Below are 121896 nucleotides of genomic sequence, written 5' to 3' on the forward strand. Positions count from 1 at the left end.
ACCACATTGCATTAGGCATGATAGGCATCTCCAAAAGGACAAACATAGATCCCTTCTTAAGGCTGTAATTGAAATTTCTGATATTGCCAAACGTTCAAGCTGGTTGTGAAAACTCACAAATCCTATTACAAGATAGATTTCCTCTTGGTGCTCCAGGTGTACAGTATGAACAGCATGGGGTCGCCAGTTGCACAGCAGTGAAAGAAACACTGTTTGCCACCCTGACAGAGCAGAGAAACCTGAGTTCCACATCAAAATGTAAAAATCTGCACCTGACAGAGAATCCTGACAGCAGAGCTGTGTCTCATTAAAGGTGACTCATTATCTGTTCTGGTGTGTGAGCACACCTCTCCTTGATATAACATTTTCCCTTTGATCATACAAGGCACTCATGACGGCATCATGTTTTATCCAAACACACAGCAAAGGCAAGGCAGGTCTGTATAAATTGCACATGGAGCGACCACAGGAAAAATGGGGTCCAGCACTTAAATAAACAATACTGTGACCTTTACTGCATGTCCATTGTTTTAATTCACACACTCTTATATTTTCTCTAAACATATGACATCCTCTTCTCTGTCCCCTCCCTAAAACTCTCCTCCTCTGTATGCGCACAGGCGGATAAGTCTATCACCTGCTGTGCCTTACTGGAGAAAACTGTTCTCACCCCCCAGTTTTCTGATTTAAATTGCTGAGTGAAACACCACGTTTTCCTTTGGAGTGGCTGTAAGGATGATATTAATTAGCATAATTGCAATGACCATGTGAACTGAGATTATTGTGTGGCTGTGAGGCTGTCTGTTGTATTGTAGCCCCTCTTTAGAGCCTGTGGATTGCTCATTGACTCACCCAGCAGTGCGGTTACCTAGCAACGCCTCTTGAATGTACTGTACAGTACTTCCCCATCTCATGGGCGCCTTTAATAATCTGCTTTGCCATTTCCATGTAAGCTTTGTTAAAAGATTTATGGTGCATTTGAAACTGCTCCTGTTCTTCCATTGTGTGGCAGTTAATGGTGTACATTCATAGGATAGATGTAGTTAACAGCGGGTCTTTTGTACACTTGTCTTACAAAAGAGAATTAACATGACGCAATAATGTGAAGACTCCGAGGGGAAAGATACTGGCATAAAATCATGGCTTTGACTAAATGACCTGAGAAATCCATTAAGTGAAACCTCAGTTTTTGATGGACACTTTTAATAAGCTAGCTGAATGCATACATCATAATGTTGCATAACACAGCAATGTTGCGCCCTCAATCAGACATACACAGGTAGAGAAATAATGCACATATCAACCAACACCTAAATGCAGTAGTCCAGGATCACAGGTTCATGAGAGCATTCTATAAAAAGCTGGAGTGCGTTTGAAAGCTCCAAGCTGAGGCAAAGGTTATCTGCTTGCAAGTGATGGATCCCTGCATCACATGTATTGTTGTTGTTGCCTGAGTCCGGCTGGGAAATTTATGGCCCATATAAAGGCTGCTCATCATGTGGCTGACAGACTGTATATATTCTCCATGACAGGAGATCATGACTCCTGATGGCTTGTGAAATTGCGCCTGAGATCTCACTCTGAATCACTATGAAGAGAAGCAGCCTGCATGTGGGTTGGTATGTAGACCTTAAAGCTTTGCACTTTGCTCTATTTATGCCCTAGTGCTTTCATGTCTTAGTCTTCAACCCTAAAATCAATGTCCTTGTCTTTATCCTGGGTGATAGGTATGTACATTTATCCCAAAAGCCCTTCCCTGTGCCTTTCTTTGTCAAATATATATTCTGCATCAGCCGCTCCAGTCTAACTATCTCAACATGTATAAATATTAGGCCCTACAGCCTCTCAGCATGCAGCGCGGAGCCTCTCAGGAGCAAAACCTGTTTCCCCGTATCTAGTTCACCTTGCTGCTCGTCCACCTCTTCACCATGTTTTGTTTTATTCATGTTCCAAACTGAACTCCGTCTCCCATCATCCAGAAGCTAACCTGGACCTGCGATTGCCGCTCGACTGCAGCATCCACACATCCATGTGTCAGACCCAGAGTTAGCTCCTCTAATTCTATTTTCACATCTCTTTGTACTCTCCCTCTCTCCCTTTCTCTCTTTCTCTTCACCTGTTTCTGTCCACTGCTTTTCCCCAAGGAGAAGAAGATGTTGTCTCCCATCTGGCTGACTTCACAGCAGACTGACAGTCTGTTGCAGTCCTCTTGTGACTCCCTGCTGCATCGTGTTCAGCCCACTGCCAGAAGCCCCACTGAATTAATCCAGGCACATTTCTGCTAATGCATCAGACTGATATCTACTTAAATTTCAGAACTTCCTACCTCCCCATATTAGTGGAAAGATCCTCTTTTATCCTAACATGGCACATCACTTTATGTCTGTACCTGCAAGAACGCTTTTATTAAATGTCTGGGATAATAAAAGATGTTAACAGAGTGTGCAGAGAAGTTTTTTTTCTCCTCAGAATTGACAGTCATCTTGAATGACTTAATCGCTCTTTAGTGTCAGTGACTGCAGGGAAGAAATTTGACACCAATATTACCCCACAAGATAAGTTTCTTTTCAAATCTGTGCTTATATTTAATTTATTGAGCCCCCTTGACATCACACTTGGAGCCACTGTTGTACAGTAATCCTGTAACTGAGAATCTGGCTTCTAAAGGTGCATTTCAACCAAGAGTTCCAGGGTCTTTTAGGCCCCAGGACTACTTTCCCCAGAACTAAAAGGTTCCTGTGCCCCCATTGTTATCTGTGTTTCAAAAGTATCTTTGAAAAGTACTACCCCCCAAGCAGGGGCTTTTCAGGAGGGAGATTATTTACCCCTGAACTAAATTTAGACCCTGGTTCCTCCGGTCAAAACGTACGTAGTTCAGGGGTAAAGTCCCTGCGGTCAAAAAACGCCTTAACACTGGTAAATATTGCCACTTAAATACTCTAAAAAGTGTTTATATTTTAATTCATGATCATAATGTAACAACTGGATGTTTGCTGGTTATGCTGTTGTAACAGGCTCATTTATCCACCTTTATCCCTCACTTGTCTTGTTGTTATAATTACAACAAATCATCCTTGCAAGATTCATACTTGACCACAAGGACCTCCAAACTATGTAATGTACTAATGTTGTGTTCAGAGCCTCTCCTCCTTAATTTATACTTCTTTGATTCTCTGTTTAAATCCCTTTGCCCCTTCCCCATAGTGGGGTACCTACTGTATGTGTCACATGTTGTGTCACACTGACCATACAAATCCATCCCCTTATTTAGCATATTCTTTGTATAGATTTGTTCTTCCTATAATTTAATAGTCAGTCAGAACCTGTTAATATAATTATTTCGATGACATGTCCTAGAAACACTGCTGTTTTGAGAGTAACTACTGCTAACTAACAGCTGCAGCAAACTTAAGCTAACGGAATATATGTTAGTTTAGTTTGTTGTATGTAATTGTGGGCGAGACACAATTTTGTTGAACCAACTAATTGTAAATATGTTGAGTGAACATAAAGTGTTGACGTTACCATTACTTATTTGCAATGTTTGGGTCCAACTTAATTTGGAAAGGTTGTTTCAACATATTTACTGAGGTAGGATCTGACTTCATTGTCTTGGGTCACAATAATTTGTATAATATGATTATGGATAGTTTTGTTTTTTTTGTAAATTAGATTTTTGGACTTTTTCACCTTTATTGACAGAACAGCTGAAGAGAGACAGGTAACATGGAGAGTAGAGAGTGGGGGAAGACATATAGCAAATGGTCGACTGCCCGGGAGACGAACTGGCGACCGCTGCGATGAGGACTATAGCCTCGATACGTGGGACGCTTAGACTGCTAGGCCACCAGCTCCCAATTGCAGTCAGTCACAGGTGATCTTTCCCCACTCCCTGTAATGACTCTTCTTTTCCAGATGGGATTCCTACCTAAACCCTTTAGGTTGAGTTGACATAAAGCAATCTTGTAGTTTTAAGGATTTTGCATGTCATGTTAAAACTACATGATTTAAAAATGTTTAACGACTAAACATGAATTCATGTAATAGAAGCTACATGTTATACTTATGTTGATAAAACAGACTCTCATGTCGCTTTTTTGAGTGTAGTTAACAAGGGTAACGTGTGTAAGGTATGCTTTACTTTCTTTATGACTGTATTTTGTGCTTAGTGTTTTCCCATCGTTGCTCTTTTGAACAATTCCCCACTCTGAGAGGAGCTTAAGCAGAAAGTAAAGTTAGCCTCAAGGTCTTGTTTGCTCATTTCACACATGAACTTCTGACAATATCTCAATAATTTAAGGTCCTGACATTTCTAGATATTGCCTGTGTTATAAGTGCACTAACAACCTCAAATACTGGGTTAATATCACTACAACGTGCATGAGGACATATCAAAACAAAGAAGCTAAGAAAAGCAGCAAAGAGGAAAAGGCAGCAAAACTCTACTTAATGTGAACGTCAGCAGTAATCCGCCCACTCACTCACTCTCAGTGAAGGTTTCAGACTATTACCTGCTGTGTTCACACATCAGCTCACTCTGAGTTCACGCAGACTTTTTACCAGGGGGGCTGGCAGGAAAGAATTCTGCATGAAGTCAGGGTGAATCAGATTGGATAATGTTAGCATTTACATAAACCATTTTCAGGACGTCTGCAGTGCATGTGTGAAAGAGGCTAATGTGTTCATCAGAATAAAACGTGTTAAATCACCTAAGAGATCTCAGTGTCACAGCGTCTTTCTTGTCTAACAAACACCACCCCGAAGTCTACACTGATCCCAAAGAGAGAATTGTATAATGAGACATCTTCACAGGTAGATTGTGTTTCTGAAATATTAGCAGCTACAGTGGATGTGCAGTTTAATTCTCAGCATTGTGAGCCAGCATCATGTCTTGATTAAGCCATTAGAAGATACATTTCCTGGACCTGGGCATATCTCGTGTTAATGAGCCACCTCAGCTGTCCGTTGTGGTTAATTTCAAGGCCATGTGCTTCTCTTTGGGCGAGGATAAAATGAAACGAGGAAGCGTGAGTCAGCAGTGAGAACTCGCAGTGAGGTGATTAAAGGTAGCTGCAAAGGCTCTTTCTGGGACCAAAAGATTAAGACGATGCTGCTCTCTCATCTTCCTCAAAGCCGGAGACATTTGATGTGGCCCCTACAGGCCGCGCGTCCAGAGCCAGCGTTTCCTCGGCAGCAGATCACAAACTGAAAAACACACATATTCAAATATGTTTTGATATGAGTGGCTATCATTAGATGATAAATTGAAAGATTGGCTTGGCACATCACAGAGAGCATTTGAAATTCTTCCCGCTGAGGATTTGGCGACAGAGAAGATTTTCTGTGTCCAGAGCCAAACATTTGCAAATATAGTATAAAGTGGCATAGATCTCCTGACACTGGGGCATCAGTTATTTGAATAATACTTGAATTTAACAGTGATAGCAGAAAAAATGTAATTAGAGCTGAAGTTATACCGTAATTGTCTTCATCAAGTTGATAGAAGGAGCTGTTCCACTGTGGACTATACTGCCTTGATGGATCTTTTCTGTTTTGTCAGTAAGCCAACTGAGTGTTTGCTGGCGGAGGGAGTATCGTACCTACTGCTGATACCTATTGTGCAGAGTTTGGTTTGAAATGACGTTGCCAGCTAAAAAGGCATGTTTTCAAATGCCAGTATCACTTTGTACAAAATGAAGAGGTGGAGAAGCATTGTTCATCTCAATGTACAAGCAGGAAAGAAGAGCATGACATGCAACATTCTAGCAGGAGCTGAACCAAAGGTCTCGCATTCACAATGAATGACAGCACTCATTCAAGAGACCCTGTATATTTTTTGTGTTTATATAATGTGAAATTAAATATCTTTGGGTTTGAGCTGCTTGTTTGAGAAAACAATGCTTTTAAGATGTTGTGAAAGAATGACTTCATAATTATAATTTGAGAAAGATTACAAGTTTTGCTGAAATCTCCCTGGCCCTACAAACTTTGTTTAAGCCTCTGGCTCTTCCCTCTTGACTTTGCATGCTTTATCTTTAACACACACAGTTCCAGGGGTGACAGGCCTTAAGGACTTAAAATTCATAATCCTGCTGTTGAAAGCCTTTTTCCTTACATGGTGATAATTTGTCAGAGGAAGGTCAGAGAGTCTTTTCAGAAAGCAACACAAGCAGCTCTCAGAGACAGCTTGTTTGTGAGATTCTGCTCACTGTTTGATTTATGATCATGTGTGTACAGTGCAGTATGTGCGTGGGTGTATGTGTTGATGTGCACGTATGTGTGAATGTACAGAACGAGTAAATGTGACTTCCATATGTCCCTCATATATATTTCTCAGGGGTATAATCACATTAAAGTGAGTCATACTTGACCGCCACTGCAGAGGATTTAAATAGATCATAAATGCTGCTGCAGCAGTCAGATTACTGATATGTAGCTAATGTATCACATGTATGTTGGATAATGAGATATGAATAGAAAATAGTGAAATTATAATGGCCTTCAAATCATGTAATACATTTCAGGAGGGTGATTATTCATGGTCTTTCTCACTTTAGAGGCAATGGAGCAAATGATGCAGATAAAAGGTTGTATTGAAGGCATTCATACAGCCGAGGTCTCCTCCCTTCATCCCTGATTTCCTGATGTGGACACAGCCATTGTACTGTACATAGATGATGCCATTAGCACAGATACATTAAACATGAGGCAGGCAGGCGCTGGAATAAAATGGAACAGATGGTAAGCATATTTTGAGCTGGGCCAGAATGAATAATTCCCCCGACTGATGACACAGCAACGCCAGCAACAGCTTTGAAAAGTCCCAACTTGTTGTGATCAAAGTTTTAGCTGGTGTGTCTGTATTCTTTTTTTTCTGGAGTTTAACATCTCAATGTCACAAACCTTGGAATGACACATTTCAAGAGATGTTTTGACAAGTTTATGTGCAAAACATGTTAAACAAGTGTGAAAATTCTCAAAGAAACACTTAAAATGACAAGCCTGTTCTGAAATTGTCTCCTTTCAGTTAGCACCCCCCTCACTGTGCTGATCTTTGGTTTCCTTTTGTAAACACGTCGCTGCTGCGTGTGTGTGACATTCTGCTTTTACAGCAGCTTAGCTCTCCAGGTTCAGATGCTGGATGTTTGTCCTTGAGGGGACAGTTGGCCTCAGACCTACCTGTCAGTTTCAATAAGAGGTGGCAGAGCATTTTTCGCTACATTTCCTGGAAGCACTCAGAGTATAATCCATTTTTGAGAAAGTAATACACCTTGATAGATTTTATTTCCCCAAAGTGGGTTTAATGTTTTCATGCAATATTCAAGTTAAATCCTCATGTATCTTTAACCACTGAGGCGGTGACACGGTCAAACACATTCTGATTTCTTTCTGAATTGACTCAGGTTTTTTTGTCACTCCACTAGTCCCTGACAAATCAGAGTGTGACCTTTTACTGTCAACCATTAGCTCCGAGAAAGCTTCACATTGTCAGTAGATTACAGTTTAGCTCATGGCCTTTGCAGTTCAGGTCCAAAAGGGAGACCAGGGGTGGCATATACCGCCCCTATGATTGGCCAACCCATGTGTCAACCCAAGATCTTAGACTTTGATTGGATATTTGCCTTGTAAGCAGCAGGACTTCTGTTAAAATCAACTTTTTGGATTGAAATGCAACAGGCTGTTTAGGGCTTTCTTTATATATAAATGTTGGTCCTCTCATAAACCTGGTTTAAAGCATCCTGGCGTGCAGCACGAATGACAAGTGTCATTCTTTTTACCCCCTGTTGTTGTATGCCCTGGCCCAGGTACCGAATTAATTTTCACCCACTTTTGCATCCATTAGTGTGTTGGCCTTAAAATGAAGTGTGGTCAGGCGTGAAGGTAGTGTTGTGCTATCTTGGGGACAGAGAAAGGATCCGTGCCTCAGATCAACAAAAACCAGCAGTTAAATGTGCTGGCTTGAACCCAGTCTACTCAATTAGGACCTCTGAAATCACTGTGGAAATAGTATCACGCCTGCCTGCAGGCACACTTGACTCTAAAAGGGAATGAGAGCAGACACTGATTGGTGTTACTCATGTTACACCCAAAACCCATGTTTGAAAAATCAAGGGACTAAGCCTAACCTCTTTGTGCCCTGCACCTCACTCAGCATCCAGATTGTGCGCCACATAACAAGTGAAATGTGGTTGGACATGCCTTAACTCACTTTGTGTCATGCACTTTAGACTGTGCTTTTTAGATTATTTGATGAGGCCCCATGTTTTAGTTAGTTCTTAAGATGTTGTCTTTGGATATACAATATCTCACAAAAGTGAGTACACCCCTCACATTTCTTCTAAAGCTGATGCACCAGAAAGCTCGCAAACAGTTTGCTACAGACAGCAGACTAAGGACATGGATTACTGGAACCATGTCTTGTGGTATGATGAGACCAAGATAAACTTATTTGGTTCAGATGGTGTCTAGCATGTGGGGGGGCAATCAGGTGAGGAGTACAAAGACAAGTGTGTCTTGCCTACACACCTCCAAGACGGCCCCTGCCTTGCTAAAAAAGCTGACGGTGAAGGTGATGGAGTGGCCAAGCATGCCTCCAAACCAAAACCCTACTGAGCATCTGTGGGGCATCCTCAAACGGAAGGTGGAGGAGCGCAGGGTCTCTAACATCCACCAGCTCCATTATGTTGTCATGGAGGAGTGGAAGAAGGTTACATTGGCAACCTGTGAAGCTCTGGTGAACTCCATGCCCAAGAGGGTTAAGGCAGTGCTGAAAAAATAAGGGTGACCACACAAAATATTGACACTCTGGGCCCAATTTGGACATTTTCACTTAGGGGTGTACTCACTTTTGTTGCCGGTGGTTTAGACATTAATGGTTGTGTGTTGAGTGTTTTTGAGGGGACAGCAAATGTACACTGTTATACAAGCTGTACACTGACTACTTTACATTATATCAAAGTGTCATTTTTTCCGTGTTGTCCCATGAAGAGATATAATTAAATATTTGCAGAAATGTGAGGGGTGTACTCACTTTTGTGAGATACTGTACATCTTTTCACAAGCCCTTAGACTCTAGCTTATAAAGTTAAATGTTTCTACTCTTGTTGTGTTACTTTTCCATGTTAAACAATTACACCAAACTTCACTTCTGCTGTCAAAGTAGACACAAAGGAAGGAATCGATAACTCGTGTACAATAGTGTGTGTTTGTGTGTATGTGTGGTGTCATTCTTCATGGCCATCCTTGTCAAAAAAGTCTGGACACACCCCTCAGCCTTAGCTTTCAAACATTCATTGTTAAAGTCTTATTTTGTTTGGGTGTCTCTTTTTCTTCCTTGCCAATGATGGACTTTGACATTTGATGATAAGGCAACAGCCATTACCACCAAGGTCATTAGTCCTCCAGCCTGGGAATATTTTTCACTGTAAAGTTTTGTTTGACTGCATTATGCATTACAGTTGCTGAATGATTTATTCCATCTGACAAGTAGCCCATAATTGAATATAGCCTTCAAACGCGACGCTGTGAAAGCTATCACACTCACCCACGTTCGACTTCATCGCCTGCAGGAAGCCTACTCCGCATTCTAGCCCAATTAAGATTGTTCCTCTGTGTTATTACTTTCAGTGTACCTCTCTAATAATGAAACACGGGGCAGATGGGGTGGAGGAAAGGCAGGTTGCATAAAGTGTGAGTAAAGCCAATTAGATGGAGTTTTTATACAGCAACACTTCACATAAGTGATTTTGTTTTTAATAGACAGGCATGCCAATCATTCAGCTGTCTGGATTTGTGTGTTTTTTCATAAAGAGATCTTAAACTCTGCCCACTTTGCCTCTTACTTCTGTAGACATAATTGGCTCATTAAACTGTCAAACTATTGATGTACTTTAGTGACACAAAAGTGTTAAGTCAAATGAAAAAACGTATTTTTGTCACGCCTGAAACGTTCAGAAACCCTCTCAAAAGTGACCTCACTTTCCTCAGCTTCTCTTTCTTCATTACCCTCACCCCTGTCACCTATCGATCCCACCACTTCTTCAAAATAACAGCACAGGGAGAAAATTAAGGGTGCTTTTGTGCTTACATGACCCTGACAACAAAAGTAAGACACAGAGGGGAAAGGAAACAGTGCTTGATTCATCCTGCAGCATTTAGTCCAATCAGCTCCCCGGGGCTGAGCGCGGATGGGAGGCTTGGCTCCTGCGGTGAAGGAAAGTGGAGGCTGGAAGCGTGCTCTATTTTTCTATAGCATGAAAAATGCATGTGGTTGAAGTGCATCATGAATTACATACTGGGGTTCGCAAATCCATAAGGACAAGGCTGCTCAACATCACAGTTTACTGACTGGACGGAATTTTTATACCAAAGAATGCAGCGTGAATTAATAATGGATGAAGGAGCCATTTATAAATTCAGCTAACATGGCGTTTATTGTTAAATGTGCAGATTCCAGAGGTATTTCTAGGAATGGCGGGGTCCCCCCTGAATTTTGATGGGACACTTTAGGTACCACCCAATAATCCTCAACTATGATTGGCATTCTACTTGTCACTCAGTTGCCAATCTGTTGGCATATGAATGTTATTAAACCACTGTGTTTAATCCACAAACTTGATTGGTTGATTACGGCATTCCAAGGTGCTATATCTCTTCACAGCAGACCACTGCTTTGAAAAACCATTGCTAGGGATTCATTTTTATCCTAGGATCTGGAGGACTTCCTTCAATCATATCAATTTGCTAACAGAAGTCTAGCTAATTTGGCATTGGTATGTTAACTGGGGGGAAAATAGAACAGACAGAACAAAACAAACAGTTGAGAAAAAGCAAGAGAGGTTATAAGACACAAAAAGCTGCAGGCGGGTAGAGAGAAAATAGAAGATGGCATGTGAAAGAAACACTAAACAGAACACAGAGAGGGATATGACAGTGTTTGAGGAAGTGAATGTGAATGAAAAGGAAAATGTTTTCTGAGTGACTATGACGTAGCAGAAAATCTCAACCAAGGCAAAGTAATTTAAAGGAGATGGAATAAAAATCAATTTAAAATCAATAAAATCTTTACCAAATCATGTTTTATGCAGAAGTATTCATTTTCTTAAGCAAGTTCCTGTGTGATAAGCAGGGTATTGTATTGTGTGTGTGAGTTGTTAAAGTAGAATGAAACAAAACCCTCCACTCTGCATTAGGGTCCTGCTTACCCTGTTTGGGTTCCTGTCTGCTTTGACAACCCTGCGCCTGTTTCACCAGCTAGTATAAGTTGTGCCTTAGGTTAGGGTGCAAAGTCCACACTAAACCATACATTAAAGCTAGTTAGTTTGTTTCTTAACTTGTGTCATTGTCTGGTTGTACCACAGAAAAATGGGGTTCATCTTAACTAGCAGACTGTAATGTCCAAACTAAGCAAAATATGACAGAACATTATGATAAGGTGATTATCAATCAATAGTGTAAAACAACACTGACATCAAGTCAGAGAGTCAACTACATCAAACTGTATGTTAATATGATGATATGCTATTATTGTGCAGATGCAAGGTAATTATCTCTGCTTGTGGAAAAAGAAAGAGTGAGTGAAGACCGGAGTCATCATGATTGATGTAATCTACCGTGGGGAACACGCTGCTGACACATCACAGGTGTAAAACTCACTGCTTCTACTTTCCTCCAAATGAGCCCATCTTTGAAATTGATGTGACTTGAGAACCTTTAATTTACTTTACACCTACTCAATGCTAGGTGTAAAATTGAAGATATAACATATGCCTATGTTGGAACTATCTCAACTGGTGCACCGCCTGAAATGTTAGTAGAGTGAATTCTCTATGCTAAAATAGAATTTACTTTCAATCTAGTCTATGTTTGAATTGGCATGGAGCAACCCAGTGCTGCTTAGTAAATATCATCCCTTACTAAGAAGTCTAAGTAGAAATGGAGAGTTCAATTGCAAAAACACATAACTCCATTTTTATAAATTTTCAAAAAAACATATATTTTTTTATATAGATTCCTAATAAAGTTACACTTTCAAAATATCTCTGATTAGTAAAGTCATTTTGACTTCAAAGTCAAAGCCACCCAACCTCAGTTGATTGATCATACCAAAAGCTATATTTTTTACATTTTTCAAAAGTGAGTTAACTGTTTTTGCAAATGAACTCTTCAAATATTGTTGTTGTTGTTGTTGGAGGAAAAAAAGGTAACCTAATGCTATTTTGACATCTGTGTGTGCAAACAATTACTTGGTGCTACTGCATCATAGGTCAGTGTCCAATGGGCCACTGTCGTCAAAAAATTCTGGACACACCTCTTGCAAATGACCAGGTTTACTTTACTAGAGTTTGTACATTAATGGGTTTGTTTTTAACCTTGATGTATGTATGTTTTTATAATAATTGCAGTGTAGGTGAAAGAAATGGGCATACGATTCTGCTGTAATTGCACACTAGCTAACAGCCAAGTGTCTGTGTACAATAAACAGAGTTTTTTGGCAGCATGTAAACACTTGACTAGCTTGGGAAGAGCCCAACACCGTTTACAACCTGGGTACAGTAACAAAAGAAACACAGTGTGTGTGGCCTCCTGAAATATTCATCCTTCTACCACAGACGACACTGAAATGGCTGCAAAAAGACAATGATGAAGTGAATGACCAACAGTGGGAGAGAGAGATGATGCCCAACCAAGTGTAACCAGCCCTGAATCTACTGTCAGACCTGCTCCTGCTGCTCAAAAACATATAGAAAGAAGTCTCGAATCACCCCCCCTCCCTCCCATAGAACAGATACAGTACGTGAAAAATATCTACACTTGAATTATTATGTTAAGTCCTGGTAACATGCAGATTCAGTGTATTCTACTTGCAGTTGCTAGGTAACAAGTGCTTCAGGGGAAACCCTCATTATGAAGTATTGTAAACGCGTCATTAATTGCTAATTTGGAGATAGGAGTATTTGAATACTTATCTTAAATACTTCTGCCCACATCAGTAGCAGCGAGTATACATTTAACATGCTTTGAATCTCTCTCAAGTGAGAATCATTGCGTGTGAGTTACCTTCGTAAATATTTAATGTTTTAACATGATGGTTTCAGAGGAAAACTGTTACACTGTAGCTTGATCCAAAAAGACTTCATGTACAGTATGTCACGCATGCCGAGATGAAGAGCTGCACACAGTTGCACACAACCTTTCTCTCATAGCTCCACAGTTATCAAACAGTTGCCTCCACAGCCAGAGCCGAGGATGCAGTCGAGAATCCGCCACCCTCGTCTGAACAGGCTTATTTTTAGCATGCATGGATTGTGAGAGAGCACTTGTTTTATTTCAGTCCTACTGGCTCTGCCTGAAGCAGCACAATTATTTGGTGCCCTTCGAGTATGCAGAGTCATTTTCCTCAAGCATACATCCAGCACATGGATGAACAAAAGGTGGCAGGATTTATGAAGGTTCACTGCAGCTCGCAGCAACCTTCCTCAAAGCTAAAGATGAGCATTTTTTGGCTCTCACTGTACAATGACATCAGTTGGTTAATGTCGGAGTGCTTTGTCATAACTAAAACTTTAGAAGAATACCTACGTTATGGTTATTTTAATCCAGTTTTTCAGCTAGAGCACGCAGAGAACTAAAATCATCACACACCACACACTCACAAGAAACTGAATTAGATCATAAGTCATTTCCCAGAATCAAATTACTATTCTAATTTCAAATCAGTTTCTGCTAAGGATCTCATTTCAAACTGGATGAAGCCGTGGTAAAAAATAGATCTTAAACTCTCTTGTGCCCCAAAGTAATATTTTTGTCAAAAGGAGGGTGACAGTTGCAAACTGATCTAAAAGCAAACGTGAAATGGAAGCGAGTAGATGAAGCGAGCATCAGGCAAACAGGCTCATCACTCTAGAGAGAGAGCAAGAGTGGGCTTGGTGTGATGTGTCCTCTCCTCAGCTCCTTCTTTTTCCCTGCGCTGTTGGCGACTAAAGCAGAGCGAGAGAGAGAGATTTTGACTCAGGTGCAAACTGAGCTGTTTTGCAGACACCCACGCCAGCCCCGTTATCGTACAAATACAATACACCAGAGACAAGGCATCTGTTGTGGCTGTGTGAGTGTGTGCGTGTGTGTATGTGTGTGGGGGTGTTAGGATGCAGAAGTATGTAGGGATGTGTTTGTGTGTCTGCGTAGATGTTTTAAACGATGGAAGACAAACAGAGGATGAGTTTTTTAGCATCATTTGTCCTTTCCACCTTTGTGTTTCCATTTTTAAAACAAACCTTGAGCAGTTCTCTTTCAAAAGTGTATAACAGGGTGGTGGGGATCGGTCCCTGTGTCTGCAGCAGCTGTTTCAAACACTATATTATCAGACCTATTTGTATAGCCAGGAGAGGAGCTAAGGGATAAAGAGGGGAAGTGCAAATGTAAAACAAGTCATGACAGAATCTGACAAGAGACAGAAATATCCCCTCTCCCCCTCTGGTGTTCTCTTTTACACTCGCTCAACCATTTTAATCTCCCCCTTAATATCATCCCTCCCTGACTCAACTTTGATCACTGTCATCTCGCTAACTTACAGGATTGGAAGGATTGAGACAAATGCATTATTCATCCCACACACCAATTTGAGTCTCCTCCGCTGTCTGTAATGCACTTCTCTCATCTCGCTGTCAGTTTCTGCTTTTGTTCGGTTTGCTCTGTCGGACATCTTTGGGGATCTGTAATGGACTGCAAAAGTTTAAACGAGAGAAATTATATCATTATCACATGAAGGGAGAACTTAAATAAGTCATAAATTAGAATTTGCAATATTATTTTAAAATATATTGGCCACAAGATTGCATGTGCTGATTAAAAGGTGTCCTTGTACAGTGAGAGTTCTTTATTTCATTCCCATTATGGCTATCCCCATAGCTATAATGCTACAGTTTATGTTAAGTGTCAGAGAGCATGTTGAACACCAAACTGTTATAAGCTCCCAACCTCATATTTGTTTCATGGAGCAGATATTGTCTAACCACTATCATCATCGCCTTGAGCAGAAATGAGCACTAAGCTTCCCGACCCAACACGCCCAGCAGTAAATCACACCCAGAGCCTGGCTCGTGAGTCAGGAGGCGCTGCAATAAAAACTGAATTGGAAATCACTACATGGGCCTTGACAATTTGATTCACTCTTTCGTCCTAATCTCTGGACGTGAAGGAGAGCAGCGTGTAAAAGCCCTCGACAAACCTAAAAAATGTAGTAGTGACAAAATCTGACTGTCAGTCCAACAGGGTTACATTTATACCTGACAGGCTGGCTCATGCTGGCAGATGACTCAAAAAGGGATCTCTTGTAGTTTAAATGTGTGAACAAACACAAAGAATGATTAGAAGTGTTCCTGTGGTTTCAAAAAGTGAAATAAGAGGATGTAAAAGGTATATATTCCTTCATGGGTAATAGGTGGCATGAATATAAACAGTTAGCATTCTGCTAAAGGGGGGAAATGTATGTCTTGAAACCTCTGTCTTTTTTGATACAATGCACTTTGGATTTCTGACAGGGAAGTCTCAGTACACTGGAAAAAATGCCCCTCCAAAAACAAGAAAAAGAAACTTATTTCAAGGTACTTTTACCTTGAAATAAGCAACAATAGTCTGCCAATAGAACAAGTAAAAATTTTCTTGGTAAGATTTCTTAAAATAAGATGTAATATTTAGAAAACTGTGATCTTAAAATTAGCAGGGACATCTTATTAATGCAATATTTTACCAGTATTTTAAAGCTTAGTGTCTCAGAATAAGCCAGGAATGCTAACAATTAGTATTTTTTCACTCAAAAAAAGATTTCTGCACTATTACATTTCATGTCATCTTCTTCATTTGAGATATATTCACCTTAATTTGAGTTGTATTATAGCAGCACTTCTCTAGGTTTAAGACCATTGTGTACTTGAAATAATATTACAAACTTTAATCTGAGGTGTTTCATTCTGTGCATGTAGTTTGGGGATGTATATTTTGTATCTGGTTTAGAAGAAACAGTGCCTGAAAACTGTAACCCACCCTTAAAAAAACAACTTTTCTTTCTTTCTTTCTTTCTTTCTTTCTTTCTTTCTTTCTTTCTTTCTTTAATCAATGGATTTACTTAAATCAAGTAAAGTGTTTGTCTTAAATCAAGATTATCTGTCTTCTACTAATAAGATATCAGCTTGAAAAATGTAGGAAATGTAAAATAAACCTTGTTTCTTCTGAATTACAACTCAAAACAAGATCATTTCAAGATTGTTTGACTTAACAAGATATTTAAGATGTCTTAAAACAAGTCCCTCTATCTTGCTCAAATGTTACTTGTTAAGTAAATTTATCTTAAATCAAGTGGGATAAGACATTTTGACTAAAAATGAGACAATTTCACTTGGTAAGATTTTGAGTTTTTGCAGTGTAAATGCTGACTTATCACTCAGTCAGGAGTCTTGATTGCATTTTTAAAAATATCACTTCTTGCGAGAAGAAAGTGCAACCTCGAGCTAGCTAGTTAATTAAGCTTATGCTAATTAGCATTTACCAACTTTAACGCAGCTGGTTTGAAGCAAATATTTGCATTCTTTTGCATTCTTGCTGATTTATGTAACAGTACTGAATTGCCATGTATAGCCGGTTAGTCCTAGTTTCATATGACAGGGAAAATGTAAGACTTGAGTCATTTCTTCTCTTAACCCAGTTTGGCTCCTCGGTTTGCCTTAACAATCCAGAGAGATAACAAAGTTTATTCTTTGTTGTTTGTATTTTCAAAAGGTGTGTTTCGCTTTAACATTAGAGGAGAAAAGTCTGTGGGGATGAGGACTGTTGCGGCAAACACAACGTTATCTAATGAGGTATGAACTTCCCAGTTTAAATAGAGCAGAACGGAGCCTCAGAGTTTTGTTGGTAATGAAGAGAGATACACAAAAAAGGAGCCAACATCTACAATCTACAAACTTTTTTACAGAGTAAAGCTCTTACAGCTTACATCCCCATGAAAACTGCATAAATCTGTAAAGCAATATGAATGTTGACAGGTCTGTTGCATCTATTAGGTATGAATGGGCAATCATAACTCACAACACTTTGCGGCTAAAATTTTAAACTTCTTCTCCAAACGAACATAAAATGTACATAAATTTAAACCTTCAATTTGTTCTGTTCAGATAAACTATTTCAGCCTTTATTTGTTTTCATTCATTTAAAATCGTAAAGAACTAAAATTGCATGTTTAGACACAATTAATCTGACACAAGCCCTGTTGGGAAAACACTGGAAATGACTGTATGGTGTGAGTGGGGACATTTGTTCTTTTTATCAGTTTGCAATGCAGCGCAAAGTCACCAACACTTGGCTCTTGTGTTGCACCATTCTTCATATGTGATGTGTCATGTATTGACCCATCTTGACGCTGACGCATAGCGATGTGGCAAGAGAAGTGAGAAGAGTGCTCAAAAGCCAGTCGGTATGGCATATTTATTTCTGAATGTACAATGAGGGTAGTCTTGTTGTCTTCGTGTTGAATTCCTAACGCAGAAAGCTGTTTCTCTTGAAGTGAATAAATTTGATTGTGGGGTACCTAAGGGAACCATTTGATTTCAGTACAGCCATTGAGAAATATAAATGTGCCATTTCAGTAGAAAATTGTGTTTCATTTGTCCTGAAAGCATTGGCAGCTGTTTTTTTTGCCATAGGCTGAGTCTGTGACAGAGATTATTTGTCAAGAAACCTGATAAAAAAAAATCAAAACACCTCCCAAAGAATCACATTTTCTTTTCTGGACAGCAAACAAGATTCTTAAGTCTGACTAACCCTTTTCTTGCCTCCTACTAAAATCCTCCCACCTTTTCCAAATACACTTGAGTCAATTATTTTAGTACCGAAATGCTATTTCTGTGGAGAGGCATTATTGGCCCTGCTGGAGAGAGCACACATGACGGGAAATAAAACAACAAAGTGACACAGGGCAAAGATCCTCCAGGTGATAAAGGGCAATTGTTTTCTGGCAAAGGAAGTGCTTATAAGGTAGCCTAAAGCGATTTGCACCCCATTCCCCAGGAGTCAGAGAGAAATGCCATGAGCAGTTTTGATAATCTCATACATCCCTCAGGATTATTTTGAATCCTAGACTAAAAGATGGGTTATCCTGTGTTAAAGAAAGAATTAACCTGTGTTCCTACAGTCATACCTGGGGTTTATCTCTGACAGCAACACAGTGTACGGTGAAATATAAACAGCAGCAGTGATTATATGATCAAAACTATGGAAGATTTATTACAGTGACACTGGCCAAGTGTCAGTGTGCAAGGTTCATCAGTTTGCAAAACAAAATGGTGATTGCAGAAAATCAGTCAGTTTTGTGTTTTGAAAACAGTCTATGGACAGTACCTTTCACTATAAAAAGATACAACCATCTGCATCTGAGCATTCAATATTATATACACACACACATATATATATATATACATATATATATATATATATGCATATTCATACATATGGCAAGCCGTTCAGGAAATAATATATTGAATGAAAGTCTGAATATATTGAATGAAACTCGATATATATGGAATGAAGTCTGAATATATGGAATGAAACTTGATATATATGGAATGAAGTCTGAATATATGGAATGAAACTCGATATATATGGAATGAAGTCTGAATATATTGAATGAAACTCGATATATATGGAATGAAACTCGATATATATGGAATGAAAGTCTGAATATATGGAATGAAACTCGATATATATGGAATGAAAGTCTGAATATATGGAATGAAACTCGATATATATGGAATGAAAGTCTGAATATATGGAATGAAACTCGATATATATGGAATGAAAGTCTGAATATATGGAATGAAACTTGATATATATGGAATGAAAGTCTGAATATATGGAATGAAACTTGATATATATGGAATGAAAGTCTGAATATATGGAATGAAACTTGATATATATGGAATGAAAGTCTGAATATATGGAATGAAACTTGATATATATGGAATGAAAGTCTGAATATATGGAATGAAACTTGATATATATGGAATGAAAGTCTGAATATATTGAATGAAACTCGATATATATGGAATTAAGTCTGAATATATGGAATGAAACTTGATATATATGGAATGAAGTCTGAATATATTGAATGAAAGCTTAAATAAGTACTCTGAACACCACTTCTAATCGTATTGTTTTATTGTCATCAAAGAGACTCATCTTTTATTAATGTCTCTCTGAAAATAACCTTTTGCACTTCTTTTTAGTGTTTCTGAGGGGACACATTTTCCTCTACCTCTGTAACCTGTGGTAATTTGGTCGTACTTTTTCATTACACTCACTCACTGTCAGATGATGCACACAGGTATGAGCTCCACCTGTTAACATTGAACAGGATGCTACATTATCACAAGTCATAACAAAAGTTAGCTAGCGAACTAGAGGACTGAACCACCTGAATAAAGAAGGGGCAATATCTTTAGCCTTTGTAGAAATGTGTACAACCTGTGATATTTAATATTTTCGTATTTTCACTTGTTTACTACCCTCCTAAATGCTTCTGCAGCCCACTGCTTCGTGTTCCTCTCGTCTCTCTGTGCAGACGGTCCGATCATCACTTTTGGATGAAACCAACTTAATAGAGAGGAGGGGTGGGTTCCTTTTTCCTATACGGATTGACTGAACAGCACATGCATTACCCAAGGGGTTGATAACCCCTTCATTAATTAAAATTGCAGTGAAAACATCTCGTGCCTCCCTCATGGTTGCATTACTAAAAGCTACGTCTAACCGGAAAACAAAATCACACCCCTATGATCACACCCCAGAAAGACAAGATGGCGCAGGCCATACATGACGTGATTTTTCATTCCATATATTCCGAGTTTCATTCCATATATATCGAGTTTCATTCCATATATATCAAGTTTCATTCAATATATTCAGACTTCATTCCATATATATCGAGTTTCATTCCATATATATCGAGTTTCATTCAATATATTCAGACTTCATTCCATATATATCGAGTTTCATTCAATATATTCAGACTTCATTCCATATATATCGAGTTTCATTCAATATATTCAGACTTCATTCCATATATATCAAGTTTCATTCCATATATTCAGACTTCATTCCATATATATCAAGTTTCATTCCATATATATCAAGTTTCATTCAATATATTCAGACTTCATTCCATATATATCAAGTTTCATTCCATATATATCAAGTTTCATTCAATATATTCAGACTTAATTCCATATATATCGAGTTTCATTCCATATATATCAAGTTTCATTCAATAATTTCAATCATTAATTTCCTGAACGGCTTGCCATACATACACATATGTATATATATATATATATATAAAATATTGAATGCTCAGATGCAGATGGTTGTATCTTTTTTATAGTGAAATATATATATATATATATATATATTATACAGGGTTTTAGTCTAGTTATCAACTAGAGCAAATTTTCAGCACATAACTCTGGAATGATCATCCAAGTATATCATTTTTAGAGGGGCTCGCTGTTACAGCTTATTAAATGTATAGCATGTTTTTTTTAAGCATTTACAAAGACATTTCTTTCTTAGAAATCGAAGTTGTTACTGAAAATGTAGAGTGAATTGTCTGGTATCTATGGTTGATATCCAACAATTAACCCTCCTGTTATGTTCGTTTCTTAGGGAGAACAAAAATAAATCTCATTATTAACTCCATTACTAATAATTTAAATCAATATTTAGTGCATCAGTGTTCTTTAATTCTCTCAGATCATAGTTCAATGAGGATAATTCACTCAATTTCATGAATATTCATGTTAAAAAAATGTTTTTGTACATTGTAAAGTGATTGGGGTGAAATATGTAACACAACTGCAAAGAAACATTTAATATTTACCAATTATGACCTCTTTTAGCCTCCACTTTGACTGCAGGGTCAAACTGACCCACGAACAGTATCTATGTAATATAAACATGCAGGGGGGTTTACAAATGTATTAAATGAACCATTTTCATTTCATATGTTGTTCACGCTAATTAAGCCATGCAGAAGACGTTTCATAGCAAAAAAAACACTTTTAACAATTTTGTTTAGATTTTTTAACTATAAAATGGGTCAATTTGACCTGCAACATAACAGGAGGGTTAAAGAATTGTATGTATTTTGTCATAAGATGGAGACTCCTTTTATATCTGTACAGTTAATATGAAGCTCCAAATGTCACAACATATAAAGTTTGTTTAATTTAGTCCTGAAGTGGAATAGAGCTACTCATCTAGCTTTCAGCAAGACAGCAAAAAGTATGTGCTAGCTACCAGAGGTGAAGCAATATTTCTTGAGTTTAAACGGGCAGAATTGCCAGCCTGTGCACACAGAGATGTGGATATGCTTTGCTTTGGTCATTCCTTGATAATTGGTCTTGAAGTAAATTATAGAGTGGTATAATGCCAGGTAGGCAAGTTAAGTGTTCCTGGTTCCCCATCATTTTAAAGCACCCTATATACTAATAACATTTTATTGATTTGAATGGGTTACGCATACATTAAATCTAGTCAAAGTAGCAAGATGCTAAACAGGTATGTTAGATCTTTATTCCTGAAGAGATCGGGTATCATACAATGTCTTCGATGCATTAAGAGAAAACCAGATTTCATGGCATGGATTCAGTAAACAGAATGAATATGGGGCTGCGGTAAACCCTGTGGCTATATAAAGATTATATTCATTATAATATTATTGCTTTCATCACAGAGGAGGGAGATTAGGGGCCCTTAAGACAAAAGGTTATGGATTCCTCGCAGGCCCACCTCTAATCTAACCAGTAACACCTAAGTTGAAATTCTAATGGAGTGTTTTGTGTCACTACACAGGCCTACCTACTGTAGATTAGTTGGTTTTATTATGACATAAAGTGATTGCACAGTACTGAGCTACTGCCCTAAGCAGTTCATTAATGACAGAATGTCCATAAATGCTTTCTAATATCACAGGGTATTATAGAATGAGTTTGTGCTTATCAAGTACAAATATTGACGCTTTCAACTTAAGTGTTACTTTAATAAGCAAGTGAAAATTGTATAGCATTATGCCCAGTTCAGACAGCTCATATGATGCCATTGATGCATTCTCAAATAGAAAAATGCATGATTGAGCAACATATTCTGTATTAGATCAACTAAAGTCATAAAATCGCACATGGTAAAATAGTCTATATATGAAATACCAAAAAACTCAGCTGTGAACAAACGTGAAGATGGAAACAAGGTAATATAGTTAAGGCTAAACATCTTTGTCTATTACCTTTGTATAGCTAAGTCAATAAGAGGAGCATGCATTCAACAGAACATTGCCACAATTTTACATTAAACAACAAAAGCAATCAACTCAAAACAAATGTATGTGCCTTTCGTCACCACAAATCAGAACTGTGTAATGTAGTTTTCCACGTCGTAAATCATATGGCTTTGTGCAATTTTTCACGGTCAGTAAGTTCACTAATGAAATTGTTTTTTTGTAAAATAAGATATCAATAAATGTCATGCCAGAAATTATTGAGATTCTGCTCTACATGCGCTGTTTCTAACATGCCAGATTGTGCTAATTGTACATCATCCTAAAAAAAATATCAGAGGTCTTTCGCCTTAGCGTGTATACACTTACAGCCAGGGACAAGTGTGCTCAATTCCATCACCCTACTTGATATAAGGTATTTTGTGCACATATTCTACATTTCTTTTAATATAAGAATATTGTCCAATAATAAAGGGGTAATATTACAAGGATTTCAGGTAGGGAAATAAAGGTAAATGGCATTAGTTAAAATATGTCGCCTGCTTTATGTAAAGCGATCTGAATTCATCTTTCTGAGTTTGGGGGGCAGGTGTCCGTCCATCCTGCCTCCTCCTCCCCCAGCAAGTCGCTGCAGCTTGGGAGGTAAGTCCGCCACCGACTTACTCATGGGCTCTGAGCTGATCTTTGAGGCCTTGCCAGCCATCTTATCGTCAGAGACCCCGGGAACAGAGCTGATTCGCTGCAGCTTCATGGGCAGGTCTCCAAAGCTGTAAGTCATCTCTGAGGTGGTGGAGCTCATCCGTAGCAGCTTCTTGGGCAGGCCCTCCCGCCCCGTGATCTTCTGGAGCTTGGTGGGCAGCTTGGTGGTGCTGTCATTGTCCTCCAGGGTCTCCAGGCAGTCCAGGGAGCTGTTCTTCTCCCCGCTGTTGCACAGGGACGGAGCCATGAGGGGCGAAGAGAGCAGCAGGGCCTCCTCCTGCTCCTTCACGCTGTACGGAGGGGTGGGCACCTCGAACGTGGCGTGGAACTGCGAGTAGTCCACTTTAAAGAAGCCTTCCTCCAGGGAGATGACCGGGAAGAAGCGGTGTCCCCACAGAACCTCGTCTTCTGTATACGACGTCCTCGCTTGGCAGGTCATCCCTATCAAAGGGAGAAACACAACTTAATGAATTATTTCTACGGATTCCTTTGGAGGCTTCAAGTTATAACAAATTATGTGTCTTTGTCTTTCCACAGCCCAGCACGCGAGAGCCTAACATTTTAACATGAAGTATTTCATGACTCCAGCATTAAACAACAGAGCTCTGATTCAATTATATGCTTGGCACAGTTCCATAAACAAGATGGTATTCATCAGGATTCTTGCAATTTTCGTATCAGAGAGCCAACAATAATGCAAACAAAAGTGCCTCATTGAATGAGTACTTACTGTATTACAGAGCCAGCTGCCTAAATAAAAAGCTTAATGGACTTTTCAGCTTCCAAATGTGATGTTTAGGAGCAATTTCCAGCCTAACTTGAAAAATAATTAGAAGTACGGCTGAGTTATTTGCTGTGTTTGTTTGGCTAATTAGTTAATCATAAAAGTCCTAATTCATTCTGAAATTACTGTTCATAAAGAACTGCCAATGCACTCGTCATATATATTCACTGATTAAACACAGTATGACATTGATTTGATTTATTCAGTGTCAAGTTTGATGCTATCTTGCAGAGGCTCCACAGGAATGCATACATAAAAAGGTTGAGGCTAACCCAAGAGAAACGTTTAACAATAGTATTCTATGCATTTAAAGCAGGGGGGGAAAAATCAGGCTTCCAGTATAATAAACAGGTTTTCTTCACATCAGCTCTCATGCTACTTAACAGTGCAGTCCACATCTTAAGCTTCCCTAGCAGCTACAAAAGATGGAGGATTAAGATAATCAAATTTCTGGAGAGGCAGACCCAGAGGAGTAACGGCTGCAGGAGGTCTGGCTCCGAGTGAAATGTCTCTGAAACTCTCTGACACAATAAAGGGAATCCAATTGAATCAGAAACACAAAGAATAACATGAAGTATTTGTTACATAACATTGTTCGGCTTGAGAAAAGCAGAAATGAGTGTGACAATTTAGTTTAAAGCATTCAATTGTGTCATTTGGAGTTTGCAAATTAAAACAAAATACCCAATTTAGCATATTCAAGGGTTTGCATGCATGAAGGTGTAGCCGTGCTGTGCAAATTCAGCACAAGATACCAGTTTTGTAATGAACTTAGAATAAAATTCCCCTCACAGGGGACTCTGAATTAAATCACTGCTTAAATATTCCCCTCTCGTCCTTGGAAACAAATTAATGCAATTAGCAAAATCATAAGGTTTGAATTAATGATCAACACCATTTCGTCTTTATGCAAACTTATCGGATGCTTATTAGTGATTTTCTGTTGACATTATTCAGCAGCTGCTCTCAAAGCTGTTGTGCATTATATCATTTTACACTGCTGACAGCAAAGCCCTGTCTTTCTTAGCAGAGTGAAGATCCTGCTGAAAAAAAAACACATTTAATTTCTTACTCAAAGCGAGCATGGAAAATCTATAATTAGGTTTATATCCTAAACAAAACTCTAATTTGGTTATATCAGTCCTAAAAGCTCTCATTTTAGCACAGACGAATGGCTGGGGGCAGTCTTGCTGAGACTTGTTGAAATCCATTAGGAAATCAGCGACTGCACTGTGTTATTATCACATGTTTTAATTACCAGATTAATATTGTTCGAGCAGAGACAGTTGGGTCCAGACTGAGATGCACTCACAGTGAGACTCAACAGCTCATTGTGTGGACGTCACCAGTGAGAACTAGAGGCATCTGTGACTGTGCACGATTCCCAAGGTTATAAAATAATTCAGTGGTAACAGCTCTGTACACAATGGCAGATGTGCAGGGGAGTGAACATCAAGTGCGTTTGGGGTATTCAAAGTATTACTTCTGCACTGTCGCTTCAAAGTCCCAGAGCCTTTGGGCATATGGAAGTGTGCTGCGGTGAATAAAGCGGGCGACGCTAATGAGGACTTTCAGGCCAGAGCGATTGAGAGTTAAGTGTGAATAGAAAGCTTATTGCATTGTGAGCCTTTTAAGCTGCCTGCAGCCAAAACACAGTCAGCATTTGATCATCAGCAGGCTTACATTTACTGATTTTGAGAGAAACACTTTCTAGCAGCTTGTTAATCACTTCTAGAAGTCTGCCATACCTGCTTTTTTTTTAAAGTTAGGATGTTAAATGGACGACAGGTTAGTAAATACAGGAGTTAAGAATCAATAGCAGCTTTACTGGGAGGGAAAAAAGAGGTTGGAAATGAAATAGTGCCTGAAGCAAATGGTTGCTACAGTAATCTACAAGACACATATAGCTTTGTCTCTTATCTATTAAAAATGCTGTACTGTTCCTGTGGATGCTGTATGAGCTACTGGAAGACCTCTGGATGCCCATGAACTCCGCAGGCCCGGGGCTGGATCTCACTCCCCTCCTCTCGAGCCGCTCAAACCCACACAATGAAACAAAAATTCTAACAATACAAACGACAAACAAACCGTACCCTCATTCAAAATCTGACAAAAGCTCTCAATTTGCTTACGGCTCGTATTATAAATATGATTTCCATGCATTACTCACTGATTGATGCCTGAGCTGTGCATAATAAGCAACACAGTTGCATGAGATATGTACACTTCTGTTGCTAGAGACCAGCTGTTCTGTAACACCCACGTTCATACAGCACACAGTGTAACAGACACAGCAACAGAAGTGAACTCTGCGCCTCGACTTTTACGGAGGCCGGGACTTAAAATAGTCTGATTTGTGATGGAAATGTACACTTACATAGAGGACAATGCTAGACGGAGATCTGGAGATCACAGCAGAGAACAGCTAAAGATCTAAAAATAGCCCCGTTGAAGTAACCAACATGATTTTGCGTTAGTTTTCAAAATGTGATTCCTAAAAATAGGAATCGAGACAAATAAGAATACCCGTGTCGGTGTGTGTTTCGTACTACTGGCAAAGGCTTATGTAACTCTAAAGCACACGCCTGCCGGAGACTCTGTGTTTCTATGGAAACAAAACTGTAGGAATGTGTGCATGCGACAGCCATAAACCTTTTCACTGCTGAGTTTGTGCAAAAGTAACAGTGACAACACAAAACAAAAGTCTGTCTTTTACAGCTTGACAGTAAAAAGAAAAAAAGAGGGTTTCAATCGAGGGCAGGATCAAATTATCCATACGGCTCCGGAGTTAGAGCAAAACAGTTTCACTGTCAGATGAAAACATGACCTTTTACAACACAATACACCAGCTCAGGCTTTTTAGTGGTGAGGAGGAATCATATATTTTGGCAACTTCTTGTCCTCGCTCATAAAACAAATGCTGTCTTTATTAAAGCAAAGAACAAAGGTCTCATCCTCTTTCATCAATCACTTTAACAGCTCAACACTGCTGTGTTTTATAACTGAGCAGTCCTCATGGGCACCTCTGACTGTATCATATGAGCGTTGTGTTATAAACACACACACAGCAGGAGGAGACAAAAATCCTATCCTGTCTCTGCAGCTGTTTGCTGCTGGGAACATCACACACACCCAGGACATCACACCAATGAGAAAAAAAAGAGAACACATCAGATGTGTGCTTTGCAGTGTTGTCTCAGCCGCTTTGTTGTGTTAATAGCGTGAAAGTTTTGGAAAGTGAAACCAAAATAGCTAACATACAAATGTTTTGTTCTTTGTTCATTTGGATATATTGTGATTTCAAGTATTCTTATATTGTCTTTCCCTATGTTTAATAAAATATAGAGAAACATAAAAAGGGTTTAAACCTACAGTGGATAGCTAAAGTCTACACACCCCTTTTAAAATGCCAGGTTTTGTGGTGTTAAAAAATTAGGCAAAGATAAATCATGTCAGAACTTTTCTAATCTTTTAGGGGGAAGAATGAAAAATAAATAACTAAAATAATGTGGTTGCATAAGTGTACGCATCCTCTTATAAATGGGGATGTGGATGTGTTCAGAATAAACCAATCACATTCAAACTCATGACAAATAGTAGTCAGTATACACCTGTCATAATTTAAATTGACTTTGATTAATCACAATAAAGATCAGCTGTTCTAGGAGGATTCTCCTGACATTTCCTCAGTTGCATCTTACAGCAAAAGCCATGGTCCACAGAGAGCTTCCAAAGCAGCAGAGTGATCTCATTGTTGAAAGGTATCAGTCAGGAGAAGGGTACAAACATGATCCAAGGCATTAGATATACCACGGACCACAGTGAAGACACTCATCATCAAGTGGAGAGAATATGGAACAACAGTCACATTACCAAGAACTGGACATCCCTCCAAAATTGATGAAAAGAAGAGAAGAAAACTGGTCAGGGATGGTTCCAAGAGGCCTACAGCAACATTAAAGGAGCTGCAGGGATTTCTGACTAGTACCGGCTGACATGATTTATCTTTGTCTAATTTTTTTACATCACAAAACCTGGCATTTTAACAGGGGTGTGTAGACTTTTGCCATCCACTATAACTCACTGACCACATGGACTCCAGTCCTCACAATATAGGAATATAACTAATGCAATGCAAACAAAAGCCAATACATGTGAACGTTTGTTTGTGAAAAGTCATGTGTAAAAGTCTCATTCTTTTGTTTCAACTTTTCATGAATCAGTTAATTGATATTGTTGCTACCTGTAATAAAAGATTTTCTGCAGGAAAGTATGTTCAAACCCTTTCAAAGTTTTTAAACTTTAAGTTTATACAAAAAGAAAAAAATCTGAAAGCTTGACATCTTCATATAAGTACTTTGTCAGAATAAAAATAGATCAAATTAGACCCTAAAAGATCAATTATTTCATATTTTTTAAGAGTAAAAAAATCAAAGATGTGTGAAGTATCACCTTTTTTAAAGTGTTCATCTTTGTCTCTTCTTAATAAGATAAGTATAGTGGAGGTTTAATCATTTGCTGTAAAGTATTTGTTGTTGGACTGGTTTTCCTCATATCTGTCAAACAGACAATTTTCTGTCTCAGTGGATTCATTCAACTCTTCAACTGCTAAGACAACACAAAGCACACCCCACATACAGTCCCACCTCTGTCTTAGCTTCCTCACACTGGTTACCAGCTCCTTACAGAATTAATTTCTTATTTTTATTCATAACTTAAAAAGCCTTACATGGCCTTGCACCCAAATATATCAGCTGCATTAGGCCTGCTAACTGTGCAAGGGTTAAAGTTGCGGTCAAATGACACTCAAGCTTTTGCTGTGAAGGCACCTCGGCTCTGGAACGTTTTCCTCTTTATATTTGGTCAGCAGAAACAGTTTGTGCTTTTAAATACCATCTCAAAACTCATTATTACGTTTTAGCTGATACAGTTTTGGTGTGCAAATGTTTACTCTATTTTGCCCATTATTGCTTTTATCTATATTGTGACTGTCCCTTTCAACTTGTTCTTGTTTGAACGGTATGCTTGTCTTTTGCTGTGTCTGTATGAACTTTTTTTTCTTGACTGTCTTAGAACTTGTTTTTGGAAAGAACTTTGTGTTCCTGTCTCGAAAAGTGCAAATCAAAACAGCCTTATAATAATAGACTATCCAAAGGTTTGTCAAGAAGACTGTATTTTCTATCAATGTTTATATTTCAGACAATTCTGCACGTCTCTTTTCCTCACTCAAGGTTTCCTGCTGTTATTATGTAGGGCTTTAGATTTATATGTCAAGGGTGCATTCAGCAAGATGTTCAAGTAAGACAAACCAATGGTGCATTGAACATTGTGATTTTTTTCATATTGCAAGTTTTGCAGACATGTTGCTGCTGACTGGGTGCAGCCTCAGTTACAATTATCAACCAAGCCTTTGTCCAGATTGATTTCATTCTTGCTAGTTTAAAACCGCCCCACTGCCCCCCCACCACCACCATTGATAGCCTCCGGAGCCTCATCAGCTTCATTGTTTTAACAGTTTGAGCTTAAGTCATCGACCAACACCTCAACCTCTAATGCCAGTATGAAATGGGATATTTTGTACCACAGCTCAGGGCAGATAAAACTCAACTACATACCCTTTTGTAGTAATACCAGTTTGTCATGAGTTGATGTTTGGTTCAGTTGTTCCGTGTGTTTCATGCCTTGGTTTCTCCTGTGTTTACACGGTATCAGTTATCCTTTGTGTCCCTTGTGTGTTTTGTGATCCATGTCTCTTTTTGTACTTTCTGGTGTTTCTTAGTCTTGTCTTGTGTTCTCTGTTTTGTAGTTCTGAATCCCCTGTGTTTCCAGGTTAGTTCTTTTCTGCCTTTGTGTTTCCCTCCTTGTTGATTAACCTCATTAGTGTCATCTTTGTCCTGTGCTCCACACCTGTGTTAATTACTCAGTGTATTTAGTTCCTCTGTTTCCCCTGTCTCTTGTCAGATCTTTGTATGTCTACTCACCCGCATGTGCCAGTGTTTCCTTGTCTCCAGTGGGGTTTTTTCAACAGTCGGTAAGTTTTGGTTTATTCAATTACTATTTTGAATCTGCATTTCAGGTCCTCTACTTTTTACTTTTGGTAAATGGACTTGGTAAATATACCAAGTATATATAGCGCTTTTCTAGTCTTTCTGACCACTCAAAGTGCTTTTACACTACTTGTCACATTCACCCATTCATACCCATTCACTCACTGATGGTAGAGGCTGCTTTAGTAAGGGACCATCAGTGTTGGCTAATCTCATTCATTCACATTCACACACCTCTTAACAACAGAGGGAGCTATTCGGGGTTCAGTGTCTTGCTCAAGCACACTTCGGCATGTGACTGCCAGAGCTGGGATTAAACCGCCAACCTTCTGATTGATATACGACCGACTCTACCCACCAAGACACAGCCGCCCATACGTGACACAGATATTGTCCAATAAGACCACCATTGCCAAATCATGTTCTTTCATTTTCTTGTTTCTCCTGAAATCAAACAATGTTACATCGATGCTATTGATGAATTGCAGATTTAGAGGATTTTTTGTTGCAGTCTGAATCAAATCAAACAAATCAATACATAAGCAGATCTATTAACTCTTACCTCAGCTTTTTTACTCATCACTTATGTCACCTATTTGATTTTGATTGGTCAAAACCCCTTGACAACCCCCTGAAAACTGTGATTGATTAATTTTCATATCAAGAGCAATGACGGAGACAGGCACCCACAATCACATTAAATAAAAAAAATAAAAAAAGAGTCCTGCACATTTTACTTCAACTCATTGACACTGGAGAAAAACATTAATTTATTTTAGCATGCTGAATTGGTAGGCTAAATAATATAGATAATTGAATGTTGTATTTGCAATTCCAGGAAAGGGCAGCAGAGCTGGTGCATCTCTAAGTTACTGATGGCTACAAAGAAAAGAAAATAGTGGTGATAATAGCAACAGAGTTGTTGTTACAAGTTCTTACTTTTGTCTCAGTTAGAATTAGAGGGACTATCTTTATTTATCTGTAAATAAATCATTTTAAAATCAGTACAATCGTCTTTAAATCAGTATTTGGTGTCATTATTGTTTTTGACTTTATTACCCAGCTACCAGCTACCACTTCGCATCAGGGACTTGTCCAAGCAGCAACCTCCGGTCTAAAAATATGAGTCCAATGTGGAAGTGCTAAAAACTGCAGTTCATCGAGGATCCCCTTGAGGCTGGCTCCGGAAGTACCGAAAGTCACATACACATGAATGGGAAAAAGACGATCTTTACAGCAGAAATAAACATGTTTACAGCCTGGTACAAAAGATGAGTGTAGTCTGGATAGCTCATTTCTTGATCGGCTCTCACTGTGAGGGGGACTTAATTTTTTTCTAACGTGGCAATTTCAAAGATATTGAGAGTACGAGTCTTTCAATGAGAGGCACAGCTGACTGCAGGAACACTGTAGCTGTTGGCTAGGAGACTAAAACTCCGCCTCTTTACGTCACACTGGCTCGACAGCAGCAATATGGCTGCCGCCGACAATTGGCCTCAAAACAGCTCATCAGAAACAGATGGGTGATGTCACGGATACTACGTCCATATTTTATACAGTCTATGGTCATGTCTCACCCTATCTGGGTTCTATTTGGCATAGCAGAGCTAACTATACATTCTCCATTACATTAAGTGTTAAGTACATATCTAATGGACTGTACTTGAACTACGCTTTTCTGGTCATCCCACTTCTCACAGTCCTTTTACACTATTTCTCATTCGCTCTTTTGCATCACAGTCATCCACTGAGGGCAGAGGTTGCTTTGTTAAGTGCCAATAAGTTTAAATTAATTCCATTCACACACATTCACACACTGCTGGCTATGCCACAGGGGCAATTTGGGGTTCAATGTCCAGCCCAAGGACACTTCACACATGGTCTGCGGGAGCTGAGAATCGAACAATCAACCTACCTATGTTGAGAAACAATCCACTCTACCACTGAACCACAGCTGCCCTTGTAACACTTTAACCACACCAGGTTGAGAGTGGTGACACCGCAGAAAGCAGAGGAGAAAAAGATCAGTGAAATCCATGAGGAGACAGTTTCTCATTATGTTCATTAAGAGCTAAATTTGTTACTGTGTGGATCCATTATGCTTCTAATTTCAGTAAATGGTTATCTGTTCCTCTCAGTGACTCTGCAGAAGACAACACCAAAACAGTTTGAACCCTCGGTGGAGTATCTTTTTTCAATAACGTCCTGCACAATCAGATATTCTGTACCACAGAATCTGTCAGAGGGATAACTAATGTTGTGAATACTACCAGTAATAGAAATGTTTTATGATCAAATAAGTGCACTGTTTTGTTTTATAAAACCACTTATGGGATCTTATTTCTCCCCAGCTTCAATTTAAAAAAAAAAACCTTTGCAGATAATGATTACTACCCTTTCTCTCACACTAATATTATTATCACCACGTGAGAGTAATGGAGAGCTCAGTTCAAATTATTTTCTTATAATATCCCTGTGTTTCAAAATAATTAATCAACCTAAATGTCAAAAGAAATGCCAAAAACTTTCCTCAAGTAAAAGCAGGTTCAAAACAGTTGAGAAATATCAGAGGTGGGAGTCAAAAAGACCTAAGCTGCACTAATTATTTAATATTAAAGTCATAATAAAAAGTAATTTGCATAATATGAAAAGGACAGCTTATGTGACAGACAAAAGTTAGAGCTTCTGCGTTTTCCATCTGCTCTACGAGGCGTTTTATCTCTCAGCTCATGGTTTTCATTTTCTTGCCTTTAACTTTCATTAGCATCATTTAACCCAGCAGCAGGAGTGAAAAAGTCTGACCAACCAACAGCACACAGCCTGCTCAATACATGACTGCAGAAAGATAAATACAAAGTACAATCTGAGAAGCGTAAGATGTATTATCTAAAGAGACATCTAGTGAGTCCTTTTAGACCTGAAGTGAGAAAAGGAAAAGTGTAAAGTGGCACCAATAGAAATGTGAAGTGTGTGGACACTGTCAAGCATGTATAGACACATAAGAGTCAGGTTCATCATCCGTTTTTTCTCAATTCCAACACAGCAGCGGCCAAAAGTAAAATTTGGCCTTGTATTTACCCGTTTAGCTGTGTTTTGGGGGTGCTGTCCCACCGCTTACTGTTTTGCCAGTTTTTTTGGTGGGTAATGAGGTATGGGGATTATGGTAAGAAATGTAGTCATATGACTCACCGTTATACTTGATGTCCAATATGTTAGTCACGTTAGTTGTTTGACCACACAAAAGAAATACCTGAACTAGGGATTCACAATGTTTAACAGGCCGGGAAGATTTATGATTCATTTTTACAATACTACAATTTTTTTCCAACTAAACAACAGATCAAAGCTGTTGTCCTTTACATGACTACGCGTTGACACAGTAGGTGGCAGCATGCTTTCCTCTGTTACATGTAGAGAAGAACAACAACTAGCGCAGTCACGGTAAGCTGACGTCACTGGTGAGTTTCATCACTGTTTCAGAGGAGGATAACACGATTGCAATTTGCAAAACATGTACTGCAAGTACTCAGAGAGGAGGAAAAAGGTCCTCAAAGTTTCACACAATAAATCCTTTAAGTCACCCGAAAAGTTGTCACTGCAACAAAGATGTATGAAAGGAATACGAAGCAGCAGGAGCACTGAGTTTCGTAGTGTTGATTAATCAGGCCTTTGGGAACTGCAGAGTTTACCAGAGACAACCCAAAGCTAGAGCAGTCATGACAAATTCACTGAATTTACAGCCCTTGATGCCCCACCTTTTCTGAGGTAGGTTCCAAGTATTATGACAGCTGAGGGTGTATATGGAAGAGTATTCCAAGTTCCCATTAGATTGAAGTATCCCTAACTGCCCTGTATGATGTGATGTCTACACACAGTCACAGTTTGATCGACAAAAACGTCAGTGTCATAAGTTGCACGTATGTAATTCTGATGCTAGTCCAGTGAGTCTGACAGCCCAAGGGCTGGATGAAGACTTCAACATAAAAAATTCATAATGCATGCACAGGAGTGCTAAACTGTTTAAGTAAAAAAAGCACAAATGCCAGTGACTCTGTCAAATGAGAAGAGTCACCTCGAGGGCACTCACAAATAGAGGTGTAAAGAAACCTGCAAAGACAGGTGTTATTGCCCTACTCATGCGGCCCTAGTGGCATAGAATTGCGTATGGACCGTAGGGACATGTCCCTACCAATCTCAAGCGATGGCTGAAATGTCCCCACCAATATTAAGGTTGAAGGGGGAAAAAATGTGCTTCATGCGACACATAAAGGGTTAAATCCTTTTCCACTTTGGCACCGCCTCCCAAATACGTCTTTGAGACCGGTCTGTTTTTTGGTTGGCTTAGCTCCCTAGGCCAGTGCTTCAGTTTTCGGCACTTCAGGAGGGCAGAGCCATGCTCATCAAACAGAACCAGAGCTCTGCAGCTCGCGCTGCAGGTATTTTCATCTGTTACCACAGTTCTACCTTCTTCAAAGTATGTTAACACTCGGTTTTCTAAAGTCCAAAACGTATAGGATCAATGGCTATAGCTGTGACTTGACGGAAGATGAAGAAATGTAAATAATATAACTCCTGCAGGCCACCGCTAGTCGAAGTTAAGCTCCTTCAATGATTAACATTTCATTTCATCCCAACCAATGTAAAAATCAGACCTATGCCCTTGGGCACTAGTGATAAAAGGTTTTCATAGTCCAGCGGTTGTTGTGTTGACCAAACAGCATGAGTGGCTTCAGTCACCAGATTTGTCACACATCCTCCTGAGATAAAACCTCACCCCACTCATGTTTGTGAATACTCTTTTTTTTTTTTTTTTTTTTTTTTCTTTTTTTTTTAACCACATTTAATTTTGTTGATGTTGATTGTGATGCACTGCTAGATTATGCATTCATTTTTGCTGCAGTATATGTACATGAGATGATACCTGAAAAATTGTTGTTATAGATTTGTGACTAATCATGTAACGGAAGCAGATGACAACTCATACCTTTTAGGTAAACACAACAACTGCAGGATTACAGAAACCACTAGGGAGATAAAAACAGCTGCCAATTATGTCTTTATGGCAGTGATCCACTTCTGCCTTCTTTACATTTAATTTAGCATACAATAGAAGGTTATATTAGCCTTATGTGGCCTGCTAGAACACCCCACTGTGTAACTGGAGATAATCATGATTGAACACGTAGATTACAGTTAACTGCAGGGAATTTGTAAACAAGAAAATGTATTTAGCACCAGCATTCGTGAAGTAACATGCCGTTTTTGCCATCCAGGCAGGAGCAGCCTGACATTGTGACGTCAGATGCGAAAAGTTCCATACTCAACTCCATGTTTTGTCTTAACTTAACTATGGACTTTAGATACATTTACTGCACCTTGGTGATCATATTTTGAAGCCTCAGGACATAGGACCAGCAGCCATATGATGAGTAGAGATTATAAATGTATTATAACAACTTTAAAAGGTGTGAACATGCCATTGTTGTGTTTACAGCTGCATCAGATGGTCAAAATCATGAATTAATGCCTATGTAAAGTATACAAACAAAGAATATGCATGACAGCACAAAACAAAACTGTACTATTTATCCGCAAGCCAAACAGAAAAAACATGTAGCATAAAGGATAAAACGGCAACTCACTCAGAAAATATGAAAATATGATGTGACAACCTGCTGATAATGTCACATATTCACTTGTAAGAGCTGCTGATGTCACCGTGCCAACAATAGTGTACAAACCTGCGGGATAAATGATCTCTGCTGATTGGCTAATGTATACCTTAATCCTACACAAGTGTGAAATCCTTTCAGAAGCCCCCTGTCGTTGAAGTTCACCCAGCAGTTTACTGCTCTCACACAGCATGCAATATCCATGTGACAGCATGAGCGGCATTAGAATAATCCTCCGCTGAATCCACAAATGCAAGACAGATGTAGAAAAAAAATGCATCTCATTAGAGGTGAATTTCAGAGGGGGAGAAAAGATAGAAAATCAGAGAGGACACTTTTTCTGCATCATTGTGTACAGGTGGGTTTCACGCTGAGATTTTTTTTTCTCGCCATTTCAACAACAGATATGTTTTCAAGTGAAATCTCCGGACGTAATCGAAATAAGAAAATCAAATGGAGTTTGAGAAAGTGGGCTGATGTGGAAATGACTACACAGTAGTGAGATCTGATGTGTGTCTCTATCTGCTCTGTACAGTGTAGAGATATTTCACAGACTCCCAGTTGATTCCATTACCGTCTGAAATATAAAAAAAGAAAAAACGCAAAGAGGCAGGAAGTTGTGTCAAGAATAAACTTTGAGATTTAGATACCCAAAAGCCATCTCAGCTTGAGACTCTAAATAAATGCACTTTTTCCTTGATAACACAGAGCTGGCTGCTCCTCTGGTCTAACAAAGTGAGGCAGCCGCACAGTCAGAGGAGTGACAGTGAAGATAAAAAGGCTTCTTTGGGGGCTAGGATTGGAAAAAAAAAAAAGCACTGTAAAGTCAGAGGCAGCCTGCCAGTGTGCCTTGATAGTGGCTGAAAAAGAAAAAACTTAAGTGGTATTCACAGACAGGGTCATCTAAAAGAAGCTAATCCAGGTTGTTGAAGCCAGGGGATCATGTCTGTTTTTCAGCCTGCGGTGAAGCCACATTCACTGCTCTAACAACACGGTGGACGAGGTAAAAAGTCAAAGGGGCAGACCTGAGAGCAGCTCTGTCACACCACTGAGCCAGGGTCTCAATCTAAATTTGTGAAAAAATAAAAATAATAAACCACCGCTATTATATGATTCAACAACCCGCAGGCACCGAGCAAATGACACTCCAAATTGACGGCTATGTGAAAATGAAGGTTTATTCAAATGACTCCTCTGGATGAACTCTTACAGTGCGACTCACCAACGAAAAAGGGAAGGTGGGCGTTGGAGACTTTATACGCAGGCTCCTATTTAGTGACAAATTCACAAATAAGCTCTCTCTCCCTCCCTTTTTCTCTTTCCATTTCTGTCTGGCTCTCTCTCTTTCACTCAGTCACTCAAATGGTCACACACACGCACATACACACACATGCACGCACACAAACTCATTCACCAGTGCAGTGCTGTCAGCAAAGTCCCCTGACAGTCTATCACGGCTGTGGAAACAGCTCAAGTGTTATGTATGAGAAAAATGCGAGCAAAAACAAGCATGAGGATCTGGACGCTGCACACACACAGAGCAGCAACACAACCACACAACGCGGTCCAAGATTCATCCTGATCTCATTGTCGGGCGCTCCCTTGCTTGCTCTGGCCAGGGCTGTGCACAAAAATGCCTTCGCTGCAGAGCTGGATTGTGTGGAAAGACAATTAATTCGAGACAATTATTCTGTTGTTCATTTGTGCAAAACAGGAAGCAGAATTCCCCTTTGTCTTATTTTGGGATCCTGTTACAACAGATTAAGCTGCTCCTCTGCCGAATATGGTAATGAGAGGCAGAAGAAGAGGAGAATATAAGGAAGCAGGGGTGAGTTTAAGCTCACTGAAGAGAGGGAAGTTCAATTCAAAGGAGTGGTTAATTTAGGTTTTAGTGTTTTGACATTTCACAGCTGACTTGTTTCTCTCTTCGATGAAACGTAACAAAGGAGAGGACAAATTGTGGCTACAAAAGCTTTAAAAAAATCTAATTTTGATACAGACACTGCTATTGTGGCCACAAGTCCTGTCTGATCATCTGTTTCTATGGTGACCACCATCAAGTGCTAAAGTGTAGAAACATCCACAAGCAATCAGCGACCTGTTTTTCACAGTTTGACTTTACAAAGAGGGGATTCGGTCCCCACCTTGCTGTGAGTGTTTTAATGTTGTTTCATTGTGTGATGCTTTTGTGAAGGTCGCTTCCAGTCAACCTATACAGTAGTGAGACCAAGGAGGAAGATGATGGAAAGGAAAAGGCAGGGGAAGTGCATGGCTGTGGGGGAGGGGAATGCCTGGATGCTGAGGCAATTGAGGCTGTTGGAGAGCGAAGGGAAGGGAAGGGAGTAGGAGCAGGAGCTGCCAACCATCTCCACACAAGGTGGGGTGTCATGCAGGCCGGAGGAACATATGGCTGCAGGCCATTAACGCAGCCAGAAGAACACACATTACCAAGCGAAGGCAATTCTGAATGCTGCCGTAAAAAGAACCAGTTGAGCAAAACAGCAATCTATTGATTCCCCTGACACCAAACAACCAGAAACAGTCATACAAGAGAATCACTCCGGGAATGTGTCCAAACCCACTGGCTTACAAATTAGTTTCTCTCCATGATATATCGTGTGCAGAAGCGATCAGGCAAATCTTTTTTTTTTTCTCCCTGCAGTGAATGAGTGACAGCTGTAAGCTCACTTTGATCTCAGCTATTACATGTACTTAAACAAGAGGAAAGAGTTACAGCTAGAAGGGTGCAACAAAAGAGGGATTTCTGAAGCTCAAAGAGATCACATGTGGTGCGATCTAGCTGTTAAGAAATTGCCTCTTTGATTTTGTCACTCAAACTGAAGTGCGGATTATTGTGGTAGACCTAAGCATGTCCAAGTGAGGTGAGAGAGAGTGGGAGAGACATCCCATAGGAGGGTCTTTTTTCGAGAAGACAAGCCTTAAGAACTTGTTCATGTGGCTCTGCGTTTAGCCAGCAGGATTGATCCACCTGCACTTCAGGGACAGTCAAAAGCTCTGACAATCAATGCTGCTATCGAACAACATTGTAAGTGCATCACAGCCTTCCCTGTAACCTCTGAAAGAAAACGTTTTTCCTCTGTGTCGATCCTACAATGAGACAAGGGTTAATATTGAGCTGTACAGTGTCTCTCTTCTAAAAACCTGACAAAAAATACAAAAGCAAATAAGATCCTGTGTCTTATTCAAAACTCCCCATTGAGTGATTAAGACTGGGGCATCGATAGCACCTTCGTCACACGAGTTCATCCCAGGTCTCCCTCCACTCCTCCTCAACTGGTTATTTATTGCCATCCAACAGGGACTTGACAAATCCCTAAAGACACAATTACCCTGCTCCCCCTCGGGAAGCCAGCACAGTTCATCTAAAAGGGATAATGAATCCAGGATGTCATCGCTGGTTGGCTGCAGTGCCCACAGTGTGGAGTTCATCCATGGTGCAAATATTGTTTGTACAGTAGCTATAAGGGAGAATTCTCACTTGTGTGATCACAGAATATCCTTGTTTGTTTGTTTAAAATTAGCAATGCTAATTGCTCTGTTATTTGATAAAACATGCAAGCTAAACCGGGCTTCCTTTATTAACCTGGAGTTCAAAATAGAATAAATATCTATATAAGGTATCATACACCAGATAATAAAGAAGCTTATAGAGTTGACATCATTACCAGGTTATGTGAGATGTAAACTCATCTACGATTTAAAATGCACCGCACAGAGGTATGAAGTCTGCCATGATCCTGTACAACACCGTTATCAAGAGACAACACTGAGCTAAACCAACAGTCTTCTCTCCCTAAAATGAAACACTAAACTAAATAAAACTACAAGAAAATCTAGTTATACTTTCACTCTAAGAAAACTTATCTCAAGTAATATTATTGCAGTATCAATATTCTAAATTACAATTAAAGTTATAAGGTAAAAGTCATGTTTATGAAGCAAAATATAATAGAATAGAATTCACTTTATTTATCCCTAAGGGAAATTCAGTTGTTTGGCAGATAAAATTATAGAAATCACATAAAACAAGTAATTCTGGTGTCTGTCAGCTCATCTCCCATTGGTTAGAGAGTTCTGAAGCCTAATGGCTGCAGGGTAGAATGATTTTCTGTATCTCTCAGTCCTGCAGTGCAGAGAGATAAGCCGTCCACTGTAAAAGTAAAGTTCATACCTGATGCTGTTCAACCACGAATCTTGTTTTGCTCCTTTTATGTAGCTTTTAGTCATTTTTAATTGTATGGTGCTATTTGTACTTTTCTTTTGTTCTCTTTTTTGTTTGTTTGTTGTTTGGGTTTTGGTTCCTCCTCTACCTTCTTATTTTGATTTTATTCTACTCTAATTCATCTTTGTTTAATCTTAATCTTTTTGGGGAGCCTTTTTAACATCTGGCAAGGGACTACGGATGTAAACTAGCCTTTTGGCTAATTCTGGAATATCTACAGAAGGGTTCATTAATATGCATGGTCCTTTTAAGTAATGAATAAATAAATTAATAAAAGTAAATTTGCTATATTTCGACAGCAATGTACCCTCTGGAGTGACAGTGAATTTTTGGGACATTAAAGTGTCACCAGTGGTTAGCGATAAACAATCTAGAGCCAATACTAATCTTTCCATGCACTGTATTGTTTACAGTCTAGTTAGCAACATGAGAGACAAATGTTTGTACAAGTGACCCTTCAGTTTTGTCTGCAAGAAATGCTGTCATTTCTTGGTTGATTGGGCTGCAGACTGTTTATCTGTTTCTGGCAAGTCCCAGTTTCATTGTTAAAAGGAAATTACACGGAGGTTTTCACTCAGGCTTACTTAAGTGGTATGAACCTGAGAAATAAACAGATTTTCTTGTGATTTATTCGCAAATTAACAGGTCGTTGCTTTGTCGAAATAAAATCATGATGCAGATTCGTTGAATGTTAAAATGTCTGTTCTCATGAGGAGTAGAAAACAACTTTTAAAATGCTTGTTTGTTGAATGAAGGTACTGTCAATCATTCCTGATTCATCGCAGGTTGTTAGGAAATCTAAACAGAGCTTGGCTTTCATGACACAGTGTCAAGCAGATTTCATCAGATCATCATACTTTCACCGGAATGCGTTATTGGGGGGCTGAGGTGTCATTACAGCTGATTGCATTCCACCGGCTTTTGCTTTCCTTACAGACTGCTTTTACTGCATACACCAAAGTAGATGAGGAACAATTGGTCTATACTAATTGAACTACAAGCCTACTTCAAACAGAAACCAGAACACTTCACATACTAAATTCCAGGCGCCCCGATTGTAAAATCTTACATTAGAGACTGTATAATGCTATATTTTTGCTTCAATAAAAAAGCATTCATGAGTTTCATTTACTAATCCTTTGTTTGCATAATCTGCTTCTTAAATACAATAGTCAAGGCTTTTAAAATAAAGAGCAACAGGAAAGAGTACCTGTATATCATTGTTTTTCAGATCTAGTCGTGATGTATTACTCCACCTCTCTGTGACTCTGAAAACATGACCCCATTTGTTATGTTGAAATATTCAAGGCAGGGAGTCATTGAATGTACTCTTAATAAAGTCAAATGAGCCAAAAGCATGAAATCCAGTTTAACCCGAGTGCTGTGAGGTGTCAACACGTGGCCTATCACTGCACAGGTGGAGCTCAGCAGGGACAACCGTGTCTCTCCAGAGTTCTCACCCTGAGCACATTAGATTTAATTGGAAACTCCTGCTCTCACCTGATCTGCTGCTTTAACTCCCGCACTGAACCATCTTTAACCCTTTGACCTGCAGGGTTGAGGCACCAAGAGAGAGTGGACATGCTTTCCGTGTAATGAATTACGGTCAGTTTTCTGGCTCATGCCTGGGGTTCACTCGTGCTGTTGTTTGCTTAAACTATGATTTTCTCAGCTTCAGGTGACCCCTGACCTCTGGGGCTCAGGCTGCAAACTCATATGATTAAAACTATGGGGCCTCTGGAGCAACAAAAGCTCTCCATTTTCTTTTCAATTGGGGCTGCTGATAATAAAACAGAGATCGAGCTATGACATCTGCTGCTCTGCTAATCAGTGGCAATAGATGTTTCCATTTAATTATGCTGGCTGCAGAGTCTGCATCAAAGCAATTATTCATCTCCATTTCATTTTCTAAATATGCACTTTATGTATATTTGTTGCACAACAACAACAACCACTTAATTAAAGCTGATGAAGATAGTATCATATGACATGATAATTATTATTCCCCACAACACAGGTCAGGAATTTATTACTTTGATTGGCAACAGTGTCTTAGAGGTTTATATAAAGTATTAAGGCTTAATATATATTTCATCGTATATCTTAAAATTCTGTCTTTGAATATTTATTTTGCCTCTGTTTATTGAGCTTTAATCCAGCACAGGTCTAAGTACAAACCTTCATTTCAGGGATACAGTTACACAACTTAAAACACAGAGCATACAGGTAGTAGGATCTTGATTTAAAGCTCCTCTTTCCAGTCACATACTGCATTTAAGCACAAATACACATGAATAAACATTACCACTTGATCCCGTCTATATGCAACCAAGCCCCTGCCACCCACACTCATTTCAAAATGAGCAGATAGCTGGGATATTCTATTTTTTATTCTGTTACAGTGAATCATAGGAAAAGCCTTGTAGCAGTATGAAAAAGAGGGGGCCGGCAGCAATCTTTGAAAACAATCAACGCACGACTTCAGAAGAGAAAGGAGAGAGATTCTGATCTTTTTTTTTGCCATAATTTGCCTTCTAATCAAATCAAGAGATGAAATGTGACGCCGAGTTTCATGTACAACACACATTCAGGGGGAAATAATTTTCAAATATGAGACTATTAGTTAGTTCAGTAAGCAGAGATTGTTTGCCGGCAGCACAAGTGTGCTGTGTCACCAGAAGGGTGAGGAAAAAGTTGAAATGAAAAGTCTGTGAACAAACAAATACGAGCATTTATATGAACAGCAGGACAGCTTGGTTTATCATGAACAAAACTTTATGCTTCTTAATCCCTTAAACCTTGACAACTTTGCTGGAAAACATTTCCTCAATATTTCCTATTTGCACCGTTTTCTGAATTTCATGGTAAGTCTAGTGATCACACGGCACACATTTGCATGAAAGTCACATCCCTCTGAAAAGGAAAAAAGGGTTTATACTGATGATAGAGTTTATGAATCATTGCTTTTCATAGCTGATGAGTGAATTTAAAAGCACTTTGCACAGCTTTGAGGATCTTAACACTGTGGTTTGCCTCCATGTTAGATCCCAAAGACTGTACAAAAATTCAGGGAGACACCGATGTGCTTCTTTCAGACTTCTTTCTGCTGTGAAATGAAAACAAGCTTGCCCTTAAAATAATAAATCATCAGCTTGTTTATCCCAATTAGTTATTATTTCTCTAATCTGTAAACTGCCTTCTTTTAAATTACATAAACACATATTCAACCCTCAGCATGCTGCAGCATTCAGACAGGAGAGTCGTGGCATAACAGCATCCTTTACAAACCCTGCAGTGAAAATAAGGAAATGAATTTAGTTACAATGCACTGATTAGTTTCATGGTTGGGGGAACATAAACGTCTGTTACTGGCAGCTACAGTTTATTTTGGGTCCTCAAGAATCAGCTCCACTAATGAACAGATTGCCTCTGGCTTGGTGTTTAAGCCTTTGTAGTGTTGAACAGCATTACGGGTGTAGTAATGGGACACTTATCTAAACTTGTGATGTATTTTAAGAAGGCTGCATGTAGTAGTTCTGAATCAGCAGATGAGTCAAAGTCAGGTCATGATCAGCTCTGCAGAATGACCCCGCAATGCTATTTTTATGACATCATTTCACATTTTGTTTCTGAATTGTTATGAGAACACAGTTATGATCATCTTAATACATTAGGAATATCATTTTTTTTTTCCGTAAAACAATTTAAAACATGAACATGGAGCATTTCTCAAAAAAGCGAATAAAATTGTGTAGCAACCAAGCGGCAACCTCCTGTCTCAAACTACGAAGCCCATGCGGAAGTGTTATAAACTGCTATACATCGAGAATCTGCTTGAGGCTGGCTGCAGAAACACCGGAAACCACATAGACATGAATGGGAAAAAGTTTGATCTTTGCAGCATTAATAAACATGTTTACAGCCTAGTTTAAAAAACGGCTTGGCTACAGTAGCTAATTTCTCTATTGGCACACACTGTAGAGGGGGTGAATTTTTTTCTAACGTAACAGTTCAGAAGATATTAAGATTACGAGTTTTTGCCCAAATAAGGACATGACTGACTTGACTCCCGGACGGGAACACATAGCTGATGGCTAGGAGGCTCAAACTCTGCCCCTTACGTCACACTCTGCCTGGTTGAGTTCAGCATTTCCAATATGGCTTCCTCCGTCGATTGGCTTCAAAACAGCGCTCAGGAACAGATGGGTGACGTCACGGATACTACGTCCATATTTTATACAGTCTATGGTAGCAACACTGTTATGGTCACTGGGACACTTAAATAGAAAGAGGCCATTGTGAATATTAATAGTCACACCTGTGAATTTCCTATCTTGTATATCAAAGGCCAGCTGTGGAATCGATTGTAGTTACATATGGAGTGAATGCCTTGTGAACCCACAAAGGTGTTTTTACCAGTAATTAGACCACTGAGTTGAGAGTCTACGACAGACCCAGTCTTCTAAGCCATTCAACCTTTAACCACTGTACCAGAACTAGCCAACATAACTAATATCACATAACTTAACAACTTGACATTCCTAAACTCTTTTTAGTTTTTTAACGTTTGTTTTATGAGAACTTTGACTGTACTGGAGCAAACTACTTAAAAATGTATTTCTTGGTCACTTGAGAATTTGCCATGTTGTTTGAATTGTTGCACAATGAATCTCAGAGTATGTTTGGCCATTGAAGTTGCACTGTAGGGATGTTTCGTGGCCAAGGAAAAGTAGAACACATGGGTTGGCCACATATGAAGGAGCCTTCAAAAAGGGAAAGCTTTTGACGTGCCACTGGGACACGATTGGTCTTGAAATGCGCCCTTCGAAGGATGCAGCCACTGAATTGGGACACAACTAATGAAATAGATAGATTTAGCAATAAAGTACCATCAAGTCACTCATTAGTTTCTAAACAGCAGTACTGTATCCTTTCTTTTGGCATCATTGCTATCACCATGTCATTTTGTCACAGAAAGTAAAAAAAAAAAGAAAGCAGGCTAGACGGTAATCTATCCGTTACCTTTTGAAGACGAAAGAATTATTCATTAGCTGGCGAACTAGCTAGCTGGATCCATTGTTTCCAAAATAATGGCATTCTGTTTGTGAAGGTAGCTAACCATAGTTGTTCAGTTACCAGCCGAAAAACACATTTAGAGTATCTGGAACACATCAAAGTAGCCTCTTGCTCACATAAAGTACCTCTTTAGTGTGTGTGAATAACTTAACCCTCCTGTTATGTTGTGGGTCAAATTGACCCATTGTAAAGTTAAAAAAAAAAAATTGGTTAAAAGTATTATTTTGCTACGAAATGTCTTCTGCTTGGCTTAATTTGCGTGAACAACATATCCAATGAAAATGGCTCATTTCACAAATTTGCAACATGTGCATTTGCACAACATAAAAAAAAAATGAAAATGTAAAATAAAAAATAAAAATAAAACTATGTTATGTAAAGCTATTTCATTAATGTGGGCTTTTCAATGTACATTAAAAAAGTTTTAACAATGATTTTCATAAAAAAACAAGTTATCCTCATGGAACCATGAGCTGTAAGAGTTACAGAACTCCATTGGAACTCTGGTTCCAAGCTCATTTGGAACAAGAGCATAACAGGTACGAAAAACTGGTATCTGACACGAGGTACCGCGCCCGTGGAAACAACACAAACCGAGTAGAGTCAAGTCAAGTCGAGTAGAGTACGGCTAAGACGGGCCGGTGGAAAAGGGTCATAAATTAGCTGAGGCAACTCCTAGGAGCATCCACCTGTCACACAACTCTGCTATAACCCTAATTCTGCATTAATTAATCCTTAACATCTCTTTGTATTTATAAATATCACATAATTACCAGGATTATGGTGTGTGTTTGCCTGTTTATCTACAGGCTAAAACTGTAATTGTGTTTTATGGAGCTGGTTTAGTCTGAAAATGAATATATGCACAGGTAATCACAAATATATTTAAGGATTTAAATATAAATTCCTCTCTTAAAATAGTATGGACTCCATAGTGTGGAGGTAATGTAGGTGAGTGGTTGGCAGACAAAGTGTAGGACTTCAACACCCAAGGCACCACGCTTGCTTCCAGTTTCTTGAACAAAAGGCAAAGCCAAATTTTCACATAGAATACAAAGCAAATGCAAAGACTGAAAAACGAATGACACTCATCAAAATTACGACACTACAGGGATGACATGAGTTTTGATGCTCGTGTAAGCAGGAAAAGTTAAATGAGAAATGAACAAGAGAGTGAGAAAGTGATGTAATTATGTCTTTGGAAAGCCAATCAGCATTGAGATTTTTCTGGTGTCAGCAGATTAGATCAGAAATGGATGCATCAGAGAGTCCATAATTAGTCCCTGGATAAGCTGTAGTTATGAACTCTGACATAAGGCTTTTAGGTTTGCTCACATATATAGAGGAATGTTCTTATGAGCACACCGAAAGTCCTAAATGTTTAGAATATTGAGGAAAAAAAAGCACTTTGGTTGATGTACAGAAAAATGTGTATCTGTTTTCTGTAACTAAAGTATCTTAGTCTAAATATTATACCTAGGTTGAGTTCTTTGAATGACCAAATATAACAAACAACAATAAGAAAATAAAATATGACAATAAGAAGTCATAAATATAACTCCTTCCTCACGGATAAATTCAAACGACTTCACAACACAGAAAAACAAGATAACAGAGCCTAAACTGTGATCAGTTTGTTCAGCAGACTCCACCACATTGCAACTGAACAGATGCTACTGCATTGCGGACTTGTTCAACTGCAAAATCTAATTGGTACATAGTTTTGTCACTGCTCAGTAGTATCACAAATTATCCCAGATATTTTATATTATGATTATTAATTGGCATTAGCGCCTTTCAAATTCAAAATCAGCTGGGCTCCAGTTATTACTTGTTATTCGCTTTAGCAGCATTATATTCATCTTGTGTTATCCAAACACCTGTCATTCCTATAATGCACAAATCTTGCAGAAGTAACTCAGCTCTGTGTTATTGTACTGAGATTCACATCAACACAATAACAGGGGGGATGAATTGTTCACACACGGAGCCTGACATACAGATCTGCTATGTAGCCAGTGACACATTAGTAACTCCAAAAATACTTGTTGAGGAATGATTAGATGTGTTGCTTGTATTGATTTTTTCTCGTGTCAGACATTATCTCTGTTCGTACTGTTAACTCAACCAAAACTTGTTACTACAGCCTTATTGTTTGTGCTCCACCCCCCCCCCCCCCCCCCCCCCCCCCCACAGCTAGCTTGTGTTTTCAGACAGCATGTACACTACATTAATTGCAACGTGATGTAAACCCAATTTATCCTCGGCAGCACAACATCTTCCCCGTGCCGTGTTAGAAAAACAACTCGATACCACAGAGCCACAACTGGCATCACTCCAGGAGAAAATATGCTGCTACCAGACATCCTACATGTCTCATTTATAACGTGCAACGTACCGAGGTGGTGATCAAAAAACACCTTGGACTCCTTTTCAAAAGGAATGAGGAATCTATCGTGCCTTTTTATACAGTGGAGAGGTTATCAGAGGTTACAGCTAAATGGAACGATTCCGGGCTCCTACGTGATCTCTTCCTGGATGCACACTTGCTTGTTTTGTTGTGCTTAAAGAGAACTTCAGTGAGACCAAAATCTGTGTGTGTGATCTCAGGGAACAAGAGGTAGCGACACCAAAAAGGGTACTCCCTTGTGCATTGTCATTATCAGGTAGCAGGGAGAAAGAGCTGGTGATTGTGCAAGCTTTAATCTGCAGCACAGAGTGTTTTAACTCGTGTTCCAGAATTGTTTTTTTTTTTCACACATAACAAATAAAAAAAAAAGAAGATCTGGGGAGTTGGGTAGCATCCTCGCTAGTAAACAACAAGCCTCATAAATATTTCATCTTATTCTTTCTCTGCTGTATCACCTGTTCCGGCCAACACTCCCTGTACTGTACAAGGCTGTGTGTGATTTTTCAGACCTCAGCAGAGATCCTCTCTAATACCAGGTGATGCTGTCAACAAAAAGCAATTTCATTCCGTGTTCGGCATCACATGTTTTCCTCAGTTTGATTATTAAAGAAATTGTGTTATGATCTCTATACCATAGGAATAAAAAAATATCTAAGTTTAGGTGCAGTGCTGCAATCCTGAATACTCAAGGAGAGGTTGCCATGGAAACAGAGTTACATTGGCCAGAAATGAAAGCGTCTGAGGATTTAGACTTTCACTGTACATACATTTTTAACCATAGATTGTTTCTACATCAGCCTTTCGAAACCAACTTCTCATAGGCACAACTGCCCCTTGATGCAGATATTTCTGCAAAGTGAAAGGACACTCCCAAGTTAAAAACTGTGACATGACAGCTATAGATGGGGACACATGCTTCTTTAGCAGCCACTGTTACACTCTAAATGCATGCTAAAATATCAATGATAATACTTGCACCTAGAAGCATACTATCACCAGAGTATTTCCAGCATCATGTCACTAGGTTCTCATTAAAAATATGATAAATTAAAGACAATTTGGCAACACATAAATTGAGAGAAATCTTGTATTTCCAACAAGAAGCAGGCCAAATTATGTGAGCTGTTCCAAACACAATACTCTGACTGTTCTAATACAACATAAATGCATGTTATATATATGTGCCTTAACATGTACGATCCCATCAAAACAACTCAAAGTGATTGCTGCATGTTTTAATCTGCACATGCTGATAGGTCGAATAATCTTAGCTGCAGAGAGACTTTAAAAACCTGCACTAACTATCTGCTAATTGCTGTCTGCAGAGCCCGTCTGTAAGCCTCCCTGTCACATCTCCATATGCTGCTTTCTCTCAGCCACCCTTTTACAACTATTCAGCCTTATAGCACTGAAAAGGAGCTCTCTCCTTGCACACTACATCAGCTGTGTCAAATAAACGGTTTGAATTTAAAATGACCACAGAGGAGGATTTTTACTCAGGGCATTACTCATCTTGTGGAAATGGAATTCCCTAATTCCAAAGGGACCCTACAAAGCAAATTATTATCCCCTGTGAGAAAAGCAGCCCTGAAGTAAGTGCTGCGCGGGCACAAAAGCGGGGAATGGAATTTGTTTCAGATGGGAATAAGAAAATGTTTATGGCCCAAATGTGACCTGCTGAAGTGTTTATGTGCTCGACACTCATATGTAGCTTCAAACTTATTTCTTTTCCCCCCATAACAACAATGCAAAGATTAAAATCATGGCCTCTAATGCCCACAAGACAGAAACAATCATATATTATGTATAAATGTTATGCACGGCTATTATTAGCTGCGCTGTAAGTTTGCCACAGAAAGAAAAATCAATGAAATGCAATTAAGAGGTCAAGTGTGGGTCCTTTAAGATGTCAGCTGTTAACAACTTGAAGAATATAACTACTATTCATAAGGCGTGTGGCAGAAAAACAGATATTCCAGCCCCTAAAAAAAAAAAAAATTGGAGACTACTGTACATTCAGCTTAGTGTTGTAAAACAACCTCTCATTTCTAGAAGAAGGCCTCTAAAAGTGTGCGTCTGTGGTTACTCACCTGTCGTCTCCACTATCCCTTCAAGTATCACTACAATTTCAAACTGCTCAGTCTGCATGGACCTCTGGGAGAGTTCGTAGAAGGGGCTTTTGGTGTCAATCACATGGCAGATCGTGAGTGGTGAGACAAGGAAGAGCTGGTCTGCCCCGGTGCTGAAACCCACATCCAACTCCAACTGATCCAGCGGCAGAAACTCGCCTTCGGGCGTCTGGCGAGACTGGGGAAGCGTACAAGAAGAGACAGAGACAGAGATGCTTGTTGGAGGGGGGGAAAGGAAGGGGGTAAGACACTTATTTGCAGCTGGTAGAGGCTCTGTGTGAGACTTTTTCATATTTAAGGTGCAACCAGCCAACATTTAATTGATGTGACACCAAATCAATAGTTTAAAGTTATTGAAACCCTTTGATTTATCTGCCTACACCCACCTGATGTGCAAAAACAGCTAAAAACAACGATTTATTTTTTTTTCTTCATAAAAGCTGTCTTGATAATTTTGTGAGATGTATACCAATGTAGTGAGTCTTTGGCTAAGCTTTCATTGATTATACTTACCTTAAACTTAAAAAAAAACTCTGCATATAATCTCATTTACCATCACCGTATTCCTATAGATTAACAGGATCATTGGTGGGCTTGCTTGAGGGAAGAAAAGAATTGTTTAAAGTTTGTTTTTTTGAATGTTTGCTTTTGATTTTGTTAAGCCAGTAGGTTTAGCAGGGATTTCAATGAGTGATGTTCTCCTAACAAGGGGCAGCAGCACATTGAAACTAACCTCTAACACTTTTGTTGTAATTTAAAATTAGCACAAGACCAATCTTTTAGTCTATTTGTCTTTTACTCTGTTAGATCTGTAATATGAAATATGTGAAAAAGGATAAAAGGCAATCTGTGTTCTCACTTGGGCCAAGATGGTGTTATGGTAGCTTATGGTCCTTTTCTTGGAGTATTGTGGCCTTGAATGTTTGGTGAAGAGTATGAGGCTTTGTCTTTTAATGGTTTCATGTACAGAAAGGAGTAGGCTCAAATGTCAGTGTGTAGGCCTTTACTAAAATTTAAAAAAAAACACATGAACTAGATAAACCAAAAGAACAGAACTTAAATTATGTATCCATCTTGACTAAAAGTGGAGCATCACTTACTTTGAGCAATTTGCAGCGGATCTGTGCAGACACCATATGGCTGTTACGCAGGTTGCCGACCCTGAACATGAGAGTTAGTTTCCCATCTCGCATGGAGATCGCCGCATGTTCACTGAACATCAGAGTCTCGGCCCTTTTCTTGGGCTGAGACATCTTGATGAACATGCAGCCGATCAGAAAGGCATCGACGATCGATCCAAGGATCGACTGGAAAAGAAAGAGAATGATCCCCTCGGGGCATTTGTCTGTGATGTATCTGTACCCATATCCTATGGTGGCCTCGGTCTCTATGAAGAAGAGAAAGGCTGAGGGAAAGTTGTACACGTTGGCCACACATGGAGTGTACTTGTCGTTGTGTGCTTTGTTGAGGTCTCCTCTGATGTACGCGATGCACCACCACATAGAGGCCATGAAGAGCCAAGCCACCGTGTAGGTGAGGATGAAAATAAACAGATTCCAGCGCCATTTCAAATCTACGAGCGTTGTGAATAAGTCTGAGAGGTATCTGCTGGTTTCACCACCCAGGTTCCCATGCTGGACGTTACATCGCCCGTTCTTGTCCACGAAGCGCTGCCTCTTCTTCTTTTTCTCCGGGGGAGGCTGGTTGAATCCAGACCCGCTAGATGAGGTGGTCACTACCTGATAATCGTCCCCAAATTTCTTTCGAAGTGCAGACATACTACGATGACAGCAGCGGAAGGAATAACAAAGGATTCAATGATGAAAAATAAAAACAGTGTGGCTTTTAGTTGCTGCAGTGCCCGTGCGCAATGTCTCCTCTTTTGGAAATTAGGCGATAAAAGTGCGTCTTCGCAACCAGTTAGTCTTGCACCGTCCTCTTTCGCCACACACTACTGTTGCTACACCTCACAGCCATGAAACATCAATAATGTATCAGTACTTTACACACCTCGATGATAGAAGCCATATGAATGAAATAAAAAAGACGCACAGGATGAGGTATCCAAACGCGCCAGTCGCAGTCCAGGTTTTACAGGTTTATCAGTTGCTGCGTCGTGGATTACTCATCGCCCGTGAAGGTTGGGGCTGTATCGACCTGTTCAAAACTGTACTCATACAGTTAGTTCTTATGCAAAAGTTCAAAATCCCTCAACGATCCGTAAAGCAGGAAAATCTCTGCGTAATTTGTCGCGGGAAACGGTTTCCAGGATGAAACGTCTCTGTGCGCACTTGTGTTGGAAGATGATCTGGATTCCAGTCCTTCCTTTGTGGTGTGTATACATAGGAGATGAGTTGCATCCGAGCATATGAGAGTAAAAAATGACGAGCTGGAGGGAGAAAATCACTGTCCCACTGTCGTCATTTTTGGCTGCGCGCACCGACGCTGATGGCCAGGCTCTTCTCGGGCATCTCTTACAGAAATGTCGACTGGTTTTTCATGTTTCAGCCTGAGAGGTCCACCAGATGATCTTTTCTGTTTTAAGACCGCTTGAATCCTTGATTCCCGTCGATTTCCCTGCGCGGCTCCTGCGTACTTCCACGTTTCCAGTGATGCACGCACTGTTGCCTAGTGGTACTACAAAGACAGACAATTTAGGAGGAGGAGGGAAGAGCATTCGCCTGATTTGACAGTTTTTTTTCCTTTTTTTTCCCTCAAGTGATCAAATGTGTGAGGCAGCAGCCAAGATGTTAAGATGACTTTCAAATAAGCACACTGACCGCCACATCTGGTCCTCTTGGAGGAAAAACATAACACTCCTGACTGTACGTTATTACAAAAATAGGATGAATTCTTGCTGATAAAAATAAGAAGAGAAAACACAAATATTTACGCCTCTATCTCTATGTTCCTTGAAGAATCCTCTCCTTATACAATAAAACAAATACCTCCCTTTTTATATTATTTACTCTACATTTATCAGCAGTGGGCATTTACAAATGCACTGCGCTCGCTGCTTTTTCTCCTGGGATTGCACTAACAGCCACCAATGACCCCCACATCCATCCCACGGGTGACTGCACACGCTTTATCCCGTGAATGCTGCACACAGGAGATCTTAACAGGGTAACAAGTTCTGTAGGGAAGCTGCTGACTGGCACTCACGGCAAGCTGGATAAGATAAAGTGGGGGAATGGGTGGGGGTGCACAACTCAGAATTCACTCATATTACAGAGATCAGGGCCACAGAGGAGTACACCCACACCATGGTTACCCAGCTCTTACACACAACCTGTCTCTCAAACACACATAAGGTGGGATGAACAACACACTCACCACCTCTTTCACACATACCTCCCCTCACCACCAACTCCCTCCACCTTGCTCTTCCCTTTTTCACTCAATATCAGGATGTTAAATCATGGTGTCCCTGTGTTATTCTCTGCTTCAAGCACAATTATCACTTCATTGTGAAACTATGATGTCTGCAGCTTTTGGATTTAAATTGTAACCAGGAAATATGGTGTATCAGGAACAATTTGGGAATATAATCTTGATTATTTCCCTGTCAGAAAAAGTGAAAAGCATTAAATAAATGAGCCTTCTAATTGAACATCCTTACATTTGAGTTGTGAATAGTATCATCTTGTTATTGTATAACCTTTCTTTTCCACTTTGACGTCATGTTGCATGTAGCATCTTTTCTGTTTCCAAATATGATGTAAATGTCGACAGAGGCTTGGTGGATTCATTTTTGTAACAACCTCTCATCCATTGACAAAGCTCACAGGGATCAATTTGTTGTTGAGTCATTCTGCCTCCAGGTGAAGTAACCTCTCCTCTCATCCTGGACCTCCCTGTGTTTTATGGCACGATATCTCATGTTCACTCTGAGCCCAGCGTGTCCTACTGTACAAGTGGAAGCTTCTAAAAACAGCACCAAGGCCTGACATAACTGTTTCCAAATGAACGACTGCGTGGCAGCTCACAGTGCAGAGTTGATGTGCCTCCAAGTGCTGTCTGTATGGCCTTGTGATTGGGCCCTCTTGAGGAGGGATGGACAGGACAAGATTTCCCCCATCAGTCATGGAGTCATCATAATTGCCAGGTGAACATTAGCAAGAGCTTTTGCGAGTGCCTTTATAATGAGTGCAGGGGGGACATGGGTCATCCACCATGCATCCTGGCCCTCATTAGGAGGAGAAGCCTATTCACATATTTGCAGAGCAGAAATAAGGCTATTAGTTTGGACTGGCCAACAGCCAGTCAGCCAGCCAGCACCAAGAGACAGATTTTTAATTGCAGGGCTTCACAGATATACTCAAAAGTTTTTTCCATAGCTCTTGTCAAAGTGTCTGCAATGTGTGTACTTTTAGAAAAGACAATTAAAACAGCACACAGTGGGTTGTTTGATGACAGTCTTTCTGCAGCAGTGTCTTGTGTTCTTGTGTTTCAAAGCCCCTGAAACTTTAAATAAAAGTAGTTCTTTTGATTAAAAAATTCATGAAACACTCAGTGATTAACAAAAATCTTTAGGGATTATTTAATGAGAGTTAGCCCATTGAGTTGTCAGCTTATTTGCTTCGGCAGAACTGTGTGTGTGTTGTGATTTCATTGGAAAAAAGGAGCTTGTAAAGCTAACACAAGCTAAAGCCATCAGCTATCTTCAAATCCTGGATGAAATGGTGCTAAATTTTGATTGGTGAAGGATTAGCTGATGACATCATCCTTTTCAGCCTAAGTCCCACCCAATTTAAAACCATCAAGAGGACCCAGAACAAAGACAAACAGAAATCTTTCATTTGAAATGAGCAAAACTGATCTAACATTGGCAGAAAACATTTTCATGAGACCATATTGGATCTCATCCTTCAATGTAACCAGTTTGTATGTGTATGCATGACAAATCCAGATACAGTTATGAATTATCTTTTCAGCTGTTTGGTTTCTTTTTAAACTATAGATTGTGTAAAACATGCAAACATAATATGGCAGATATTAGCATAAACTGTACAACGCATGGACAGAACAATAAATCAATCAGACTTTATTTATAAAGCGCTTTTCATACAATGGCATTGTAACACACAAAGTGCTTTACATTAAAAAAAAACTAAAATAGAATAAATTAAGAAAAACTTCCCACCCCCAGCCCTGACCCCAAACCCACCCCAAAATCCTAAGGTTAAGAACACAATATATGCAACAATAGTAATAAAAACCATAAAAATAAAATAAATAAATAAAAGATAAAAAAGAAGTTGCAGAACGAACTGAGGAACCGCTCTCATGATATCTTAATGAGGAAACACTGGAGGTAAAATAAGATGTTAAAACTCAACACAGTAAATTAAAACCACCAGAATAAAATACATTTCTAAGATAATTAAACACTAAAATATTAAACCATTAAATGAAAATAAGATTTTATGATTAAAATAAATATATAAATAAATAAGTACATACATGAATAAAATAGAATAAAAGTGATTGAAATTTGAACTAGATAATTAAATAAATAAATAAATAAAACTGTTTAGAATAAAACTCAGTTAAAAGCAAGAGTAAAATGTAGGTCTTGAGTTTGCTTTTAAAAATATTAAAAGATAGAACAACAGTAACTCTGAGTGAAGCCAGAGCTTTTAGAGCACCCCCTGGTGACTTGCTACAGTATAGATCATAAAGCCAGCCTCCTTCATTATATGAGATGAACATGAGTCAAACTAGAAATTAAAATACACACTAAATACATTTATCCAAAACATGCAGTCTGTAATTATAGCTAGTTTTTATCATGCTTATTTTAAGTCAAGTGTTTTTAGAAAAGTTTAATTTTTGATGTTAAAAAAGTGACTGACAGCTCTGTTGACAAATGTAGGCTCAATGATTGTTCTTTTGCAGATTTTCAGTATGGAGGAGGTACAGCGAGAGAAAGGGTAACAAACATTAAAAGGATGTTTTAATTTTTTTTAAGTGGGGTTGTATAAGTTACATGTCACTGGAAATTGTACTAGCAACAATGGATACCGGTCAGCTCGGCCCACTCAATGAGAAACAGCCTGCAAGCTAGGCAACAGTTTACTGAAGACAGGGCCAAGTCTTCCATATAATTAAGCTAATTTTGAGAGACTCCAACCCAAGCATTTATCTTGGTTTAAGTTTATGATCTACTGAGAAATGTTCAGCACTTTTTACTTTGCCATCTGGAAGCCCATTTGTTTTTACACTATATGTGGATGCAACACAAACTTGCACCTGCAGCACACAAGGAACACTGCTTCAAATGGACTCAAGCTGTTACACTGTGGAATGTTTCAACCTGAGGAATCTTCGCCATTTTATTGATAAGGATTAGGGTTAGTATAATGTCAGCTCATCATTGCATTTGGCATCGCTTTTGTTCATCAGAAGTAGGTAGAGGCATTTCATCCATCTTTATATATCGTCAAACTTTCAAACAACAAGACTCCAATGATAATCACTGAAATAATAATGCAGCATTTGGTTTAAAAAAGGCCCATTGGCTGCAGGCAAAAGGTAGTCTGTATAAACCCTTATTTGAAGCATCATTCAAACATCGCCCACCCTGCAGAAACTCTCCTCTCATTCTGCTCAACACGAAGGCTTTGTCTCTGACAGCTTAATACAAGAGCGAGGTGAAGGTCCGGGCTTGTTCTTGTCACACACCAGGAGGCAGCTGATGTGTAACACTGTGCACTAAATTAGAATATATGTAGATGAAGTTTTATCTAACAATGCCTGGATTTGCAGCTCTTTTTTTGCCTCCACAAAGTAAAAAGTGACTCTTATTTCCACATTTTTAAATCACCATTTGATTTGATTGGACTTCTTACCAGAGCCCATGTCAAACATGACCTCATCAATAATCAGAGATTCTTTTCTGATCTTCTGTAACCCATTTCATAAAAATAGCCCTGGCTGGAACCTGATGGGCGGGTGAGGATGGAGATTGATTTATTAATCTAATCGTCCCAATGTAGGACATGACATGCATTCGTCCTGCTCTCTGAATCCATGAGGATAGCACTTGAGGTCATTCTGCGAGAAGATCAGCCAATCACTTCAGACAATCTTCTCTAATTCTCCATCTTCCTTTCATAATCTCTACAATCAGGAGCCAGGCAGGGAAAACCGCCTCAGCTTTGATGTTTGGCTTTGATGGATTTGTTCTTCTATTACCCCCTTGCACAAATTTCCAACTTCCATATCAACAAAACGTCTCTAATCATGTTTTACTGCAACAGTATTGATTTTTAAATTCTAAACAAGCAATCGTCTTCTCATGGAAGACATGCATGACCGTTTTTTTCCCTGCAACAATGAGCTCTTAACATGATCTGAGGCATGTCTCTGGATGCTGGATGCACTAACAGCCTTTTGCCTTCATGCTTTTGGCGTGTAATGTGAAACCATGTGGTGGCTGAGCAGAGCAGCATCTCTGAAACCAATGGCTGCATGGGGGTGCAGCAACTGGGTCAGAATCTGGAGTCTCTAAGGGCCGTATGAGATTGTCAGCATCTTGTGGTAATCAAAGGACATTACAGCTGTTCATGAGTGAGCATGGAAGAAGCAGCGGCATTTAACCACAGACTGAACCCTCAATGGAGGCAAACAGCATCTGATAATGAGGATGATGCCTCTTTCAGCCACACCAGATGAGTTATTATTATCTTGGGTACACTATGGAGGCTAATGCAAATATTTTTCTGGAACAGTCTATTGTTTTTTCTGTCCTCCAGACCTTATTAGCTGTCGCTGTGGTCAAAAATAGCATCCAAGCAGGAGTGTTTTGCAGAGCAGCTCCTGGAGATTGATGATTGATTACTCCACAATTACTGCTGAAAGCAGCAGGGCCCCTCCTCCTAATCACTGCTTTCGTCGCTAAAAGGAGATTATCACATAGGAGAAGCTTGTTAGAGCCACTTCCTCCCTGCAAATCAATAAAAATTACTCAAGAGATTGCAAGCATACATCAGTAATGTCTCAGTTGAATCCCTATAGGCTGGCTGGCTGTACACATTTGTAAACAGGTATTGTGCAATGTCCTTTATGTGTATGTGAGTGTGTAGGTGTGAGTGTGTGTGCCTCCTGTGGCAGTAGATCTGACCCCCGCTGAGATACTGGCCTCAAACCATGTCTAATTAAAGCTGCTTTTCAATGCTGCCGCTCTGGAACTTCAGGTCCCCTCAACAATTAAGTGCAGGATTTCTCCTCTGGTCTCCAGTGAGAAGAAAAGGCACATCCACAGGGTTGATTACCCCCCCACTCTGCTAGCCATTATTGGATTCACTTAGTTGATGGAACCCCATATATTGAACAGGGATAGACAGGCAGGCTGGTGTACAATTTAAGCACACCAGAGACTCTGGAAGAAATACGACAGAAAACGTATAGTGTAGTATTGGAAGTCGAGGCACGGAATGTGTTGAGAGCTCCTTGTCATGATGGGCTAATGGAAATAGGTTAGCAAGACGAACACATAACCAGGAGGTAAGAGGTTCAATTCCTGCTCCTGTGTCCTTGAAAGCTGCCCCTGATAAGAGCATCAGAGAGAGAAAAGGTACAATTGTGAGCTTTACAAAAGCAGGGCTAGAAAAACAAGAAACTCAATGCTTTCACAGCACCATGATTCAAAGACAATCCAAGCTTATTGGATTTTTCAAATGCAGTTAATTGTCTTTTGTTTACATGTACATATAAAGTGTTAACCATAGGCTACATCACTACAACACATTTGGCATTCACCCAAAACAAACTAGTCAGCACTGGGGATGTGTGCGTTCAGTTGATTAAACAATGAAACCTCACCCTTGTTAATTAGCCTCAGAATTACTAGTTGATTAATATTATTTTTATTGTCGGCCTGAGATGCTGATCATATATAGTCTCTAAGCTGTGTCACAGTCACACCCCAATAGTTGTCTGTAGCTCTGGTTAATGGCTACAGTCATGATTCTATAACACTCTACTACTCTAATATTAACAAGCACAGAGGTGGCAGAGGACATGGTTTGGCAGTACTTAGGAGATAAAGTTGTATGTACTCGTCCTGTATTTATAAAAACAATGTTTTCTGATCATAAATCTGCTCCAGCTTTTTTTAAGAGTCAAATGAATAACTCATTGGCCACGGTTAAATTATGTTTTTTTAATTCAGAATTAATTATTCAGGATTAAATAATTCGGAATTAAAGTATTCTCCTTCGTGTTTACATGGAAATAATAATTCCGAATTGAGGTTTTCATGGAAAACAGGTTTAATCGTCTTTATTCAATTCCCCTTAAGGTCTGGGGATTGGGAAGGGTTCCGATTGGACAGGGGCGGGCGTGACAATTTACATCTACCGGAAGAAAACAGACTCCAGTTCCTGCTTCTTTTATTTTCGGTTACAACATGGAAGACCACACAATAAGTACAATTTTCACTTTGATTTTGATTGTAGTGTTGAATAAGCAGCTCGACACAAACATACTGCTTCACTTTCGTCAGCTGAGGAGGAGAAGAGAGATAGAGGACCGGGGAAGGGAGGTGGAAGACCGTACTTTGACAAATCAAAGCCAACAGTTAGTGCAATGGCTGCTCTACCTCAGCCTGAAATATGTGCCCGCCAGAGCCGAATATGTGCGACATTGCGACAGGACAAGGGAACGAGCATGCACAGAACGACTCGAATTCATTTAAAGCAGAATGAATATATTTCAGATTTAAAATCAGAATAAACCAGCCACTTACTTCGGATTTAAGTTTAATTCGGAATGGTCATTTTCATTTGGAATTAAGTGTTTACATGGTCATTTTTAATCTTTTTATAGAGGATTTAATTTTTATTCTGAATTAAAGAGGAATTAAAAGTCTCATGTTAACGTAGCCATTGTGAATGTTTGTCTTGGAAAATGTAAATACAGTCAGGTTCAACAATCTCCTTGTCCAACAAGTACCCTGTAGTGGAGCTGAGAGGTGTATAAAATAACTAAACAGAAGTAATCAGTTTTCATGATGGTCACGTTTGCTTTTGAAGGTCATAAAATGATGTCAATACTAAATTAAGTCTTTTTCATCACCAGCTAAAAACTCCTCACAGGAGCTTTAATTCACTCAGGAGTTTTATTGGTAAATAATTCATGGTATTTTCATTAAAGGGAAGGTTTTTGGTACTTGGTGTGATACATGTAATATAAACCAAAGATTTTTAAAACCATTTGTTACCATTGACTTATAAATATACAGACACACCAAGGACTAAAAAAGGAAAAAATATGACTTACAATTCCAAAACAAGCCAACCAAGAGAATAAACTATATGGCTCTCCATTTTACCTCTGGCCTCTAAAGACCCTGAACATTTTGAAGAAAAACAATTGAAACACTTGACTAACTTGAGAGCTTAACTGAATGAAATATGAGAATTAGACAGCATGTAATAGGATCCCTGGGCACTGAGGGCCCACAGTATGTGTTTAAAGGTTTAAGATGTAGCCGCAGCTACATGTTTCCTGGGCTTAAACAAGCCTGTAAACTGTGCGGCCTCCATGGTGAGAAGCTCTGATCACGTACAAGCTCCTAAAGCCACAGTGAGCCACAGATAAGGCATCCATTAGAGCTTTTATTTTAGAGCATCTCACCCGTTAATGGACTCCTTTGGCCCGGCCACAGACCCACTATCTTATCCTCACAGGCCCAGTTAACCAGCCTGGCTTCTGCTTACAACAGGTGTGAGACTGTCTGAAACCGCAGACAGGCTCCCTGCTGAGAGTGTGGTGAGGCGCTGATGTGTTGTCAGCTCTACAGCAACAACTATTAATACTCCTGGAAGGGCTACCTTGGAGAGGTAAACAAATGTTTATAAAGAGTTAGGGAAATTTAAATATACAATATATAAGCAGTATGGAGGTGAATTATTGAAAGGGGAATACTTTTCCCTGAGCCCTGTAAAATGCACACAGCTAGATTTCATTTATTAATATGTGCCATAAACTAGAAAACTCTGCAGTTTCCTCTTTGTCTAGAGAGGGGCTTACTCATTTCACAATATTTGAAATCATGCAGATTAATAGTTGGTTGGTTACATTTTTAGCTTAAACTTATGGGAAATATGCATATTTATCATGTTTGTATTTTAAATATGGGGCTACAAAAACCAGCTTGTTAGCTTGGCTTAACAAACAGATCTGAATACAGGGGACCTGCTGTTAGCATGCTGCTTTACACCTTTCATTTTCATAATGACTGTCGTTAGGGTGATGGGTCAGCTGTGAGTCATAAGGGTCACATGGTCTCTGGTGTGAGTATGGTCTCACTTGTTGCATTGTATGTAGGAGACAAATGGTGTCTTAGTCGAGGGGTTCTCAAACTGTTTGGAGCCAGGGACCCCTTACAGGTGAGAAAATTGTCCAAGGACCCCCTCATAATTGTAACACAGATTAAGCACATTAGTGATGTGTCATGATCAAAAGCTGCAGCTCTGAGAGCCGATGCTTTATAGTGAATCAAAAGAGCCGGCTCGCATCGAGAGAGCCGGCTCCCAGTTTTTTTTCCTTTCGCTGCTTAGCTCTCACAGTACTCAGCCCCAGCTCTGCTAACAGCAGAATTTAGTTTTGATTGGTCAGCATGGCGGCCATGCAGCCAATCACATGTGAGGATATAGGATACAGGTGATGGAGGAGAGGCTGTGTATCGTGGCTTCATCTGTTCCTTCTGAGAGGGTTAGCATTAGGGTTAGGGTTCTTCTCAAAGACAGGGCAAAATCTCAATGAGAGGAGAAATCAGATCAGCCCATCCAAGCTGAGGCATCTGATTTTTCGCAATGCCAACCTGCACTGAGGACATTAATAGTGTTTGCTCCAGTTTGGTTCTGGTTCTGTTTGCACCAGTTTGGTTCTGGTTCTGTTTGCTGGAGATGGTTCTTGTTTCTTTTTTCTTGAGTTTAGTTCTGGTTCTGTTTGCTAGAGTTTGGTTCTTGTTGTGTTTGCTGGAGTTTGGTTCTGGTTCTGTTTGCTTGAGTTGGTTATGGTTCTGTTTAATTGCGTTTGGTTCTGGTTCTGTTTGCACCAGTTTGGTTCTGGTTCTGTTAGCATGAGCTTGGTTCTGGTTCTGGTTCTGTTTGCACCAGTTTAGTTCTGGTTCTGGTTCTGTTTGCTGGAGTTTGGTTCTGGTTCTGGTTCTGTTTGCTTGAGTTTGGTTCTGGTCCTGGTTCTGTTTGCTTGAGTTTGGTTCTGGTTTTGTTTGCTTGAGATTGGTTCTGGTTCTATTTGCCTAAGTTTAGTGCTGGTTCTAACCCTAACCCTAAACTTAATCTTAACCCTAATCCTAATCCTAACCCTAACCTTAACCCTAACCCTAACTCTAACCCATCCTAACCCCAACACTAATAATAACCCTAACCGTAATCCTAATCATAACCCTAATCATAAACCTAGCCCTAATCCTAACCCCAACCCTAACCCTAAGCATAATCCTAACCCTAACCTTAACCCTACCCCTAACCCTAATCATAACCCTAACCCTAATCCTTATCCTAACCCTAACCCTAATGACAACCCTTACCCTAACCCTAATCATAACCCTAGTTCTGCTTGAGTTTGTTCTGGTCCTCTTTGCTTGAGTTGGTTCTGGTTTTGTTCTGTGGATATGTTTGCAGTTTTTTGTTAATTTGTGCAATAAAAAAGTTTGATTAAAATACTAAACAAAAGTAAGAATGTTTTTTTTAACAGAATAAATGCACAAAATTGGGCAATTATAAGGCTTCTCATAAAAACACTGTACGTAAAAGCGTTTTCAAAACATAAACCATTATTTTTTGCAAAGTTAAGGTAAAATATACGGCTACAACAGATCCTAAATTAAGAGCCGTTCGGGAGTCAAAAGAGCCGGCTCTCTGAAAAGAGCTGAACTTCCCATCACTAAAGCACATGCTTACTACCATTTGCACTCTTAGATGCCCTTGGAACTATTTGTATTGTAAAACCCATCAATGTAAATACTTCAGACCTGTTCGATAGTGATAAACAGATAACACTTCAATTTGAATCAAGTAAATACCACTTGTATACTTTAAAACAGAGGGTCATTTCATTCCTTGTGGACTCAACATGACAGCATTTATACTTTTCAAGTAATTTGATCTTAAACGCTTTCAGAAAATGAACAGTAGCAACCTAACCAAATACAGCTAGTAGCATTAGCGTACAGACACGTGGAATATTTGTCATGATTGTACTGTTAGAGTAGAGGGCCATAGCTATAATACAACCAAGCCAGCTGTTTCCAGTCTTTGTTCTAAACTTGGAAAATCGCTTGTGATTTGCAGCTTTAAAATTAACACCAGAGCCAACCAGTTGTGGCTAGCTTTATATTTGGTAGCTGAGCTAACCCGCTGCAGCTAGTTTGTATTTAGTAGCGAAGATAACCTGAAGTTGCTTTACATTATCTTAAAGACATTCATGTTGTAAAATCCCTCAGTGTTACCATTCTAAATAGTTTGACATTTCCCAAATGTCAGCCTTTTACTTGAATCAATCAATCCATCATGAGAAATGAATCAGTGAGTTTGATAGATGACTGGCTAAACATTTTTTTCAAAGCTCTTGCCGTTTCCAGAATCTCAAACGATTGGATAACATTTATTTTGCTACTTCATAGAACAAAATATTGACGAATGAATCTGTAATGAAAGTCATAATTGGTCTAAGTGCCAGTAATGAGGTATTCCCTCTTTTGCCAGCTACATTCTGTTTATCGACTCTGCAGATCTCCTTTTGTCTGTGTCCCATTCACAGTGTTATTTAAGAGCAAGGGTCGTCTGATAAGTCAAACCTTCTTTGTTTGGACGTGACAATAATCAACTGTTTCAGATGTATCAGCTGGCCATGCTAGGTGCCTTTTTAGACGTAGGACAAAAAACAGAAAGAAAATACCAATGTTGTTCTCCAGGCATCATGGATTACCTGTTTTCCTGTAATGGTCACCATGGACAAGAGGCTGCAATCTACCACCTTCAAAAGCCCACACACTGATACACAGTAATGAGATCTACGGGGGTCTTAAAAGCTCAGAGAACAAGTTTTATTAAACAACTGATGCATTGGTGTGATGTGCTAGTGTTCACATTTACACCAGTTGTATTACACATAAATTAATGCTAAATCTATGTTCAGTTTTTCTACAAAAAAAGGCAAAATGTACAAACAAGAAACATCACTTTTCAAACAGTACATTGAAACATTACATTCCTATTTCAACACCATGCACTTAAAGATAATGAAAAACAATAAATGGGTGTGTGTAATACGAAAGAGGTGATTGAATTTCAGTCTGAATGCCAAGCAGGCACTTGGCAGGGATTCAGTATTCAAGCAGCATTGATACTATTTCACCATTAGTTGTTCCCTCATGTATGCTCGCCTAAGGTCCTTTAGGTAGCTGAGAATTGGTTTCATGGGGCCGATGTTGATTTCCGAAACACACTGCAATTTCAAAACCCAAGGTAAGCACTGGTTTTTATTACCACGATTCAAAAGTAAACCACTGCAATACCTCGTGATCTTTATCATTCAATTTCTTTTTCTCCGAGGAGTGTTCAAGTTTTACAGCATCTTAGAAAAATAATTGGTTCTGTATGTACAACAACAATAACAACAGTGGTGATAGAAACTTGATAACAGCTTTATGTACAATAACACATCATTGTCTGATCAACAATGATGAGAACCTGTCACAGTTGCATGGATGATAGGTGGGTATCTAAATGCCAATATGAACCTTCAGTTAACCAAATGTTTGATCAAGCATTAAAATGATGATAATATATTAATGAGATATGACATTTACTTGATTAAATATGCTGTAGTTTTTTTAATACTCAAAATAAAAGACCCAACAATCTCCATTTTTCTTAAACAAAAAATCCATTCATCTTAAAACCACTAAATTATAAAATAACTTTCTAAAGGCACAAGTAACTATGCACTCCAAACTTCATGATATCTCAAGATTTTCATAAGAATCAGACAATTGTCTTGGAACTTAAGAAACAGATTAGGGTGATGAGTGTTAACAGGACTTTCTGTGAGCATCGTTACTAAAAACACAACAGTGAAACAGTTTTAGGTTAAAGTCAGTATCATGTTGGAGAAAACTCTTACATTCACTTATAAACTATCTGACCTCCCTCAGCCACTATGTTCTTTTCTTCAACAGTGTGTTATAAATACAATATGTCCATCCAATGAGCTGCCTCATCTTTTCATCCATACCCTACATTCCATATTCCTTTTTCATGAAACATTATTCAAAGATCAGGTCATTATTAATATGATGAAAATACAAACAACAAAAAAGGAGGATTTCATAGCTGCACTCTTACCATGCTATCTATTAATTTTTAGATGTTTGTGTTTTTCAGCTGGTCTTCACACAAACATCAAAAGAGACATGCTAATGGCTAGAGCCCAACCAGTATTCCCTATGTTCCCTTATTACATATATTTAATCATCTGTCTCTATGTCAGAAAATAATAAACATTTTGTTATAGAAGTCCTAAACATATGTGTAATTTTATTCTAAAAGTCTCTAAAGAAACATCAGTTTATAAGTGAGCACTGATAGATAAACCTGCCTTGTAATCCTTTTGTTGAAGGGTTATTAGTACAAGGGGTTGTTATTAGTAGGGTTATTGTCTATGTAGTTTTTTTTTTTTAATCAAACTGCGTATTGATATGGTTTTGTTACAAATTGATTCTATTCACCAAAACATTTGACACGTTTATCTTTGTTTGCTTTGTCCTTCATGTGACGGTAGTTTAAGTATCAACCACAATACAGTGCGGCATGTGCTGAGGACCAGTGGTATGCCACCACAGAGCCAGTGGCATGTGCCTATTACTGGACTGGTGTGTTGATCGCCTCACTGGTATGCCACTTGTCTCCAAACAGTATTCATTCCTTTCCAAATGGCTCCAAAGTGGAAGGCCATTGACAGACTGTCACACCAGTTGTGACCATGTCTCCCGCTAAGATGCATGTGAAAACTAATTTTTTGCTAAGATCATTGCTGTAAATGAAAATAATTAATGTAAATAATTTGTTGTCTTTATTGACAAGGAAAGTGCAGCCACGTGATGCTTCTAAAGAAATGTCTACATTTCTCTTGTGTGTCCTTGCCAGTGTAACTAGTAAGCTTGCAGTTAAGCTAACAAGGTTAATGTTGGCTTCCACTTTGAGGAAATATTTTGTCAAAGATTAAAATGGCTATTCTGTTGCTAACTGAAGCATCAGCCTCTTTCTTTTCTATGTACCATCATTGACTCGGGTTGCAGTTGACTCATTAGACTGTGGGGATCAATAATCCAGTCCAGCATTAAGCACATGCTGTTGTTCCCCCTAGTGGCATACCATCAACCACGGCACATGCAGTGCCACATGAAGTGGCATGCCAAAACCATCAGTCGCTATGGATCTAGGTGCTGCTGCAAATGTGGCTATGTCACCAGGGCTAAAGGCGGATTTATACTTCTGTGTCGCTCCTACGCAGCAGGGGCTGACACGGACATGAGCACCACATACTTGTGCGTCGATATGTCCATGTCGCGCAGCAATTCCCCGCTGAAACGCTTGAGGGCAGTGTGGTCTCCCTGATAGCCGGTCGCCTGCTTCTGGCCCCGCTACGATCTCTGTTTAATTTTCTACAGCGATTCAGAGCGTGTTATGTTAATCTAAAGCTGATACATGTTGCTGTTTATCATACAGACATCATTACATGAAGAATAGAGAGGAGGAGATGAAACACACGGCTGATGAGCAGGGATCCCGGAAGTGCTGTAAATGCAGGAAATACAAGCCGCCGCAGTCTACACAAGTATAGATCAGGCTTTAGTGGGTGTGCCAATGTGACATCACTTGTTATTCAAAGATCTTATTGGTTTGGCACCTCGGCTATCTCTGTTGTGATTATTTGGTTTGCAACTTCTTTATCCGGGCTGACTTGTCAACATGGCAGCAATTTGTCAATCACAAGTAGCCCCTAAACTTACCTTATTTTATTTTTATTTTTTACTTCAAATAGGACCTTAATCTGTAATTTGATTGCCCCCTGCTGTCCATTACAAAGAATGCAGGTTTAAGGCACTTCCACATCGAATTCACTCTTGAAACGAAGAGGTCATGTCCACTTAATATTCACCATCTACTGCCTATGTAAATCAATATCCAATCATAGGGAGGGAGGAGTTATGAGGACTCTTGACTGCCTATAGTTGTGACTGTTTGGCATGTTTCTACTACCAAAACTTTACCCATTATTAGACAGAGTTAATGCTGGCTAAACATCAATGTGGAAAGAAAAAAATCTGAGCTAGTGCTGATTCAAGTTGAATGAAAAATCAAACTAAATCATTACAAGTATGAATTTACAAAACTGCTTCAGTATCATTATAGCTTATGTTCTCCTGCACAAAGAGACAGGAATTTAAGTCCATACATACAGTTTGGTAATCAATTACTTTAAATAATATATTTGTAGAGTGGTACCCGCTTCAAAATCCAGTGCTGGTTGGGCTCTAAAATCACTCTCCTGTTATTTGAATGTAACTCAGACACTGATATGGATAGAGGATGAGCAGCAGTCATAATGATAACACTCCTGCTTTAGGATTGTGCCTACAGTAGGCATTAATGCACTGCAAGTACTCAGCACAAGGAGGTCACTGACAGTGCAGACCATCTCAGAAATGGGCCTTTGTAGAGACGCTCCTCCGTTTAATTGTTCAACAGCTAAGCAGCAGTCTGAGCAGCGTGATGGATACACGGCTAGCAGCTGGTTGCTACAGCGCGAGTGCTATGATTTCTTCGTTCTCCATGCATGGACCTCGCACGTCATTCTCCTTGCTTAGACGCAATGGGGTCCCCCACAGCCATGGCTTGTCACGTCACTTTGCAGGCAGATGCAGCTCCTGGCAACCCTGTAAAAAGAGATGCCTCCCTAATGAAAGTTAAGCCTCTGTTGCCTTGGTCTCTGTTTCGCTGTTACAGGAAGAGGCGGATGATGTGCGTGGTTGAAAGCCACGTGTGCCGGGTTTGAAGAGCCAGGACTGGTTAGGATGAGGACAGAGAGGTAGAGGTGAGGGGGGCAGAGGATGGGAGATCAGACGCTCAGTGTCATGTTACGGAGCAGCCACTGCTGAGAGCGGCTGTTGTTGCAGTCTCTCAGGGTGGGGACCATTTTGTCCTCCTCAGTCGGCATGTCCAAACACTGGTTGCTGTTCACATGCAGCAAGGTGAGTCGCTGAAGAGAGAAAGGGAGAAGGACAATTAGCAAAAATCAAACACTTATTTATAAAAGCAGAAGAACTCTTATTTTTGCGATCAAATCAGAACTTCACATTGTTTCAGTTTGAGAGTTATGCAGTGTTGAAGTTTTGTGGTTAAACTTTTCTATCAACCTGCCTCAAAGCCTGTGCTTCAGCTCTTCTTCTCTACCTGGATGACTAAGACGAACCTTCACAGACACACTTCAACTATTGATTTCCCGCATTTCACAAAAATACCTCTCACCCGGTAAATGGCCCGAGCTTGTTGCACTCGGTAACTGTAGCTGGAGCATGAAAAAAAAAAACAATAGCAACGTCAAGAGAGCAGGATTTTCTTGTCGAGAGAAAGTGAGAGTCGTGCCCCTCAACATGCTCTGAGGCTGCTGGCAGAATGGAGGCCCTTTTGTTTGTGTGGGGACTGTTGTCATTGCCGCTTTATACAAGAGATTTCTCTGAGAATAAAAAGTGTGGAATTCAGTTCTGCACTCCAGAAAAGACTAAAAACAGAACCTAATGTTTATGATTACAGCTCTTTACAGTAATACTTTTGGACAATCAAATTAAGTTCATTAATTAATTATGGCCAAGCTGTTCTCTTTGATGACATTTTTTATTACTATTTTCTTTTCTATATATATATTCTTGTTGAAATTCTTGTATTGTACACCTTTTTGTTTGCTGCTGTAACTCCATGAATTTCCCCGTTGTGGGATGAATAAAAGAGTATCTGATCTTATCTTACCTTAAGTGTAGTAATACCAAAGGGCTTCTATTTGCTCAAATACCATCAAGCTAGTCCATAGCTCAGAGCAGTTTAGCTTTGCAAACCAATTGTATGCTTCCTGCTCTGCCTGAAATGGTCCAAAGACAAAAATGGATGGTGAAGAATGTTTCAGCAAAGAGACGAACCATAAAAAAGATGCAGGGTTCAACAGATTCCTACAGACATGGTTCAGTCAGAGGGTGGGACAGAAAAGTACAGAGGCCTTCTGGTACTGTCAAATGTTTGAGTATCTTAAGTTATTAACCTTACAAATGTGTAGCCCCTGAGTAGAATGCACTGACACATTAGACCTAGGCTAAAGCAACCGTTGAACAGATCTCTAAAATTACTAATTATTAATAAAAACTGATTTTTGACCAATTGGGGGCAGAAGAAACAAGTTGTGAAGGAAACAGTGATGTATCTTTTCCTAAGTTATGTTTAGCGAGCTAGCATGTAGGGGTTTCACGACTACTAATTTTTACCAGTTGCCATGTTTTTTAAATAGTAGTCAGCTAGTCAACTAGTTGTAATGTAAGACAGGTGCAGAAATAGGGGCTCTGGTGAACAATGGGAATTGTATTCTGCAATACAAATAGCTCAAGCGTTCTGCGTCTGCTAGAGCGAGCAGTCAGCAGTGGGTGAGATGTTTACGTATTGCAGATATGTTAACATGGTTCTTCAGCACAGCCATGCACAACCAGCATTTCATTTCGGACCGCTCTCATCAAAAGAATGTATTATTTGCATGCCGTGAGTTATATTTGGTGGTATGACTCTGGTCTTGGAGCTCCCTGGCCTTCCATGCGCATACGTGGAATGACAAAGCCTGAGGTGGGGAGAGCACACTTCCCCCTCTCTTTCATGTGCATACATGAAGAGCCAAGGCAGGGAGAGCATCAGCAGCAAAGATCTTCAGGCATCAGTGACAATACTTATGACATTGGTAAAATCAGACACAGCGTAAAAGGAGGTTGTGGTGGAGGTGGCTTGCACAGCGGTTTGCAGGGGAAGACAAGCTAACATAGTTTAACCCTCCTGTTATGTTCATTTCTCAGGGACAGCAATAATGTTCCTGGGTCAATTTGACCCGGGGCATATCTAACGATCTAAAAGTGTTAGAACCCCAAAAAAATCCCAATAAGCATTTTTCTAATCTCATTATTAACTCCATTACTAATCATTTAAATCAATATTAAGAGCAATGGTGTGCTTTAATTTGCACAATGGTTAAATTTAGTTAACTGACAAATTTTTTTATGAACACAGTTGCAAAGAAACATGTAGTATTTGACACTTCTGACCCCTTTCAGCCTCCACTTTAACTGCCGGGTCAAATTGACCCACAACCAGTCTCTATGTAATATAAACATGCAGGGGGTTGCAAATGTGTGAAATGAGCCATTTTCATTGTATATATTGTTTACGCTAATTAAGCCAAGCAGATGAAGTTTCATGACAAAAAAAATCTTGTAACATTTCTTTTTTGATTTTTGAACTTTAAAAAGGGTCAATTTGTCCTGCAACATACAGGTGGCTTAAATAGAATGCCAGATCTACTATTTGCCAAGTGGATGCATAGATGGAATGAGCTGAGCGGTCCGTTGGTAGAGGCTGGCGTTAAGAGCAGCTGATGGACTGTGGGCCGAGCCTGACTTTGTGGCCTGCCTGAACTTGTGCTATGCTAAGTTTCACTGTGGAGTCGGTGTTATCTTCAGTGAAGTACTTCCGTACTTATGAATACAGAGACTGTTATGCCAGGCCAATTTGTCCTCAACTAAGTTGATTGTTGCCTACAATGTTGACACATGGTTTCAGTAGTCAACTAGTCAATCAGTTCGGGAAACCCCTATTAGCAAGCAGCTTTGCCTAATCAGCAGCATATCATTCATTAGCAGTCACGTTTTTGGGTGAATCAGCTATTCAATTATAATTTATTTTGGTACCAGTCTTGCCTTGGAACATAGCAAACCTGCGAACTCGTGATCCATTTGGCAGGTACATGAACTCAAAGCTTCCCTGAGGAACATTTGGTTTGTTATGATTTTGGCGCCAACTGTTGACGAAGCACAACATCTATCTTTACCAATCTCATCGTATCCATACATAAGTGGGGACTCATCTTTCTCTCTTTTAACAGTCAAATGTATGACTCACTGTAAATACTTTCCATGGGGGAAAAAAGGCTATTTGGCAGAGTTCCACAGACCTCCTCGTTTGACACCTACCCCCCATGTTGTTGGTCTTGTTAGCTTTTGAAGCTCTGTTTAATAAAGAGGAAATCATTTTTGTAGGGTTTAATCATTTTATATTCCATAGCAGTACCTTTAGCATATCCTTTGACACTGAAAATATAAAAGGCATAGTAGTAGAATCACAGGTGTAATGACGTTGAGTAGAGTTCATAGTACCACATTTAGCTGATTTAAACATTGATTACTCCTACAACATTTTCTGAAAGATCTTTAGAGTGAAAAAATAATAGCAGATCATGCGAGGAGTTCTCCTCTGGTATGTTTGGAAATCAGAGCTATTCAGATGTAAATCCACCCATGCTCCCATCTCCCGATACACTGTCCCCTTCTCCCCATCAATATGACAGAAGACGGACATAGGCTTTTAAAATGCCCAGACTGAGAACAACACACCTGTTGTGATGAGCTGAACTCAAACACCACATGAGCATCTACCCCAGATGTCTGTGGCTATCTGCCTCACAGGATACCGGGATAACATCACCCCAACACACACGCGCACGCACACGCACACACACACACACACACACAAACTCAGGGCTGGAAAAGAGCTCTCAATGGCCTTGATTAACCATTTATGCTCACTCCCTCAGAAGAAACACGCTTCCGCAATTTGGTCCCTCACTTGAGTTGCCTTTCTGGTCCTAATGATCACATGCAGGGAGGGAGAGAGGCTGAAGTCATTGCATGAGGAAATGAAAAGACTGCTGCACAAACAATGTCATAAGAAAATGGGGTATATTGTTTTAAAAATAAAATTGTGTTTATGTCCATTTATGATTTCTATGACACAGTAAATCTTTTCATTGGTAGTTAATTGAAGACTTTAAAAAGAAAAGTGGAAACACAGAATAATTGAAATTAACCCTAGTTTCAGCAGTGTGAATGCTGCTATATTGGGGGTTATTGTTTTAACCAAACAGCATGGCACATGTGCATACAATGCATAAAATCAATTATAAAGCACAGTCTTCATGGAGGCACTGTAACATGCACACTCCAACGATTTCTCTTCGGGTTATGGCATGATTCTAAATTACAACAAGACTGTGCTTTGACTGTTGACAGAGGATATTCAGACTAATGAGCACACACAGACGCGTAGGCCATGTTTGATCTTAAGCTATAAAACACAAGGGCCTGACATCCCCTGCCTGGATACAAAGAGGTGCACATATGCAAACACACATACACACACACCTTTTCTGAAGTCCACATCGCAGACAGCCCTACAGGCACATTTGTTCAAACAGAACAAGAACAAAGAGAGCAGGTGGCGCTCGACCTTCCACACCTGCTAAAAAACAAAAAAGAGCAATAAAGTAGCTCTACACTGGAGACTTTCCACCTTTCTTCATTTATTGAAAAAGTACTTCTACAAGCCAGAGCTGCTCTCTGGCTTAGTTTCAAGTAGAAATAGAGATAGTAATAAGTAGAGATAATCAGAATTGTTTACTTGATTTTGGAAGTGTAAGTAACATGCAGAATAACCAACAAATACTTCTCTTAAAACATATTCATGCATGAAGCTTCTTCCATCTGGAGGTAGATCTAATCTATAAATCATAATAACCTGGCAGGGGTAGTGATGAGAAGTGAATCCCATCCTTTCATTCAAAGATCCAAACCTACTCTAGAGACTGAGTTGACAGAATAAAAGAAAAAGCAGAGGGTAGAAAAAACGCTCCACGTTTAATGAAAATACTAGAAATGTGCAGGTCCTGTCCTTTGCTCATAATTATTTCATGACTCCTCTGGGACACAGAAAACTCCTATCTCAGCCTCCCAGCAAACCAACCGCCGCCTCTGGAGCGAGTTGCTGAGTATGTGCACAGCTGAGACCGGCTAATTAAATGTGGACGGTTACTAACCACGAGGCCGGGCTGAGGAGCATTATCCTCTTTGTCACCAGGCAGCGCGCTGGACTCCCTGAAAGGCAAGAGAGTTCCTGTTTGATGTGATCTTGTGCTGACTCTGGAGGAAGATCTAGAGGGCTGGGATGTCTTTTGTGGGAAATACAAAACAGCAGATTTCTTTTGTCTTCAGGCAGAGTCAGGCAACAGTCTCATTTGCTCTAATGGTTTCCCCGTTCTTGTGTACGTGCCCCCCTCTAGTGCTGGCTATGCCACAAGGACCTCTGAGAGGGGACAACAAATCAGGCCATCTAACAGCAGGTCACTTTACTGTCACTGCTCTGACACACACCAGCAACCCTGGGAGCTTCTTACCCAATTTACCTTGCTTGGTCACAAAAACTGAGGCGTGCCACTGTGAAATTTCTCTTTCGCTTTTTAAGAGGCACAACAGTAGAGGAGTGGAAGGTGCAAACTTGGTATAACTCAGCAGAACAGGTTGGCAACAGAATCTGACAGACAGACACAGTGGATGGAAGAATAGGAAAATAACAAACCTGAAACTGACAGAATTTCTGTGCCAAAGAACGTTCCTTACAAAAAGTATGTAAATAAGCAGGTTGGGTGGTGAAAAGCTCTGATAATTGGGATGCACTGCGTCTACAATATGTACATGGCACAGAGTGTACACAGCTGCTTCAGGCCAATAGGAGAGCGGCCTGAGAGGCCAGGGCCATGAAAGCTAGGTTCACAATGAAGGATCACTTCAAAAGAACTTGTACACAATGGCGAGCCCATTTCAATCGGCCCTGCACTGAGATAATCAGCCGAAAATAAACACGTCCTCCATCTCAGGCATCACTCACCAAACGCTGGCAGTGCGGTGAATTTTCCCATCAAAATAAAATATTTACGTTGGAAAACAAATGTCAAATGAGATCTAATTTAGTGTGAAGACCAGCTAAAGGTCTTGCAGGTAGCACTTTGTACACAGAACCGTCTGGATAGGACATCAGTCGTTGTGGCTCTGCCTCCACTCTTGATATGTTTCTTCCACTGGAAAGGTCACTGTAATGAGCTACTTAATGCTTCCTAAAACTATTTCCATGCACATTTGGAGAAATATCTGAAAGATCATCATCATAAAAAGATATTAATTTGTGTGCTCTGACCAGTGTTGCAAACTCCTCAGTGTGGAAAGTAGCTAATGGCTGTCCTAAAAGTCGCTAGAAGTCGCTAAATGACGTCATCCCATAATTTGCATCATCTGAATTGTAATAGACGCTGTCAGAGAGACGTGTAACGTCAAGGGAGAGACATTAATAGGTTAAAAACATCCTAAATATGTTTATAACTACACTTTGGAGCCTAAAAAAAAATCTAAGTAAAACATTTAATTTTTCAACAATATAATTTTCAAAAGATTTATTGTATACAATCTACATTAACAATCTAAATGGATCAGCCAGCGGTGTCTTCGTACATGCGCGAATCATTTGCAGTCTGACTGCAACTCAAGGGACTGCTGCGCAACTCGGACTGAGCCGTCTGTGAGTGATTTGGGACGGGGGCAGCGGGGCCACTGCAGCACCCTCAACTCATTTAGAACGATACATGCTTTCATTTCAGAGTCTCCAAAAGTCTCCAATAACACCAGAGAAAGTTGCTAGGTTTGTCGCTTGTCGCTTTTTTGAAAAAGAGTCGCCAGAGGGGTCTGAAAACTTGTTAAAAATAACGTCAAAGTCGCTTAGTTGGCAACACTGGCTGTGACCATAGACTGTATATAAAATGGACAGCGTTGCTCCGCCTTTTCCCGTTGTACGGTTTTGAAGCCAAAAAACCTGTTCCAATGTGCAGTCATTGTGCAGCCAGTGCGCTGTAGAGAATTTCTGTGGTTGCCACAGTAATTTCTGTGTTGCCACAGTAACAAGCTCCACCCTACAGCGAAGCGTCACAAGATCCTATGGAGTTTCCCTCCACAGCAGCTGTCAATCAAAGTGAATCCGGAAGAAAAACCCAGTTTTTTAACCCCTAATAACTAACGAAAAAACAACTTCAGAAAAAAGAGGCCTTGAACACAAAACAGTCAAATAATAACTACATATCACCACAGCAAATGGATATGAGAAACATTCGTACCACGTGTATTTATTTTTCTAAGTTTGACTGCTCCCCCATTCAAATGAATGGGGGAGACAGAGTTTTTGGCCTATACTGCAGCCAGCCACCAGGGGAGGCAGTTTTTGTGGAAGCTTCACCTCCAGTCGAGCGAGCTGCACCCCTGGCTCTGACACAGAAAAGGGGAAATCTAAACTGCCCTTAAAAACAGACAAAAAGTTAGACTGACAAACTAGTCTACTTCCATTTACGACAACACTAAAGCTAAAACATCACTATGCTACAGCTAAAATAACCGCCAGCTTCTGCTCTAATCTCTACCAACATGCTCACCTCAGGCCCCACAGCCTCAGACAGCATCAGGAGCTCAGAGAAAATAGTCAGTGGGACTGTAGTAGAGGTGTCTAGCCACCTCCAGATGAGTGTAGTTGTGGAGGATCCAGTTCTGCATGGGGCTGTTGTCACAGTGCTCCACTGTGGGCCCATAGGTGCCGTCGTCCAGGCGACTGATGGTCAGACATGATTGGGTGATGATGTGGAGGAAAGTGTGCTTCTGCGGCAGGCGAACCAGAAGTGAGAGGGACAGATGGTGGTGAGGGTAAGTCTGATTTATTGTTTAATGAATATGTCTGATCTCTACAGCCCACTTCTCCAGTTTAATTAAGAAGGTGATTTTTCAGTGACAGTGAATTAAAAAAGAATAGCCTTCTTTTGTTTATTTTTAACCTAAACCCAACAGCAGCTGACCTTTAAATAAGACTTAACATCGCTGCTATGTCATGAAGTGTTTGAAATATTCACAGAACAAAAAGTAAGGCTGTGAAGTAAGGGCTGAAATGCCACAAACTGTCAGCAGAGTTTTCTAAAGACAAAATCTGGTATCACTTAAAGCTATATCAGGAATCAAATGTACAGTTTGTGACAACACATTTTCAAACTAAAGCCACAGGATACAACAACCAATCAGAAAGCAGAAGCAACTATCAGTACATGTTTCACCTGAGAAGATAACATGTAACTCAAAATACATACAAAACAGGTAATAATGGTTAATACAAATCATTGTTGTCACTATAAATTATTATGGGGCCACCGCAAAGATAGTTTATCAATGTTCATTTTTCAATTTGTGTCCACTACTTTTTAAATGAACGGTTTTATCTGTTTAATATATATGTATCTTTATAAACTGCACCTAATTAAATGTATTTGAGTTTAAAAATGACTTTTCCCCCGTCTTATTTTCCCGTCTTTTAAATCTTTGAACTTGCATTTGTCTCATCTTAAAAATCCTGTGAGGAACTCCTTGCTCCCCCTACGGACAAACAAATATCTTCTCTCTTTACTGATCTTGTCCTGTACATATCTAATTAGAGTTTGCTCTTAAAATATCTCACCTTGCTGTCTTCTACAGTCTGTGAATCTTTGCCATGTTAATGTAAACATACGCTGTCTCAGTAACATGCTATTAATAGCCTTATCTGACACCATCTGACAGTGGCTACAGTCCTTTGAATAATAACCTAGTAAGATGTAATCTTGTTGCTGAATCTTCTTTAATTTTAGGGGTCATGAAGAGGCATCAGAATATATTTCAGTCTGTTTCATAACCATCAAAAACACTTTACAGCAGCTTTAATGTTTTTTGAGTTGTTCATGATTTTAAGATTCTACTGACTTTTAAAGCACTACATGGACTTACCCCTCTCTATATCTCTAAGCTTTTATCCCCCTACAAACCTGGACGCAGTCTGAGATCCTCTGGCAGTGCTCTGTTAACTGTTCCAAGGACCCGACTGAAAACCAAAAGGGACAGGGCGTTTTCAGTCAGGGCTCCTACACTCTGGAACAGCCTGCCAGAGGAGATCAGACTCGCAGAGTCAGTCCCTTGTTTTATGTCATTACTCAAGACACATTTTTATAGAAGAGCTTTTATTGTGTGAGTTTATTTAATTTGTACTCTGTCTTTAAGGGTCCGTTTTATAGGCTTGCATGCTTCTTAGTTTTTATTTCATTTTATTTTTTATCGCTCAATTTTGCTTTGCACTTCTTCTTGTTTTTAATGCCCACTGTAAAGCACTTTGTTACCTGTATGAAAAGTGCTATATAAATAAAGTATTATTATTATTATTATTATTATTATTATTATTATGTAGTAATAGGGTCAGGAGCGGTTAAATTTGGCAGAATGGTTTAAAGAACGGTTTTAAATTTGGCAAATGCTTATTGACATTTAGTTAAAATTTTGATTGCTTTGTACAGGCCTTCATGTTTGTGTTACTTTATGTTAAATTCCTTTTATATTGAAGTTTGTTTTGTTTTCTACATAACAGTCACATCAAATTCCAACCTAAATACATTTATGATTGTAAATATGTAATTTTCCTTTAAGTGCTCATCTATCCAGCTTTGGTCAGAATCAAACAGAAAGACCACGTAACTACTGGCATCTCATTAAGTCCCCAAAGGTCTCTGTCGGATGTAATTAAAACCAACATTAATATATGGTGTTATGTCATATGCACAGTATCGCAGCACCCTTTATTGAACCATGTAGATTATGTAAACTTTACAGGTCGTTGACATAAAAATCTTTCCAATCATTATCAATCATCCCAAACGTCCTGAAAACAGCATTAGGATGTTGTTTTTTACACTTGTGAATATGATTCCTGATCAAAGGTTTACAAGTAAACCGTTAAATCTTAATACTAACAGATTATGTAACTGAGTACATCTGGCAGCTGTAGGATAACAGAAATATTTAATATATTCATCCACAGGAACTACAATGTTTGTAATTGTTATTCATGTGCAACAGTCAGACTCGGTATAATGAACACTGCTAATTCCAGAAACAGCAGAGCAGGTGAAAAGCCGTACAGCTGTCCGTCATGGCTGACAGAGGATTCAGAATTCAGCAGAAGCATGAAAGAGTCAGGTATTCTTGTGACAGAGAAACTGATGACCTGATGAAATGTTGATGGTACTGTAGTCGCCCAGGATTTGGTCCCTGTCTGCCACACAGGGACCGAATCCTGTCACGCGCTAAAAATAACCTCGGCTACCGACAGCAGTGAAACCCCAACGCTGTGTACAACAGAGACCGGTCCTCTTCGTTTATGAATTATTCAATCTTTTTTCCATATTAAGAATGCACCCAGAGAACAAAGTGTAATGAAAGGATTTCTCCTTGGGTTTGTTCAGTGCTTGATGGAAAGCCTCCAGGCTTCCTCACCTTGCCATCTCTTCATGACAGCGATAGGACATCTCAATCACTGACAGGTAACACTAGAGGAGTCTTTTCTTAGCCTCTCCCAGAGGTTCAAAGGAAAGAAAGAATAAATACTTCATATAAAGGATGCTTTTTGAGTTGTATGATACATAAAGTACTCTGAGCTCTGAGTCAAAACAACTTGATGAGGAACCATCCCTCTGCTTTCAATTTAGGAGCCTGCAACATCTGTTTCTGCATTCAATTGAATATTGTAAATGTCAGATTATTACAGCTCACATAACCAGGAAAATGAAGTGAAATGAAACACTGCTGTTTGATGTACAGTTTTTCTGGCTTTGTCATTTATCTCATCTTCATTCTCATTTTGGTGCCACTTAAAATAAATGAATAACTCACTCACACATTTGTGTGTTGAGTGAATTCAATATCATCTTGCCTGCGTGCAACTTGCAGGCTATAAGGTCTGTAATGTAGTCATAATAAGAAAATTGCTAGAAGATTATTCATTCTCTATGCTCATCAATCTTTGTTGTGTTGTTTTGATTTATTACAGATTAGGTGGGCTTTATTTTTAGCTCTGGCATTTGGTTTATAGACTGTGGCAATGCAGCTGAATTTTTCATCCCATCCTTTGTGCATGTGATCTGGCCACCTACTGTTGGAATTTAAATGTTGATACTGTCAACAAACACAACAACATCAATTTAAAAGAGACACACACTACAGCCTCCAAAATGATCATACAGAATCAAAACCTTTCATTATTTGTGTTAACAGAAACTGACTGATATCAGAGTTCATGTATTTTATATGGGTGTACCACTAATACAGTCATAAAATATAAACTAGTAGCTCAGTGTGTCTGGTTAAATTTAAAATACATATCTTTCAATTTGATGCAAGAAAAACAACATAAAGAGTTTATATATCTACAAAGAGTCCCCAAGATGAAATAACATTCAAATCATCTATTCTAACAATCACTGACACATCACCACACAAAGCTATAGGACATCACTTAATGGGAATCAAGCTATAGAGTGATATTTAGGAGCTATGTTTTGAAAAGCTTACCTCAAAATCATATTCCCACTTGCCAACATACTACACGAAAGAAAGAAAAGACAAGAGAGGAGAGACAGCTGCTGGGTGCAGAGAACATAACAACTTCCTCACGACTAAAAATCTGGCACACACCGCCATCTGGTGGCAGCAAACAAGTACTACCCATATCCCTAGTGTGCACCAATGCACTGCCATCTCCTGATGACACAGACAAACACAATCAATCAGCTTTTGGTAGAAGTCATTTTCTAAAACATCAGCCGTCAGGAGGCAGGCATGGCTGCCTGGAATATCAGCCCGGATGTGCGGATAGTCTAAAGGCTTTGTGGGACATACCTCAGCATCGTACTCGAACATCTGATTGCCCTTCATGTGGTGACACTTGAGCATGACCACGGGTCCGTTGAGGCGGGAGACGTCCAGGCAGAGGTCATCTGTTCTGATTTCTTTATCGGCTGTGTACGAGAACACCTGGAAACAAAAACTGTCACAGTCAGGTCGTGAAATATCAGGATTTCTGACAGGATTCATCGTCTTACAGTCAAGAGATGTACAATCTCTGTCATTGAAAGTCTGCATTCTTACTCTTGATTTCACCTCTATCATTATGTTCTACACTTTAGAGGTGCAGTGAGAAAAACTTGCATCACATGCTGCCTTGGAAGATATTTTTAGCGCTTTCTACATGTACAATATTTCATTCCCCTCTTTTTGGTCATGTCACTGAGGGATTACACCGAGATTGTGTCTCATGTGGTGCAGCTAAGGACAAAAGGGACAATGATTGGACCGAAACACAATCAAATTCTTGGCACGAACCATCTTAAAAAGCCAAAGACTTATCAGTGAACCCCAGCATGGAGCCAAATCAGCAATGGACTCAGGGATGATGGAAAAAATAAAAAAGACTGGCAAAAATCCAAACTTGACTTGTATTGAAAATCCGTGGATTGACTTGACAATTTACACACACTTCATGTCCAACCTGATTGAACTCAAGCTTTCTAGTAAAGACCGAATCCCAGAGTACATGTATCCAAGATAAAGACCTGTTAAAGGCTTGATTGGTTCACTGTTGATTTAAAAGAGATCTATTGTTGTATATTGTGTATACAATACTTGTGAAATATTCCTTAACCCTCCTGTTATGTTCGTTTCTCTGGAACAGCAATAATGTTCCTGGGTCAATTTGACCCGGGGCATATTCAATTATCCAAAAGTGTCAGAACCCCAAAAAATCCCAATACACATTTATTTTTAAAATGTAATTTTTACTGCCATTACTAACCATTTAAATCAAGATTTAAATTAGATTGTTGTTCTTTAATTCTCACAGATCATGGTTCAATGAGGATAACTTGCTCGTTTTTCATTCAAATTTATGTTAAAACTTTTTTTAATGTGCATTTGAAAGCCCTAAATATAAATACAGTAGTTTTACGTGACATAGATTTTTTTTTTTATTTTTTTTTTTTTTTTTGAAGTGATGTTGAAAAATTAACACGACACCTCTTCTTTCAAATGCTGCCCAGATTTTTATGCTGCATTTAGTTGGTTTGGAAGGAATAATTGCCTGAAATAGGCTTTAAAAAGGGTAAATTTGATCCGCAACATAACAGGAGGGTTAAAGCATATTCACAGTTGGTATTTTTGAATAAGTATCTTGATTGTGTCACCTGGTTTCCACCCATGCCATGGCAGTTGAAAAAGCCGACTTTCTCGTTCTCTTTTCTCCCCATGTTGTCCACACACTGGTTGGTCTCCACATTTCTGATCTACAAGACAGAGTAAGATCAAAAAAATTAGAGGTCCCATTTATCATTTCAAATTTACTCTGCGTTTAAACTACCTTAATACTTCTCAGCAACTTAATGACTCATTTTTCACAACTTGTTTGTAGCAGTCACATCTTTGTAAAAAGCATTTCTACATACCAGAGGGTAATCAATACATTGTTTGAATAAGTCCAAGTCCAAAACCATAAAATTATTTAACCTCATGGATTTACAAAACTGCAAAAACAAAATATAAAGCAAGGAACAATCTGCTACCGAGACATATTCAAAGAGTGTGAAAGAGAGGGCGGGGGGTATAACTTAAAAAAATAAAAAAAAATTGAAAGATTATGAGTGTTGAGAATACAAGGAAAAGTTTGTGTTTCAGTCTGCGTTTTGAAACTGTAGAACAGACTCAATACAGAGCCACAGCAATGTAAAAATATAATCCAGTTTAAGATGAGGTATAATGACTGATTTCCATGAGGTACAGAGAGGAAGAGGGGCTTTGATAATCACGAGGCATTTGCTTTGTATGAGATAAAATATGATGACTTGTTTTCCATGAATGCATTCAATTATTGACAGAAAATAACACGTGAATAAAGGGGTGACATTAAATACATTTCACTACTTCTATTTGCATTTGTAAATTAAAATATTTCAGTGCTAGCTGGTGGAATTTTTTGATTTTTCTTTGTTTCTTAGTAATGTTTTAAAAAAATGTTAAATCAGCTTCAGTACCCTGGAGTCTCATTTCACTCAGGTCTTATGTTATCATACAATAATAAAAAAGCTAATTGAGTTATTTTTTTAAAAACAGGTCAAAGTAGTTGATGTGTTTTATGCAAATATCTTCTTATTCAAGCTTTTTTCTTTCTTTGCCACATATGATTGTTAACTAAATATATCTTTTGGGATTCAGTTTGTTGACAAGAACAAACAAAACAAGCTCATCTTTGTTTATTGAAGAGATATCATGAGCCACTAAATCCACAACAGCTAATTTTACTCTCCCCTAGTGTCAATCTCTTTCACTGAGGTGGATGTGACTAGTGATGAAATGTCAAACAGGGATCATGAATAAGGCAGGGAAAGTACATCAGAGATGCAACAATAAGCTGATCTAATGAATGTAAATAGAGCAGCAATAATTTTCTGTTAATTAAATAATTGTCCGAGTTATTTATTAAATAAAAAGACCAAACATTTTCCAACCCTGGTCTCCCAATTCTCTAAATATTCTACATTGTGTATCATTAAAAAAAATCCTAGAACTCCTGGACAAGTCTCAAATTTTCTATAGTTCAGGAAACTTAGATGTGTTAATAATAATAATAATAATACATTTTATTTATATAGCGCTTTTCAAAAACTCAAAGACACTGTACAATTGTTAAAATCAATACAAGCAAAAAAAAAACCCAAATAACAAATAACACAGATCAAACAAAACAACACAACAGTACAATCACAAATGAAAAGCTAACTTAAAAAGGTGAGTTTTTAAAAGAGATTTGAAAGCTGGAGGGTCAGAGCAGTTTTGGATGTGGGAGGGGAGTGAGTTCCAGAGGGTGGGGGCGGCTACTGAGAAGGCTCTGTCCCCCCAGGTTCGGTGCTTGGTTCTGTGAGGTGGGGACAGGAGGTTGGCGTGTGAGGAGCGCAGGTTACGGGAAGGAGTGTGATGGTGGAGGAGGTCAGTGAGGTAGGAAGGGGCCTGCTGGTGGAGGGCTTTGTGGGTGAGGAGGAGGATTTTAAACTGTATGCGGTAGGGGACAGGGAGCCAATGAAGATGTTGGAGGACGGGGGTGATGTGGTCATGGGAGCGGGTGCAGGTGAGGAGGCGTGCAGCAGAGTTTTGAATGTATTGCAGTTTATGGAGGACTTAGGATGATGTGCCGTACAGGATGCTATTACAGTAATCTAAACGTGATGTGATGAATGGGTGGATAAGGGTTTCTGCGGCAGAGAAAGAGAGGAATGGACGGAGGCGGGCTATGTTTCAGAGGTGGAAGAAGGCCGTTTTAGTGAGCTGGGTGACGTGGTGTTGAAAAGAAAGGTTGCTGTCAAAAATGATTCCAAGGTTACGGATGTGAGGTGCAGGAGATAGAGTAGAGTTATTTAAAGTGAGACTGACATTTGGAATGGGATTTGTGAGGGACTTGGGGCCGATGATTATGAGGTCGGATTTGTTGTAACGACAAAGGTTACTTAATGACAAAGTAACCGTCAGGTACTGCCTTTAAGTCACGTAAAGTTTGCATCATAAACTTTCATAAATCCAAATTCTACCAATCATCGTCCCTACTTAAGCTGAAATGGATAAATGATCAGACTGTACAGCCCGAGCAGACTCTGCTTTCACCGCTTCCCCAGACTTTACAGTCAACTCAGCTTTCTAATGAACTCACATCCACACAGCTAAAGCTGAGCTGGCTTTAAATGTTGCCATAGCAACTTATTATGCCTATCATGCAGGACCAGAACAGCGTTCATAATTAAGTGATATAAAACCTAATGGATCCAGCTGTTACAGAAAGGCTGACTGTGTGTTATGGAGGATGAGAGTCAGTCGGTAGAAGTCTGCTTTAGAGGAAGATGGAGAGAGAGAAAGGCAGAGAGAGTGAGAGAGAGCATGTACTGCAGTACAGCAGAGCAGCACAGATGAAAAAAAAAATCCTGTCATCCTCAGCTGTATGACTGTTGGAGGATTACAAGCTCATTTCAGCACGAGTTCTTAAACTGACATTACTTTCAAATGGCCCCCCGTCTATCGTACAGACAGCACAGTGCATGTCAGCGCTGACTGAGCCCAGTGCTGCTGTCCACACAGGCATGGGAATCAAGAGGCAAATTCAGGTCAATTCAAAGATGAATTTTTCTATGTGACCGGGAATGAACTGATACAAGAAATTCCTATTATCCTGGAACTAATTAACCATTAAGTCTCATGCCTAAGCAGCAAATTATCACACAGTTCCCACAATCCCTACATACTTTCTGCAGGAGCAACACTGCATGTTCCATCTCCGGCTGTTTGATTTATCACTCAATAGAACGTTTGCTCTATTTTTCAGATCATTATGACAAATAGATTACAATTAAAATGCATGCAGGTTAACATTTGAATGCCTTTGTGCATTTCCTGAGTTCCAAGATGACTTTTGTCTGCTGGGTGCAACCCATAACAAGACTGTGAAGATTACATACATGAGCCTTATCTCAGCTACCTGGTATTTACAGCAAACCGTGTAAACATTTGTCTGGGATCAATACTGACTGCATGAACACTCTTGTTTGTTTACCATACACGTTCAAACCAACAGCTCAGCCTGTGTTTTTATCTGGTTTTGCTCAGCCTTTGCTGGATCCTGAGATCTTGTGATTTGTCTCCCAGCGATATTGTGTTTCTGAAAGTAGAACCCGGAGGCTACAAGGACATCTCTGACTGAATGCAGAGCCAGGCATCCTATCTGCTGAATTATGGGAGATTAGAGTACAAGAGAGCTCATACTTCACCAAGTGAGAAGTATCTTCTTGGGATCTGGGAGTCTGGGTAGACGTTCTCTAGATACCAGGAGAATGGTTTGCAGTGTAAGGCCTCTCGGAGAGCTCTACGGGAGGAAACATCCCCGTAGTCCACACGCATCACACCTGCAGACATGACATACAAGAATTCAGCCATACATAGCAATACACTTCAGTCAGTTTTTACCATAGATGGCATCAAAAGATACATGACATGACAGCAACCCTTGAGTTAAGCAGAAACACAGAGCCCCCCCTACTGACTGGATGCAGTGTAGGTCATAAAGCACACTTCTTCCATATTAACAGATGGTATATGGGTCAAACTTTGATCTCATAATACATATGAAAAATGTTTCTCAAACATGGTTTTCGATAGTTCAAATCAGTTTTTATCACTCTGAAGAAACGGGGTATAACACAGTGATTGTTGGTAAGTTAAGTGTGTATTTTTAACAGCTGCAGGGGCGGGAGGTCAATACCTTAGCTCAGGGGTTCCCAAGCTGGTCTGCAGAAAATTAACCTGTATGATCATGTGTCTGTGTTTCCTGTGCTGTTATGAATTAACCTCCTGCTACTGATGCTTTTGATAAGTCACTGTTCACTAACCTTAAACTGAGGAGTCATCTGGCAAAAAGAAAGGTAGAAAACTCATTACATTTTCTATTTTCAAGGTTTTATTTCAAGGTTAGCTACTATTTTTTGTCAATATTTTTTACTATAATGGGTCAAATCTACTATTTTTTAGAGAACTTAAAAAACAAACACTGGAAGACCTCTCACGACTCCCCATTTGGTAAATGGTAAATGGACTTGTACTTATATAGTCTGTCTGACCACTCAAAGCGCTTTTACATTACTCGTCACAATCACCCATTCACTCACTGATGGTAGAGGCTGCTATGTAGTGAGGGACCATCAGTATTAGCTAATGTCATTCATTCACACACCTCTGAACAACAGAGTGAGCAATTTAGGGTTCAGTGTCTTGCTCAAGGACACTTCGGCATTTGACTGCCGGAGCTGGTATCAAACAGCCAACCGTCTGACTGATAGACGACCGACTCTACCCACTGAGCCACAGCCGCCCCATTTGTGTCTCGCGACCCAGGGGGTCCCGACCCACACTTTGGGAACCCCTGCCTTAGCTGACCTCTACTGCACAGACTCTGGTTCCCAATAAGCAAGATGTTAGCACCTGTCATGAGGGACTATTTTGGCATCACTTTTGCACAGTTAGAGGAGGTAGAGACACATTGCCCATCTTTATATACAGTCAATGGTAATTATCTTAGTCTTCACAAATTTGTGTTAATAGAAGTCAAAACATGTATTTCTGCACCACCATGACTCAACACCAGAGGGACCCTTTACAAAAATAACCCATTACAACCCTACTAGAAAATATGTGGGTGATCATTGCATAATTTCTGTTTAGCAATGCAGTAACTACCTTATTATTTCTGTAATGAGGTCATGTGAGGAAAGTAAGTCAAATCCCATTGTACATGTGAGGATAGCTGCAAACGGGTCGTCGCCTTAAGAGAGGCCAAAATGCAATCATTATGTAATATTTTGTGCCATGGTTAGTGTTTTTTTTTTTGCCAAACTGGAAGCGTGTAATGTATCAGCGTTAATGCAACTAAAGACTGTGGAAGGATTCTACACTGAATGGGCACAGACACATACAAACACATTACGCAGATGGTTTCTCCCCAGAGTGCCTCTTGCAGACTCAGAGCTTGCGTGTAGAAAGATCCAGGGGGGTAATTTATTATGAAAGAGTGTGACTGCAATAAGGAAAACAGAATACAACTTCCAAAATACCAGCCAACATGTTTAACCTACAGCATCGTGTCATTATCAATTAGAAAAATGGGAGACAACGCAAAGAGCACCTTGTGTTGCACCACAAAGTCTCGTGAAATAGAAATTTAAAGTTGGTAGATAAAAGCTATCAGGGGAAGCCTGCTCCTTCTCCCCTGGCTCTCTTGTTCCTCTCTCTCTCTCTCTCTGTAGGGTCCACACATCACATGTTGAAGATGATGAATAGCCTCTTTGATCTTGAAATCACCAGTGCAGAGGAGGGAGATGCACTTTTAATAGGATCACTAGAAGCCCCTCCCAAAATCAGGCCAAGCAGCATACTGTGCTCCTGTGTGCCAATAAGTGAGGTCTGGCAGCAGCGTGGCCCAGATCATTCTCCCTAATGTCCTGGAGGAACAGACAGTCATTGTGGGGGCCACAATACGCAGGGAGCTTCATCCATCACTACACCAGCTCTGTCTGCACACCTGCCCCGTGGAGAATCCTGCTTCGTCTGAGCGGAGGAGAAGGTCACAATTTGTGCTGGGAGATGGACAGATTATGGATGATCCCTTATAGGTTGGCTGGCATCTAAAACACTTAACCAGAGATTTCCGGGACACTGCTGTCTGCTAAAGGGTAATCACATTACTAAATCGACAGATGGAGGGGTACTCATCTCTCAATCTGCACAGACCTATTGTTCTTTTCTGTCCGTGCGTGTGTTTGAGCACTGTCTGGGAGGAGACCATCTTTAACAAATGTCTGAACTCAACTTCAGAAGAGAGCTAAAAATGTGTCTAAAAGTAGAAAATAATGAATCCCAGTTTGGAGATGACAAAAGCAGAATTAAGTTCCAATGTAAGACAGAGAAGAAGGAGAAATATAAATTCTTTAATGAGCCAGATAAAGTACCACAAAAGACTGACAGAGAGCAGCAATTAGCTTAAATATAATAACAGCCAGCCCAAGAGCTGCAGATTTTTCATATCTGCTGTAGTGCACAGTGAATACATTATCCTTCTGTCTGAACTACATGTTCTCTGTAACTGAAAACCAGCAGGACTTACACTTTGTATTATAGTCCCCAACATGTAATTCTTCTACAGTCAGTCAGACAGACGTACCTGGTGATATGATGTAGAAGAACTCTTTAAAATCGTCCATCCACACTTCTGCCAGCCGCCTGTTGTTCTTGTTGATGACTTGTCCAGTTCCTCCAGGGAAGCTGTACGGGGTGGCCTTCCGAAAAACGTGGCCCACGTGTGAACATGTTACAATTTCCAAAGAGCCGCCACACTGCCAGATCTGTAGACACATAGATACAACGTTGATTTCCAAAACGTGGGTTATGAAAGCAAAAAATACAGTCTCTCTGGTTGATGAAATAATTGGTGTTTAAAGCTTAATGACATAGTGGCGTCCATATTTTATAATTTCTAAACTGCTGTGTATAGGTCAAGCAACAACCTCTGGTCTCAAACTATGAAGCCCATGCGGAAGTGTTATAAACTGCACTTCATCAAGAATCTGCTTGAGGCTGGCTGCAGAAACACAGAAAACCACAAAGACGCCAATTCAAAAAGTTTGATCTTTGCAGCATTAATAAACATGTTTACAGCCGGGTTTAAAAAACGGCTTGGCTACAGTAGCTAATTTCTCTATCGGCACACACTGTAGAGGGGGTGAATTTTTTTCTAACGTAACAGTTCAGAAGATATTAAGATTACGAGTTTTTGCCCAAATAAGGACATGACTGACTGGACTCCCGGACGGGAACACACAGCTGTTGGCTAAGAGGCTCAAACTCCGCCTCTTTATGTCACACTCTGCCTGGTTGAGTTCCGCATTTCCAATATGGCTGCCGCCATACTGATGTCATGGATACTACGTCCATATCTTATACAGTCTATGGTTGCATGACCAGTGATGTTTGACGTCAGAGTGCAATTAGTCTTTATTTTTGATTTAGTTATTTTTTCTGTGATTGAATTATCTAAATAAACATTTTTACATACATAACATTAACAATGTTGTTTTGCCTTAAACAAAAACATAACAGTTTTCTTGATTCTGTTAAAGACCACGAGACACCAACCCCCTTACAGAAGTCTGTTGCTGCTGATAGATGGTGTGGAGGGTCAAACCCAGCTAATTAGTGCTTTCATTCTCAAAAATATATTTTTTGAGTTTTCATCTCCAACATCTACTTATAACAAAGAATATTTGTAAATTGTGGTCATGAGTGGGAATTACAAATACTTTTTTTTGCCGGTCTAATCGGTGCCAAGAAGTTGTTGCTATGAGGTGGAAACACCCGGATAGGCTGACGGTCAAGAGCTGGATCCTCACCTTCCTAGATATAGTTCACTTAGAGCTTTCCACTGCTCGAATGATCACAGTTAAAGAGTGTAATGTTCAAATGTGGGCTTTTTTTGCCGAAAAACTGAAATAACAGATCTAGCCTCTCTTAGGATCTGTGTTGTGGTCTGATGCAGCTGGTGGTCTCAGTTTGTTCTGGGGTGGGTTTTTAATTTATTTCAATTTTGTTATTTTATTGAATTTATTCATGTATTTTTATTTTTTTATGTGTGTGTACATTTATGTATGAATACCCAAACTTAAATTTGTGTGCGGCTGCTTAGCCAATGTACCCACTTGACTCTGCGAATGTGATTACAATGTACACCATTTGTCATTAATTGTAATTTTTCTAAGAAAAAAAAAAAAAAAAAAGATTTGATCAAAAAAAAAAGTGAGCGGGAAATACAATACATCATGCAACTACTATTTTGCTCTTTCCATATTTCATCTTTTATTGGAAGTTTACTCTTTATAATCTCTCATTTTTCCTTTAACTTTAATGGTACAGTCCAGGAAGTACACAGGTCTTAAGCTTGTATTTTATCTCCTAAATTGAAAGCTTACAAATTTCTTTCAGCTTTTAAAAATTCTCTCATATGAACAATCTGTTTCATATCTATAAAGCTGCATGTAAAACTGCAAGTGAAATAACAGTATGATGGGTGTTTTTTTTTAAATTGTGCCTTTATTAGATAGAACAGCTGATGAGAGACAGAGAATGTCAGGAGTGGAGAATGTGGGATGACATGCAGCAAGAGGTCGTGGCTGGGAGTTGAACCAGCGACTGCTAAAATGAAGACTATAGCCTCTGTATATGAGGCGCACGCTTAAACTGCAAGGCAAACTGGTGCCTCAGAATGTACATTTTGATGTAAGCTTGAGTTTTTCCTATTGTTCCCCTTAAAATAATAACAAAATAAATCTAAATTCAGCCAAAGTTCATGTCATACTCATTAGGATATAAAGATGTTTAGCAGAGGGTGCTCTGACTGATGTCGGAACAAACCTTTGTTTGTTTTGACATCGTAAAAATTTCCGATTTCTAAATCTGTTTTACCTCGATAGAACAAGTGTTAAGCAATAAAGGAGCTTACATTAGTTATTGTTTAACTTGTTTCGTCATATATTATGTATGAACATCATCTCTGAGGGAGCATCACAGTCTCTTTAAAGCTGACTGATCCAGCTGTTTCCCCACTACCAGAGCAGCCGTCTCTTCAAATGAGAGGAAACAACATCTCATTTCACTAAACATTTCTACATTAAAGATTTGGCTGTCTGTACGTCTTTTCCTTTAATCTCTTCGAGAGAAGATGTTATGATTAAAAAAAAAAGATGTAGGCGAGGAAAGCATGAATGAAAACAAAGAAAGTTGCTGTTTGGTGATATCATGATCATTTTCTTTTCTGGCCTTTTACTCACTCTGAAAGACATTTCCAGGTTCTCTCCGCCCCAGATGTCCATCCCTGGATCGTAGCTTCCTATTTCTTCAAAGTAGGTTTTGTCTATAGAGAACAATCCTCCTGCCATCGTGGGAGTCCTGCAAGAGACACAAGTGAGCCTTTTGCAATATTACATCTCTTTCCACTGTATTAGTAATAGTAGTACAAGTTAAATAAAATAAAGGATCAATTTGTTTGACATTCTCAACAAAGCCTCAGAGGTGTAATTACTTATCTTTTAATCTGTTCTGTGTTAAAGTCAGGCCCTTAATTGAGGACATTGCTGCTGGGAGTGATTTGCATACAGATGACAAATAGTTCCTTGTTTTGTGTAGCCAGGAAAAAAAAAAGCAGTGTTTCTCTATTTATAAATCTAATGAGATCATCTATACTTAGATTTTAACGGAGCACAATCACAGCTATGTGCTATTTAGGACGCTGCTTGCATCAGCGCGATACACAGAGGAAATGGGCCTATTTTCATCTGCAGATAAAAATGTCCCTCTTTCATAAAAAGAGTCCAAGGGAAGAAATTTAACTATTCATGTCTGCCCTTACAAAAAAAAAAACCTACTCTGCTCAAACAAGAAACTATGAACAATCATCTAAACACACGAAAAGTGTCCCTTCACTTTTTGTGGTTTGACCTCCTCTGTTAATTCATAACACAAATATGCTATATAAGTGAACAGTCTGGAAATGTATCTACATTTAGCTCCAGAGGAGGCAGAAACATTTCCTTTTGTACCTGACAGGAAGTGTTCTGTCTCCCTTGCGTCGATCCATCTCCCGCTGGGGAACCGGGTACCAGCGGAAGTTCAGCTTCCAGTTGAATCCTCCATAGGTCATATCTGAGCCTGCCATGTATTCAAACGTCTCGTCGCTGATGACATCGATGATAGGGCACACCACTGCTGTCCTGAAAGACACAAAGAAGAAAAAAGGAAAGATTCAGTGTGGAGATGAGTTATGGAATGAAAAGTCTGTCAAACAGTAGCAGAAAATAGCCTTCATAAATCCTTGGAGCAAAAGGTAGAATCTTCAAATGTCTTTTTCTTCCTGACAAACTGTCCACCCAAAGATGTTCCACTTAAAGAGATATAAAACAGAAAAGCAGAAAGTCTTCATGCCAGAGGCTGTCAATGGCAAACTAATATACGTATCAGTAGGCTGATAAAACAATAATCAATTTCCTGCTGGAATCCTCTATGGAGGGTTCCCAAAAATCTTTTAAAATTTTGCACTTTTAAATAGGGGAAGGATGAAATATTGATACAGTAATGTGTTGACGTAAATTGTGCAATCGTATCACATCACATTGCATCGCATCGTCTCATAATGTATCATATCGAATCATATTGTATCACATTCATTGTATCAAACTGTATCATATCAATTGTGAGCAAGCGGCAACCTCCGGTCTAAAACTATGAGTCCAATGTGAAAGTGCTAAAGACTGCAGTTCATCGAGGATCCACTTGAGGCTGGCTCCGGAAGTACTGGAAACCACATACACATGAATAGGAAAAAGCCGATCTTTACAGCAGAAATAAACATGTTTACAGCCTGGTACAAAAGACCAGTGTAGTCTGGATAGCTCATTTCTCGATCGGCACACACTGTACAAGGGTTGAACTTTTTTCTAGCACGGCAATTTGAAGATATTGAGTCTCTTGATATTACGAGTCTTCCAATGAGAGGCACACCTGACTTGACTGACAGGCAGGAACACTGAAGCTGTTGGCTAGGAGGCTCAAAGACCGCCTCTTTACCTCACAATCGCTCGACAGCAGCAATATGGCTGCCGCCAACGATTGGCCTCAAAACAGCTCTTCAGAAACAGATGGGTGACGTCACGGATACTATGTCCATATTTTATACAGTCTATAAGTTTTAGGTCTTTTTCCATTGTACACTGATTATCACGTACAAAAGTAAGAAAATAATACTAGTACACTTGTAAATAGATACCTGTAGCTAGGGCAACATAGTTGGCAGAAAACTCAAAGTCAAATAGCAGCCAGGCTGCAGATGTTTGTGAGTATGTTGAGTTGATGTATTTTCTCCCACAGTGTGATAGGCAACTGCAGAGGTCTAAAAGTAATCTAACAAGTTGAATTATCCACCTTTGGATCAGGGCAAAATCCAAAATGTAATAGAAATGTAAAAGAAAAGTGACATAAAAGAGTGATCCCATTCATGTTATAACTAAAGCCTAAAAAAGTCCCCCTATTCTTAACACTATGCATGTTAATAGTGTTGACATTAACATGTGCCTGGCCATATACCCTAAAACACAGTCACACCGATGCCTCACTAACTAATCCCTGTATCTTCAGAATTATTTGGACCACAGAAATACAGAACTGTGACTTCATTGTGTGACATTAAAACCGAAAAACCAACAAACCACTTTAACAAAGCAATTAAAAGTAACACTTCAATATTCAACTCCCAAGTTTTAAATGTGTGGGCTGCCAACACTTGGTAGAGGTGAAACTGAGAGAAAGGTATGACTCATAACAATTCTTGTCATGTTTGAGTAGTTGTGACATTTGGTGTGGATTTGTTGTCAGTCTTATTTTCATCTGGTAGATCGTTTACATAATTACATAAGTGTGCATTGTTTTTAATTAAGCCTTGCCCGCACCCTTTCATTGCCCCAGCTTTCATTGCCTTTAATCTTCAGATGAAATGCACCAAAGCTTATCCCGGTTAACTTAAATGAAAATATGGGCTTTTTTTTTTAGCTTATATACTAATTGTATTTGGTCTATAAATGATTTTAACACATTTTGTACATCATTTTAAAGTGCATATCTTTATTGGACAACATCATAACATCCTAACTGGATGTCAGCTCTTCTTTCACCTCTCAGTTTCACCAATCATGTAAATTCTCAGTACGGGTGCAACAATTTGTTGAAGTTGACAAAAATTTGTAACAAAACTAGTCACCACAAATTAAATAGTTGGTGACGTCATCACACGTGTTTTCTTGCTATGGGCATAAGATCCTTATCCAGAGTGAAATTGTTGAGGGGTGAGACATCTCACATCCTTACTATCTCTGCTGAGTGCATCACAACGCAGAACAGCGACCAGGAAGTGACAGATAAACAAAACATAGCTATATGGTGGCAACCGATGAAACACCATCACGTCATGAATTTTCTAAAGTTCAAGAGCATTTTATGCAAAGAAAGAGCTGCCTGCAAATCTGTAAACCAGAAATTGCTTTTCATGGGAGTGTGTCAGTATGTGTGAGCTCTTTGAGGAGGATGCACAGTGACATTAAACTTAACGGTCCAACTTTAGAGTCAGGGTGTGAGTTTTACATTTTCAAAACCTTTACCTTACAACCCTTCATCTCTTTCTCTTCCCTCTCTCCTAACATGAAAAAGTGGAACAAACTTTGTCCATGCCACACATTTAAACTTAATCATCTGTCTTACATGAATTAAGATATTAGCAGCGTGTTTGGAGTTTAAAAGAGTATTTTTAAATTAAAGAGCTGACTGCTAAATGAGTGTTTTTAAAAGTAAACTTAAGAGTTACCTTTTTTAATCTAGCTTTTAATTTGGAGTAGTTCATTTTAGACCTGGACTGCAATATTATTTTTATTATTGTTTTTATTATTTGTATCATTTTAATCATTATTATTTAAACCATTGTTTTAACATTTATTTATCTTATTCATAAAAAATAATTATTTAATTGTCTATTCATTTCTTGTGTTCATCTGATCTTGTTAACTCTACCTTATTTTTAACTTTTCTTCCCACTCTTACTTATTTTATTGATTTTACTGTATTGATTTTATTTTTAAGTATTTTATTTATAATCATGCCTTTTATAATTTTACCATTGCTGTTGTTTTCTGACTGTCTGTTATTCTGTGAAGCACTTTGGGCTACATGTTTTTATGTATGAAAGGTGCTATATAAATAAAGTTGAGTTGAGTACCATCAAGTTATGATGTTAGTTGTAGCCATATTTCTAAGCTGATACACAATTTATACATTCTCTTCTCATTCTGCACTCGTTCTTCTTATAGGCATTAATATATCAGCAGAACCTTGTGAAAGTGTAAAATGCTGTAAAACTGCATTATATAATGTTCTGAGTCACATAGCAGCGATTTTTACCTGAGGGGAAAAGTATGCGTCTGTCCACAGTTAAGCGATAGATCATAAATGAAACATTATCAATCCATCCATCTGTTGATGTCAGTCTCACACAAACAGCAAGTGCATCCTCTGTTTTCTTCAAAAAGCAGGTAAAAGCCTAAAATAAAATCTTAGAGCTCTGTCAATCAAAAGCACACAGAAAATCCATCTCTCAAAATAAAAAACAAACTGTCTCCTTAACATGCACCTTACTTTAATCCTGACTTTAACACAACAGCTAGCATCAGCTGCAGCAGAGTAAACACAAAAACTGAAGCCAAAGTAACTGGATCTTACTTTTCCTCTGAGGCAGCAGCAGAAGCAGACGATGCAAAATGATTATCTTCTGCTATCAGCAGCATCAGGCTCAAACTGTGTATTCAGACTTGATAGTTTGCTGCCCCATCAATATTCAGATATAGCTTTGGCTCAAGCAATCAATGGTGCAACTTCAGTGAAACGTGATATCAGCAGTATTAATAAAACATGTCATGGACTGAATAGGCAAAAGATGAAAATGATTGACAGGGGGCCCAAAAACACTGGCACCACCGGTCCTATTAAAAAAAAAGATGGTCAGGTTATGTCATGTCACAAAAAACAACACAGTGTGGTCCGTTTGGTTAACCCTACCTGTCCTCTTTGATGCGTGCCAGCAGGGGCTCCAGCCAGCCGACAGTGCACTCGCAGTGAGCGTCCAGGAAGGTGATGACCTGACCTTTGGTGGCAGCTGCTCCCCTCAACCTGGCTCTAATGAGACCCGAACGCTGTTCCATCCTAAGGATCCTCACTGGCACCTCAAGAGTCCGCCCGTAGTTCTCCAGCTTCTCCCCCAGGAAGTCTGCCAATAAACAAACAAACAAACTTTTTAACAAGTGTGCATGTTCAAAAAAAAGTCAGGAAATGTTCTGGTTCCAGCATCCTAAACATCTATTTTCTGAAATATTATGGACCAAAGAATAATCTTTATAGCAAGAATAAAACTGGCAGACTGACCTAAGACAAAAACTGTTCAGCTGCATATAACTTAATTTAGTTGGTGTGTATGCCCTTATCTGCTCTTACAGTTAGGACTGATAGTGTTGATTCCTGTGGTGGTCTAAGCACTGATGTGTACTTGTGTCTTGTATTGCTGGTGACTCACTAAGACTCACAAAGTGTATCCACTGTTGTTGACTTTAGCTCTAAATCTGTGACACCACTGGCTATTATATAATGTTTATTTTTTAAGCCTCTTATTAGCAGGAGTGTAGACTACCAACCTCTCTCGCTGGCATCATCCACTAACACGATCTCTGTGAGCAGGTGTCTGGGAGAGCGGTTGATGACACTGTGAACCGTCCGCAGCAGGGTGCTCCACGCCTCGTTGTGAAACACTATGACAATGCTGGTGTTTGGCAGGTCATCTGTGTACACTTTGGTCTTACAGCTGATGGAGGAACAGGGAAAATATGAGAACCAAAGAAAGGAAAGTCTCCCAACAGGTAATTCTATTTGAGCTATTTTAGAGGCCTTCAAAAGGGTAAAATTCTGAAGTGTTTTCACAAAAAGCAAACCTCAGGAAAAATCCAAACATAATTTTGAGGCTACATTTCTATTTATATAACTCTATTTACTTATCCGACAGGAGTCATGACTCATCTCAGCAGCCCCAGGTTAGAAACCACAGTTCTAGAATACACCATGGGATTGTTGCATCAAGCACTACTGTAATTAAAACTATTGTATTGAGACTAATGGTCAGTTTATTGTGAAGTTGATTTAATAAAATAATCCTTCTTTAATCTGAAAATCTCCAACATTTGTTGTCTAAAGCCCCTCAGATGTTCAGTATTTAGTTCAATGTGGGAGTGTGGCATACTTAAGTACATAATAATAATAATAATAATGCTACCAATAATAATAATAATAATAATAATAATAATAATAATAATAATAGTAATAATAAAAGAAATAGTAACAATCATAACAATAATAATAATAATAACAATAATAGTAGCAATCATCACAATAATAATAATAATAATAATAATAATAGTAACAATCATCACAATAATAATAATAATAATAATAATAATAATAATAGTAATAATAAAAGAAATAGTAACAATCATAACAATAATAATAATAATAATAATAATAATAGTAACAATCATCACAATAATAATAATAATAATATAATAATAATAATATAAGACTTATAATAATAATACTACTACTACTACTAATAATAATAATAATAATAATGCTACCAATAATAATAATAATAATAATAATAATAATAATAATAATAATAGTAATAATAAAAGAAATAGTAACAATCATAACAATAATAATAATAACAATAATAGTAACAATCATCACAATAATAATAATAATAATAATATAAGACTTATAATAATCATAATAATAATAATAATAATAATAATAATAATAATAATAACAAATAATAATCTTAATAATAATAATTATTATAATTAATACTATTATAATTATTGTTGTTGTTTGTTTTATTAATATTAATAATGTCCTGCTCTGTCCACTGTCCTACCCTCTCTGAATGAAGTTATAAAAAAAAACTAACAGAGGTCCAGGTGCAGCCTGGAGCCGAGCCCACCTGTAAACAGATCAGGGCAGTGTACACCCTGGACAGGTGGCCAGCTAATCAAAGGGCTGGCACCAAAAAAACTGATAACTCTCACACTTTTAGAATGACCAATTAACCTCAACTTGTCCTGTTGGAGGAAACCCACACAGGCAGAGGAAGAACATGAAAGCCCCATACTGATAGGCTCCAGCTTGCCAGTGGATTCATACCCAACAGCCTCTTGCTGTAAGGCTAACCACTGCACCACCATGCCACCAAACTTTAAAATATCCAGTCTGAATTTGTCTGTCAAAAACATGTTTTTTTTTTACAAACTGCACTCACAGTGATGCTCTAAGTTTGCAGCTAGTTTCTCTGAATGAGTGTCTGAAACAAAATGTGAGTCCTTGCTGCAACTCAATACTGTCGTCAGCACAGACACATTGACATGTGAGATTTACCAACAAAAATCCCTGAAGAGAGTCGAAAAAGTAAATCCAGTGTTGACAGTAATGTCAGCAAGTCCACGGCTTGATGAGATGTCTTGTCAGAGCCAAGGAGTGAGAATATGTCAAACTCAGGACGTCGCTGTAGGGGGTGATGCTGAATAAAGAATGAGCTGCGTTACCGAAGTGGACGGCCGGAGCAGGAGGAGGGGCGGTGGGAGGTAACGGAGGGTGAAAGAAGCCATCGGAGCAGACAGCATTGCTGGTTTTGTCCTGTCTATTCAAAGTGACGGGGCTGACTGGCACATCTAGGCCAGGAGGTTGCCTTCAAGACAATTCTGCATGGCTCTGGATGATTTTCAGCACAGAGATGGGGAAATTTTGCTCGGCTAAGCTGTGTTCTGTAATAAAGCTGTTGTAATATTTATAATGAGGGAAGGCTGGAGCCATTATGGACAGAAAAACTAGGTTGCAATCAGCTGAATATTCAGGTTTTTGCAGAAAATCAGGTCTTCTTTTTCACTATGCAGGCATAATGATCTTTGTATTTGCATCTCTACGCTGTAGAAAGTATTGAGTTGGTATTTTTTTCGGTAAAGGCAGAAGCAGCTGAGAAAAACTGGAGGGTACAGGTGTGGAAAAGGATTTCTTGTGGCCTCTACCTCTCGCTGTCTCTGACTAGCAGAGGCTTTGGTGTCGAACTTGTGAAAGTTTTGTGCAGAACTCCATATATTTAATATGATTCACTCTGATAAAGTCTTCAAAAGAGTCAAATATGTTTCCATTTCTGCAGTTGCAGACGAATGTGCTCATGTTTCACATAAATTGCTCTTTGGATTTTCATTAAGTGCTCAAATGGATCTTGAGGAACAGTAAACAAAACCTAACTCACATTCAAATGTCAGGCCTAATGTAAACACATTTTGGATCTGATGGATTCTGCATTTTAGCAGTGCTGGTACCTACTGATGTATTTCCACATTAGATAGAGTAAAAAAATGGTGGGACAAAATATGGATACGATTATATATTTCCATCCTGACCTGGGTGATACAAATATCGATACACTGGCGCTAAATATGAAGATTTTAATTAAACAATTACAGCACAATAAATAGATTTTCCGGAAAAATTGACGCACCTCATCTCTGCTTCATAACCATGGTGTCTCTAATGACATGGATGAGGGGAAGTTAATTCAGCTGAAGAAGAAGGAGCTGACTGCTGCATAATACCAGAAGTAGACAGCGACACGTCTGACAGCGGTGAAAGAAGTTAAGAGATGTGCTTGAAATTTAAAAGTGAAAAGATTAAATGTAGCTTGTGCTAAATATAGCACATCTGCTAAAATGTTGGTTAGTGTGCATTATGCTAAATAAATTAACTCAATAAATAAGAAAAATAAATAAAAAAGAAAAAGTTATTCAAGCTCTTTATCCTGAGACGAGAGGAAAGGTGGAGGATGCATTCCAGTCTGTAGAGAGAGTTTACCTCATGACTCTGCATCCTGCAAAGAGTTATTATAAGTATTAAAAAAAAAGATCTGTATTCCATTTGATGCAAGCTTTGGCAAGAGCCGCATCTTAATAACACTGGGTGATGGTGCTCATGGGAAATGCAGGCTTCATCTTGGAAAAACCCTCCTGATTTTGTCTAAACAGTGAAGTTCCTCACAGTGCCTTTAATTTTATGTAAAAACGAAGATGTGTACATAGTTTGTGTTTGATGGTGCTGTGTGAGCAGGAATTTGTTTCCAAGGCTGCGTATGTACAAACATCTTCACACAAAAAAATCCTTGAAAAGTTATTGATAAGGATGAATAATCTAGTCAACAGAGCAAGGTTTAAGGGAGAACTTAATTTGAAAGTACAGTCACTGTCTGAGACTGTGTTGAGATTATTTAGAGGGAGAGGGAGAAACCCTACTGCTTTGCTAAGTCATCAAACACGTGTCCAAACACCGCAAGAGTTCTTCTTTGTGTACCTGGCATAACCGTCTGCCACATTTGGAGATGAAAACACCCAAAAGATAGAAACTAAACAAGTAATAAGCAGAAAGCATCGGCCAGAATGTCAGGTTTTTTAAAACGTAGTGCCTTAAAATGTGTGATGGGCATCAAAGTTGGTGGGCAGCGAAGAAGCAGGGTTAAACTGGTCTGTTGGAAAGAGAGGATGTGTGTGTGTGTGTGTGTGTGTGTGTGTGTGTGTGTGTGTGTGTGTGTGTGTGTGTGTGTGTGTGTGTGTGTGTGTGTGTGTGTGTGTGTTAAAGCATCAGCAGTGTGAATCACAGCATGCATCTGGATGAAAGAGCCTGAGCTTACGTACCCATCCAGCCGCACATCTGGCAGACTCCTGTTGAGGGCGATCATGTCACTGGCCATCAGATTGAACTGGTTGATCTTAAACAGCTCCTTCATTTTCTCCTGATCGTCTTTGGGGACATTCACCGCTTTGCCCATTTCCCCCGGACCCTCGTGGCTTCGAGATATCACCGCTGTAAAGTAACAGAAGTTGGATAAGAAAAGATATCCGATTAGAAATAAACCAAGTTATTGCTTTTTTTTCCCCCCGACTTTGGGGGTTAGAAATTAATGTCAGCCTGCACTGTAAAATAAATCACTGCGTATATAAGGTTGACTCTTGATAAGGAAACATTATGAAAGGACCTAGCAAGTTATTACGGCCCACTAAATTACAAGTGCTCCACACTTCCTCTCCTTAATGGGACTGAGAGTAATGAGAACTGACTGACCTCACTGACCCAAGTCTGTTGGCTCTGCGCCCTGTTCTTACCAGTGAGAGGGGGGGGGGGTTGTGGTTTTTCAAGAACTTCATGAACCCGGGGTACAAAATCTGGACAAATATTTAAAACAGAGGTAGTTTGTCTGCAAATGGGTCATTGACATGACATGCATATTTTTGTGTCCTCATCCATTATTTCTTTTTGAAATAATAAGTTATTTTTAAGACATACATCAATTGATTCTATAAAACCTGCTTATTTTTAATACAATTTCAGTACATTCAAATACTGAAATCTATTTTATTTTTAAGTATCTCAAACCCTGAAAATGTCAGGTGGCGCAACCGTCCGAACAAGTGAACTGACTTAAAACACTATAAAAATGTAATTTAATAATAATAAATTCAAATGAAAACACCATGGCATGATTTTATATATAAGAGTTTTGAAATACACATACTTTCATGAATATCAATAGATTAAAGGCACCTAAGGTTATTTAAAAACTTTTGTCCGGCAATTTGCATGTTCTCAAATGTCAGGGTGGCACCACCGTACTCATGGACCTTTTATTTTGAAAGTAAGTAGTTATACTGGACTTCAACATATGAAATAATTCAGAGGACCATACTAATTGTCATGGCTGAGTTAAAAGTTTTGTAGATGTCTCTTAACAGAATAGCTTCTATCAATTTATAGGTGGCCGGTAACACTTTCCATGTCAGATGGTAAAACCAACCTAAAACTGTAAAAATTATATTTTATACCTGGCCAATAGAATGCAAAAATCCCAATATTTTGTAAGTAAAAATATACTCACAAAATACAAATGTGTAAAGCACTGTAACAACTCTAAGGGATACTTCCTAAAACTTTCAGTTGGAATAAATTATAGGAAAGTACATATATTTTGACAAATATCTGGTTGCACCACCTGACATTTTTTGGGTGTTCAAGTTAAGAAAAGGGTAAAAAAAAAAAAGAACAACAACATTATTGCAGACACAAAAATATGCATTGCAACCATTCTGGAAATACTACTAAAAAAAACAAAAACTTTTTTGAGGCTAATTTGTCAACAACCCAAATAAAGATTTAGTGCAGGGAAATGATAATTAGCACACATTTGTGTTGGAAATGTGCCGCTTTGATCATTAAAATCATTACATAATCTGCTACTCTGAGAAAAAGTGTGAAGAGTATAAACAGCATGACCTCTGACTTGTACTGAAAGCATTGGGGTGATATGAAAGATGTAGAAGTGGACATCACAGTTTCAGGGATTATTTTCTGTCTTTTTGGAAAAGTGCTGCAAAGCATGCTGGGTCTCTGTCTCCTCAGGAGAGTGCTGCAAAGCATGCTGTTTCTCTCCCCGTACACTCTGTGATGTGTTATTTTCTACTATAGTAATACACCACAGAGTAAACATAATTTTCCAGATCAATGTGCCTGTAGAAATGTACTGCTATGTGATTTAATAGCAGTTCATGCACTGGCAGCATGTTTACAGGGTGTGCACATGTGTACAGTATGCTGCTGCCTTCCCCTTAATAACACTTAATAACCCTGCACATACAGAAAGTGCGATGGCTTTCTCACTTACATTTGGAGAAAAATATGATACCTCACACATCAGCAAACAGTGTACATTTAATAGAGATGGTGCAGGCTCTGTGCTTAAGCTCTCTCCTGGCTGCTGTGGCTTGAGCTGAGTGGGTATTAAGGCACAGCACAGTCCGGAAGCTATATTTAATTTTAGTTTAATCTATTAGGAGGTTTTGAATTCAGAGATTTGGGGGAATATTTTAATAGATGAAAAGAAGAATGAAAACAAAATCCTTTCTTCTTTGCTCCTACAGTCAAACGCCTTCCATCAGCATGGCTGTTGTTGCTTTTCCTGCTGCAGAGCCTGCTCCCTTCATCAAAGGTAAATAACCTTCCATGGATTTATTACTGTCTCCCTCACAATAATCTCTTAAAGCAGAGGCAGTGATTTGCATGAAAGGGGGACACACAGTTCACATTAGCAGCATGGCCCCAGGTTAAGAGGATTCCCTACAACCCCTCACGGAGAAGGGCATGTGTTCTCTGGATTGTTAACCTCAGCTGATCCTGCTCTTTTCTTTATGCTGCTGCTGACTCTCTGCATTTGGACACTGGCTTAAATGTGATGGACACAGCTCCTGAGCTGAGCTGGATGATTGAATAGAGTGTTCATAAGAACAAATGCCCAGGCTCTCCAATCTATCTGCCTATAGGAACTGATAACACAGATCATCCAGTGAACCATCATCACCAGCCTGGGTCAGCCAGGCTTAATCCCATAGGTTATATCAAAATGTAAAACTGCATTTTCAGTTTCTAATCAAACATGGGAGACCTGCAGAGAGCAGAATGCATTGTGATTTTTTAAGGAGACAGTCCGGAAGTTTTGATATAACAAGGTAAACTTTTATTCCCAGCTCACCTCAGCATTCCCGGGCTCTAAGTAAGCGCCTGTATGTCATAAAATATCTGACAAGTTCTGATGTTTGAAGCATGGATAAACAGATATATATACACGCCACACTCAAGTGTAGCTGTAACTCTGTCAGAATAATGTACTGCACTTAAAAGATAGCGTGAATTTGGCACATATTAATGAGATGTTTTCCATTAGTGCCAGAGTACATCTCAGTCAACACTACTGCTCACTGACTCTGCTGGAGCTCTCCTTATTTACCTCAGTTGCCTTTTTTACCATTTCTGTATGCTAGTAGCATAGCCTCAAGGCTGTGCTACCAGACTGAGTTATCTTAAAAGGTAAATTATGAGATTAATAGTCTCTTTACTTTTCATCTGATGCTATCAAGTCATAGTTAGAACTCGTAAGGTACTGGGGTTTATACTGTATATATTAGCATCAGGTTAAGCTGTGTTTATACTAGTGTACAAAACTAGTAAACAGGTATGAGAATGCTTACTCAGTAAAACTACACCAAGTATTGAACTTATTTGGCCTAAATTGTGTATAAGGCAAGGAAAAATCTCTTGCCTGGAAATATTCAAAGATTGTTCTTTGAAAATAACTTAAGGGGGAAGTTAAGATTAAAGATGATGAGTGTTCGAACCAAAATCAGAAGTTTCTGTATTTCAATCTGTGGTGTAAAACTGTGGAACAGTCTCAATATGGAGCTACAGCATTGTCAGAACATAATTCAGTTCAAGAAGAAGTGTAAATAAATGATTTTCATGAGGTACAAGGAGGAAGACAAGTTTTGATAATCACGAGGGGTTACTTTTGATTGTCGGTGTAAATATGAAGATAATATATGAAGATTTGATGTGTAGGAGTGCACTAATGCCAGATAATAGTGAATAAAGGGGTAGGATTAGATAAGTTTGAACTTCTTTCTACTCCTTTGCACACATGTAAAGTAAAATGTTTCAGTGTTTGCTAATGGAACTGATTGATTTTGTTTATTTTGTATAACTATTTCTTCTTTTCTACTTGTATGTTTTTTTTCTATTTTACTTTTACATGATCGAAATAAAGAAATCAAATCAAGTTGTTCAACATAAATATAATACCAGCATGGTTTGCTATGTTAGCACAAGAATGTGAAAATGTTTTCATTAGAATTTTGCTTGAATAAGCTGAATCTTAACGCAGCCTGAGCCACAAACATAGCTGTACTCACTGTTCAAACTGTTTGAATCATAACATAGATCATTTCAAAGTTTCAGGGTGTATTTCACTGGTGTATGAAGAGGTGTGACCACATCACCCCCGTCCTCCAACATCTTCATTGGCTCCCCATCCCCTACCGCATACAGTTTAAAATCCTCCTCCTCACCCACAAAGCCCTCCACCACCAGGCCCCTTCCTACCTCACTGACCTCCTCTACCATCACACTCCTTCCCGTAACCTGCGTTCCTCACACGCCAACCTCTAGTCTCATCCTCACGGAACCAAGCACCGAACCTGGGGGGACAGAGCCTTCTCCGTAGCCGCCCCCACCCTCAGGAACTCACTCCCCTCCCATATCCAAAACTGCTCTGACCCTTCAGCTTTCAAATCTCTTTTAAAAACTCACCTTTTTAAGTTAGCTTTTAATTTGTGATTGTACTGTTGTGTTGTTTTGTTTGATCTGTGTTCCTTGTTCGTTGCTTGTATTGATTTTAACAGTTGTACAGTGTCTTTGAGTTCCTGAAAAGCGCTATATAAATTAAAACAATTTTAAAAAGCAAGTGTTATGAAGCCTCATTGGCAGTCATCCTTGAAACAGGGTAATAGGTTGGATTAAGGCAGGCCTCAAGTGATCAGATACACCGCACCCATCTGACACACAACTCAGTCATGCCCCTTATTAAGCAAATTCATGTATCCCTCAAACTACATCCATGTTTCCTACAGTCTATTATCCTAATTGGGTTTCTTCTGCTTTCGCCACCAGCAAAAGACAATTGCTGTATCAGTACATTACATGAACAGTCCATTTGAACTACAGTTACTTCTCTATGAGGCAATTTGATTAGACTACTGTCCTTGAATGTAAAAGTATGTCCACCTCTGCTACGTTAAGCCCCCTTTCAGCGATTATTACTATTACGTCACATAACAAAACAACTGACATGGACATGGACAACTTTACTGCTCTTGAACTTTGATACCTGGGATATGATAACTTCACCTGATCTACTTTCCTTCTTCTTCTTCTGTTAAGATTCAGATTACTATCCTTCTACGCGCTCCTTCTATGCATTTATACTGTTTGACTCCCAGTTTGAAATCCAGCATGCAAATTGTGGAACATGGGTCAGACTGAGGTGTAAACATGCAAGAGAAAATCAATCCCCAACCGCTTTATCTAGGTAGGTTAGTCCGACTTTGAGAAATTCATCTTAGTTCGTCTATTTCAGTCGGACACACATGCTTACATGTATTTTAAAAGTCTAGTTTTAGTTGGACAGATGCAATTAATCTATTTTTTGCCAGAAAGTAAACATAATGACTGGAGGCAATGCAGTTTAATGCACTTCTGCCTCAACTTAATTTTTCCACATCCTTGGTTGCCGTGTGGTATACAGCTAAGGGATATATCATGGATCTACTAAGCCAAAGTAATGTTCTAGTAACCCTGAATTTCATACTTCACAAAGTATTTATAAACCAAATGTTAGCTTGTTTACATCATAAAAGCAGCCTTTCATTTTTCTCATAAAAGGTGATATCATGATATCAAGAAAATGATGAGGTAAGTGTTTTACACATAATGAGTATAAATTATTATGTATCATCCACAGCACTGTTTCAAAGTTGCCATCTATGAAAGGACACACAGTCACAACAGACGTGAAGACTAGAAAGAGTCAAATAAATCAGGTTTTGTCTGGTAGCACACAGGTCAGACAAGCTTCAGGAAACAAACTCTCTGTGGTATTTTTCAAGCCCAACACGGTCTCCTCCTGACACAGATCATTCATTATAAAAGATGGCCGCGATCATCGGAGAAGAAAACAGTGGCCCCTGTCCTGTCTCAGGTCAATCAATCTAATTCGATGTCCCTGCCTGCAGCTTAATCCAAGCAATTACAGTGAAAAGGTTTCTCTCACCCTCACAGGTAATGAGTCTTCAGAGACACAATAACTCATATTTCAGTGCTGGACAAAAATAAACTGTCACATGGCACCGTCTACCTGTCCACCATGTGATACATAAGCTCGTAATTCTGACAAAGTAGCAATACATGCGCAAATCTAGACTCTCTGTGGTATTTGTTGACCTTCTCTGTGTGATATTTCATTATTGAGAGTTCTCACGAAAGCTTATCTGGACTCTTATTTCTGATTCCAAATTCATATAATTTAAGGTGGAAACTAATCTGTGGCATATGGCTAATATGCACAACACTTTTCTTACACTAACCTTTTAGTGTTAGAACTTATGTGTCAGGTCCTAATAATCACTGAAAAAGTCATAACCTGAAACTTGTCATATCACATCTTGATAGTTTATAGTGCTACTACACAAGACTGATGTTTAAATGAGGAAACAGTATGTAGATAACAAATTTAATGAGTAAATGGCTCAATTAAAGGATTTCATTGACTTAAATTTTATGCTTGGGTTGACAAAATGATGTTGTTGAACTAGGCAAAAAAAAATACTGATAAGAAGAAGATTAATATGTACAGTTGTGCTCATAAGTTAAAATACCCTGGCAGAATTTATGATTTCTTGGGTAGTTTCTGTTATCATTATGATATAAAAAGAGTAAACACAGTTGTTTCACCCAATTGCTTCACCCAACCACTTACCATGAGTGAAAAAAAAGTTTTTCTCTTATCATTAATTTTCTCTGAAAAATGGCCAAAAAAAATCACAAATTCTGCAAGGGTATGTAAACTTATGAGCACAACTGTATAAGAAATGACTGAGCCCAAGCAATGTGAAGGTGTCTCAATAAAAACATGGAATGGTTAACATCAAGAAAACAACATGGTTGTACCAAGAAACATTGGTTATATTATTATTATTGGTTTTTAAATCTCTTAATGGTCTTGGCCCTTCTTATTTATCAGATTTGCTTTTATCATATGAGCCAGTGAGAGGCCTCAGGTCTTCAGGTGGTGGACTTTTAATTGTACAAAAAGTAAGAACTAAGACTCACGGTGAGGCAGCTTTTTATTATCACGGCCCACATCTGTGGAACACCCTACCTGAAGATCTGAAGGCTGCACAGAGCATGAACATTTTTAAAAGCAAACTGAAGAGCTACCTTTTTAGTCTTAGTTAGTTTTTCTTAAAAGTTTTATTTATTTATTTATTTATTTATTTATTTATTTATTTATTATCTATTTCAAATGTATTCACTTTTATTTTACTTTATTTATTTATGTGCTTATTTATTTATTTTAAGTATAGCATCTTATGTTCTTTGAATGGTTTAATATTTTAGTGTTTTATTATCTTAGAAATGTATAACATTTAGATGTGCCAACTGATGTCTATTCTACCTTTTTTTATACCTCTTGTTGTATGTCACACTGTCTGTCTAAAATGTTGAAAATGTTCTACAAATAAAGTTGGAAAAAAAAAAAAAAAAAAAAGAAGTGTATTTTATTTTGGTGATTTTAATTTCCTGTGTTGAGTTTTAACATCTTATTTTATCTCCAGTGTTTCCTCATTAAGATATCATGAGTGTTTCCTCAGTTCATTCAGCAACTTATTTTCAATTTTTTATTTCTATTGTTATTAGTACTATTGTTGCATATTGTGTTCTTAACCTTAGGATTGTGGGGTGGGTTTGGGGTCAGGGCTGGGGATGGGATCTTTTTCTTAATTTATTCTATTTCAGGTTTATTTTTTGTACAGCAGTTTGTGTTACAATGTCATTGTATGAAAAGTGCTTTATAAATAAAGTCTGATTGATTGATTGATTGATTGATTGATTGATTGATTGATTGATTGATTGATTATTTCATTGTTATAATTTGAGCATGTCTGTTTGGGGGGAAGAATATCTACTTGTAGAATTGTTTTGATTTTATTGTAGAAAACAAACCGGTGGTTTCCTTTTTTAGAGTAGAAGCAATGCTGCTGTAAATCAGAGTACAGATTGTCCTTTAGCTCTTTTCATTTTCACAAGAAAGGTTTGTTCAGCACTGCAGAGTTGTAGGCTGTATTGAAGCTTGATTCACTCCTTTACCCATATTTTTTACCTCCAACTCTTCCCCTCTGTTGCGCTCTGTTTCCTGCCTGCGAGTGTGACCCAGCTAGCATTACATTATATATATCAGAGGAGCTCCTGTTGAACAAACACCACAGCATGCCGGGAACAAACACCCTGCAGAGTACTACGCTGCTCTGTTGTACATCATCGCCCCATCTGCAACTTACTATGAGAATACCAAGTAAGGTGACGCTCTTAGAGAAAACAAAGACTCAGGGCATTTAGGATCAGATGGCTTGTATGACATTTCAGTGTAATATCAGCAGAGGAATGAGTACCTGGAAAACTGTAGGCAGCTTCTATGAGAGGAGGATGGTCTACAAACACCCTTAGGCATCACGACTGAGGCTTTTTCATCTCAGCTTCTTGTGCCTTTGTGTGCCATCAATACAACCAATCACATTCATTCCTTCTACAGAAGTAATACTACAGCTACGGACAAAATGAAATCCTGAAATTGAGCATGTTCAGGGTGAAAAACAGTGCATCTCATAGCATAAACATACAGTGGATAGCAAAAGTCTGCACACCCCTGTTAAAATGCCAAGTTTTGTGATGTAAAAAAGATGAGACCATGATAAATCATGTCAGAACTGTTTCCACCTTTAATGTGACCTGTAACATGAACAATTCAATTGAAAAAAAATGAAATATTTTAGGGGGAAGAATAAAAAATAAAAAAATAAAATAATGTGGTTGCATAAGTGTACACACCCTCTTATAACTGGGGATGTGGTTGTGTTCAGAATTAACCAATCACATTCAAGTGACTTTGATTAATCCCAATAAAGATCAGCTGTTCTAGGAGGATTTTCTTGACATTTCCTCAGTTGCATCTTACAGCAAAAGCCATGGTCCATAGAGAGCTTCCAAATAATCAGAGGGATCTCATTGTTGAAAGGTATCAGTCAGGAGAAGGGTACAAACATGATCCAAGGCATTAGATATACAATGGACCACAGTGAAGACAGTCATCATCAAGTGGAGAAAATATGGTACAACAGTGACATTGCCAAGAACTGGACATCCCTCCAAAACTGATGAAAAGACGAGAAGAAAACTGGTCAGGGAGGCTTACAAGAGGCCTACAGCAACATTAAAGGAGCTGCAGGGATTTCTGACAAGTACTAGCTGTGTACTACATGTGACAACATCTCTCCTATTCTTCATGTTTCTGCTGTGGGTAGGGTGGCAAGACAGAAGCTGTTTCTTATGAAGAAAAACATCAAAGCCCGGCAAAATGTTTCAAAAAAAAGTTTTCCAAAAGCATCAAACGTTTTATCGTCTGATGAAACCAAGGTTGAACTTTTTGGCCATATTTCCAAAAGGTATGTTTGGCATAAAATCAACACTGCACATCACATAAAGAACACCATACCCACAGAGAAGCCTGGTGCTGGCAGCATCATGCTTTGGGGCTGTTTTTCTTCAGCTAGAACCGGGGCCTTAGTCAAGGTGGAGGGCAGTATGAACAGTTACAAACACCAGTCAGTTTTTGCACAAAACCTCAAGGCCTCCGTTAGAAAGATGAAGATGAAGAGGAATTTCACCTTTCAACACGACAACGAACCAAAGCATACATATAAATCAACAAAAGCATGGCTTCACCTAAAGAAGATTAAAGCCAGAGTCCAGACCAGAATCCAGTTGAATATCTGTGTGGTGGTCTGAGGAGGGCTGTGCATAGGAGATGCTCTCGCAAGTGCGAGTGCTGATCTCATTCACCCACTACTCTGCTCAGCCAAAGTGAGAAGATTTTCTGTTTATCATTCTTAAGAAGATGTTCCATTTTTTTTATTTTTTGAAAAAAACTATCATTGAATTTTTGAGACGATTCTCGATTTTGGATTTTTGATGCTTGATTTTAAGATTGTTGAATTGATTAAGCTTCGCCCATGCTAAATTACAAATAACGCATTAACCTGCTGTTAAAGTACTGTTTTAAGTTTACTCATTTTTACACATACCTCAATGTTAAGTGGTCTCAGGTGGTGTGAAATTTTTTTATTAGAAGGTTCTTATAGGTTGCTCTAGCCTAATTCAAGAATTTAAACAAGTCCCTGGGATCATTTTTCCAGATCACTAAATTATTCCCTGGCAACTGAGAAATGCACAGATCATGAGAGAGCAGCTGCCGTTAATAAACGTGTATGCTGGCAGGAGATCACTCCGGCTATTTGGTGGTTTTCTGTGAGCGTAAGAAATGGGGCTGGCGTTTAGACGTAGGCAGTCGGGAGGCTGGGCCCAAATACTCTCGACCCCAGGTTAAGCAGTTATCAGTAACTCTGCCTGACTTTCCCTAAGCAGAAATCTGTTAATCAGACCCTTTAGACGGAGACCTGGTACATCGCCACCTGTGCAGGGGCTTGGTGTGGATCGAAGACACATGCTTAAAGACTCCTACAAAAAAAACGGAGTGCTGTAATAAAACCACAAGGTGCTTCAAACAGTTATTACTTAAAGGGTGTGTACACTCATCTAACCACATTATTTTATTTTTTATTCTTCCCCCTAAAAGATTTCAATTTTTTTTTCAATTGAAATGTGCACGTTATAGGTCACATTAAAGGTGGAAAAAGTTCTGACATGATTTACCTTGGTCTCATTTTTTTACATCACAAAACCTGGCATTTTAAAAGGGTGTGGAGACTTTTGCTATCCACTGTAGATGATTCGATTTACATCAGAAATGCACGCTCACTGAGGAACATTTTAATAGGACAACATCATCTCTGGGACAAAATTTTGCTTTGTGATGTTCAGACTCTCTGAGTGTGGTTACACAAAATCAAACCATGTTCCTTCTTTTCTTCTGTGTGTTTGAGACTAGGCAGAAATAGAACCATGGACACTAAATACTTTATAATTACTTATTTTTTAGGTTTTAAGGGAAATTATTTGAGAGACCTTTGTGTAGCCCTCTGCCTACTGCAACTGCTCCTTTCTCTACGTAAAAGGCTACAATGTGAAAAGTTTAAGCACATGACGACCAGTACAAGTCTCATTGATGCTCCCAGGGGATCCAGCTGTTTCAGATTGAAACTACAAAACTCTCAGATCAATGTAACAAATCACTAGTTCAGCCAGTGAAACATGCTCCCTTGAACTGAGCAAAAAAGAGAGCAAAGACTTTTATTCTTTTTTTTTTCACAAAAGAAAATTCCTTTTATAAATTTCTGCTGCATTCAGACATTGATCAGAATCAAAACCAACCAGCAAGTTCAGCGGGTGCGTTTTCCTACAGCCATGTGATTATTAAAGGGAGACCTTTGCACATGCATACGAGTTTAATTTTCACGAGGAATACTTTAAACCTGTTAAAAATGTTGCCATTCAGAGAGCTTTCTTGAGTCTGAAAACCCTGTAGACTAGGTTTTATGGGTCTGTATTTCATCATTTCACTTTTTAAAAAACAGCACTAATCTACCCAACTCAATTTGTCAAGCAAACATAAAATCTCACCTTAAGTTCATAACTGTCAGACTTAAAAACACAGACATGCACATGAGTGTCTGCTCACATCAGGTATAGGAGCACAACTTACTGGAAAGACCCTTATCCTCCTGGCAAAGACCAGGTCAGGATCAGTGACCTTGTCCAAAGATAACTTAGCAGAGTTAAATTAACTTTAATCCATCATGTCATCTACAGCTTTGTGCAATTCATACTACAGTAAGCAGTGATTTTAAATTACTCAACAAATACCTTATCTCTTCATATCAATGGTATTAAATCAAATTGCCCTGTGTAATGTGAAAGTGCCCCTCATATTGCCAATACCACAGACTCTCACTTCATTCTAGCCATACATGTTTTCAGGCGATTTATGGCCCTTTTCCACCGGCCTTTTTGTTGCGTTTCCACAGGTGCGGTACCCCGTGTCAGATACCAGATTTTCGTACCTGCTCTGCTCTGGTTCCAAGCAAGCTGAGCTGATACTAAAAGGTGACGTCTACGGACTGCCGGCCCCTAATTGGTCAGAGAATGTTGTCACCGAAGAGTCATGAGTGCAGCGCCCAACACAGGAATCAAACCTGCCATTTAAAAAAAAATGACATCAGTACTGTACAATGTCTGCACGCAAAGTTTCTCTGTGGTTTCTCCTCTCGCTCGGCCTGCGACAAAAAGCCACAGACCGAGCGAGCAAGTACATCATTGCCTCCTTTGTCCTCCATTGTTTGTGATTGTTGTTTTTGGGTCGCGTTCAAAATGACATGAACGCAGTTTCGCTTAGCAGTTTCACACAGCTGTGTTATGATGACCCCGCCCACCGTGAGTCGGTACTCGGGCTGGTGGAAAAGGTAGTCAAACCGAGTCGAGTCGAGTCAAGTAGGGCTGGAACTGTGTAGTGGAAAAGGGCCATTAGAGAGAGCTGCAGGGGAATGGAAGAGTAATACATGTTGGCAGTAGCTGTTGTAACTTTATTTGTATAGATACACTAAACACCTACAAATCTGTTCTTGAACATCTGTTGACACAGAAATGTAGGAGACCAAAACCAATGATGAGAAGGATAAAAAAAAAGAGTAACAAACAGAAAGAACTGGGCCTTGTGATGTTAGTGTTTCTCGACATGTTTCTAACAAATTAGATTCATAATAGCAAAACTCCCTATAAAGTTAGCAGCTACAGGCCCAAATGCATATCTGACTTGGTGGTGGAGACCAAAACTGAGCTAAAATGAGGCACTTCAATTTTCAAGCGGCCAGAAGCATTAGCTTGAAAGAATTTTTGCAAGTGCTTACAAATTGGTTACATCTTTTTGAGGAGAAATGTCTGCACATTTGTCTCAGTATTCATAAATGTAGACAGAAGGACCTACAATAATCATCATCTTCCTTTTCCTTTCTACCTTTTGCAAAAAAATGTCAGTACATTACCACAGAGCTTATTTTGCAAGGCGAATCCTGTTTGGCGCAACAATTCTTTATCAGCAACTGAATGCAATATAAATGTAATGCACACATGGTTATTTAAAAGAGGCTAAGAGAGCCTCCAGCCGCTTAAAGGCCTTAAATCTACTGGAAAATACAATAAAGACCACATTTTGATAAGACAAGCATCAACTTCATAAAATGAAAGTGACCCAACTTAAGGTTGAAGTATTACTCATTGAGGGTTAATGATGCGATTCAAGTGGTGAAGAGGATAGATCAGCTTTAATATGTTACTATTATGCTAGGAAATGCTGAGTAGCAATGAAGAGAAATAATTGTCAACACAAATGATATGAGGTGTCAGATAAAAACAGTGTCTTTGATCATATATATTACCACATGTAGGGCAGTTAATAAGTATAGTGACTCAGGTACGGGAGTAGATTTTTGTATTGAAATGAGTCTCAGTAGCTGGCAGCTCTGCATCCTTTCAACCTAAAAGCAGCTTAGCAAGCCTCTTAGAAACCTGCTTACTGCGGGTCATGCGAGGAAATGAACCCAGCTAATGAGGCCCTGCGGTTAAGTTTGATCTCAGAAACAGCTACCAGCAAACACACACACAGAGGGTGTTTCGAGCCATACTACAGGTCAATTAACTAGATTCTATTAAGGACTATTTGAGATTGAAATAAGACTTGATGCAGGGAGAAAAGAGAGAAGGAGAAAGCTCCAACAACTAGAACATTAGTGTTTACCTTTTGATTATCATAAACCACATGGTATTACTTTTAATGTTATTTATCATCATTTCTTGACTTCTGGATTTCATATATTTCTCTGACCTCTTAGGCAAAGATTATCCATGAGTGATCTTCATAAAATGCTTTATAACAGATGATGAAGAAAACGTTTAACATCATACTGAAAGGCAGAAGGAATTTAAATTCACAGGTTATGTTCATGAGCTTGTTTGACTGCTGGCGATCAAAAGAAAGACCAATGGAAAAATAAAAAAGTCTTATTTGTCTTATATAATTTGGGGGTATTTAGGTGAAGAATCAGATGACATCTGTAGAAACATTTATTCCAAAGACCTGATTTGCATTCAAGTTGTTACCTTACTGTTCTTAATGTCATCCATGCAATCTGTGTAATCACAGTGTTGAAGCCTTTTCTTTTCATGATACAATAACATCAGAGACTCTTGGGTGATCTCTTTTTTTTTGTTTCACTATCTATCACTGCATGTTGGTACAATAAAATGAATTACTTCCTTTTTTACCATTATCTTATATACATTATACATTACAGTGAACATCGCCTTCCCCTGGCCTTTTTGCCTTTATTCTATAGGACAGCTGAAGAGAGACAGGAAATGTGGGGAGTAGAGAGCGGGGCAAGATATGCAGGTAATGGTCAACCGGCCAGGAATTGAGCCGGCGACCCCTGCGACGAGGACTGTGGCCTCTGTAGGTGGGGCACTTAGACCGCTAGGCCACCAGCGCCCCCACTTTGATGAATTAGAAAAAAGTGTGACAGCAAAGTTTTAGAAATGGTTCAGGATAAGAAAATAAAAAAATAAGACTTTATTTATGTCATGCAAAAAATACAAATTGATGCCTTGTTGTAACAAATATTCAACAAAAAAATGTAAATGCTAATTTGACTTTTAGATATTCAAATAAAATAATTGTTACTCATTCAAAAAGCTACACACACAAACACACACACACACACACACACACACAACTTAACTTTTTAACTTCCTCTAAGTGGTATTAAATTCACTGACTGTAAACCCTTTGTCCCCTTAATACTCTTTGTATAATGAGCAGAGGAAAATCCAGCAAACTTAAAACCAGAGGGAGTTAGGAAGAGAGAGGGAACAAAGCTCTTAATGGGTCCCTGAAAACTTAAAGCTTGTCAGGTCTGTTGGGTGAATGAAACATGTCGCAGCAGCGGTGGGTGCCTACTCACCTCGGAGGGCAGGGAGCAGGGAGCGGTCTTTCCTATCATCACATTTGTTACACTCGCTGAAGTAGAGCAGCAGGAACACGTCCACCAGCACCCACACTAAAGAGGTGGTCAGCACCACCTTACAGTAGACGAACCGTCGCATCACCTCCCCTGGGACGTCTGCCAGGAAGTCAAACAGGGCGGGCGAGAGCTCAGGAGTTCTCAGTCTGCTGACGAAGCGTTTGAACTCTGGAGACCGGGTGAGGAACGAGGGAGGAGTGCGAGCAGGTTTGACCAGGAGGCATCATCCTACAGGAGAAACAGAGAGGAAATACTGAAAAGCTGGAATTCATCAATTTTACAGTTAATATGAAAGACAGCATGGGAACTATTGTACTGATAGTACACCATTAAATGAACAACAAACACTTGTAAAACTGGTCAGTTATCACCTGCTCATACTGCAAAATGCCAAAATGCATTTTCCCATTAATCTATCAACTTTTATACCAGCAAAGTTTCATTACTTCAAAGCTAGATCTCATCAACACAGCAGCAGCAAAACAGATACTGTGACACAGTGAGTTGGATTTGGTACCGATGTGCAGCCAAGTGTTAATGAACAACAGTTATGCCAGACGATACTATTGGCCCGATATCAGTTTCAAGTTATATCAGTAATTGAGTCTGTGCTTTTGAAAATATGCACAAATATAAAATATTGTTTTGAAGAAAGTACAATGCAGAAAGCAAAACTCTCAGCACTGTCTTAAGCACATGTAGCACAACATCACAGCCGAGCAGACAGCGGTCCACTAAAGGCTAACAATGTACGATCTTTTTCAAATTCTGGAATGATATTACTTCAGGAAGCAGCTTCCTCAGTACCATCACTCAGTCATATCTGTGTAAAATTACTCCACAGTTTACATAGGAGAGATATGAGGTGGCAGTGTGCGATCTGCCATCACATATAGAGAAGAAGAGCAAGCGCAGCCGCAACAAACCTGTGCTGCAAGTATTTCAGGAGGAGGAAAAAGTCCTCAAGTTATAACCATAGACTGTATAAATAATGGATGTAGTATACGTGATGTCACCCATCTGTTTCTGAAGCGCTGTTTTGAGGCCAATCATCAGTGAGAGCCATATTGGAAATGCTGATCTCAACCTAACTGCTGTCGAGCTAGTGTGATGTAAAGAGGCGGGCTTTGAGGATCCTAGCCAACAGCTACAGTGTTCCCGCCTGTCAATCAAGTCAGCTGTGCCTCTCGTAATGGAAAACTCATAATCTTAATATCTTCGAAATTGCCTTGTTATGAAAAAAATCAACCCTTTCACAGGGGCGTGTCCAGAACTTTTTGACCAGGAGGGCCCAACTGAGGCTCTCAAATAGCTAGGGGTGGCCAGTGCATTTACGTATAAATAACATTTACCCTTTCTGTCTTCATAACCTACTTTCATTAAAGTATTAAACAGTTGTTATATTCCTTTTGACTTAAAACAAAAAAAAAAAAAAAACATGACAAAGTGGCATAAATCTTCTAAGCTTAATTCTTTTAAGCTTAATTCTTTGAGGTCTTATAAAAAAGTTTTTTCAAAGTCACATTTTAGGGCACTAATAAAGAAATCTACTGTCAGCCTTTTAACTCATCCCAAATTACAGATTTTAACAGAAACCCACCTCTGACAAGACAAATAACCAATCATAGTTTAGGATTTTGGGGTCACCCCTCTGGACACACCACTGCCCGTACAGTGTGTGCCGATCAAGAGATGAGCTGTTCAGACAACACTCATTGGCTTCAATTCTCGCGGCCGGAGGTTGCCACTTGGTTTTAACACAAGAAATCATTCAAGTCACTTGAAAGGTTGTTTGAGGGAATACAAAGCAGCAGCTAGCATTAGTGCTAATCATCATAGTACTGACTCATCAGGCATTTGAGAACCACGATAGTTACCAGAGAAAACCCAAAGCTAAAACAATTTATGACAAAATCACAGCATTTACACTACTTGATGTCCCACTTTTAAGGATTTCCCTTGCTCATGCCACATTTGGAACAGTATTCTGAATCGCAGCTACTTTGCAAATGTATGGATAATGGATTCTACAATTCTACAACTTCATTTAGCAGATGCTTTTGTCCAAAGTGACGTACATCACAAGCAAGAATTTAGACTGGAGGGAAAAACATTAGTAAGTGCGACAAAGTGCTTCAAGTTGATTGGCCACAAGTTCTGCCATCCAGTTCCAGGTGAAGTGCCAGTTGTTGTTGGGTTTTTTTTTGTTTGTTTGTTTCTTTTTTGGGGGGGGGGGTAAAGATAATGTAGCCACAGCTAATCACAACAAATACTTCAAGTCAACAATATCGTTCAACATTCAACAGCATTCAATATTCAGTGCTAAATATTCAATAGGAGCTGTGTTTTAGACCTTCTGATTCATTCTACCCCTGAGGAAAGAGAGGAGAAGGGTCAGGTTAAGTGCCTAAGTGTTCCCTGAACAGTTGAGTCTTCAGACATCTCTTAAAAGTAGAAAGGGACTCTGCAGATCATAAGGAGTTAGGTAATTCATTCCACCAGTTGGGAACAGAAGAGGAGAAGAGTCAAGCTAGAGATTTAGAGCCAGGCTGGGCTGGGAGCACCAGGCGTCTTCCACAGGCAGAGCGTAGTGGGCAAGAGGGAGTGTAGACCTGGATGAGGGACTCCAGGTAGGCAGGAGCCGTTTTTTGAGAGCTTGTAATAAGAAGAGCTTTGAATATGATTGGAACTGCCACTGGAAGCCAGTGAAGAGAGATTAACAGCGGGGTGACGTGCTGTTTTGGGCAGGTTGAAGACCAGATGTGCTGCTGCATTCTGGATCATCTACAGAGGTTTAAGTGTACACGCAGGGAGGCCTGCTAGAAGAGAGTTGCAGTAGTCAATGCAAGAAATCACCAGGGCCTGTACCAGAAGCTGTGTGGCCTGTTGCGTCAGGTAGGGTCTGATCCAGGGTCTGATCCAGGGTCTGATCCTCCTGATGTTGTAGAGAGACAAGACCGAGCAATCGAGGCCACATGAACCTTAAAAGGTCAGCAGGTCATCAATCATGACACCCAGATTTCTGGCAGAGTTTGTGGGCAGAAGTTGATTAGATTCAAGCATGACACTAATCTGTGGTTGAACGGAGGGACACGCTGAAAAGATGAAGACATTTACATGAAAAAGATATTATTGCATGCACAGGAGTGCTCTAGTTGAGTTCAAGTTGCTGATTATATCAGTATCGACTATCAGGAGCATGTTATTGTTGGTTATCAGTATCACCTCAAAACTCATATCATGCATCCATCCCTAAATTAGACTCTGACAGAAGAAGGGGAAGAGGAAAGTGAAAAAAATAGATAGCAGCTAGCTTAGGGGTTAAGACTTAAAGTTATTTTTAGCAGATCCTGTTACTCCAACCTTGGCATCATAAAAATCAGCATTTTTACTATCAGGTATGTTTATTAAGGCATGGCAGGTGGCCAATCCAGTTTATAGTACCACAGCATTTCCTGGCATCATGCTGCTTCACTTAAAATATGATTCAACTGAAGGCAGGAAAATAGCTTTCAAATTTGGGTCAAAGACACCGCTTTTCTGGTACAAAAATCTGTATTAGCAGATAACCTGAGGGAGGGAAGATATCAGAGTCATTTAAGGAGGAGAAAGACTTAATCATGAGTAAGGTCCCTGAGATATGTTTGAAACAGGACAATGCATGGTTTGGTAGAATAGACAAGGGGTTCCCAAAGCGTGGGTCGGGACCCCCTGGGGGGGCCAGACAAAAATTGAGGGGTCGTGAGATGTCTTCCAGAATGTTTTTCTTTTTTAAAGTTATGTAAAAATAGTAAATTTTACACATTATACTAAAAAATAACGACAAAAATTAATAGCTAACCTTGAAATAAAACCTTGAAAATAGAAAATGTAATGAGTTTTCTGCCTCTCTGTTTGCCAGATGACTCCTAAGTTTGGGGTTAGTGAACAGTTAATTATCAAAAGCATCAGTAACAGTAGATTAATTCATAACAGCACATGAAACACAGCTACATGCTCATATAGGTAGGCTAATTTTCTGCAGACCAGCTAAATGAAGCCTCATTAAATCACTTTGCGGGACAGTGGGGGTCGCGAGTATCTTGGCACCTATATTTTGGGGGTCGCGGGATGAAAAGTTTGGGAACCCCTGGAATAGACTGTCAAACTACATGCATGTTAAGTGGTCACAGGAACTACCAAGCACACATTTGCCATTTGTGCACTGTAGTTTCTTGTGACTTATCACCCATATATTTGCATAAACTAACACTATTGGTCCAAATAATTTTTTGGTCAAGCTCTAAAATAACTCCTACACACACTGCACATACATATATAATAATAACAATAATAAGGCCCACTTGAGTTTGCAGCAACAGTGTTCCAGGCAGAAGCAGCCTGAGCTTGAGAGGTCTACCTGATTGTTTTTGTTTTTCTTCAAAGGATTTTCTTCTTATCTTTGCTGTGTTTTAAAACAGTCTCACACAAACCTGTACAGGGATGTTCCCAATGAATTTCACCCTCAGCTTCCCACATTAAGAGTGACCCGGACCGTTCATATTCCTCCATCTGAAAAGATGCTAATTTCCTCTTTACAAGCTTCTCCCACTTCATCAGTAGTACTGCACGGACCATCTGGGAAGCTTTCATACCAGGGGCTATTTGCGGAGGTTAGCTATCTCATTGGCAGGGCATGTATTCCTCACAGCGGTTCTGATGAAAAACAACATAATTTTCTGTCAAACAGGATTTCGACTTGACTGGAATTATAGGTTTTTGTTGACTGAAAGGCTTATGAAAGTATAATCAGAATGATGGAAAAAATGCTTTCAGCCACCAGAAGCCACATAAAAATGGCAGCCTTTTCTAGTCACAACAGAAATACAGGCTTAAAGAAATATCAAGAAGTGTAGTTGACTGTAAATGTTCCTGTTAAAATAGAAAAAAATGAATACATTTATGTATCATCTGCAAACGTATATAGCTATAATTTCATGTACCCTGTACTTTTAAAAGCAGCGGGAAACGCCTGCAGCACCTCCTTTTGGGAATCTGACAGATTTCCTTATCTTTCACTTGCAGCATGGTAATGATTTTGCACTCCACACAAACACACACACACACTGTCCTCTCTGCTCCCTGTCTAAATGTCCATCACAAGCTCTGACACTGCTGCCCTGGGCTAATTCTTATCTCATTCCAAAAACAAGGCAGCCTATGTCCAGCTGCATTAAGAGCTTCAGAATCAGACCACAGAGTTATTTTAGATCTCACACAGACACAATTCCCTCACCATTCACTGACTTTTAACCCAAGTAGACGGGCACAATCTGGACTTCCAGATAATGAGTATAATCAGCAAAATGGTCTCAGTAAAACTCAGCTGATATCCAAGGCTGCCCGTCTCATATCACGACCGACTCACGAATGTAGACAGATAAATGATGATGCTTTCTGATGTTGACTGTTTGCATCTCTAACCATCTGCTTATGCTCTGGCGACAGAGACATGTTTGGGTTTGGTACCACCAACGGTGCCACAGGCAGCTTGCTGAAGTCTCGTCCGAAGAAGTCTTAGTCAATTAGACTAACCATCTGCACAGATGAATATTTATTATCTGCAGCACACAACTCTGAAAACAGGTCCCTCCAGTCTTTACGAGACACTTTTCCACTCCTTTTGAGACAAGTGTTAACCACCAGACATTATGAACTGTTTTCCAAAGTGACACTTAATTTGTCATTGATGTGAAAAGTCTGGTACAGTGCTATCAGCCATATTTGCATTCCTTGCTCATTGAATTTGAGTGCTGCTTATACTATGGGTGCTGTTGTCACACTAATATGATACTGTCCGCAGTGATACAACTGGACACAGTTCAGATCAACACTTGAAAGAAAAGCCTGTGTGATGCAAATGGATAAGACAAGATAGTTCTCTGTTGCTGATTGTTTGGAAAAGGACAGCAATTTAAGTTCTATGCTCATGGGTACTTCAAGAAGAGAGGGTGGAAGCATTCGCAAGTCCAGATCTTTAGTGTAGGTTGACTTTCAAACCACACTCATGGGTCTCTATTATCACAAACAGATAGTAAAGTGGTCCGTTAAACATCAATAGTTATTGAGTGCTGAACAAATTGTTTATGGAGCATTAAGAGCTGAAAACACTTGGAAGCTATAGTATTATATAGATAGAAATACAGAGTTGTGGCATATTAGCATTGGCCTCCAGTAAAATTGCTTATCAACACCTACCAAAAGAACATGAGGTAATAGAGCTCATCCCAATAAGCCCATTAGGCCAGTGACTGTAGCTTCTTTACAACCCAAACAACAAAAAGATTAGTTGTAACTCCATGGTGGTTTCAAGGTGTGGTATATAGGCACATACGTGATTCTTACCATCCTGTATTTATGTGGATGTACATGATATGCTGGCTTGACAGACAATTCTGTAATCCCCTGGATGTGGAAGGAGTAATAAAACGCACTGTAAACGCAGCAGCAAGATGCCAATGAACACTCACTCTCAGAGGTAACCTTGATTTGATGTTATGGCAAATTAAAAGCATCATTATCACATCTGAGGACGCGTTGTTCAACGCAGTAAACGTGACAGTGTTTGCCCTGATGAAATGTATACACGCAACAGAAAATAAGGATACAGTCTGCTTACCTAAATTATGGATGTAGTGAACCAGTGACCTGTTCCAGCCTCGCACTCAGGCAACGTGTTGAACGCACACAACATGACCTAACATACAGTACACATAATGGCTAAATTAGACTCGGTACATTGCTCCAAACGACGCGCAACATCTCGTGACGACACCTAAGTTACAGTCCATCTTAATACAGAGTAGTCCACGGTCCCGCGTGATACTGTCCGTCCAGTAATGCCGCTCGTGGTACCTGTTTGGACTCCTTGATAGGATTTGTCCCTCGTTGAGTCACAGTGCACCGCCGATCATGCACAGCCTTCATTAATTTCTCCCACTCGATTTAAATGCACTGCGGTCAATGCAGCATCCGTCTCCGCACGCACCTGTTCTCCGGCTGAATATTATAACGGTAAGAGGGGACAGGCGAGATAATATTCAGCAGCACAATCTAACCTCAGCTCACAACCGACCTGCCAATGTCTCCTTTTAGCGCTCCGATTGGCTGAAAGAAACGTCACTCATGAAATCTTCTTGAAGAAGAGCGTCACGGGCGTCTGGTAAATGTAGGCGACTGCAGCGTCATCACCACTAGGCGAAATACAATCATAATACTGCGATTTAACATGCAAAATAAGATTTTTTTTGCGTTACTGTTGTTTATTTTAATTACTTTTAGCTTGCCTTCACTCAGAATTCATAAAATACATGATAAGAGGCTTTCTTTGAATTTGTTTTTGATAAGTAAGGATGTACTCAACTTTAATGACATTT

General features: G+C 39.3%; 2 protein-coding genes and 1 long non-coding RNA gene across 4 annotated transcripts; 1 reads left to right on the plus strand and 2 right to left on the minus strand.

Annotated features, from left to right (window-relative positions):
• The first annotated feature begins 1528 nt into the window (after positions 1 to 1528).
• LOC117819782 lies at positions 1529 to 2436 on the plus strand. Its single transcript, XR_004632624.1, has 2 exons — positions 1529 to 1619; positions 2145 to 2436. It is a non-coding gene; the product is annotated as an uncharacterized LOC117819782 (long non-coding RNA).
• Positions 2437 to 22840: 20404 nt separating this feature from the next.
• Positions 22841 to 52001, minus strand: kcnj3a (potassium inwardly rectifying channel subfamily J member 3a). The gene is made up of 3 exons (XM_034693996.1): positions 50476 to 52001; positions 49337 to 49553; positions 22841 to 23455 (listed from the first exon to the last, which is right to left on the minus strand). The coding sequence occupies exons 1-3, from the start codon at positions 51151 to 51153 to the stop codon at positions 22860 to 22862; spliced, it is 1491 nt and encodes a 496-aa protein (XP_034549887.1). The 5' UTR covers positions 51154 to 52001; the 3' UTR covers positions 22841 to 22859.
• An 11435-nt stretch (positions 52002 to 63436) lies between these two features.
• On the minus strand, positions 63437 to 121628 carry galnt13 (UDP-N-acetyl-alpha-D-galactosamine:polypeptide N-acetylgalactosaminyltransferase 13). Of its 2 annotated transcripts, XM_034694694.1 has the most exons (14): positions 121376 to 121613; positions 121140 to 121217; positions 114422 to 114709; positions 99434 to 99602; positions 95339 to 95505; positions 94710 to 94917; positions 90656 to 90826; positions 89888 to 90005; positions 87229 to 87409; positions 84282 to 84421; positions 80669 to 80767; positions 79329 to 79463; positions 75023 to 75242; positions 67616 to 67675 (listed from the first exon to the last, which is right to left on the minus strand). In XM_034694694.1, the coding sequence occupies exons 3-13, from the start codon at positions 114561 to 114563 to the stop codon at positions 75057 to 75059; spliced, it is 1716 nt and encodes a 571-aa protein (XP_034550585.1). In that variant the 5' UTR covers positions 114564 to 114709; positions 121140 to 121217; positions 121376 to 121613; the 3' UTR covers positions 67616 to 67675; positions 75023 to 75056. The 2 variants fall into 2 exon arrangements, with proteins under 2 accessions (XP_034550586.1, XP_034550585.1); XM_034694695.1 differs by lacking the exon at positions 75023 to 75242 and having other exon boundaries at positions 63437 to 67675; positions 121140 to 121628.
• Positions 121629 to 121896: the final 268 nt, after the last annotated feature.

This window comes from Notolabrus celidotus, chromosome 10 (assembly GCF_009762535.1).
Source record: "Notolabrus celidotus isolate fNotCel1 chromosome 10, fNotCel1.pri, whole genome shotgun sequence".
Classification (NCBI taxonomy): Eukaryota; Metazoa; Chordata; class Actinopteri; order Labriformes; family Labridae; genus Notolabrus; species Notolabrus celidotus.

Excerpts from the sequence above, each read along its gene's own strand:
- galnt13 (XM_034694694.1), bottom strand. The coding sequence starts at position 114,563 with ATGCGACGGTTCGTCTACTGTAAGGTGGTGCTGACCACCTCTTTAGTG. Across the intron at positions 90,827-94,709 it reads GCACGCATCAAAGAGGACAG|GACAGCAGTGGTGTGCCCTA; the intron begins GTAGGGTTAACC and ends TGTGTCTTTCAG. Across the intron at positions 80,768-84,281 it reads GATACTTCTCACTTGGTGAA|ATCAGAAATGTGGAGACCAA; the intron begins GTATGAGCTCTC and ends TCTGTCTTGTAG.
- kcnj3a (XM_034693996.1), bottom strand. The coding sequence starts at position 51,153 with ATGTCTGCACTTCGAAAGAAATTTGGGGACGATTATCAGGTAGTGACC. Across the intron at positions 49,554-50,475 it reads TCCGCTGCAAATTGCTCAAA|TCTCGCCAGACGCCCGAAGG; the intron begins GTAAGTGATGCT and ends ACGCTTCCCCAG. Across the intron at positions 23,456-49,336 it reads AGGGATAGTGGAGACGACAG|GGATGACCTGCCAAGCGAGG; the intron begins GTGAGTAACCAC and ends TCCCTTTGATAG.